Genomic DNA, 133,599 nt, shown 5'->3' with positions numbered 1-133,599 from the left:
GTTGTGTCTAGGCCCGAACATTTCTAAGTGATTAGGGGTGCCAGATACATTATAGATTACCCTCCCTGGACACAGAGAAGTAGCTTGCTCCATAATAGGGGTGCAGAGAATCCATTGGTATACACAGAGCTGGTTCCTCTGTCCCCTCTCCTGCACTACAAACCCAGGCCCTGTTGTCTGAAGCCAACGCAGACAGGAAGCAGAGCGCCTTCAGTTTCAAAGGAGAAGCACCTCTTAGTCTGTAAGCTTATTTATGTTCTAGTTTCCAAATTTATTAAAATACTTGATATACCACCTAGGTGCAGTTCAAGGCGGTGTACAATTAATATAAAAACATAAAAAGTAACAAATACATAGATAATTCGTGAACATAAGCACAAATAGATATATCACTCACAGAGAAAGTAAATAGGGAAGGCAGGGATAAAGTTACAATGATATAATAAAGAAAATGGGGAAGGGAAAAGACAAAAAAAACAGGAACATCCTCATAAGGATGATCATAGTCCATATGCCTCTTTGAAAAAGTCAATAATAAGAAAGTAACTTTACGAGCTGCGGCACACTAAACTGACAGCCGCAGCTTAAGGGCACCCGGAAATGTGTGGACATCACCGTGATGATGTCATGCGCATGTGTGATGTCTTCGGGTCAACGTCTGTGCATGTACGGAGGCCCTCTGGACAGGACCCTGAGCCGCCAGTAAGGGGTCCTGAAAAAGAAGAGGTGCAGAGAGGCATATCCTGCAGGCAGTCAGCTGGCGCTAGTGCCTCTCCTCTCCCCGGCGTCTCGCACCATACCTGAAGTCTCGTGGGGCATACTAGTGTACCATGGCACACAGTTTGCATTACACTGTTCTAGGTTTAGTTATACTTTGGTGGTTTCCAGCTACTTCTCCAGGTTGGCCTAGACAAGTGCAGTTTACCTTCAATGGAAAAAGATTGAGTGAAATGTAAAAATAAGCTAGAAGAAAGATTTTTGTCTCTGGTCTTACCAAAGCATGTGCTTGCTGAAGTAGAAGGCCCCACAGGACCTGCTTACATTAAGGATGATGGACGTCTCTCACAGGCATTTTCATTTCTCTGTGTCTAATGTCTGTGGCTGCACCAGAATCCTGTGTTGGAGCATTAGCACAACAGAGGAGGAAGTTATCGATCTGGGCTACCATTTAGATGGCTTATTTTGCTACATGTTAGGCTGTTTTAGCATGGGGTCCCATCTTATGTACTGAGACCTTGTACTAAAATAGTGCAATTTGTGGTACTAGTAGCCCACATTGATAACTCCACCCCCTCCTCAAGTGAAAATGGAGCAAACAGCCTTCGCTGCATTAAAACTACACCCCTCAGGCTGGGTCTCTATTTTCTCCCCAGCAGTTTGTTCCATCTGCTTCTCCATGTCTCTGACCTTCTCCATGCAGACATTACAGATTACATACCTTAGTGGTTCAAGGGTGGTCCACTCAAATAAAAACTAGACTGAAAATGGCACCGATATACACATATATGTCCTGGTCTTTCTGACTATTTGCTATTGACAAATACAGGCTAATTATGTCTTCTTTCTTTCTTTTTTTTTACTAAAAGAAAAAGACATTCCTGGTTTCTGTTGGAGGTGAGGTGTGGCCTAATGGTAGAGCTGCTGCCTCAGCACCCTGCGATTGTGGGATTCAATCCCAGTGCTTCTCCTTGTAACCCTGGGCAAGTTACTTAATCCACCATTGCCCCTGGTACAAAATAAGTACCTGTACATATGTAAATCACTTTGAATGTGTAACCAGAAAAAAGCAATATACAAGTCCCTGTATTGCCTGATCCTTCTAATCAAATCCATGCTGCTATAGGATCCTAGTTTTCACCTAGAGTATCCTCTCTGTGCTAACTGATTCCTTCTAGTGACCCCCAGATGCTTCCATAAGTGCCAGGGAGGGAGCACTGTGCACGCCCACCTTCCTATCTCAGACCATAAAAATAAACGAAAAAATAGAGACGAAAAAAAGGAAAGATGCCAGACCTCCGGGAGAGTGAAGGGAAACGGAAGGGGAGGACAGAGATGGAAGATGAATGGTTAGTACCAAGAAAGAAGAAAACAACAAATGGGCAGGAGACCCTGGCAAGCGAATTATCAGAAGGGAACCAGATCCTGGGACCAAAATGATTTGAATAATGACCAGACAACAAAAGGTAGAAAAAATAATTTTATTTTCTATTTTGTGATTACAATATGTCAGATTTGAAATGTGTATCCTGGAACTTGAGCTAGGATTTAGCAGAGAGAGGAAAAGTCTCGTTTGTTTATGTTGTTTACACCACAGCACCAGTGTGGGTAGGAGAGGGCAAAGGGGGTGAAGAGGCTATAAAATAAACCTGCAAAATATAAACAGGAGACCCAAATCCACAAACTCAAAGACGTAAAACTAGGAGTGGAAATATCCTAAAAAGATGGACACAATTTGATTCTAAAACATACTTTTTATTTATCCAAAAATAGCTAAAAAAAACCTCAATGACTCATATTTTTTCTCTAGCAGCAAGACAGACAGACAGAACTCAGACAGGAACATGTACATACACACATATATAGAAAAATATAGGTAGACGCATACATATACCACTAGCTCCACTATACACAGGAAAAAGAGGCAGGAATGTTCCAAAGGCACTAGGAAAACCAGATAGATATTTAATTAGTTGGTTAATTCGTTTTCCATCCAATTCTCTCCAAAGAGCTCGGAATGGGTTACATATAAGCTCAAAGATGCTTAGGAATACATAGGCAGAGCCTGCGGGAGTTACAACGATATACAGGGACATACTCTATTCAGAATACAAGTAGAGAGACATGCAGGGTTGTACTCACACACAGGGAACCTATTTTTCACTTTATCACAGTAAACACAGTAGACAAATTGTAAAAATATATATATATATAAATCTTAGCGACAATAGAAAGCTATTGCAAAGTGCAATGAATAGGTACAAATGTTGAAATCTGTAAGCCGACATACTGTATCAAAACAAAAAAATAAAATCACAATAGATGAAATTAGCATTGAAACTCCCAAAATCATGAGATCCAATATTTAGGGCTCCTTTTGCAAAGCTGCAGTAGTGATTTCCCCATGGCAAATGCACCGAAACCCATAGGAATTAAATGTGCTTCGATGTATTTGCCAGTTTCAAATCAGAACAGAAGTATTTCCTCAATACTGAGCTCCAAACAAAACCACAGCTTTTCTAGTCCAAATGCTTAACTAAGATGCTGGTGGTCAGAGCTGAATTCAAAACCTGAGCACAGCATGTAGAATATACTATACCAAATTAGTACCGGCTACTAATTGGCCACTGCCTCTGAATATAGACCGGCTGTGGCAACATCACTGCCCTAATTTACCTGGATAGTAATATGGGTACTGGATAACGTCCAGCTCTACCCCCCAGACTACCCAGCTACTGCTAAGGCAGTCAGTTGACTTTGTGTGGCATTATCTGAAAATCATTGGCGAGGTATGAGTGCAAGGTATCTGGGTAGCCATACCTGCCACCTGGATAACTAACTGAATATCAGGTCCTATGTCTTTAAAAGCGTACAGCCAGTCTCAGTTCATTTTGGAGTTGATTCAGGAACTGTTGGCAAAGAAGTGCTCAGTTTTGAGCCCTGGAGGTCTGGAACTGTTTCGCTGAAGGAACGTCATCCTAATGATCTTGAAGGAGCATAAAATTGGAGCTGATGCCTCAAATACATTGGGCCCAGATTCAAACAAGGCAGCCTAATTTAGATGTGACTCTACTAGCAATAGGCAACCAGTGTAATTCCTCAAGATAGGGAAAAATATTTTCCTTTACTGCAGTTCACTAATATATGAACAGCAGTGTTTTGTGTTTTTTTTACTAACTGACCCCCATATTCAAAGCATTGTAGAAGTCCAGCCACAGAGTCACTGGGGCTTAACTTGGCTGTATCAAAGAATAGCTTACATTTCCAAATCAATTGGAGCTGATAAGGAAGTATTCCATGGAGAATGCATGTTCAGGTTTAGTTCCAAATACGTCCCAAGACTTTTTTATACTTCGCCGACACTGAAACAGTGAGGTCCACATGTTGTCAGATACAGACTTAGCAACCAGCTCTGCACATCTCTAAACACCATGAGATCTTCGGGCACGAGAACAACTTTCTTTTCCATCGAGAGGAATCAAGTCCATTAGTAAAATTTCACACTTTTCCATTCTTACTAACTGCGATATGGAATGGATTAGCTCCTCAAATTAGATCGTGTTTATCTCTTCGGATCTTTCGCAAAACCTTGAAAACCATTATGTTTCATCACTTTTTAGCAAAAGCAGAAGAAGGGGCTAGCCTCGGAATAAAGACAAGCCAACAAAGAAGAGGCAAGCACCAACCACATTTATTAGAACAACTATAAATGTCCAACAAGTTATTGATCAGAAAGATCAAATGAAGTCCCAACTAGGATCCAAGTTTCGGTGACTGGGTCGCCTTCTTCAGGGGACAACAGATAAACTTAGTAGGTTGGACAATAGCCCTGAGGGTGCACTTTGAACCTCAGAGACACCAATGCGTATCATTTTAGGACAGTATTGTTTCATGGCTATTGTCCAACCTACTAAGTTTATCTGTTGTCCCCTGATGAAGGCAACACAGTCGCTGAAACTTGGATCCTAGTTGGGACTTCATTTGATCTTTCTGATCAAGAACTTGGACATTTATTGTTGTTCTAATAAATGTAACTTGTGGTTGGTATAGACATCTCTCTTGCCTCTTCTTTGCTGGCTCATCGCTTTTTAGGCAATAGCTCCAATGAATGTTAATGGATCTTTCTAATTATGTAAACCGAATCGAGCTCCTATTTTTAGGAGATGATTTGGTATATAAAATTAAGAGTTAGATTACACATTCTGAGACACAAGGACACACAGGAAGAGATGCAGATAAGAGTGTACTGCCTTATGTTTTTTTTAAATAGAAACACTTTTTCACATATGTACAGTTACCCACTGACACAAGCACATTCCGACTGCCCTTCTCACCGACGGGCAACTAGGAATTTGTACTCACATGCCACTATAGTCACAAAGCCACACCCATTCTCACACAATAAAACTACCACGTCCACTCACACAATGACACATACTTCACAGACACCTTTTCTACAGTGGGAACAGATCAACGCAAGGACATGACAGTAGGGTTACCAGAAATAGGGTCAGCTTTTAGTATTGCACCATGATAGTAAGACTACAAGTTCGCCATGGTGCAAATTTTGGACTCTTTCAGCCTGTCTTTAATAAACTACCTGCAAATATTTCTGTGAGTAAGAAGGCAGAAATGAGATGGCCCCCCAGGGCTTTCTGTTGCTTATATAAGACCCACAAGGCAAAGCATAAGAACTCCTGGCCTAGGATGGTTGGATAACAACATCTTAAATAATAAGGTTAGGAGAGTATCTATGATACAGCATTGTCGCTCTCACCAAACCATTGCACAAAGTTGTTTCTAAGTGTGCTCCCCACAATTTTCTCACATAGTACTATCATAAGGAATAGAAAACACTGTAGTAGGATACAGATAGCAAAGCTGCATTCATACTTTCCTTCACATAATGCAGAACTTGATTGCACTGTTTCAAATGGGGCCTTTCCTTGAAGACATTAGCAGTGTGGTTGCGTGGAAGGCATCTTGTATCACATGTGCTAAAGCAGGGCAAGTAGCCAACAGGGGCTTTCTTTCATCTCTAATCAAAACCAAAAAAAGGGGAAACCCCCCCTCTCCCACTGCGTACAGAGGCAATGGTTTTCATAACTGTGTATGAAAAAAAGTCCGCCTCCGTAGGCCTCAGGGAAATGTAACTGATGCTATTGTAAAACCTTTTACTGCAATGTGTTCTGGGTCTTGTAGTTCTGTTTACTTAAAATTAGTAGTAGCAATGTCAACCGCAATGGGAATTGACAACGTAAGCACACTGCCAGTGATCACACATTATAAATCCCTAGGACATATGTTACCGTCTAGTGTGTATCCAAACCTGTCCTGGGGACTCCAAGGCATGCATGTTTTCAGGAAAGCCATAGATGCATATGGATGAGATCAATTTGCATACTGAGTCCTTAGGTTTGGAAAGCCCTTTCTACCAGTCTTGATTTTGCTCCTGTTGCCTTTCCAGTCTTGGTATTCTTATGGAAGTTACGACAGCAAGCCTCTACATTCAATAAGATGAAATCAGGGCTTATTCAAATAAGTAATGAAGCCCTCTAATAGGGTTTTCAATATCTCTGCATCACCATGACAGTTGAATCTGCCCTGGGTTCTTTAACTTTGATCTTCTTACACATCTAAATTTGGGGGGCTTGCAGTCTTGTAGGGTTACCAAATAACTCTACACCATTATAATAAAAAAAAAAGAGGCCGAGGCTGCCGTGTGCTTGGGCAGCTTTCAGCCCAAAGGTTCATGTCATCATGAGTATCTCAAGCAATCTGTCAGTCGTACCCATGTAATGATGGAGCTGTATGACTGACCTTACTTTATGTAATCAGCCTTTATTTGATCAGCTTTATCCCATGTACTTGCGCTGCCATCTTGCCAACCTCTCACTCCATGTCATCAAGCAACCCACCAACATGAAGCTGTGTGGTTATTTTGCTGAGTCACCCACCTCACTTCATGTCATCTTGATTGTTTGATCTTGTCCTAGTTTCCTGAGAACCATACCAGGAGCCAGAGTGCATTTGGATGGGAGTCAGAAAACCAGGACTGTAATGTAACGTCATGATGACAAGTACATCATTTACCTGCACCTAGAAACGTAGCCTCACACCCAAGAAGGCATTGTAGGTTTTATTTCCCAACTGCAGTCCTTTGGATTATTGGGTTCATTATTTCCTGACAGTTTCTATAGATTTATCGTATATATATATATATATATATATATATATATATATATATATATTTTTTTTTTTTTTTTTTATAAGATTGAAACCAGTTAAAATCTTGTCTAATCTTTTTTTTTTTTTTCTGTTGGTAATTTGTTAATAATAAGAAAAAAAATAAGCTACTACTGTTGTAATTACAACCTAAGTTATTGATTTAAATATTTATTATAATTGTTACAATTACTGTTATGATGACTATCATGCAGCTTTTATTTTTAACTTTGTTTCATTGTTTCTGTGGGAATACTAGCTGTATTGTAGTACCCATTCTTTCTTTCCTGTCCCTGAATATCCTTTATCTCTCCAGTCTGACTTTTACTCCAGTTGTTAACAGACTTTGGTCAGTTTTAATGGCTGAACAAATCCTGGTTTTCTCAATCCTCTCTGGCAGTGTCCTGTGACTTTCCTGTTAAAAACAACAAATGTGCTGTGGCATGGAGAAAATTGGGACTGGGTTTTCTTGGGATTGGATATGGATTGCTGTCCGACCTGGTGTGGTAGGGTTTGCTGCATAGAAATATGTACAGTCTCACAGTGATGTGTGGATGTACACTTTTCAGCTAGAAACGAGGAAAATAACTTCCTCTTTTATCAGCGTACAGCAGTGGCACTGAGCTGATATCATATGCCGAGCTACGCTGTACCAGTATCCCTTCATCTACTCCAGTTACAGCAGCGACATCTATCCTGTGACTGTTGCTACAGCGGGTAGAGGCCCTTCCTTTTCAGTGTTCATTTTAATTCTAAAAAGGGAATGCTATATGAGCAACAGTTTAAATGAAATAAGAAGTGTTTAACATAAGAACATAACAGTAGACTTACTGGGTCAGACCAATGGTCCCTCAATCCCTGTAGCTCGTTCTCACGGTGGCCAATCCAGGTCACTAGTACATGGCCAAAACCCAAGGAGTAGCAATATTCCATCCTACCAATCAAGGGCAAGCAGTTGCTTCCCCCCTGTCTTTGTCAATAACAGACTTTTCCTCCAGAAACTTGTCCAAACTTTTCTTAAAACCAGCTACACTAGCCGCTCTTACCGCAACCTCTGGCAACGCGTTCCAGAGTTTAACTATTGTCTGAGTGAAAAGATATTTCCTCCTACTGGTTTTAAAAGTATTTCTCTGTAATTTTATCGAGTGTCCCCTAATCTTTGTAATTTTTGTCGGAGTGAAAAATCGATCCACTTGAACCCTTTCTACTCCACTCAGGATTTGGTAGACTTCAATCCTATCTCCCCTCAGCTGTCTCTTTTCCAAGCTGAAGAGCCCTAACCGTTTTAGTTTAGCTTGAAGGAAGATCAGAAGTCTATCAAGTGTAAACTTCTTGAGGGGCAAAAATTTTCACTGTAGGCACAGGGGCTGTAAAATCTCAGGTTCCTTATAACTGAATAGCAGTTCAGATCCATGGGAATAGCAAAGCAGAGTAAAGCAGAACTCTTCTATCCCAAACCATTGCAACGAGTAAAACCCCAAAATTATATTACGGAGATTATGAAGCATACAGATTTATTTTATGCAAATAACATCTGACATATCGATAACAAATATTATTGGCTTTTATTTTAGAGTCATTCAACTCAAGGTAGCAGAATTATAAAATATAAAATGGAAATGTAGCCAGTCTAGGCTCTAGATTGTTGAAATAATCTCCCAGGTTTTGCAATACTGATCATGCTAGAGGTATGACATGATGGTTGTAATGCAGAGGCATTAATATGTATCTTTTAGTCCTTTATTTGGAGTGAGACATTTAGGGCTCCTTTTACAAAGCCGCGTTAGCGGTTTAACGCATGCTAATGTGCCGGCTGCGCTAACCGTTATCAGCAGGCGGTAGTTTTTCAGCTAGCGCGGGAGTTAGCTAACGCAGCTTCGCAAAAGGAGCCCTACTAGTCAGGCAGTGATTTGGAAGGAAAGCCAAACCTTAGAAGGAATGTGATGGACCACTGGTCTGACCCAGCAGCGGCAGCTCTTATGTTCTTATGTAAGGTTCTGGAATACTACGAGCTGGAGACCTCCGCTGTGAAGAAAGGTTTGCAGTAACTAGCCAGGAGACTGTGAGCTCATGTGGGAGACGACAGGTCCTCCTTTGTCTCCAACCTTGGAGTTCAGTGGGTTGTAGCTGTCCATGCATCTGCCAGAGAACAGTCAACCAGAAGAATTGACCCAATGTATCCACAGAAAAACGACAAACCAAAACAAAAGAAACTGTGGAGGCGGATGTTCCTGATGCGGGCTTTATTTTAGTCTATGTATCATGTAATAATATAATCCACATATATGAATGATGAGATAGGTGTGTCATCAGAACACCTTTCTGAGGAATATTCTGCGCGCAGGGGCTTAAGCCACAATATCCACAGGTGTTTTTGATACAATTATAGAGGGACCCCTGAGGAAGACGTACTGGTCAAAACACGGACGTGTTGGGTCCTCCTCATCATTTATATATGTGGATTATTTTACCACATGCTCCATAGACTAAAATGAAGCCCTCTGTCAGAGAGTAGCCACACTCCATCCAACGCGAGGATGATTTCGCCTTAGCAACTGTGCCAGCAGTATTTTCTTCTGGGAATTTCTTTGTCATATAGTCTCCAAGAACATTATTAGCCTAAAGTATTCTTAAACTATAAAGGGGAACAATCTGCAAGAAGAGTATCCGACAGAACCACACTGATGTCTCTACAAAAGTGAAGCCATGTCAACCAAATTTCTGGCTAGGGGTGGATAGTCAAACAACCAAGATGCCCTGGAATTTGCAATTTAATTGACATAAGCTCTTCCATGCCTGGTTAGCACGAAAACCCATTTTATGATTAGTCTTTAAGATTGCAGTCTTCGAACCAAATCCTTAAAACTACCAGGTTCCTTCAACTGGTCCCTCTCCCATTTCAGTTATTGTGGTTTCTTCCCCTTTGCCAGTCCCTGGTTTTCTATATTTTCCTTCTGAATTAATCTCAGGCTGTTACCCGTTGCAATGAGATGTTATCTGAGTTTCCAAAAGATCAGAACCTGCCCTCAGAGTTGGCTGTTTCTATAATTATGTCTAACATCAGTAATTTGTTTTCCCTTTTTTCTCTATTGTGTTTCCTTCTTTACACTCTTTTGTATTTGAGAACAATGTGTTATAATAAAAAATAAAATCTAAATACAGTTGAACTTTTGGAATTTGTGTGTTTTGTTTGATGCTGAAACTAAAAGGTGAGCTGGATTGTTCTTTGGGGGTGATGATGGAATACAGGGCCTTCGCTGGACTGGCAAAGGTATAGGTATGAAAAATATTTCCAGATCTCTGATGGCATATGAAAGCATAGGGAATTTGTATTGTAAACCAGCTATTTTGCTACTTATGCACAGTGGATGGGCAGACTGGATGGGCCATTTGGCCTTTATCTACCATCTTGTTTCTGCCTGGGATGGAGGCACCAAGCATCTCCTCCCCAGAGGTGGAGGGGGATGGTGGTCTCTTAAATATATTCCCCCCACACTTCTTCTAGTTGTCACTAGCAGTGACTATCTGGTACTTTATGTAACCACAAATGGAAAGGTTTTCCTACTGCATCTTGGGTCTGTTATAGTTGCAGTAGATTTGGAGACAGGAAACCTGGGAGCTCTTATATACAAATTTATAGTATTCTAGCATTAGTTTGCTCACATAGAGACAAATTTTACAAAGCTCTGATGCTTCTACCATGTAACTGGATTGTTAAATTTTAATATTTTAATCCTAAAAGCCATTTCTAGTACATGTGTCATCATATGCAATCTTTTATTCTAATTCTGGGGGTTTTTTCTGACTATCCTTAACATTCAAGGTCTGAGTTCTTGGAGTTTGTTTACTGAACAAAACTATGACCTTGTATTGCCAGACTGGGTGGGAAAGGGAACATATGGCTGCCCTGGTTAATAAACCTAGATCAAATATGAGTACATCGCTCTCTTTCCTGTGTTAGTTCCAAAATCCCACATGAGAGGCTCCTCAGGTACCTAGTAACATTCTTTTTATTTATTCAATTTTCTATACCATTCTTCCAGGGGAGCTCAGAATGGTTTACATGAATTTATTCAAGTACTCATGCATTTTTTCTTGACTGTCCTGGGGGGCTCACAATCTATCTAATGTACCTGGGGCAAAGGTGGGGATTAAGTGACTTGCCCCAGGTCACAAGGAGCAGCGTGGGTTTGAACTCATAACCTCAGGGTACTGAGGCTGTAGGTTTAACCACTACGCCCCACTCTCTTTGAAGGATTGCAACTGCCCCATCCCACCCTCCCCCCATGTACACTATTCGTGTACCTCTGATGACAGCTATTCTCAATAACATGAAGATGATTAATTAACCAAATTAATACAAATCTGAAGAAGGGATCTATGATCCTCACCCGAAAGGACACAATCAGCCATTCCCAACCCAGTCCTCAGGGGACGCCTAGTCCCCTTGGGATTTCAGCATATCCACAATGAATATACATGATATGGATTTCCATAGATGGCCTCAATTGTATGCAGATCTAAGTCATGAATATTCATTGTGGATATCCTGAAAACACTATGGGACTAGGTGTGCCCCGAGGTTTGGGTTAGGAATAACACTGCTAACTTCTCAACCCAGTCCATGGGGGCACACCCAGCCGGTCAGTTGTTTTTTGTTTTGTTTTTACATATTTCACATTGAATGTGCATGAGACAGATGTCTCTACAATGGATGCAGTGCATGCAAATTTATCTCATGCATATTCATTGTGAGCATAGGAGCCAACTTTTCAAAATGATTGAGGGTACTAAAGTCAATGGAAATTACTCCTCTGTGCCTACAGTTAAGGAGCTTGCTCAATATTGGGGGTGCTGAACGAAAGAAACATCAAACATGATAGCAGATAAAGGCCAAATGGCCCACCCAGTCTGCCGATCCACAGTAACCATTATCTCTTCCTCTCTCTAAGAGATTCCACATACCTATCCTAGGCTATCTTGAATAGACACACTCTCTATTCCCACCACCTCTACTGGGAGATTGTTCCACACATCTACCATCCTTTCTGTAAAAAAGTATTTCCTTAGATTACTCCTGAGCCTAACACTTCTTAATTTTATCCTATGCCCTCTCATTCCAGAGCTTCCTTTAAGTCTGTCCCCATACGCCTTATGACGAAGACTAAGCACCATTTTAGTAGCCTTCCTCTGGACCAACTCCATCCTTTTTATATCTTTTTGAAGGTGCGGCTTCCAGAATTGTACACAATATTCTAAATGAGGTTTCACCAGAGTCTTATACAGGGGCATCAATACCTCCTTTTTCCTACTGGTCATACCTCTCCCTATGCACCCTAGCATCCTTCTAGTTTTCGCCGGTAATATTCACTGCTAGTTAAGACAATGCAAACAGAAATGGATTTTTACTCTGCAAACTGTGGAACCAGAAAATGTAAATAGCACCATTGAATGGAAGGTCTTTTTGTAAGCCTCAGTCTCTGGGTTATCCATTCATAGATTTTGAAATGGACCTATAGATGCTTTTTGATTGGTTCTTAATTTGTCAAATGTCATTGATGACGTCTGCAGTTTCAGTTTTAATTGGCGGCAGTTTCTTAGAATAGACGGCCTCAATGCAACGCCGTTGAGTAGTGAGCCAATGCCGATATGTCCCTTTGATGTTTTTTGATTTTGTATTTTTTCTCTCTCAATTCCCTGAAGCAGCAGTAGTATAGTATGAAACAGGTATCCTGTTGAAGGAGGAGAAGAAGTTGCGATGCAACGAAGATTTGGACACACAATGGCAAACCCGATGTGAAGATTTCCCAGCTAAGTACTATTGCTGTTTTTGGCTTAGTTTGCATATGTTGGGACCTTGTGCATTTGAACATTTAGACTGAAACTATGGGTCTTATAATTGAAACTTAAATACATCTATAAATCATCCCAAGACGGCACTTGGACGATCTAAAAGACAGGTCATCCAAGTGCCGATAATCGAAACGGCTTTTTGGACGTATCCAGAGACATTTTAGGCCTCTGAATGCCGCTGTACGCCCAGAGCTGAAAGGGGCGTTTTTGGAGGAGTGATTGTGTGCGGGATGTGGGTCAACCTAGACTTAGTCATCCTGCAGGGATAATCGAATGTTTGACAAGATTGCCTAGGTGAAACTTATATGTTGTGAGTTAGATGATGTAAAGACAGGTATAAGTGCTCAAAAGGTATCGAAAGTAACCAGATAACCACTGCAGAGACAAAGTGAAGACCCACACACATTCCCCCATTGTTCACTGGCCCCCTCACACCCCTACAAAGATCGGGAAAAAAAACATACATACCTGTCTCCAGAACATCAGCACCTAGTATAGGAAAGCCTAGTAGAGCTGTACCACAGGTCTCTTAAATAGCCTGGGGGTGGGCTAGTGAACCATAGAGAGGAGGACCCAGGCCCATGAGCCACTCTAACCACTTAATTTATGGTGGAACATGTGCACCCACCAAAACCACCCAAAACCCTACTATACTGCCATACAGTTGCCACCTGCAGCCATAAGGGTTATTGGGGTTGTAGACAAGTGTGTATAGTGAGTTTTTTTGGGGCTCACCATAACCTTTAAGGGAGTTCTAGCAAGATCTTTATGTGGCACCCTGTTTGTGAAGTTCACATCAGTACCCTGTAAGGTGCCCCACTGCACTGTTGCCATTTCTGGGTGGCCAGTCCATCACAATTCTGGCCCCTCCCAAGTCCAAAAAGCCTGGTTCTGGACGTTTGGGACTTGGATGGATTTTTGGTTGAGAATGTGGTATAAAGATAGACATAGTGGCAGTCTAGACGATGAAACTCCTGGACGTACTGAGAGACGATGTTTGAAAAATGGAATAGTTTAGACATACTTTTTGAGAATGGACATTTTACCGGTGCAGACTTTGAGCGACTAGCGTCCTACGTCCAAATCGGTCATAGACGTTTCTTTTGATTATGGCCCTCCACATGTGCACAGATTTTTTTTTTTTTTTTGATCAACAGAGGAGATTTTTTAATGACCAATGAAAGAAAATAGGGATGCTCTAGCTTGGTTCAGAGCACTTGCTGTTGTTTAATATGCTTTGCCTTATTTTAAGGTTCATTCTCTGCACATTTTGTTTCAGACCAAGGAGAATGCGGGTGCTTAAGCACCCACAGAGCTGGCTCCTATGAGTGGGTATCCGGAAAATCTGACTGACTGGATGTGGCTGGAAACTGGGTTGATACATTTTTTAATGCAGTGGTGCTGTCGACAGTCTGGCATCATTCTCTTTTCTCTCTGTAGGACACTTGGCTCAGCAGTGACCTCACTGTACTAAATTCAGATACAGCTGAAAGCGGAATCAGAAACTGCCCCCTCCTAGCAAGGCGGCAGGACTCAACCCCTCCCACACTGCAGCTGCTCTCCATCCAGCATCCCAGAGGGAATCTGAGAGAACTCAGAATGACCATGAAAAGTCTGCTGTATTATGTGACATTCACCACACCAACTCGCCCAACATAAAAAAAACATTATCTACATCCTTTGGGGTCTCCTCAGTTTTGATTGAGAAAGTGGAAATAATAGCAAACAAAAAATTTTGGCGGTGAAACTTTCTTTATGGACTGTTTAGTACAACAGAAAATAATTCTCCTATTATGTCTGTGCACGGCTGTGGTTGTTATAGCTTCACACGACCCACGTGACTGATTTGGCTGCAGTTGACTGACGCACTCACCATCCATTTCTGCTTCTGCTTCAGCTGCATCTGGTCCTTTGTGCTCAGACTTTTGGTGTCGATTTGCACCCTTGAGTGCTAGGATGGTACCAAGATCCCTCGGCCTAATGATGCTTTGTGCCGGATGCTAAAACTTGCATTCAGGGAGAAAAAGGAGCATCTGCTATCACGCTTGTCATTTTTTTTTGTGGGAGGAGGACAGGTGGGCCAGCTGGCTGGACAAGAGCCTGGGTATGGGCATCTGGCCTGCTTTTAGTGAGCTCTACATTTGATCCCTTGGGGGCTGTGTAGATGTCCCTAATGGATCTTGTAATCCCAGAGTCTTCATCCTGCTCTGAGTCACAGCACAAGTATCAGGTCACCAGAGTTCCTCATTTATAGACAAACTATTCTTAACCTGAACCAGCTCGAAGTATGAAACATGCTTTATTTTAGGGAACCACAGCTTTGTTCATGCCTTTTTCCAGTTCCTTTTAATTTAATGCCCTTTACCCAACTGAGGTGGTAGAAGTTATTCAGACTTGTTTATGAGAACACACATTTCCTTAACCCTAACACTGCTTCCTCTCTTCTAATGGATCCCATGATGACATATAGTTTAACCAAAGTCTCCTCTTTCCCCTCTCCATCTTCTCCTTGTAAAGCTTTGGGGGTAATTGTGGATTGCAAACTATGCAGATACTTTTATTGTATACTCTGGTAAGATTTCAAAGAGTACAAAGGTGGTTTTCCTTTAAAAACGAGAATGATAAAAAGAGTTCCAGATGCTACGGTGCACCTTAGGGGGGGGGGGGGGGGTCGCACCCAAAAGAAGATCTGGGTGCCTTCATAGATAATATGCTGAAACCTTCCACCCGGTGCATGTCACTAGGAACTGGCTGAACCACTTCTGATTTTACCTCCCTTGCTTCTATGGAACTACAAATCCCTAGAAAGCATGGACTGGATCAGCTTGTTCCTCATGATACAGAGCTATCGAATCATCTTATATTTAGAAAAAAGCATACTGGACCCAATCCAATACGTAAAATCTCACCCTTGTCCTGCCTTTCCACAAGATTGTTCTGTTCTATGTGTGTTCACCAAATCTTAGCATTAATGAACCTTCCACCCCCAACGTTCACACTAAAAGAGCTAACGATGGATTAATTTGAGGCTGGGAGAGGATGCTGTGCTTAGCTCAGCTCCTGCGTCTTTGCTGATATGCTGAGTCTCTGTGTCTGGCAAAAGTACAGCTATTGATCACTTTCCATTTATACTTCCTCCAGGACTGCAGATTCAAGAACCCCCCCCCCCCTCTCTTCAAGGATGTCCTTAGCTCTGGCACATCCTTCTCCCTTCAGTACATGTGGCCCCTCCTCTCTGTCTTATTTATTTATTTATTTATTTACGTGTGTGAAATATTTATAGGCTGCAGTGTCCATTCAAAGCATAAGACATGATATTATTGTTTCATTCTTATGGAAAACATATGAATGAAACAGTACAGTAGTCAAATTATATTCTTCGACATTAAGATACAACTCTCAATCACTAAATGCCTGAATGAAAAATACCCTCTTCAGCTGTTTCCTAAGGGCACAATCATCTTTCAACATTCTGAGTCATCTGGCAATTTGCTCCATCCAAAAGGGCATAAGACTTATTACGTGTCTCTGCCAATCGATAGGTCTTGATTCCAGAAGTGTATTGAACCACCGTTGGCAAACATCATTCAGCCTCCTTTGAAGTGATTTTATTGAGAAAATCAGTGAAATTCTAGAATGACTAGACAAGAAAGCATATAGGACTGGCATCTAAAGTGAAATGGCAGCCCAGATGAAAAGTGAAATATATATACTTTGTTACTATTTATATCAGGAAGACAGAAGCATGGTATGTATGGGAATGAGGTATATACAGTACCATACCAACATGAGACACTCACTGTGCAAGAGATCTGCCATGTGTGAACTAAAATAGTGGCTTGTGTGGCACACCCCTAGTGACATCACCCTACCCTTTGAATAGAAGACAAAAAAAGAGAAAAAATGACTTGCCCTGGCCCCACCCTCCACCTTTTACCCATTTCCTTAGTCCCCCTTCCCATCCTCTGCTGCCGACCTTCCCCAGAATCTGCCTCTCTGCAAGACCCACCTACTCAGGAACAGGTAGTCACTGCAGAGAAGTGGCTTCTAGGGCAGGCCAGTGGCAGCAGGCTTCCCTCATTGCCACTGCCAGCCTGCCCGAAGATTCAATGCAGCGGCTGGGGATGAGGTAGGTGGGGGAGTTGGGAGAGCCAGAAAAATCCGGACAGACTCCCCTAGGGGATCTGGCCAATCTGAATTTTAGGCCACTTCCAGTGCATCCCAGAATGCACTGGGAGATGGGCCTAAGATTTTGGTTGGCCCAGGGGCTTTAAGTGCATGGGCCAATGAGGCCCTTAGGCCCCTCCCCGGTGCATCCCAAGATGCACTGGGAAAGGGCAGGCCCAACATTGCAGTGAAGGCGGGCCTGCCAGCCAGACGCAGATAGGAACCGGCCAGCCAATGAAACCAGGTTAGGAGGGATCCGGGAGTCATGGTGGAGGTCTGGGTGGAGGTAGGGTGAACTTTCAGGGGGGGGGGGGTGTTGGCAGGAGGGACTGGGCATCCCTCCTGCCGCAATCATTTGGGGGTGCCAGGCAGGAGAGATTGGGCATCTCTCCTGCCATGATCGTTAGGGAGAGTTCACAGAGGGTGTCAGCAAGAGGGACTGGCAACCCTTCTGCTGCGATTGATTGGGGGGGGGGAGGGGGCGTCACAGCAGGTGTCGGCAGGAGAGATTGGGTATCTCTCCTGCCCAATAATGCAATCAAATTAATATATAAAGCTAGAAAATATGATCGTGTCACATCTCTACTAATAAAATCACACTGGTTGCCAATTCAACACAGAATTATTTATAAAATCCTATTGCTCAAATTCAAAACAAAAATCTTACACCCACCGGGATTCATTGACAGACTGTTCATGCCCTATTTGCTCATCAAGAACACTTAGCTCTAGTCATTAATTTCTTCTCCATGTCCCCTCATTAAGACATATTTTCTATGATACCACTCGGAAGCAAATATTTTCAGTTATTGCCCCTATGCTTTGGAACACACTTCCACTATACTTACGGGAAGTGACACTTCTTGACAAATTTAAGGGAAACTTAAAAACCTTCCTCTTTAAGGATTTTTACGACCCCTAACATCCTTATTCTCACCGATTCCAAAGGAAGAGCATACCTATCCCCCCTAATGTTCTATCCATTATTCTTCTATCCTATTCTCAATTGTAGTTCAGCCCTCCCTTCCATTTGTTCCTGTACGTCGTGCTATGTCTTGTGTCTTCATTTTATTCCCCAAAATTTTATTTTTAAAACCTTTTATATTGTAACCTTGTATACCGCTTAGACAGCTATTATAAGTGGTATATCAAATTTTAACAAACTTGGATCCCTCCTGCCACGATCGTTCGGGGAGGGGGGATTCTGGCAGGAAGGACTGGGCATCTCTCCTGTGGGTGATGTATGGGGAGGACGGGCAGCTGCTAAACTTATCGCGGCAGGGAGATCCCATGCCGCGATAAGCTCAGTGGCTGCATCTTGCTTATAATGTAGGCCAGAATTTTGCTGGCCTATATTGCAGATGTTTACCACGGGCTTAGGGAGGTGCGTAGGGCCTACTTCCGGGCCTAGCCTTAGGCGAGCTTAGATGGGTTTACTCGCCTCCCTAGGCTCCCAGAGGCACCTCCAATGTAGGTGGCCTGCCTTGGGAGGTTTTTTTTTAAAAGAAAACAAGAGTCCCTATTGGCTGGTTAGGCAGCAGCTAGCCACCTACAATCGGGACGCCATTTATAGAATTTGGGCCTTAAAGTCAGCTTGAGTCAATACTAATCCAAGGGAATTACAAGAAACATTAAACAAAGTAGATGATAAGGGGGGATCTTTGTGGCCCTCCACATTCTGATTTCCATACTTCTGATTGTGATCCCTAAAACTAAACACTATGGGCCCCTTTTACAAAGCCACAGTAGAAATTTCCCCATGGAAAATGCACTGAAGCCCATTCAGTTCCTATGGACTTCGGTGCATTTGCTATGGGAGAATCGCTACCACAGCTTTGTAAAAGGGGATCTATTTGATTTTAAAAAATCCTTAACCACTTCACTATGTTCCCCATAATTTCTAATCTGTCCAAAATTTGTGAGAAATATGTGTGACCGACGTCGAAAGCAAAGGACAGATCAAACTGCAGTAAAACTGCCCTGCACCCTCTACTAAGCAATATCATCCCATCTTCAGTTATTAATGCTGCCATTATTGTCTCTGTGCAATGAAGCTTTTGAAAATCATGTTAGAAATTGCTTCAATTGCTCATTTACTAAACCCTCATGATTTTGATAAAGAGTAGGATTGAAGCAATCGATCAGTAATTTGAAACATCCTGTAAGTTACCTTTAGGATCCTTGGGGATAGGCGTCAATAGAATATCACCTTTATCCAAGGGAAGATCACCTTGAGAAAAAGAAACATGAAGCCAGTCTCTCAATAATGTTTTTTTAAAAAAAGCTTCCTGGATAAGAGTCTCACTAGGGAGCTGTACTGTAACAGTTTGGACTTGATGTGAGACAGTGTCATTTGGAAGGATCTTAAACTTTCCATTTCTGGTTTGTATGTTTTTTGGGGGGAGATTTAAAAATAAATCTTTATTCATTTTGAGGCCAAAAACAAGTGCAACATACTATACAGTCATTTTATACTTTAACATCATAAACATTCAATCAAAATTATATTCTATGACAAATTCATATATCACCCCCCCCCACTACATATCCAACAATTTGCAGTCAAATTAAAAATATATCTTCCCATCCCTCTCCCTACAAAACGGTATAATCAAAAGGGAAGTTCTTCTTCACCCAGAGAGTGGTGGAGAACTGGAACGCTCTTCCGGAGGCTGTTATAGAGGAAAACACCCTCCAGGGATTCAAGACAAAGTTGAACAAGTTCCTGCTGAACCAGAACATACACAGGTAGGACTGGTCTCAGATAGGGCACTGGTCTTTGGCCTAGGGGCCGCCGCAGAAGCGGACTGCTGGGCACGATGGACCACTGGTCTGACCCAGCAGCGGCCATTCTTATGTTCTTATGGGTCTTAGTGCGGATCCTGCTGATTATACCATTTTGGCTTCCTGAAGAAACAATGAAACGTGGCACGCCAAGGCCAAAAAACTTTACACAATAAGATAAGTGCTATTTAGTAGTTCTTGATGCCATGCACAGTGTTATATTCTTGTTAAATGGAAGTTCTGCAATGATGGGGTGGTTAGGTCTTTTGGGGACTGTGGTCTCCTTTTTCCTCCATGTCTCTGAGCACAACCTATCCACATATGAAAGTATGATAAAAACTCAGTTATAAGAAAAACTTTTGAATCCATCATAGTGATTTATGTAAGCGTGTTATCTATTTATTTCCTTTAGCTTAAAACTTAGGCACCTCTAACGAAGGCCACAGTTTTAAAGGCCTACATTATAGGCACCTATGTCTTTTAGAGAATCGCGCCTAGCGGCGTCTAAATCTGGACACACTGAAAACAACCATGGCGATTATGTTGGAGAACCTTTCCGGACTAGCACAAAACGATTTCTTTTTAGATCCACAATTCATCAAGTCGCTAGAACTCAAGTACAAATCGATGGCACCTAACAACAACAAACACACCTACTTAGGAGTTAGGCACCGCCAGGCACCATGTGATAGGGGCTTATAGGGGCCTCTGTTTTGTAGAATCACGCCTAAGAAGACAGGCGCCTATTTCCCAATGAAATTTTATTTTTTTTCAATTATGAGCTTGTTAAAGCTCATTATTGAAACCAATTTACTAATTAACTCTCCCTGTTACAAAACCGCAACAGCAATTTTTAGCGCAGGCTGGCGCGTTGAATGTTCTGTGCTGCTCCCGACGCTCATAGGAACTCTATGAGTGTCGAGAGCAGCGCAGAGCATTCAGTGAACCGGCCTGCGCTGAAACCCGTTATTGTGGTTTTGTAAAAGGGGGGGTAAATTTGGCACCTCTTATAGAATTTCCCCCTGAATGTTCTGGTGCTCATTGGAATTATATGAGCGTTGGAGCAGCGTCAGAGCATTTAGCACGCTGGGCCACAATAGAAACCTCTACTGCGGCTTAGTAAAAGGGGGGTGGGGTATTTATTTTGTTTAGTGCATCACAATTTGAAATTTTATGTAAGGGTTGTTAAATTTCATCAGGTGGATGCTCTATTTTGATACTTTTTAGTTTTAGAATAAAGGATCACATGAGAATTTTGAAATAACAAGAATGCATATTTTTATTTCGGTTGATAATATTCTTATAGAAAAAAACAGTGCTCATGATTTTAGGGGAAAAAACTAAATGTTGAACATAGATTTTTGGGTAGTATTACATATATCTGGTTGATAATCACATGTGTGATTATCACAAGGCAATGTAACCCAAAGTTTGTTGCTCATGTCAAGTAGGTCCTCTGCTCATGCAGAAAAACTTTTGCTCACATCTCGTCAGTCCCTAGAGGGAACATAGACAACCCCTGCTTCTTAGAATTTACATTCTGGTCTAGATAAGGGACACAAAATCAAAGAGGGGAGGGTTTAAATTAAAACAATGAAGCTATGAAACTAAATGCAAGCCACTTACTTGTCTTTATAAATTAGTGCCTTCGCGGGAGTCCTGCTTTTAAATGACCCTCTTTATAGTTTAGCTGCTGTTCATTCAGTTGAACACTAGATGGTGGTCTGGCATTCAATTTCATTTGTCATATGGTGACTTGTACCTTTTTAGACACTATCCATAGTGCCTCGTGTACTAGTACAATATTGCGAGGGGGGTTATTTATTTAATTTCTTGTATACAGAAACTACTGTACTGGAAATCTTAAACAAGCAACAGCAGTACCACATTAAACCCCTCTCCCCTTTTACAAAACCGCAAAAGCAGTTTTTAGCACAAGCCGGCATGCTGAATGCTCTGCCATGTGTCCTCTTTTTTTTTTTTTCCAAGATGAAATCTGGTAACGCTACCAACATCGTTATTCCTGAATATTCAAAGGTGGCACCTGTGCATGCTTCAGCTTTGAATATCTGGTTATTTTGTAGCCAGTTAATATATAGCTGCTTAAGTGGCCATGGGTTACCTTTTATGCGGTCCCATTTATGTACTATACCTGACCACTTAAGCAGCCACGTGCTGACTCCGCCTCCTGCATGCCCTCAACATAGCCGGCTTTGATTTCAGTACTAACTGTGATATTCAGCAGTACTCTGCTGGTTAAGGGCTGCTGAGTATTAGCAGTTAGCCCCGACTGAGCAATTTAAGCAGCCAGCGGCCAGCTAAATTGCTTTGAATATCAGGCCCGATAAATATTAGAATACATAACCCAACCAAGATGAAAATGAAACTATAAATAGGCAGAGTCTTGCGATTAATTTGTTAAGTATGAAAGAGCAACATCAGAATTGAGAACTATTTTCAGTCACATGCAAATAAAAGCAGTCAAGTTTCAAGTTTAATTAATTTTAATATACCGACCATCAACGTGCACCTGGCTGGTTTACAATGCTAAAAATGAAAGGTTAAAATAAATTTTTGTAGGGGGTGGATGTGAACATTAAATAGACAAATTACAAATATGAACATGAGCTTGAGAGTAAAGGGAGAGGGGAAAGTAATAATTACATTATTAAAAACAAATTAATTAAAGGGAAGAGGGGGGGGGAGGATAAAACACCAGGAATGGGGATCGCTTCTTAAAAACGGTTTGTGTTTATTTTGCGGGCTGTTGGAAAGGAAATATTTAGACGCTATGATATACGTCTTGGAATAAGAACGTTTTTAGTTTAGTCTTAAATTTATTGAGTGAATATTCGAGGCAGAGTTGAGGTGGCATGGCGTTCCATACAGTTGGAGCTACAATGGGAAAGTTAATTTTTCTAGTGTAGCAGAATTCTTTGATGGAAGGTATAGGCCTTACTCCTTACCCAATGCTAGGGAGGTAAGTACAGTTTACAGGGGAAAGAGTATAAGAAATAAATGTACTGCTTAATGGAACAGCTGGTTGAAGAACCAATAAGCAGGGGATATATATTCGTGGAATGCAGATCTTGGTGCATGGGGTAATTTTCTTGGGTGTACTTGACAATTGTGATTGTAACATAATCAAAGTTGAAATAATTGATAGAAGTGAAGACACATGGGTAATTTACTGTTCTAGCATTTAATATTCAAAAGAATAGCTATGATAAAATGGTTTAAAAAATACAAGCTAAAAGGAGCAAAGATGAAGGGGGTCTGTTTGGGGCAAGTTAGAGGGGAAGAATGGGTATGGGGAAGAGTAGGGACCATACTTAGGGTCAATGGGAGCTGCCATTGGCCCCCAAACTTGCAATGAACAACTTCAGTAGAATTCTTATGTTCTTATACTCTTTCCCCTGTAAACTGTACTCAAAAGCTTCTTCCTTTTCTGTTACCGGAGGACCGAAGAAAGACGGATGTGGTCCCTCTCCACAAAAGTTGAAGTAATGTAATGTAATTTATTTCTTATATACCGCTACATCCGTTAGGTTCTAAGCGGTTTGAAGAAAATATACATTAAGATTATAAATGAGAAGTAAGAAGGTACTTACAAAATTCCCTTACTGTCCCGAAGGCTCACAATCTAACTAAAGTACCTGGAAATTAATAAAGAAGAGAAAATAAAGATGGTTGAAAAAAGAAAAATTCTATGTGAACTTATAGGATGGAAATTAAACTGACAGTGAAGAACTGTATGAAAAATACATATGGAATGCAGTTAGAGAGGGTAGGTTACAATCTATTTATGGTATTTGTTTAATTGGAAGGTGTTAAGGTGGGTAATTTGGGGGAAGGTTATCTGAAGGTAGGTGAATCTTATGGAGGTAAAAGAGGAGGGGTTAAGATATTTGGATGAATTTTTTGAAAAGCAGGGTTTTGATTTATTTTCTGAATGTTTTGAAGTTGTCTGATATTGTCATAAGATTGGGGATGGAATGGTTGATTTTTGCTGCTTGTGTTGCCAGAAGGTTGTCAAACATTTTCTTGCGTTGTGTGCCTTTGAGTGGGGGGAAGGCGAAAGGGTTCGAGGTTCTTCTGTGTCTTGAGGTCGAGATTTGGTTTAAGTAAGGAAGAATGTTAGATTCTTTATGAAGTCCAAATAGATTTTATAAACAAACTTACAAATTATCTTCTAATCTAAGCTCTAGGTCAGTGGTTCCCAACCCTATCCTGGAGGACCACCAGGCCAATTGGGTTTTCAGGCTAGCCCTAATGAATGCATATAATATAAGTGGCATGCATGCAAATCTGCTTCATGCATATTCATTAGGGCTATCCTGAAAACCCGATTGGCCTGGTGGTCCTCCAGGATAGGGTTGGGAACCACTGCTCTAGGTCACCAAATCACAGGGCAAATTAGTGTTCACTTATCCAGAGAGACTTCCTTTTTTCTAAGGATTGGGAAGGGATACAGGTTACGTTTTCATGGGTCTGGAAAATCTTTTGTTGGGGTTTCTAAGCCTCACTTCCTATTACTAGGGCCAGTTTTTCCCCCCCTTAGGCTAACTTCTAATTGAAATAGTGACCACCATAGTAAGTGCATTGGTACTGAAGCGCTAATGAGAGAAAGGGCTCAAACAGCGTTGAGACTAAGAGCCTTCGCTTAATATGACGATGCTCCTAATGAATGAAACCATGAAACCACCCCCCCCAAAAAAGAAAAAAAAAACACAACCAGGGAAACCTAGGCTTTCTGCCAAAAGTTGTGTCTGTATCATTTTAAATATTTCAGGTAGGTTATTTTAAGTTACCAGGCTAAACACTCAATCTCTTTCTCTTTTACAAAAGGGTCAATGTTCTGAATAATTTAGTCCAGTGGTTCCCAACCCTGTCCTGGAGGACCACCAGCCAGTCAGGTTTTCAGGATAGCTTTAATGAATATGCATGGAGCAGATTTGCATGTCTGTCACCTCCATTATATGCAAATCTCTCTCCATGCATATTCATTAGGGCTATCCCAAAAACCCGACTGGCTGATGGTCCTCCAGGACAGGGTTGGGAACCACTGATTTCGTCCTACCTGCCTTATAAAGACAAAACCAAAACAAAACACAAAGGTCCTAGACCAGGGGTAGGCCATTCCGGTCCTCGAGAGCCGGAGCCAGGTCAGGTTTTCAGGATCTCCACAATAAATAAGCATGAGATTGATTTGCATCTCAAGGAGGCAGTGCATGCAAATCCATCTCATTGTGGAGATCCTGAAAACCTGATCTGGCTCCGGCTCTCGAGGACTGAAATTGCCTACCTCTGTCCTAGACCAGGGCCGTAATCCAGTCCGGTGTTCAGGTTTTCCCCACTGAATATGCATGAGATCTATTAGCATCCAGTGCATGCAAATCGATCTCCTGCATATTCATTGGGGGGAAATCCTGAAAACCCGACTGGATTGCAGCCCTCTGACACCCCCGCTTTCCAAGCGCCATCCATTCCCAGACACCTCTTCCGCCAAGGCCTGCGCGCATGCGTGACGTAAGGGGCGTGGGCGTGGGCACGGCCGTGCGTGCCTCGCCCGGGACGCGGAAGTGAGTGGGGCTCTGGTCGGCGAGGAGTGCGCGCGAGAGGCAGGGAAGGGGCGGGCGCCGCGCGTGTTTACTTCCGGCCGCTCCGTCGGTCGGTTGGTTGGTCGGTCGGAGCTCGCAGCGCCAGGGGCCGCGAGGGGGACGGGGAGGGCGAGTCCCGGCCCGTTGAGGAGGCGGCGGCGGCACCGGGATGATCTAAAGAGTCCGCGCTGCACGAGACCTAGCGCGCGCGAGAGAGAGACAGGAGGCTCCGAGCCGTCCCGAGCACCGAAGCGCCATGGACTGGCTCATGGGGTGAGTGGCGGCCACGCGCGCACCTGCCCCTGGATTAGACTGGGGGGAGGGGGTGCAAGCAAGCATGCAGGATAGGATGCACGTGGAGCCACTTTGGGAAGCGCGTTTAAATTGAAAGTCTGCAAAGTTCCCAAAGTGAATGACAGAATTGCAATGCCGGATGTTGGCGCAGCAGACATCGCCTCATTAGGGTAGAGATAATAATGGAGCTTCTGCAGGGACTCTGCTTTGAGATCTGATGGACCCAGAAGATCTGGCTTTGCCCCTTTTGGAGAAGTTTGCAGGGTGCAAGAAGCTCCAAAGATGGGAGAATCCATCTTTTATATATCTGAGTACCGTTGGATCAGATGCATTCCACTTAAAGGAGCTGCTGCAAGAATTGTGTAACAGCTGAAAGTTGCAGCTAATGGAGAATGCATCTGATCCAGCTGTGCTAAGATTTGTACGCAGATCCGGTTTATACTTCCTGTAAATCTACCTCACATGTGAGGAATGTGCACAAGCTCATTAAATTGAGATGCTTGATGTTCATATCCTGTAGGAACAGTTGGCACTTGCACTGATGGCTCTTGATGGTGCTAGGTAGATTCTAAAGTGATTAAACAGTTAATGCAGTTTTGTTTTTGTTGTCCTCTTCTACCACCAAACAATTTACAATATAACCTTACTCTTTAAGTGAGATGTTTTGTTTTGTTTTGAGTCACAATGCAAGAAGAGGGTGGGGAAATAAATAATCGTTGATCAAAGTTATGTGGACTTTGAAAGAAATGTTCAAGATGACCATCTAATAGCACCATGTTGTAAGATGTTTCGTTTGGGATTTGCAGAGATGCTAAAATACCGAAAATGAGTATAGTTTTATCATTTAGAAGGGTGCTTCTTTCGCAAATGTTGTTTCTTTAATGCCTTTAAAACAATTACTCTGATCAGGGGTGGAGTCTCTACATCTAGCATGTATTACTTTATATGCATTTTTGAATGTATTATTTATTTATATTCAGTATGTATTTGCTTATGTTTATTTTGCCATTATAAACTGAATCCGGTAGTTCTCCGCACAATTGTCTTAGTGGCATTGTCGGTGGGTCTTTGTCTCGTGCGTGATTGACTCATCACCATTTTGCCAGCCTTGTGAGCAGGTGCATTGTCTTGCAAAGAGAGAACTCCTTTCCGCAAGTTCCCTCTCCTTTTTTCTTTCAATTCCTTCTTTAATCTGCACAGCAAGTTACAGTAGTATTCTGCATTAACTGTTTAGCCCCTTGGAAGATAGTCATTATAACACCTTCCTGATCCCAAAACACTGTGGCCTTGACCTTCTCTGCTTAATCTTTTGGGTCTTCAGTTTCCTTGGCCTTGGAGAACCTAGGTGCCGCCATTGCATGGACTGGTATTTTTAATCTCAGGATCCTAGTGGTATAACCATGTCTCATCAACAGTAACTAGTCGTTCCCAAAAATTGGTACCAGCTTGCTGAAAATGTTTCAAAATTAGCTTGGAAGTGTCCACTTGATGTTGTTTCTTGTCAGCTTTAAAACATTTGGGCACCCACTTGGCTCACAGCTTCTGCTTGGATTATACACGTTCCCTGGGTATCTATAGTGTCTTGACAGTTATTTTAGCTTATATTTGCCAATCTGCCAAAATCAGGTCATGAACATAGTCAACAATTTCAGGAGTTGACACCGTTTGAGGCCTCCCAGACCTTGCTGTGTCTTTGGTCATGAAATCTTCACCCTGAAAGTTTGCACATCACTTCTTCACTGTTGAGTATAATGGGCATTTGTCACTCAGTGTTTATATCATACGTTCATGGATTTCCGTTGAAGTTTTCTTCTGCAGGAATAGGAACTTCACGATGGCTCAGAGCTCCACACTTGAAAATTCCACACTTTTTGTTGGCATGGTTCAGTCAATGATATGAAACAATGTCAAAACATAGCATTACAATTCTGCAACTTGGCACTGTGCAAAATAACAATCTTCATCTAAACATCTTCTTTATACACCATCCCTGAAAATTATCGGCACACGTCGGGCCACTTCGTTGGCAATTACGACCCCCACAGTATGGAATTCCCTACCACTTCATATCAGGGCAGAAAAAAACCATGATAAATTAAAGGGAAATTTTAAAGTGCTATCTCTTCCGAGATGCATATAACTGTTGAAGTTTTAAGTTTTATTTTGATTTGATAAATCGCTTATTCCAATTTACTAAGCGAGTTACAATAAAATATGTTTAAACATGTTAGTTAAAATTTTAAAACAAAATAATGGGTTAGACTGACAAACTTACAGACCAATTGATACACAAGGAACGGAGGAATAAAGTTACAAATCAGTGCTTTAAAATAGAAAGAGCCACAGATGGGAAACACTTAGGGAGGGAATAGTATAAGCCTGGAGGATAACTATTTTACACTTAAAGATTAAAAGCATCTTTAAAGAGAACACTTTTTAAATTATTTTTAAAACGGCTATGATCATTTTCCTGTCTTAAATATTGAGGCTGAGTGTTCCATAGTTGCGGGCCCATCACTGAAAACATATCGTGACGTCTGGTACTGATAACTTTCAAGGAAGGGACTATTATGAGCTTTTGGTTTGTGGATTGGAGGGAGCGTAGTGTATTATAAGGAATAAGAAATCTGTTAATAAATTGTGCTTCATTAGTGGACAGAGTTTTAAATGCTAAGAGTAATATTTTAAAGGTAATTTAAAGGTATTTAATATTCTGTATCCCCTAGCTTCCCTATTTGTTGTTTACCCTTCTTGTTCTCTTTGCTTTTAAATTGTAGTTCTCCCCACTTTCCTATTGTTTCACATTTGTGATGTATTACTTACTTGTTCATTGTTTTCCCCGTTTTAATACAAATTGTAAAACGCTTAGAAATCTTGATTTGGGTTTATATAAACATTTTGAATAAACTTGAATCTTTTCAGCTACAGTGGCCAAATAACCCTAAGAGTTTAGAAAGTTGATTGGGCTGAGAACTTTTTAGCAGCCCCTCTTATGAAGAAGTTTGCCTTCTTGCTTGCTACAGCAAAATGTCTTGGCCTTGATAGGACTCTGGTTTCTCAGAGATGACCCACGCTAAACTTGGTGCAAGCATAAAAGGCATATTTAAAAGATGACAATGAATGTAATTGTGTGTTTAGCATCAGTTTTATTTGTAGTGCTTTAACTATGGACCTTATTTACAAAGCCACGCTAGCCCATAGAGATTTAAAGGGCTTTAGGGCTGTTGCCCCGCTGCTTTGTAAAACAGGCCCCTACGTTTGATGTCTCATGAAATACTGTATCTCTCCTAAATTAGGAAACTTTCAGGAAATCTGAGAATTCAAGTTTGTAGCTGTGGAAGAATTCGTGAGAATTTCATGGTAGTTTCTTATTCAGTGCACAAGGGTAATCTGCTCTCATTGATAACAAAAAAGGCATTTCAGATTTTATGCAGCCTACTTCACCTTTTAGATGTTTCCTTTTATGGAAAAGTTAGTGCTTACGTTTCAGCTAGCTTCTCTTTATGTTGTATGTAATGCATAGATGAAAACAATCTATTTTTAAATGTCTCACTCAACCCCCTCCCCCCCAAGAGAAAAAAATGTACATCATCTGCATAAAGTTCATATTCAACATTCAATTTTGTAAATATTTCACCTGTAGAAGCCATGTATTCAAGAAAAAGAAGGGCTGACAATGCAGATCCTTGAGGAACTCCTCATTTAACATATACGCTTTCTGATACTTCCCCATTACCTACCACTTTTAAGGATCTACCCCTTAGGTAAGATCAAACTATTCCATAATCTTTCCATTTACTCCTAACCTTTGCAAATCAGAGTCTAAAGCTCCTGGAACATCCAAAGACACCAAACAAAACACTTGTTTCTTATTCATTCCTTTCCATATCTGATCAGTTGTTGATATCAATGAAGTTTCAACTCCATACGCTGCTCTAAAACCATATTGAAAGGGATCCACAATGGTGGAATAACGGTGGTTAAGCGTTCACCTCATTGGCAGAAAACCTCCTTGATATCAAACAAGCACCGTACTGTTATGCTGTACTTGTAGAAGATATTAAACTTATCTTCTGTTGATCGGTACACCAACGGTGGCCAGCGTTTCACAAATCTGCTGCCTCAGGGTGTAACGTATCGGATCAAACTTTAAATGGGACGCTAAACGCATCTCCTACATCCATAGCGTCCCTTTTAAAGTTTGATCGGATGCGTTACATCCTGAGGCAGCAGATTTGTGAAACGCTGGTGTACCGATCAACAGAAGATAAGTTGATAAATATTTTCATCTATCTTTTAATATCTTCTACAACTAAAGCATAACACAGTAAGGTATAGGTGGAATAGAAGTCCCTAATGTAATGTAATGTTATTCCATTATTGTGGTGGTGGAAGGCCCTTGTCTGAGGCTTTTTCCTCCATTTTATCTAGCCTGAACTGTGTTATTAATACATCATTTGACATAATGTGCCTTGTTAATATTGTTGACTTTTCACAATATCTGAGTCTTTTGGCTATTTATTTATTTAAAAACAGAGAAGGCTGTATTATATCATAAAATAATCTTAAATGATAGCCATGTTGTAACTGTCCGCCTTAATGTGGCTGACCACGTAAACTTTTCTAAAAAAAATAAATAAATAAAAAAATTTGTGGCAGAGAAATGTATACAGTAACTTTGGCCACTTTAATTACTAAATAGGTATTCATTTAAAGCTGTGTGTGAATTCTGAGCAGTTGCACTTACATAGATAGATAAGGAGGCAATTCTATACAGGGCACTTATAAGTTAGGTGCTATGTTCTTGTTGCATATGTATTTTCCTTTGATTTTTAATGTAATTTTCTTTAAGTAGTGTTCATTATGGATTGCCTCATTTTCTTAGCAAGTATATTACTAGTAACTGGTCTAAAATTCTGTTTAAAAAAAAGTACAAATGCAGCAGAAATAGAGAGGCTTGACCCAGGGCACAAGGCAGGGAGAGAGAGAGAGAGATGGTAGACAGTGGGAAAGAATTGTTGGATATGGCAGTAGAAGGAAAGGTCCAAAGATGGATGGTGAGCATAGAGAAAGAAGAAAATGTCAAATGGGCAGAAGACCCCTGGCGAGAGAGTTAACAGAAGACAAACAGAAACCAGAGTGACCAACATGATTTGAATAATAAAGTGACCAGACAACAAAAGGTAGAAAAAAATTAATTTTATTTTCTATTTTGTGATTACAGTGTCTGATTTGAAATGTGGGTCATTCCATGTCAAATGGACCAATACTGAAAACCGTCCATGCTCGACTCCAAGATGAAACAGGATAGCTACTGTAGCAAAAAAAATGCTCTTTCAAATGATATTTAAAAAAAAAACCACAAAAAATCCTACACATTAGAGATATTTGAATCTGAAAAACAGTGAAAATTTGCATAAATGCTTAAAGCCATATTTTTGGATGGTCATATCTTCAGCTTCACTTGATTGTAAAAGCTCATATTGCAAATCTTGGAAGTATCTCATGGTACATGTTTGCTGATAAAGTTGTCCCCTCAGCTGACTTACCTACCAGCAGCAGTATGGAGCCAAACTGTGCCAAATATTTTTTCATTTGTGAATTTTTTGCCTACTTTGCTGACCTGTAGAAATGGAAGCACGTTCGCAAAATATTTCAAACTTGGCACAGAAACATGCCCCAAGGTGTTGTACCAAACTGTAAAATTTCAGCCTCCTAGGTAGTTTCCTTCTGCCGCAGTACTTAAGCAAAGTTAGGTCACACGAAGCATGGGAGTGGATCGATTGCTTTTGTTCAACCACCCCTAGCTCCTGACCAAATTGAGATAGATCCCAAAAATTTTGCAGAGTTTCATTTGAGATCCTAGACAACACCCCTGTAAAATTTGGTTGGATTTACATTATATTACATTGATGTCTTCTATCCTGCCAATACCTTTTAGTTCTAGGTGGTTTACACTTTACAACAAGAAATTAGCCTGGTCATTCCCAGGGAGATTACAAGGTTGATAGCTATAGCATGCATCGGGATCTGGGAAGGGTCGATACAGTTTGGTTAGATCATTTGACAAATTTCTTGACTAGTATGGTTTTCAGTTCTTTCCTGAATGTTTTGTAGTTGGGCGTCGTGGTAAGCAGATTTGGAACACACTTCCACTATACTTACGGGAAGTGACAAATCTTGAAAAATTTAAGGGAAATTTAAAAACCTTCCTTTTTAAGGATTGTTACGCCCTCGACATCCCTATTCCCACTGATTCCAAAGGAAGAACATACCTATTCCCCCTAATGTTCTATCCATTATTCTTCTATCCTATTCTCAATTGTAGTTCAGCCCTCCCTTCCATTTGTTCCTGTATGTTGTGCTATGGTCTTGTGTCTTCATTTTATTCCTCAAAATTTTATTTTTTTAAAACCTTTTATATTGTAACTTTGTATACCGCTTAGACAGCTATTATATATCCAATTTTAACAAACTTGGAACTTGGATCTCTCCTGCCATGATCGTTGGGGGGAGTTTGCGGTGGGTGTTGGCAGGAGGGACTGGGCATCGTTCGGGGAGGGGGGATTCTGGCAGGAAGGATTGGGCATCTCTCCTGCGGGTGAAGTATGGGGGGGATGGGCGGCTGCTAAACTTATCGTGGCAGTGAGATCCCATGCCGCGATAAGCTCAGTGGCTGCGTCTTGCTTACAATGTAGGCCAGAATTTTGCTGGCCTACATTGCAGACGTCTACCGCGGGCTTAGGGAGGTGCGTAGGGCCGCCTAGGCCCACCTAAGGCTACTTCTGGGCCTTAGGCTGGTGCCTCCTGAGAAGAAGCATGTCCCAGAATATTTGGGGTGGAAAAGGGGAGTATAAGTGCATCATCTCCTATCCACCGCCCTCCCCAAGAGTGGCAGATGAATGAACTGGCGTAATAATAGTAATATCGAACCCATTAAACCAAGATGCATATCATTGATGCCTGACAATGATACTGCTTAGGTTCTATTTGCTGGAGCTCTAGGTTTCTGGCCAAGAAATATCTACAGAAAAGGACCATTTAAATTAAATGATTAATTTATAGAGCGTGAATGGTTGGGCAGACTGGATGGGCCATTTGGGTCTCTATCTGCCATCATTTACCATGTTACCTTGTTTTGAGTGACTGTTGAAAAGGCGTGAGCTAAATATTACACAAACATACACACTGCTGCCATACAATATCCCAAAAAGCAGGAATTGACAGGCTCTTCGCTGACTAAAGCAGACTTTTGCACTGGCCATGTTCAATCTGGAAAAAAAAGGAGGAACTATGAGTTAAAAGAAGCAGAATTAAGTTCTGTACATCAGGCTCTGTTCAAGGCAGGGGATTCATTGCCACATCGAATACAAGCAAGGATGCCCAAGCTTTTGCGCCCAAGTAGCATATTTTCTTGCATGGAATGCATACGTTTTTACGTACCGCGTCTATCCCCTGCACACTATATGAGTGGGTGTCCTTTCACATATGTATGAACCAAAGAACAAATTGATATCAAGTCAGATTAATTAAGCAGCCCTCAATTACCCAAGGCACTACTGAAATGATTTTTCATGCCCTTACTGGGGTGGTAAATTCATCATTGGTCTTGGTAAAGTGACATGTGCTCAAATATTTTTTATAATCTTAATTTGATACCATTTAATAAATATAAAGTGCATTTAGTGCTTAAAGTGCTAAAGAAAGGAAGGGACTTATCTTTTGTGCCCGACGGCTGCTCAACTGTTTCACACTCGGTTTCGTCAGGGGCTATGCCTCCTTTTTGTATATGCACTAAAAACTGAAAGAAACAAAACTTGATCATTATTTCTAAAATGTGAAAATCCTAGCAAAATCGGTTAATATTTTATTAGATGTGTTACACAAATTACTTAATTGGCAATGATTAAAAAATTCCTAAATTCCAACACTCTATTGCATATGTTGTATTATTGATATGTAAATTACTAATTCATGATAATTGAAAAATCTAACACTCTGTTGATTAATTGAACATATAACTTGCAAAAAATTAAAGATCTTATTGATTAATGAATTGATTAATTGATTGGAAAGCTCAGAATATTGATATTTCAAAATAGTATTTATGTTTAAAAGAGAATCACACCGATGTCGATATTCAACAGTATCTACTAATGCTCATTTCATAGGTTGATTCCCCCAAAAAAGTTTTATATACATTTAAATTATCTTTTGATATAAATTGATTTATTGCATATAAATATTAATTGATGATAACTATTCTACCAATGTAATGTCTAATTAAACATATAAATAGAAACCTAATTTAAGAATTATGTTTACCAGTTGAATATGTAACTTATGAAAAATTAATTGAACAGCTCAGTTTATTAATGACACAAATTGATATACTCAAGAAGAGATTGCAACAATATTATAAATCAACTGTAATGTTCTTTAAAGTGTGTATGTTAAAAATATATTTAAACAGTAAATTGCTAAAACAGTTTTTCTGCCCACATACATGAAAAATGCTTACGATTGGAAAGTTTCTGACTCAAAAAACTTTAATTGATACATCATAAAACTACAAAACTTTAACACTTTGAAAGAGATAATAATTTCATAAGCTACGATATATGGAAATTGATGGAGAATATAATTCATCATAAAACTACAAAACTTTAACACTTTGAAAGAGATAATAATTTCAAAAGCTACGATGTAAGGAAATTGATGGAGAATATAATTCATCATAAAACTACAAAACTTTAACACTTTGAAAGAGAGAATAATTTCAAAAGCTACGATGTAAGGAAATTGATGGAGAATATAATTCATCATAAAACTACAAAACTTTAACACTTTGAAAGAGATAATAATTTCAAAAGCTACGATGTAAGGAAATTGATGGAGAATATAATTCTCCATCAATTTCCATATATCGTAGCTTATGAAATTATTATCTCTTTCAAAGTGTTAAAGTTTTGTAGTTTTATGATGAATTATATTCTCCATCAATTTCCATATATCGTAGCTTATGAAATTATTATCTCTTTCAAAGTGTTAAAGTTTTGTAGTTTTATGATGAATTATATTCTCCATCAATTTCCATATATCGTAGCTTATGAAATTATTATCTCTTTCAAAGTGTTAAAGTTTTGTAGTTTTATGATGAATTATATTCTCCATCAATTTCCATATATCGTAGCTTATGAAATTATTATCTCTTTCAAAGTGTTAAAGTTTTGTAGTTTTATGATGTATCAATTAAAGTTTTTTGAGTCAGAAACTTTCCAATCGTAAGCATTTTTCATGTATGTGGGCAGAAAAACTGTTTTAGCAATTTACTGTTTAAATATATTTTTAACATACACACTTTAAAGAACATTACAGTTGATTTATAATATTGTTGCAATCTCTTCTTGAGTATATCAATTTGTGTCATTAATAAACTGAGCTGTTCAATTAATTTTTCATAAGTTACATATTCAACTGGTAAACATAATTCTTAAATTAGGTTTCTATTTATATGTTTAATTAGACATTACATTGGTAGAATAGTTATCATCAATTAATATTTATATGCAATAAATCAATTTATATCAAAAGATAATTTAAATGTATATAAAACTTTTTGGGGGGAATCAACCTATGAAATGAGCATTAGTAGATACTGTTGAATATCGACATCGGTGTGATTCTCTTTTAAACATAAATACTATTTTGAAATATCAATATTCTGAGCTTTCCAATCAATTAATCAATTCATTAATCAATAAGATCTTTAATTTTTTGCAAGTTATATGTTCAATTAATCAACAGAGTGTTAGATTTTTCAATTATCATGAATTAGTAATTTACATATCAATAATACAACATATGCAATAGAGTGTTGGAATTTAGGAATTTTTTAATCATTGCCAATTAAGTAATTTGTGTAACACATCTAATAAAATATTAACCGATTTTGCTAGGATTTTCACATTTTAGAAATAATGATCAAGTTTTGTTTCTTTCAGTTTTTAGTGCATATACAAAAAGGAGGCATAGCCCCTGACGAAACCGAGTGTGAAACAGTTGAGCAGCCGTCGGGCACAAAAGATAAGTCCCTTCCTTTCTTTAGCACTTTAAGCACTAAATGCACTTTATATTTATTAAATGGTATCAAATTAAGATTATAAAAAATATTTGAGCACATGTCACTTTACCAAGACCAATGATGAATTTACCACCCCAGTAAGGGCAAGAAAAATCATTTCAGTAGTGCCTTGGGTAATTGAGGGCTGCTTAATTAATCTGACTTGATATCAATTTGTTCTTTGGTTCATACAATTGTTATTTGAACAAATTGTTGTTTTCTTCTATTTAAGTTGGTGTATTTTCACATAGCCAATTTGCCCATGATTACATGTGTACAAATATGGGATACCCCTCGGGATGTTGGACAGCATACGAAGCCAGCTTCAAGCATGAAAGATAGAGTCTGAATTTTCTAAGTCACAGTACCTGGCAATGCGGTCAAAGGGTTCAGAGGTTTGAGGACAATGGACATTTCTTTCTCCAGAAAGCCTTTCACTTGCGACTCTTTGGCTGCTTTGCTCAGCTCCTCTTGCTCCATCTTCAGCTCGCTCCTCTGCTTTTCATATGCCTGCACAGCCAGAAATGGCAAGGAGAAGGAAAAAAAGTAACCCAGGACACCTTCCCCCTCAAGCACCCAAACTCATCCGTCTCCTCACAGAGATGCCAGTGCTGTTATAAAGTCCTCAGACCTATAATAAACCTTGGCAGGGACTTGTTTCACGTGAAGACTCTCGCCTCACAATTTGCTTGCATGGAGAGAATGTTTCAGATCACAAATACCCCGATGTACTTTATTCTTCATATAAATGTTTTTCAAATATTAAAGGACATCGGGGTATTTGTGACCTGAAACACTCTCTCCGTGACCAATGACAATGCAAGCAAATTGTGAGGCGAGAGTCTTCACGTGAAACGCACCACTATCGAGGTCTTGAGGCTTATTATGAACACTACTATTTACTATTTATCATTTCTATAGCACTGAAAGGCGTATGCAGCACTGTACATTTAACATTCAATAGACAGCCCCTGCTCAGAAGAGCTTACAATCTAATTTGGACAGACAGACAGGACATCACAAGTAAGGGGACTTTACAATAGCGCTGGGATTTCTGAAATTGTGACTCTGAGCCCCTGCTTATGATCCTTTCAGAGATGCGGCAGGTTTCAAGCAGGTATGAGAATACCCCCACTGAATGCTCATTCATGTGTTCATTTCTGCCTTATGTGGGTAAAAGCTAAACCCTCCCCTACCCCAGCCAACTGCATCAGTGCTTTTCAATAGCAATCCCTCACACAGCCAAACTTTCTCTTGCTAGTCCTCAGGATTCATATTGTGAAGGGTCCTTACAGCTTGTCTAATAACAGCTTAGCAATGGTGTTTCTCCACTAACTTTGCCCGCTAGGAAAATCAGCCATGACCAACGTACCTTCAGCTGCAGGGTAATCTCCTTCTTCTGGTGCAAAATGTATTCTAGGATTGCTTCCTTCTCATAGATGTAACCGTCAGGGCTAAGGAAAGGAAGATAAGAGAATGTTCCAACAGGCATCACACAAGCCTAACAAAACAGGAGATAAGTCCACTTGATTGTCCATTTGAAGCACCTGCCAGAGGCCTCACATGCATTCACTTCTATGATCCACTTGAACTTGAATAATTGTCTCTAGCATGCAGTACTCACAGTCACCACTGGATCATCCCTCTGGTACTGCTATGCCAACATTAGATTGTAGTCTGATGTTTTTTGTGTCAACTACTAGGAGTTGAACCCAGAAATAGATAAATATAAGTTCCGAAAAGCTGCTGATGTGAAAACCTGGTTGGCTCAAGGGTTGTGTGCTGGGTTAGTAACAAGAAGTTGAGGGTTCAAGCCTCAGCTAAGGAGCAGAGCTGATATGCTCCAAGAGAAGAGGCTGAGAGTTCAAGTCTATTTTGCATCAACTACTAGGATTTGAACAAAGAAATGGATAAATATAAGTTCCGAAAAGCTCTTAGTGTGAAAGCCCAGCTGGCTCAAGGGTTGAGTGCTGGGTTAGTAACAGATGGTTGAGGGTTCAATTCTCAGCTAAGGAGTAGGGCTGATATGGTTCCAAAAGAAGAGGCTGAGGGTTCAAGCCTCAGAGAAGGAATAAGGATGAGAAGAGAAGATGGTAGTAACAGGAGGGCTGAGAGCTCAAATCTTTTTTTTTTTTTTTTTTTGTGTGTGTGTGTCAGCTATTAGGATTTGAACCCAGAAATGGATAAATATAAGTTCTGAAAATGGATAACTATAAGTTCTGAAAAGCTCTTGATGTTTAAAGAGTTGTGTGCTGGGTTAGTAACAGGAGACTGAGGGTTCAAGTCTCAGCTAAGAAGTAGGGGTTGATACTGCTCGAAGAGAAGAGGGTAGTTTTACTCAAATGTAGTCCATTCATAGTAAAAAGTAGCAAAGGTTATTAATTTTCACAAAGTATACTTGAAACACAGAGATACCCGGGCCCCTCCTACCCCTGGTCTGCCTAGTCCCCACCACCTCTTCAGGATCTATCTAACCTCCTTCTCTGTTTCCACCTAGTTTCTGACAAACCCCCCCTTCAACCCATCTACTTACCAGCTCTGGTCCCACCTAGCCTCTGGCTAAGCTGGACTCGAACCCACAATCTCCTGTATCAAGTGGAAGTGCTTTATCCATTGAGCCACCAGTGAGGCAGGTACTAGAGTCTCTCGGTTTCTTCCCTTTATACCTTTCATGCTTTGATTTGGATTTAAAATTGAAACATCCTGGCACGGGAGTCAAACCCAAGACTCTTTGGTGCAAGGTAACAAAGAACTCCTCTAGTCCACCACTGGAGTGATGAAGTTTGGCTTACTTTTTCTCCCCCTTATACTTCGCCTTCCTTGATTTGGATTTAAAATCAAAACATTCAGGTATGGGAGTCAAACCCAGGACTCTTTGGTGCAAGGTAACAAAGAATTCCTTTAGTCTACCACCGGACTGATGAAGTTTGATTCAATTTTTCTCCCCCTTATACTTCTCCTTCCTTGATTTGGATTTAAAATCAAAACATCCTAGTACGGTAGGGAAACCCAAGATTCTTTGGTGCAAGGCAACAAAGAATTCCTCTAGTTCACCAATGGACTGATGAAGTTTGGCTTACTTTTTCTCCCCCTTATAGTTCTCCTTCTTTGATTTAGATTTAAAATTGAAACATCCTCGCACGGGAGTCGAACCCAGGACTTTTTGGTGCAAGGCAACAAAGAATTCCTCTAGTCCACCAATGGACTGATAAAAACTAGTCAAGTTTTGCTCTTCCTTATATGTTTCCTTCCTTGATTTGGATTTAAAATTCAAACATCCTGGCACTGGAGTCGAATCTAGGACTCTGCGGTGCAAGGTAACAAAGAATTCCTCTAGTCCACAGAAAGACTGATGAAAACTTGTTTGCTTTTGCTCTTCCTTATATTTCTCCTTCCTTGATTTGGATTTGAAATCCAAATATCCAGTCAGGGAAGTTGAACCCAATACCCTTGGTACAAGGTAACAAAGCTTTCTTCTAGTCCACCAGTGGACTGATGGGAGGCTGCATCACTCTTTCTCTCCATTATACTTCTCCTTCTAGTCTAAATTAGATTGTCAACTCTTCTGAAGAGGGACCGCCTGTGTATTTAAATCCCCTCCGCCAGAAAAAAAGAACTGGCCCCGGAACAGAACCTCGAGGCACAGCACTGGTAACATCCCGTTCCCCAGAGCGATCTCCATTGATCACTACCCTCTGTCGCCTTCCACTCAACCAGTTCCTGACCCAGCCCGTCACTTTGGGACTCATCCCAAGGGCACTCAGTTTATTTATTAGACGTCTGTTTGGAACACAGTCAAAGGCTTTGCTAAAATCTAGAATTATTTTAGTATCGGAGAAAGATGTAGATCGTAGAGATCTCTGGGATTCACTTACTGCACTCCCTTGCCTCCGTGCAGGATCCCTATATGTAAAATCGCCCAGATAGATGTTTCTCCAAGCTGCTCTTAAAAACACACACACACAACAACCTCCCGTCATAGTTGTTGGTGGTTGCATTTCGCTGAACTGGGCTTCCCCAGGCTCTCCTTGATTTCTGTATTTCTTGTCTTGGCACTGCATACGCCGGGTAACTCTTTAAAAATTATCAAACTTCAGAAAAGCAGTAAACACTTTTATTGTCACATAAACTGGACTGCAATTATAGACTCTGACTTCTAAATTGTTACCTGAATGTGTCTGAAATACTGTTCCCAGGAAAATTAACATCATTCTTTGTAAGAGTATCAGTCTGTGCTATGTATGCTGATCTGTAACCCATTCTGGGCTCTTTTGGGAGGATGGGCTAAGCAACCAAATAAATATATAAATAAAAACAAAATGCATAGAAAGAAATTTTGTGCTGAATTTCAAATCTTAGATTTATAGGTGCTATTCTGGATAGCGCGGGCGCCAATTACCTTAGAAAAAAACTATATTTAATAGCTCAGTGCTGTCCTCCTGTGGTCATTCCTCAGAATACAGGTATAATCGCTTAATCATTGGTATAAATTTTTTTAGGAAGGACAGAGATGGTCAAAAAGGTGGAGGAGTAGCTCTCTATGTAAAGATCAATATCCAAGCAACCGAAATGCAAGGGACCTGGGGAGAGGAAGAAGCGATATGGATGGCTCTGAAAAGAGAAGATGGAACTTCTATCTACGTGGGTGTAGTCTACAGACCTCCGACTCAATTGCAGCAAATTGATAAGGATCCGATTGTGGATATCCAAAAGTTTGGAAGGAAAGAGGAGGTGCTGCTGTTGGGAGATTTCAACCTGCCGGATGCAGACTGGAATGTTCCGTCTGCGGAATCGGAAAGAAGTAGGGAGATTGTGGATGCCTTTCAAGAGGCTCTGCTCAGACAAATGGTGACGGAACCCACGAGGGAAAAAGCGATATTGGATCTGGTCCTGACAAATGGAGAGAGTATCTCAAATGTTCGAGTGGGTGCTCACCTGGGAAGTAGCGACCATCAAACGGTTTGGTTTGATATAACCGCTAAAGTGGAGAGCGGCCGCACAATATTTAAAGTCCTAGATTTCAAACGTACGGACTTTAATGAAATGGGAGAGTACCTGAAGAAAGAGCTGTTAGGATGGGAGGACATAAGAGAAATGGAAAGACAGCGGTCTAAGCTGAAAGGAGCGATAAAAATGGCTACGGACCTTTATGTGAAGAAAATAAATAAAAACAAGAGAAAAAGGAAGCCGATATGGTTCTCCAAACTAGTGGCGGAAAAAATAAAGGCGAAAGAGTTGGCGTTCGTGAAATATAGAGGAGTGCAGAAAGGACTACAGGGTGAAACTGAAAGAAGCCAAGAGAGAGATACGTCTGGCGAAAGCACAGGCGGAAGAACAAATGGCTAAAAATGTAAAAAAGGGAGACAAATTTTTTTTCAGATATATTAGTGAAAAGAGGAAGATGGAAAATGGAATTGCTAAACTAAAAGACGCTGGGAATCGAAATGTGAAGAGTGATGAGGAAAATGCAAATATGCTAAACAAATACTTTTGTTCTGTGTTCACAGAAGAAAATCCTGGAGAAGGACCGAGATTGTCTGGCAAAGTTACAGTAGAAAATGGAGTAGATTCTGCGCCGTTCACGGAGGAGAGTGTTTATGAGCAACTTGAAAAACTGAACACATGGACAGCGAAGAACTCCAGAGAGATTTAAACCAGCTAGAGAAGTGTGCGGAAAAGTGGCAGATGAAATTTAATATAGAAAAATGCAAAGTGATGCACCTGGGCAGGAAAAATAAGGAACATGAATATAAAATGTTAGGTGTGACATTGGGCAAGAGCGAACAAGAAAGGGACCTTGGGAGTACTGATAGACAGGACCCTGAAGCCGTCGGCTCAATGCGCAGCGGCGGCAAAGAAAGCAAACAGGATGTTGGGCATGATAAAGAAGGGAATCACAAGTAGATCGGCGGACGTCATAATGCCGCTTAACAGAGCAATGGTCAGACCACACTTGGAGTACTGTATCCAACATTGGTCTCCCTACCTAAAGAAGGATATAACCCTGCTGAAGAGGGTGCAGAGGCGAGCCACGAAGCTGGAAAAGGTTATGGAGAATATGAGCTACAAAAAACGCCTCAGAAAACTGGGCTTGTTCTCCCCGGGGAAGAGGAGACTGCGAGGGGATATGATAGAGACTTTTAAAATAATAATAGGATTCGACAAAATAGAGCAAGAAACACCGTTATTCACGTTGTCAAAAGTGACTCGGACAAGAGGTCATGGAATGAAATTGAGGGGCAACAGGCCCAGGACAAATGTCAGGAAGTTCTGTTTCACACAACGAGTGGTGGACGCTTGGAATGCTCTCCCGGAGGAGGTTGTGACGGAGACCACCATTCTGGGATTCAAGGGCAAGTTGGATGCACACTTTCTTGCAAATCACATTGAGCGGTACGGGAAAACAGGGTCTTCATCAGGGAACACTTAGCTTAGCCTCCGCGTGTGCGGGTCGCCGGACTAGATGGACCTAAGGTCTGATTCGGTGAAGGCACTTCTTATGTTCTTATGTTATGTTTTTATGAAGGTGGACAAAGCGATGGGACCATATGGGATCCATCCCAGGATACTGAGGGAGCTCAGAGAGGTTCTGGCGGGTCCTATTAAAAGACTTGTTCAACAAATCTCTGGAGACGGGAGTAGTTCCCGGGGATTGGAGGCGAGCGGATGCGGTCCCTATTCACAAAAGTGGTCACAGGGATGAAGCTGGAAACTACAGGTTGTTGGAAAAATAATGGAAGCGTTGCTGAAAGAAAGGATAGTGTACTTCCTTGAATCTAATGGGTTACAGGATCTGAGGCAACATGGCTTTACAAAAAGGTAAATCGTGCCAAACGAACCCGATTGAATTTTTGGATTGGGTGACCGGAGAGCTGGAAGAAGGACATGCGCTAGATGCAATTTACTTAGATTTCAGCAAAGCCTTTTGATACCGTTCCTCATAGGAGGCTCTTGAATAAACTTGAAGGGTTGAAGTTAGGACCCAAAGTGGTGAACTGGGTCAGAAACTGGCTGTCGGACAGACGCCAGAGGGTGGTGGTTAATGGAAGTCGCTCGGAGGAAGGAAAGGTGAGTAGTGGAGTCCCTCGGGGTTCGGTGCTGGGGCCGATCCTGTTCAATATGTTTTGCGAGTGACCCTGCTGAAGGGTTAGAAGGAAAAGTGTGCCTTTTTGCAGACGATACCAAGATTTGTAACAGAGTAGACACCGAAGAGGGAGTGGAAAATATGAAAAAGGACCTGCAAAAGTTAGAGGAATGGTCTAATGCCTGGCAACTAAAATTCAATGCAGAGTAATGCATTTGGGGATTAATAATCGGAAGGAACCGTATATGCTGGTAGGTGAGAAGCTGATATGCACGGACGGGGAGAGGGACCTTGGGGTGATAGTGTCCGAAGATCTAAAGGCGAAGAAACAGTGTGACAAGGCGGTGGCTGCTGCCAGAAGGAAGAAGGTGTTGATGCCCCTGTACAGGTCGATGGTGAGGCCCCACTTGGAGTATTGTGTTCAGTTTTGGAGACCGTATCCGGCGAAGAACGTAAGAAGACTTGAAGCGGTCCAGAGGAGGGCGACGAAAATGATAGGAGGCTTGCGCCAGAAGACGTATGAGGAGAGACTGGAAGCCCTGAATATGTATACCCTAGAAGAAAGGAGGGACATGGGAGATACGATTCAGAGAAAGGAAAATGGTAAAACCAGGGGACATAATTTGAGGTTGAGGGGTGGTAGATTCAAGAGCAATGTTAAGAAATTCTACTTTACGGAGAGGGTGGTGGATGCCTGGAATGCGCTCCCGAGACAGGTGGTGGAGAGGAAAATGGTGACCGAGTTCAAAGAAGCGTGGGATGAACACAGAGGATCTAGAATCGGAAAATAATATTAAATATTGAACTAAGGCCAGTACTGGGCAGCCTTGCACGGTCTGTGTCTGTATATGGCCGTTTGGTGGAGGATGGGCTGGAGAGGGCTTCAATGGCTGGGAGGGTGTAGATGGGCTGGAGTAGGTTTTGACGGAGATTTCGGCAGTTGGAATCCAAGCACAGTACCGGGTAGAGCTTTGGATTTTTGCCCAGAAATAGCTAAGAAGAAAAAAAAAAAAAAAATTAAATTGAATCATGCTGGGCCGACTGAATGGACCATTCGGGTCTTTATCTGCCGTCATCTACTATGTTACTATGTAAACTGATTCAGTATTGAATTTTATCCCACTGCGTACAGAGACTTGTTCTAACTGTCCACTGCTTTGTCTTGAGGTAATCGGCCTGGCATTCAGTGGGGATAAAAGGTGGAGTGGCTATGACACAAAAGGATAACTTTGACATCATCGGCATCACGGAAACAGTGGACCGAAGAAAACATCTGGGACACTGTGCTACCGGGATACAAACTATACCGCAGAGACAGAGTGGGTCACAAAGGTGGGGACGTTGCCCTAAATGTCAAAGAAGGAATCGAATCTACTGGAGAGAACACGCCTGAAAGAATGAATAAGTTAGAGTCTCTATGCGTCAAAATTCCGGGTGCCAATGGATTGGAAATGAAGATCAGCATCTACCATCGACCCCCAGGGCAGCTCGAAGTAATGGATGGAGAAATGATAGATGAGATCAAGCTCAACTGCAAGGGAGGCAACGCAGCCCAAATGCATGACCTTGCATTTCTTAGCATTAAATTTTAGCTGCCAAATTTCAGACCATTCTTCAAGCTTCGACGGGTCCTTCACACCATCCGGCGTGTCTACTCTGTTGCAGAAGAAGGTGTTGATGCCCTTGGAAGGGTCGTTGGTGAGGCCACACTTGGAATATTGTGTTCAGTTGTGGAGACCGTATCTGGCAAAGGACATAAGAAGACTTGAAGCGGTCCAGAGAAAGGCGACGAAAATGGTAGGAGGTTGGCGGCAAAAGACGTATGAGGAGAGACTAGAAGTCCTGAATATGTATACCCTACAGGAAAGGAGGGACAGGGGAGATATGATTCAGACGTTCAAATACTTGAAAGGTATTAACGTAGAACAAAATCTTTTCCAGAGAAAAGAGTTTGAGGGGTGGTAGACTCAAGAATAATGTTAGGAAATTCATCTTTAATTGATGCATGGAATGCGCTCCCGAGGGAGGTGGTAGAGAGGAAAACGGTGACAGAGTTCAAAGAAGCATGGGTTGAACACAGAGGACCTCTAATCAGAAAATAATGGTAGATATTGAAGAACTAAGGCCAGTACTGGGCAGACTTGCACGGTTAAGCACATTACCAGGCAGAGCTCTGGGTTTCTGGCCAAGAAATATCTAAGGAAAAGGATCATTTAAATTAAATGATTAATTTATAGAGCGTGAATGGTTGGGTAGACTGGATGGACCATTTGGGTCTCTATCTGCCGTCATTTACTATGTTACCCTGTTTTTAACTGTAAATCGCTTTGAATTAATGATATTGCGATACATTAAAATTTTAATGAAACTTGAAACTTACCTTGTTTTCAGCGACTATTAAAAAGGTGTGAGCTAAATATTACACAAACACACACACACTGCTGCCATACAATATAACTCTCCCAAAAAGCAAGAACTGATAGGCTCTTCGCTGACTAAAGCAGACTTTTGCACTAGCCATTTTCAATCTGGAAAATAAAGAGGAACTACGAGTTAAAATAAGCAAAGAAGCGGAGTTAAGTTCTGTACATCAGGCTCTGTTCAGGCAGCAAATTCATTGCCACATCGAATATGAGCGAGGATGCCCAAGCTTTTGCGCTCAAGTAGCATATTTTCTTGCATGGAATGCGTACGTCTTTACCTACCACGTACACCCCCTGCACAACTATATGAGTGGGTGTATTTTCACATAGCCAATTTGCCCATGTTACATATGTACAAATATGGGATAACCCTCGGGATGTTGGACAGCATACGAAGCCAGCTTCAAGCATGAAAGATAGAGTCTGAATTTTCTAAGTCACAGTACCTGACACTGCAGTAAAAGGGTTCAGAGGTTTGAGGACAATGGACATTTCTTTCTCCAGAAAGCCTGTCATTTGCGACTCTTTGGCTGCTTTGCTCAGCTCCTCTTGCTCCGTCTTCAGCACGCTCCTCTGCTTTTCATATGCCCGCACAGCCAGAAATGGCAAGGAGAAGGAAAAAAAGTAACCCAGGACATCTTCCCCCTCAAGCACCCAAGCTCATCCGTCTCCTCACAGAGATGCCAGTGCTGTTATAAAGTCCTCAGACCTTTGGCAGGGACTTGTTTCACGTGAAGACTCTCGCCTCACAATTTGCTTGCATGGAGAGAGTGTTTCAGGTCACAAATACCCCGATGTACTTTATTCCTCATATAAATGTTTTTCAAATATTAAAGTTACATCGGGGTATTTGTGACCTGAAACACTCTCTCCATGACCAATGACAATACAAGCAAATTGTGAAGCGAAAGTCTTCACGTGAAACGCGCCACTACCGAGGTCTTGAGGCTTATCATGAACACTACTATTTACTATTTATCATTTCTATAGCACTGAAAGGCGTATGCAGCGCTGTACATTTAACAGACAGCCCCTGCTCAGAAGATCTTACAGTCTAATTGGGACAGACAGAGGACTTTACAATAGCGCTGGGATTTCTGAAATTGTGACTGAGCCCCCGCTTATGATCCTCCCAGAGATGCGGCAGGTTTCAAGCAGGTATGAGAATATGTGCTCATTCCTGCCTTATGTGGGTAAAAGCTAAATCCTCCCCTACCCCAGCCAACTGCATCGGTGCTTTTCAATAGCAATCCCTCACACAGCCAAACTTTCTCTTTGTAGTTCTCAAGATTCACATCGGCAAGGGCCCTCACAGCTTGTCTAATAACAGCTTAGCGATGGTGGTTCTCCACTAACTTTGCCCGCTAGGAAAATCAACCATGGCCAACGTACCTTCAGCTGCAGGGCAATCTCCTTCTTCTGGTGCAAAATGTATTCCAGGATTACTTCCTTCTCATCAGGGCTAAGGAAAGGAAGATAAGAGAATGTTCCAACAGGCATCACACAAGCCTAACAAAACAGGAGATAAGTCCACTTGATTGTCCATTTGAAGCACCTGCCAGAGGCCTCACATGCATTCACTTCTATCATCCACTTGAACCTGAATTATTGTCTCTAGCATGCAGTACTCACAGTCACCACTGGATCATCTCTCTGGTACTGCTATGCCAACATTAGACTCTATTACTACTAGGATTTGAACCCAGAAAAAGATAAATATAAGTTCCGAAAAATTCTTGCTGTGAAAACCTGGTTGGCTCAAGGGTTGTGTGCTGGGTTAGCAACTGGAGGCTGAGGGTTCGAGCCTCAGGTAAGGAGTAAGACTGCTACTACTCCAAAAGAAAAGGTTGAAGGTTCAACTCTATTTTGTGTCAACTACTAGGATTTGAACAAAGAAATGGATAAATATAAGTTCCGAAAAGCTCTTAGTGTGAAAGCCTGGCTAGCTCAAGGGTTGAGTGCTGGGTTAGTAACCGGAGGTTGAGGGTTCAAACCTCAGCTAAGGAGTTGGGCTGACACTGCTCCAAGAGGAGAGGCTGAGGGTTCAAGAGAAGAGGGTAAGAGGAAGTTAAGGGTTGAAATCTTTTTTTTTTTTTTTTTGTCTGTGTCAACTGCTAGGATTTGAACCCAGAAATGCATAACTATAAGTTCTGAAAAGCTCTTGATGTTTAAAGAGTTGTGTGCTGGGTTAGTAACAGGAGACTGAGGGTTCAAGTCTCAGCTAAGAAGTAGGGGTTGATACTGCTCGAAGAGAAGAGGGTAGTTTTACTCAAATGTAGTCCATTCATAGTAAAAAGTAGCAAAGGTTATTAATTTTCACAAAGTATACTTGAAACACAGAGATACCCGGCCCCTCCTACCCCTGGTCTGCCTAGTCCCCACCACCTCTTCAGGATCTATCTAACCTCCTTCTCTGTTTCCACCTAGTTTCTGACAAACCCCCCCTTCAACCCATCTACTTACCAGCTCTGGTCCCACCTAGCCTCTGGCTAAGCTGGACTCGAACCCACAATCTCCTGTATCAAGTGGAAGTGCTTTATCCATTGAGCCACCAGTGAGGCAGGTACTAGATGCTTTCGGTTTCTTAACTTTAAACCTTTCATGCTTTGATTTTGATTTTAAAATACAAACATCCTAGCACGGGAGTCAAACCCAGGACTCTTTGATGCAAGGTAGCAAAGATTTCCTCTAGTCCACCACTGGACTGATGAAGGTTGAGACACTTTTTCTCCCCCTTATACTTCTCCTTCCTTTATTTGGATTTTAAAATACAAACATCCTAGCACGGGAGTCGAACCCAGGACTCTTTGGTGCAAGGTAGCAAAGCTTTCCTCTAGTCCACCACTGGACTGATGAAGGTTGAGACACTTTTTCTCCCCCTTATACTTCTCCTTCCTTGATTTGGATTTAAAATACAAAATCCTAGCACCGGAGTCGAACCCAGGACTCTTTGGTGCAAGGTAGCAAAGATTTCCTCTAGTCCACCACTGGACTGATGAAGGTTGAGACACTTTTTCTCCCACTTATACTTCTCCTTCCTTGATTTGGATTTAAAATACAAAATCCGAGCACGGGAGTCGAACCCAGGACTCTTTGGTGCAAGGCAACAAAGAATTCCTCTAGTCCACCAATGGACTGATAAAAACTAGTCAAGTTTTGCTCTTCCTTATATGTTTCCTTCCTTGATTTGGATTTAAAATTCAAACATCCTGGCACTGGAGTCGAATCTAGGACTCTGCGGTGCAAGGTAACAAAGAATTCCTCTAGTCCACAGAAAGACTGATGAAAACTTGTTTGCTTTTGCTCTTCCTTATATTTCTCCTTCCTTGATTTGGATTTGAAATCCAAATATCCAGTCAGGGAAGTTGAACCCAATACCCTTGGTACAAGGTAACAAAGCTTTCTTCTAGTCCACCAGTGGACTGATGGGAGGCTGCATCACTCTTTCTCTCCATTATACTTCTCCTTCTAGTCTAAATTAGATTGTCAACTCTTCTGAAGAGGGACCGCCTGTGTATTTAAATCCCCTCCGCCAGAAAAAAAGAACTGGCCCCGGAACAGAACCTCGAGGCACAGCACTGGTAACATCCCGTTCCCCAGAGCGATCTCCATTGATCACTACCCTCTGTCGCCTTCCACTCAACCAGTTCCTGACCCAGCCCGTGACTTTGGGACTCATCCCAAGGGCACTCAGTTTATTTATTAGACGTCTGTTTGGAACACAGTCAAAGGCTTTGCTAAAATCTAGAATTATTTTAGTATCGGAGAAAGATGTAGATCGTAGAGATCTCTGGGATTCACTTACTGCACTCCCTTGCCTCCGTGCAGGATCCCTATATGTAAAATCGCCCAGATAGATGTTTCTCCAAGCTGCTCTTAAAAACACACACACACAACAACCTCCCGTCATAGTTGTTGGTGGTTGCATTTCGCTGAACTGGGCTTCCCCAGGCTCTCCTTGATTTCTGTATTTCTTGTCTTGGCACTGCATACGCCGGGTAACTCTTTAAAAATTATCAAACTTCAGAAAAGCAGTAAACACTTTTATTGTCACATAAACTGGACTGCAATTATAGACTCTGACTTCTAAATTGTTACCTGAATGTGTCTGAAATACTGTTCCCAGGAAAATTAACATCATTCTTTGTAAGAGTATCAGTCTGTGCTATGTATGCTGATCTGTAACCCATTCTGGGCTCTTTTGGGAGGATGGGCTAAGCAACCAAATAAATATATAAATAAAAACAAAATGCATAGAAAGAAATTTTGTGCTGAATTTCAAATCTTAGATTTATAGGTGCTATTCTGGATAGCGCGGGCGCCAATTACCTTAGAAAAAAACTATATTTAATAGCTCAGTGCTGTCCTCCTGTGGTCATTCCTCAGAATACAGGTATAATCGCTTAATCATTGGTATAAATTTTTTTAGGAAGGACAGAGATGGTCAAAAAGGTGGAGGAGTAGCTCTCTATGTAAAGATCAATATCCAAGCAACCGAAATGCAAGGGACCTGGGGAGAGGAAGAAGCGATATGGATGGCTCTGAAAAGAGAAGATGGAACTTCTATCTACGTGGGTGTAGTCTACAGACCTCCGACTCAATTGCAGCAAATTGATAAGGATCCGATTGTGGATATCCAAAAGTTTGGAAGGAAAGAGGAGGTGCTGCTGTTGGGAGATTTCAACCTGCCGGATGCAGACTGGAATGTTCCGTCTGCGGAATCGGAAAGAAGTAGGGAGATTGTGGATGCCTTTCAAGAGGCTCTGCTCAGACAAATGGTGACGGAACCCACGAGGGAAAAAGCGATATTGGATCTGGTCCTGACAAATGGAGAGAGTATCTCAAATGTTCGAGTGGGTGCTCACCTGGGAAGTAGCGACCATCAAACGGTTTGGTTTGATATAACCGCTAAAGTGGAGAGCGGCCGCACAATATTTAAAGTCCTAGATTTCAAACGTACGGACTTTAATGAAATGGGAGAGTACCTGAAGAAAGAGCTGTTAGGATGGGAGGACATAAGAGAAATGGAAAGACAGCGGTCTAAGCTGAAAGGAGCGATAAAAATGGCTACGGACCTTTATGTGAAGAAAATAAATAAAAACAAGAGAAAAAGGAAGCCGATATGGTTCTCCAAACTAGTGGCGGAAAAAATAAAGGCGAAAGAGTTGGCGTTCGTGAAATATAGAGGAGTGCAGAAAGGACTACAGGGTGAAACTGAAAGAAGCCAAGAGAGAGATACGTCTGGCGAAAGCACAGGCGGAAGAACAAATGGCTAAAAATGTAAAAAAGGGAGACAAATTTTTTTTCAGATATATTAGTGAAAAGAGGAAGATGGAAAATGGAATTGCTAAACTAAAAGACGCTGGGAATCGAAATGTGAAGAGTGATGAGGAAAATGCAAATATGCTAAACAAATACTTTTGTTCTGTGTTCACAGAAGAAAATCCTGGAGAAGGACCGAGATTGTCTGGCAAAGTTACAGTAGAAAATGGAGTAGATTCTGCGCCGTTCACGGAGGAGAGTGTTTATGAGCAACTTGAAAAACTGAACACATGGACAGCGAAGAACTCCAGAGAGATTTAAACCAGCTAGAGAAGTGTGCGGAAAAGTGGCAGATGAAATTTAATATAGAAAAATGCAAAGTGATGCACCTGGGCAGGAAAAATAAGGAACATGAATATAAAATGTTAGGTGTGACATTGGGCAAGAGCGAACAAGAAAGGGACCTTGGGAGTACTGATAGACAGGACCCTGAAGCCGTCGGCTCAATGCGCAGCGGCGGCAAAGAAAGCAAACAGGATGTTGGGCATGATAAAGAAGGGAATCACAAGTAGATCGGCGGACGTCATAATGCCGCTTAACAGAGCAATGGTCAGACCACACTTGGAGTACTGTATCCAACATTGGTCTCCCTACCTAAAGAAGGATATAACCCTGCTGAAGAGGGTGCAGAGGCGAGCCACGAAGCTGGTAAAGGGTATGGAGAATTTGAGCTACAAAAAACGCCTCAGAAAACTGGGCTTGTTCTCCCCGGGGAAGAGGAGACTGCGAGGGGATATGATAGAGACTTTTAAAATAATAATAGGATTCGACAAAATAGAGCAAGAAACACCGTTATTCACGTTGTCAAAAGTGACTCGGACAAGAGGTCATGGAATGAAATTGAGGGGCAACAGGCCCAGGACAAATGTCAGGAAGTTCTGTTTCACACAACGAGTGGTGGACGCTTGGAATGCTCTCCCGGAGGAGGTTGTGACGGAGACCACCATTCTGGGATTCAAGGGCAAGTTGGATGCACACTTTCTTGCAAATCACATTGAGCGGTACGGGAAAACAGGGTCTTCATCAGGGAACACTTAGCTTAGCCTCCGCGTGTGCGGGTCGCCGGACTAGATGGACCTAAGGTCTGATTCGGTGAAGGCACTTCTTATGTTCTTATGTTATGTTTTTATGAAGGTGGACAAAGCGATGGGACCATATGGGATCCATCCCAGGATACTGAGGGAGCTCAGAGAGGTTCTGGCGGGTCCTATTAAAAGACTTGTTCAACAAATCTCTGGAGACGGGAGTAGTTCCCGGGGATTGGAGGCGAGCGGATGCGGTCCCTATTCACAAAAGTGGTCACAGGGATGAAGCTGGAAACTACAGGTTGTTGGAAAAATAATGGAAGCGTTGCTGAAAGAAAGGATAGTGTACTTCCTTGAATCTAATGGGTTACAGGATCTGAGGCAACATGGCTTTACAAAAAGGTAAATCGTGCCAAACGAACCCGATTGAATTTTTGGATTGGGTGACCGGAGAGCTGGAAGAAGGACATGCGCTAGATGCAATTTACTTAGATTTCAGCAAAGCCTTTTGATACCGTTCCTCATAGGAGGCTCTTGAATAAACTTGAAGGGTTGAAGTTAGGACCCAAAGTGGTGAACTGGGTCAGAAACTGGCTGTCGGACAGACGCCAGAGGGTGGTGGTTAATGGAAGTCGCTCGGAGGAAGGAAAGGTGAGTAGTGGAGTCCCTCGGGGTTCGGTGCTGGGGCCGATCCTGTTCAATATGTTTTGCGAGTGACCCTGCTGAAGGGTTAGAAGGAAAAGTGTGCCTTTTTGCAGACGATACCAAGATTTGTAACAGAGTAGACACCGAAGAGGGAGTGGAAAATATGAAAAAGGACCTGCAAAAGTTAGAGGAATGGTCTAATGCCTGGCAACTAAAATTCAATGCAGAGTAATGCATTTGGGGATTAATAATCGGAAGGAACCGTATATGCTGGTAGGTGAGAAGCTGATATGCACGGACGGGGAGAGGGACCTTGGGGTGATAGTGTCCGAAGATCTAAAGGCGAAGAAACAGTGTGACAAGGCGGTGGCTGCTGCCAGAAGGAAGAAGGTGTTGATGCCCCTGTACAGGTCGATGGTGAGGCCCCACTTGGAGTATTGTGTTCAGTTTTGGAGACCGTATCCGGCGAAGAACGTAAGAAGACTTGAAGCGGTCCAGAGGAGGGCGACGAAAATGATAGGAGGCTTGCGCCAGAAGACGTATGAGGAGAGACTGGAAGCCCTGAATATGTATACCCTAGAAGAAAGGAGGGACATGGGAGATACGATTCAGAGAAAGGAAAATGGTAAAACCAGGGGACATAATTTGAGGTTGAGGGGTGGTAGATTCAAGAGCAATGTTAAGAAATTCTACTTTACGGAGAGGGTGGTGGATGCCTGGAATGCGCTCCCGAGACAGGTGGTGGAGAGGAAAATGGTGACCGAGTTCAAAGAAGCGTGGGATGAACACAGAGGATCTAGAATCGGAAAATAATATTAAATATTGAACTAAGGCCAGTACTGGGCAGCCTTGCACGGTCTGTGTCTGTATATGGCCGTTTGGTGGAGGATGGGCTGGAGAGGGCTTCAATGGCTGGGAGGGTGTAGATGGGCTGGAGTAGGTTTTGACGGAGATTTCGGCAGTTGGAATCCAAGCACAGTACCGGGTAGAGCTTTGGATTTTTGCCCAGAAATAGCTAAGAAGAAAAAAAAAAAAAAAATTAAATTGAATCATGCTGGGCCGACTGAATGGACCATTCGGGTCTTTATCTGCCGTCATCTACTATGTTACTATGTAAACTGATTCAGTATTGAATTTTATCCCACTGCGTACAGAGACTTGTTCTAACTGTCCACTGCTTTGTCTTGAGGTAATCGGCCTGGCATTCAGTGGGGATAAAAGGTGGAGTGGCTATGACACAAAAGGATAACTTTGACATCATCGGCATCACGGAAACAGTGGACCGAAGAAAACATCTGGGACACTGTGCTACCGGGATACAAACTATACCGCAGAGACAGAGTGGGTCACAAAGGTGGGGACGTTGCCCTAAATGTCAAAGAAGGAATCGAATCTACTGGAGAGAACACGCCTGAAAGAATGAATAAGTTAGAGTCTCTATGCGTCAAAATTCCGGGTGCCAATGGATTGGAAATGAAGATCAGCATCTACCATCGACCCCCAGGGCAGCTCGAAGTAATGGATGGAGAAATGATAGATGAGATCAAGCTCAACTGCAAGGGAGGCAACGCAGCCCAAATGCATGACCTTGCATTTCTTAGCATTAAATTTTAGCTGCCAAATTTCAGACCATTCTTCAAGCTTCGACGGGTCCTTCACACCATCCGGCGTGTCTACTCTGTTGCAGAAGAAGGTGTTGATGCCCTTGGAAGGGTCGTTGGTGAGGCCACACTTGGAATATTGTGTTCAGTTGTGGAGACCGTATCTGGCAAAGGACATAAGAAGACTTGAAGCGGTCCAGAGAAAGGCGACGAAAATGGTAGGAGGTTGGCGGCAAAAGACGTATGAGGAGAGACTAGAAGTCCTGAATATGTATACCCTACAGGAAAGGAGGGACAGGGGAGATATGATTCAGACGTTCAAATACTTGAAAGGTATTAACGTAGAACAAAATCTTTTCCAGAGAAAAGAGTTTGAGGGGTGGTAGACTCAAGAATAATGTTAGGAAATTCATCTTTAATTGATGCATGGAATGCGCTCCCGAGGGAGGTGGTAGAGAGGAAAACGGTGACAGAGTTCAAAGAAGCATGGGTTGAACACAGAGGACCTCTAATCAGAAAATAATGGTAGATATTGAAGAACTAAGGCCAGTACTGGGCAGACTTGCACGGTTAAGCACATTACCAGGCAGAGCTCTGGGTTTCTGGCCAAGAAATATCTAAGGAAAAGGATCATTTAAATTAAATGATTAATTTATAGAGCGTGAATGGTTGGGTAGACTGGATGGACCATTTGGGTCTCTATCTGCCGTCATTTACTATGTTACCCTGTTTTTAACTGTAAATCGCTTTGAATTAATGATATTGCGATACATTAAAATTTTAATGAAACTTGAAACTTACCTTGTTTTCAGCGACTATTAAAAAGGTGTGAGCTAAATATTACACAAACACACACACACTGCTGCCATACAATATAACTCTCCCAAAAAGCAAGAACTGATAGGCTCTTCGCTGACTAAAGCAGACTTTTGCACTAGCCATTTTCAATCTGGAAAATAAAGAGGAACTACGAGTTAAAATAAGCAAAGAAGCGGAGTTAAGTTCTGTACATCAGGCTCTGTTCAGGCAGCAAATTCATTGCCACATCGAATATGAGCGAGGATGCCCAAGCTTTTGCGCTCAAGTAGCATATTTTCTTGCATGGAATGCGTACGTCTTTACCTACCACGTACACCCCCTGCACAACTATATGAGTGGGTGTATTTTCACATAGCCAATTTGCCCATGTTACATATGTACAAATATGGGATAACCCTCGGGATGTTGGACAGCATACGAAGCCAGCTTCAAGCATGAAAGATAGAGTCTGAATTTTCTAAGTCACAGTACCTGACACTGCAGTAAAAGGGTTCAGAGGTTTGAGGACAATGGACATTTCTTTCTCCAGAAAGCCTGTCATTTGCGACTCTTTGGCTGCTTTGCTCAGCTCCTCTTGCTCCGTCTTCAGCACGCTCCTCTGCTTTTCATATGCCCGCACAGCCAGAAATGGCAAGGAGAAGGAAAAAAAGTAACCCAGGACATCTTCCCCCTCAAGCACCCAAGCTCATCCGTCTCCTCACAGAGATGCCAGTGCTGTTATAAAGTCCTCAGACCTTTGGCAGGGACTTGTTTCACGTGAAGACTCTCGCCTCACAATTTGCTTGCATGGAGAGAGTGTTTCAGGTCACAAATACCCCGATGTACTTTATTCCTCATATAAATGTTTTTCAAATATTAAAGTTACATCGGGGTATTTGTGACCTGAAACACTCTCTCCATGACCAATGACAATACAAGCAAATTGTGAAGCGAAAGTCTTCACGTGAAACGCGCCACTACCGAGGTCTTGAGGCTTATCATGAACACTACTATTTACTATTTATCATTTCTATAGCACTGAAAGGCGTATGCAGCGCTGTACATTTAACAGACAGCCCCTGCTCAGAAGATCTTACAGTCTAATTGGGACAGACAGAGGACTTTACAATAGCGCTGGGATTTCTGAAATTGTGACTGAGCCCCCGCTTATGATCCTCCCAGAGATGCGGCAGGTTTCAAGCAGGTATGAGAATATGTGCTCATTCCTGCCTTATGTGGGTAAAAGCTAAATCCTCCCCTACCCCAGCCAACTGCATCGGTGCTTTTCAATAGCAATCCCTCACACAGCCAAACTTTCTCTTTGTAGTTCTCAAGATTCACATCGGCAAGGGCCCTCACAGCTTGTCTAATAACAGCTTAGCGATGGTGGTTCTCCACTAACTTTGCCCGCTAGGAAAATCAACCATGGCCAACGTACCTTCAGCTGCAGGGCAATCTCCTTCTTCTGGTGCAAAATGTATTCCAGGATTACTTCCTTCTCATCAGGGCTAAGGAAAGGAAGATAAGAGAATGTTCCAACAGGCATCACACAAGCCTAACAAAACAGGAGATAAGTCCACTTGATTGTCCATTTGAAGCACCTGCCAGAGGCCTCACATGCATTCACTTCTATCATCCACTTGAACCTGAATTATTGTCTCTAGCATGCAGTACTCACAGTCACCACTGGATCATCTCTCTGGTACTGCTATGCCAACATTAGACTCTATTACTACTAGGATTTGAACCCAGAAAAAGATAAATATAAGTTCCGAAAAATTCTTGCTGTGAAAACCTGGTTGGCTCAAGGGTTGTGTGCTGGGTTAGCAACTGGAGGCTGAGGGTTCGAGCCTCAGGTAAGGAGTAAGACTGCTACTACTCCAAAAGAAAAGGTTGAAGGTTCAACTCTATTTTGTGTCAACTACTAGGATTTGAACAAAGAAATGGATAAATATAAGTTCCGAAAAGCTCTTAGTGTGAAAGCCTGGCTAGCTCAAGGGTTGAGTGCTGGGTTAGTAACCGGAGGTTGAGGGTTCAAACCTCAGCTAAGGAGTTGGGCTGACACTGCTCCAAGAGGAGAGGCTGAGGGTTCAAGAGAAGAGGGTAAGAGGAAGTTAAGGGTTGAAATCTTTTTTTTTTTTTTTTTGTCTGTGTCAACTGCTAGGATTTGAACCCAGAAATGCATAACTATAAGTTCTGAAAAGCTCTTGATGTTTAAAGAGTTGTGTGCTGGGTTAGTAACAGGAGACTGAGGGTTCAAGTCTCAGCTAAGAAGTAGGGGTTGATACTGCTCGAAGAGAAGAGGGTAGTTTTACTCAAATGTAGTCCATTCATAGTAAAAAGTAGCAAAGGTTATTAATTTTCACAAAGTATACTTGAAACACAGAGATACCCGGCCCCTCCTACCCCTGGTCTGCCTAGTCCCCACCACCTCTTCAGGATCTATCTAACCTCCTTCTCTGTTTCCACCTAGTTTCTGACAAACCCCCCCTTCAACCCATCTACTTACCAGCTCTGGTCCCACCTAGCCTCTGGCTAAGCTGGACTCGAACCCACAATCTCCTGTATCAAGTGGAAGTGCTTTATCCATTGAGCCACCAGTGAGGCAGGTACTAGATGCTTTCGGTTTCTTAACTTTAAACCTTTCATGCTTTGATTTTGATTTTAAAATACAAACATCCTAGCACGGGAGTCAAACCCAGGACTCTTTGATGCAAGGTAGCAAAGATTTCCTCTAGTCCACCACTGGACTGATGAAGGTTGAGACACTTTTTCTCCCCCTTATACTTCTCCTTCCTTGATTTGGATTTTAAAATACAAAATCCTAGCACCGGAGTCGAACCCAGGACTCTTTGGTGCAAGGTAGCAAAGATTTCCTCTAGTCCACCACTGGACTGATGAAGGTTGAGACACTTTTTCTCCCCACTTATACTTCTCCTTCCTTGATTTGGATTTAAAATACAAAATCCGAGCACGGGAGTCGAACCCAGGACTCTTTGGTGCAAGGTAGCAAAGATTTCCTCTAGTCCACCACTGGACTGATGAAAGTTTGGACTACTCTTTTCTCTCACCTTATACTTCTCCTTCCTTGATTTGGATTTAGAAATGCAAAAATCCTGACACGGGAGTCGAACCCAGGACTCTTTGGTGCAAGGTAACAAAGAATTCCTCTAGTCCACCACTGGACTGATGGAGCTTGATTTACTTTTTCTCTCCCTTATTCTTCTCCTTCCTGGATTTGGATTTAAAATCAAAACATCCAGGTTTTGGAATCAAACACAGGACTCTTTGGTGCAAGGTAACAAAGAATTCATCTAGTCCACCACTGGACTGATGAAGTTTGACTTACTTTTTCTCTCCCTTATACTTCTCCTTCCTTGATTTGGATTTAAATTCAAAACATCCAGGTTTGGGAGTCAAACCCAGGACTCTTTGGTGCAAGGTAACAAAGAATTCCTCTAGTCCACCACTGGACTGATGAAGTTTGACCTACTTTTTCTCCCCCTTATACTTTTCCTTCCTTGATTTGGATTTAAATTCAAAACATCCAGGTTTTGGAATCAAACCCAGGACTCTTTGGTGCAAGGTAACAAAGAATTCCTCTAGTCCACCACTGGACTGATGAAGCTTGATTCCATTTTTCTCCCCCTTATACTTCTCCTTCCTTGATTTGGATTTAAATTCAAAACATCCAGGTTTGGGAGTCAAACACAGGACTTTTTGGTGCAAGGTAACAAAGAATTCCTCTAGTCCACCAATGGACTGATAAAAACTAGTCAAGTTTTGCTCTTCCTTATATTTCTCCTTCCTTGATTTGGATTTAAAATCAAAACATCCTGGTACGGGAGTCAAAACCAGGACTCTTTGGTGCAACGTAACAAAGAATTCCTCTAGTCCACCACTGGACTGATAAAAACTAGTCAAGTTTTGCTCTTCCTTATATTTCTCCTTCCTTGATTTGGATTTAAAATTCAAACATCTCAGCACAGGAGTTCAACCCAGGACTCATCGGTGAAAGGTAACAACGAATTTCTCTAGTCCACCGATAGACTGATGAAGCTTGATTCAATTTTTCTCCCCCTTATACTTCTCCTTCCTTGATTTGGATTTAAATTCAAAACATCCAGGTTTGGGAGTCAAATTCCACCCCCCCTTTACTAATTTCAGTAGAGATTTTTTTACCGTGGCCCGGGCACTAAATGCTCCGATGCTGCTCTGATACTCATAGAATGCCTATGAGCATCAGAGCAGCTTGGGAGTATTTCGTTTCCTGGGCTGATAGAAACCTCTTCCACAGCTTAGTAAATAAACAAGGGCCTTTAAGAAAATTAGACCTTTGAGTAACTCCAGGATGGGCTTTAAAAAAATTTTTTTTAATTATTTTCTGATCAAGCACAATCAAATTCATGGAAAAAACTTCAGTTCACACAGTTTTTCCAACTTTGGGGTTTTCTGGACAACTTTAACCTCTTCCAATCAGAAGATAATGTGTAGTGTAGCTTGCAAACGTAAGACTTTAACTTGATAATTTTTTAATGCCCTTTATGTTTTGATTTATTGAAAGAAACTGCACACTAGCCACTGCTTAGCATAAGCAAAATTCTAGCAGTACTTTGTCACAAGCAGGACAATTCTTTTGACAAATCAGTTTCTTTCTGCTTCTTTTGGCTTCTAGCTCAATTGGAAAATAACCTAGCTAGGTCTTTGACTTTGAGCCTGCCTTCATCTGAAATTATCTAGGGTTTTCCCTCCATTAGTATAATTTCCAAAACTCAATCATTGCCATCCATGTCTGACTGGATCTCTGCACTTATGGACTTTGCATTACACCCATAGGCGTAGCTGTTTTCCTTCCTGTGCGGACTGTGGATGCTTTTTCAAGCATCTCTGCTCCTTCTGTTAGATGAGCAGAAGCTGGAAGCTAAAAAGTATTTTAGTCAGTTCATGCACCTTTTTAGTTGTCAATACAAGTTGCTCAGCTTTCAGATTTTTTTCCCCAATAAAAAGTATGTATAGTAGTATATATAAAGTATTCTTTTATGTAAAAATGTATTTAATTACCATACTTAAAAGTACTGTTGAGAAATAATAGGGGCTGTTATATGTTCAGGGCTGCCTGGGGCAGAGGGAGGAGATGGGGATGGAAAGAAGCCTAGCAGCCTAATCGGAGCCAGTTCACTCTCATGATTTATGCAGGGCAGTTTGCCCAGGTCTCAACTGCTAAAAACAATTTTTCTGTACACTGTTAGCTATTATGCCAGTGAGCTATAACCTTTCAAGATTCTCTTCTAAGGAAATCCATGTTCCTTTTCCTCTATTTCTAGTCTTCATATTTCTTGTTCAGTAATATGTCTCTCTGGCATCAGTTAGTTACTTTGAGCGTCAGAAGAGACATATTTGCTGTACCCATTCTCCTGCCACCCCACTGCAGATTTGCATAACACTTGGTACTGTGCTTTTGCTTACCAGTACTTTAGATATATGAGCATAGAGAGATTATAACATTGCCTTAAAGTTGAGGAGGGTTACTCAGCTCCATCCTTGCCAGCTACAGTTTGCCTTTGAAGAACCAAATGACATTATTTCCTTTGTTTGATACCAAAGGCCACGGTTACCTGGGTAGAAGATTATTTTATACTTCCTGGCTAATTGTTTCTATGGGAAGCTCCCATTTTGGAAACTGAACTGGAGTAGGTGGTTCCCCATATTCTATAATTTAAAATCAAAACAGCTCTTTCTAGTTAGTGAGACATATCAACAGATTCATTCTGGATGTCTTAAGATTCCTGTCCAGAAGAATGAGGCTTAAGAGGAATGGGTCATATACACTGAGTAGGTAAGAGAAAATATTAACTGCATTGTCTGTATTAGAGAATGGTGTGGTACTGAGGATAAGACAGAAAGAAATATCGGATGGAACTGAAAGAAGTCAAGAGAGAGAGATATGTCTGGTGAAAGTGCAGATGGCTATAAATATAAGAAAGAGACAATTTTTTTTTAGGTATATTAGTGAAAGGAGGAAGACAAAATATGGAATTACAAGACCGAAAGAAAGTACAAACTGCTATGTGGAGAGTGATGAGGAAAAAGCAAATGTGCTAAACAAATACTTCTGTTTGGTGTTCACAGAGGAAAAACATGGAGAAGGACCTCAATTGGTCAGCAAAGTTACACCTGAGAATGGAATGGATACTGCACCGTTCACGGAAGAAAGTGTTTATGAACAAATTGAAAAATTGAAGGTGGACAAAGCTATGGGGCCGGATGGGATCCATCCCAGGATATTGAGGGAGCTCTGGGAGGTTCTGGCGGGTCCTCTTAAAGATTTGTTCAATAAATCTTTAGAGATGGGAGAGTTTCTGTGGGACTGGATAAGAGTAGCTTTTATAAGGTATGGGTTTAATTTGTGCAAACCCAAATATGATTAAGTTGACTTATGCACCCTGTATAAAATTGCCATCGCTGTGATGAAACTGGCTATACTTTCACTTACTATAAAAAAAAGCCTTGTGAATGGGTTAGTGTTTGCTACACCCCATTTCCTTCAAGCCAGTTTGCCTTCATGGTACACACCCACACCACTTTCTAAATTTAGCTCTATAGCGTTTTGTTTTCCATCCAATTTTCCATTTGAGGTTAGATATCTGAGATTTACACTGGCAGTGGCAGACAGTCAAAGTACCAAAGCAGAAAATTTCTGCAGGAACCATGGCCCATTTGAATGAGGTAGTGACTCGATTTCTCCATCTGAAGCCACTCCCCTCTCTCCTAAATCTAGTGGGGATAAAATCGCCTGCTTTTATTCCATAGTCACATTGCAGATAATTTACAGTATATAATTGCATATAATTTGGAAAATGAGCTTTTCTACAGGTAGGTTGCTGGCAATTTTACAGATAACTAATCTAATCTTCAGTTTATATACTGGGTCATCTCTCTTTGGAGCTCGACTTGGTTTATAAGTGGTCTTCAGACCAGAATACACTTCAAAGTAAAGAGAAAAGAAAAAGGAATAATTAAGTCAGTCATAGTAGTAGATATTCCAAATGCCAGTCAGTAACTAGGCCATGTGTGGTATGTGTGAGATCAGTGACACCCCAAAAGATTTACTACTTGTTCATATTGATTTCTTGATTGTATGATCTGCAATATGCTAGGAAAGTGAGTTATCACAAGGTGTTTTGGGGTTGGGTTTTTTTGGTGGGGGGGATTAGTCTCATATAACCTTTTTTTAAACAAAATATTCCTAGATATAGTGTGTGGAAGGGACAAACAAAAATATGGCATGGTAGTGTTGAAGAAAAAATATTGGCATTTGTAGAGCCAGTTTAACCATTAGGCAGATTAGGTGATGGCATGGGGCAGCAGATTTTTTAGGGATGGCAGAGCAGCGCAGCCAAAGTATTTTAAAATTTTAAAAAATAGGATTGGTCTTGGCATTGCAATGATTCTAGACATAGCCATCAGAGCATACTTGCAGGGAAAATGGACATTTTTCAAATAGCTTATTTGTCTGGGTAAGTGGTTTTTGGAAATTTCTCTCATAGGTACGACGAACGAGGTGATTAAATTTGCGGACGATTCGAAGTTATTCAGAGTAGTGAAGACGCAGGGGGATTGCGAAGATCTGCAACGTGACATAATCAGGCTTGAGGAATGGGCATCGACATGGCAGATGAGGTTCAAAGTGGACAACTGTAAAGTGATGCATGTAGGTAACAAAAATCTCATGCACGAAAACAAGATGTCCGGGGCGGTACTTGGAGAAACCTCCCAGGAAAGAGACTTGGGAGTTCTGATCGACAAGTCGATGAAGCCGTCCGCGCAATGTGTGGCGGCGGCGATAAGGCAAACACAATGCTAGGAATGATAAAGGATAGAAAATTGAATAAATAAAAATCACAAACAGATTGGAGAAGGTTATCATACTGCTGTACCGGGCCATGGTGCGCCCTTACCTGGAGTACTGCGTACAGCACTGGTCACCGTACATGAAGAAGGACACGGTACTACTCGAAAGGGTCCAGAGAAGAGCGACAAAGATGGTTAAGGGGTTGGAGGAGCTGCTGTACAGCGAAAGATTAGAGAAACTGGGCCTCTTCTCCCTCGAATAGTACAAGGGTATGCATTGTTGCTTCAGAAATAGTGTCTAATAGATGAGCTTCGATTTCAAGAGCCAGTTCGGTTGCCCTCTAGGAATTTGAACTTAATCTTCCTGTAATTAGGCTTCAGTCGTTAGTGCTTTTAAGAAAGGTAGCTGTACGCATGAGACTTTGCTGCTGTTTAACAGATTGAATGGACCTCATTTGAAGAATCTATTATGCCGTATATTATATTCTTTATTTAACATTTAGCAAAGAGTATTACTTTGCAAACCATAATGATGTACTGAGCTAATAGGGACAAAGTTGAGATTTCCTTCATACGGAAAGTTTTTATTCATAAATGTACAGAATCCTGGATAAATGTTCCCACTGTTAACAAACAATAACCATTGTCTCCTACATTGAGCTAGGAAGTTCCATGAACAGTAGTTGTTTACGTCTCTAGCATTTCTGTACAGACTCTCTCACACCCTTTAGGAAGAAGTACCGGTATATGAAGTATTCATCAGAGTAGTTATTTTACTGAATGCTTCTATATATTTTGTCTCCAGACTTTGGCTTCGGGATTAATGACTTGTATTGTATTTTTTCTACTTTGAGTTGCACTGAATATTCAATGGTCTCTGCTTTCTTTTGTACAATTGAATCCATCTGTACTTGGCAGAGCCAAAGAATGGTTGACATTGCTTATTATATTGTAATCCTGGACCATATCTGTTATTGATTATATTTGATTCACTTTTGGACAAATTTGCCATAGGAGAAGGAAATAGGACCAGTGAAGAAAAGCATTGCACTTAATTTCTACAGCTGTGAACCATATTGGGTTCCTATTTTTAAGTGTTTATAATAGCATTTTTCAACCAGTGTGCCACCACAGCTCTCCAGGTGTGCTGCGGAAGTTGGACCAGCTTAGTTTGTGCCGGAATGAAGTAAGTTTTCTTAAATAAGTAAATAAAGAGAGATGGGATATAAATTTTTAAAATAAATTCCACCCAAGTTCTAGGCAGATTAGCGGTCAACAGTGGTGATTCATACATCATGCTCATGCCAACCCCAAAACCTTCTCTCTAATTCAACTTCTTGCTTCCAAATCAGTGGGAAGTTTCAGAAAGAAAGCTGTGGGGTTGGCATGAGCAAGATGTATAAATTGCAGCTCATTGCCACAAATTGCTAGAGACAAGAAAACTTTTAAAAAACACACGTGGAGAGTCAAGAAGAGATGCCTGTTTGCTGGCTGAAGATGCTGGACTATTTTGTGAAGATGGGGGAAGAGAAGGAAAATGCAACATATTCTATCTATCAATCTTGTAATATCCCTGGGAATGCCCAGGCCAATTCTTTTTGTAAACTGCCTAGAACTGAAAGATATTGGTGGGATAGAAGACACCAAAGTAATGTATTTTGTGAGGGTGGGAGGAGGAAGAGAAGGTAAATTTTTTATGACACTTTTGACAGATTTAGGCCTTGCTCAATTTGTCAGGTCCTACATATACTAGTAGACAAACTCTAGATTTAATACTTTATGACTCATTGAAATTATTCCATCTGAATCGATTAAGGACCAAATTTCTGCCTTAGACAGATCATACTTTTTAATCACTTTTTTACTTTGAATTTTTCTGTAGCTAATCATAACAATAAATTATCACAGAATAGGGACATTTGGACTAGGAAACTTCATAAGGTTGACCATAGCCAAATGTCCCCTTTTGATATACTACTTTAAAACAAATTTTGGATGAAATTGTTACATTACAAAAAATAAAGAAACATGATAGATGAAAACAGAATGGTTGGTGTTGAGGGTTTATGATTATTGAGAAGCCAATAGTGACAACTAGAATGTCAATTTTATATAAATCCACTCTACAACTTTATTGAGGGTGATATACTCATGTGGATTGGAAACAGAGAGTGGGGGGTAAATGGACAATACTCGGACTGGAAAAGCATCACGAGTGGAGTGCCGCAGGGTTTGGTGCTTGGGCAGGTGCTCTTCAACATATTTATAAACGACCTGGAAATTGGTACGATGAGCAAGGTGATTAAATTTTGCAGACGATACAAAGTTATTCAGAGTAGTGAAGACACAGAAGGATTGCGAAGACCTGCAACGTGACATAAACACGTTCGAAGAATGGGTCACAACATGGCAAATGAGGTTTAATGTGGATAAGTGTAAGGTGATGCATGTCGGTAACAAAAATCTTATACACAAATACAGGATGTCCGGTGCAGTACTCGGAGAGACCCCCCCCAGGAAAGAAACTTGGAAGCACTGGTAAACAAGTCAATGAAGCTGTCCGCACAATGCACGGCGGTGGTGAAAAGGGCGAACAGAATTCTAGGAATGATTAAGAAGAGGATCACAAACAGGTCGGAGAAGGTTATCATGCCGCAATACTTGGAGAAATCCCCCAGGAAAGAGACTTGGGAGTACTTGTAGACAAGTCAATGAAGCCGTCCACGCAATGCGCAGCGGCAACGAAAAGGGTGAACAGAATACTAGAAATGATTAAGAAGGGGATCACAAACAGATCGGAGAAGGTTATCATGCCGCTGTAGAGAGCCATTATATGCCTCCACCTGGAATACTGTGTCCAGCACTGGTCGCCGTACAGGGTCCAGAGAAGAGCGACTAAATGGTTAAGGGGCTGGAGGAGTTGCTGTACAGTGAGAGATTAGAGAAACTGGGCCTCTTCTCCCTTGAAAAGAGGAGACTGAGAGGGGCCATGATCAAAACATTCAAGATAATGAAGGGAATAGACTTAGTAGATAAAGACAGGTTGTTCACCCTCTCCAAGGTAGAGAGAACGAGAGGGCACTCTAAAGTTAAAAGGGGATAGATTCCGTAGAAACGTAAGGAAGTTCTTCTTCACCTAGAGAGAGAAATCTGGAACGCTGTTATTGGGGAAAACACCCTCCAGGGATTCAAGGCAAAGTTAGACAAGTTCCTGCTGAACTAGAACATACGCAGGTAAGGCTAGACTCAAATAGGGCACTGGTCTTTGCGGGAATGAACTGCTAGGCACGATGGACCACTGGTCTGACCCAGCAGTGGCAATTCTTATGTTCTTATGTTTATCATTTAGAAATCAAGCGTGCAAAAAAGAATATTTATTCTGAGTTTGTATACCAGAGCAATAATAATACTAAGCAATTATTACAGAACGGTGCCCAGCAAGCCATGACAGTCTTTTTTTTTGTTTTGTTTTTAGATGATGAAAGGGACAATTGTTCCTTTATTATGTTGCTTAGCAGGAAAGGAAAACAAAGATAAACAACTGGAAACACTTTTCTGCCCTTTGGTACTGCTTGACCTGTTTGAGTTTTGCATTTTCAAAGTAATACTCTTATGGGCTTCTTGGATACATGTTTTTACAACCAAAGCAAGTTAGAAATAGTAGGTCCCAACAATGATGCCAGTTTCTTCTACAGTACCTACAATGATGTCACATGGAAAGAAGTTAAACTTCCGTAAACATGTAAGGTGCCCTGAAGTGATTCCAGACGTTTCATGAGAGATTCCAGAATTTTACTTTATTTTAAAAAAAAATTCCCTTCACTTGAATACGTAACATGTACGTTGGCGTATGCAAGAGTCTGTCAATGTTATGTGTGTGTGTGTGTAAGGACACAACCACCCAGACAAACATCATTCTTTGATATGATTGGTCCTTGAAAATTAATGACAAGTAATTTTATTTTTATTTTTTATGCAGTTATTATCCTAACTTGAGCAACAAAGCAATCAAGGCTTTGTTACCGTTTGGATCTTCTTATCTTTGCGAACTTGGATTTTCAGCTCTGACAGAAATTAAATTGGAAAAAAGAATGATGGTGAAATGAGGGTGGATGATGAAATGCGTGTTTGCTTGTCGACCATCGAGAATTAATTTGCACTCAAAATCAAGCTCATCCATTACATTGCATTGATTAGCAATTCTATTGTATCTACCCAAACATAGTTTAAAGAACTTTGAATAACTCTCAAATGTAATTTTTTGTTGGTTTTGCGATTTTATAATTTCAATTATAATGTGCCATGAAAAACATTTGCTCCGTTTAGTGTGTCAGAGCTAAAAAAATTTGAGACACACTGCTGTAGCTCAACTCCATCAGTCCATAGATACAAAATTTCTTTCTCTAGTTTTAGATATTTGACAGCTGACTGTTAGAGTGCAACTATTGAACATTTATCCAAAACCCAGAGTGGTAATTGAGGAATTTTCTTCTTTATATTGAATTCAAGACTCTGTAAGCTAAGAGATGGGAGGCTATGAATAATCCCGTGAGATAGCAACACACACAGTGGAGATGACGAAGCAAAAACAGGGCACTGAAGATAGAAACATGACGGCAGTAACCATCATTTCTTTCTCTTTCCAAGAGATCCCACGTGCCTATCCCAGGCCCTCTTGAATTCAGACACAGTCTACGTTTCCGCCACCACTTCCGAGAGACCATTCCATGCATCTACCACCCTTTCTGTAAAAGAGTATTTCCTCAGATTACTCCGGAGCCTATCACCTCTTAACTTCATCCTATGCCCTCTCATTGCAGAGTTTCCTTTCAAATGCACATTTATATTAGGTAGGTATTTAAACATCTCTATCATTTCTCCCCTCTCCCGCCTTCTATCCAAAGTATACAGAGTGAGAGCTTTAAGTCTGTCCCTATATGCCTTATCACGAAGACCACACATCATTTTAATAGCCTTCCTGTGGACCGACTCCTTCCTTTTTATATCTTTTTGAAGATGCGGCCTTCTGAATTGTATACAATATTCTAAATGAGGTCTCAATACCTCCTTTTTCCTACTGGCCATCCCTCTCCCTATGCAACCTAGCATCCTTCTAGCTTTCGCCGTCACCTTTTCAACCTGTTTGACCACCTTAAGATCATCACATACAATCACACCCAAGTCCCACTCTTCTGTCGTGCACATAAGTTCTTCACCCCCTAAACTGTACTGTTCCCTCTGGTTTTTGCAGCCCAATGCATGACCTTGCATTTCTGAGGGCGAAGATAATGAATTTCCATCAGACTCGACATGTCTGTGTTTCAGCCTTCAGACCTACATCAGGAGTCATATAAGAACATAAGAAATGCCTCTGCTGGGTCAGACCCGAGGTCCATCGTGCCCAGCAGTCCGCTCACGCGGCGGCCCAACAGGTCCAGGACCTGTGCAGTAATCTATCTATACCCCTCTATCCCCATTTCCAGTAGGAATTTGTCCAATCCTTTCTTGAACCCCAGTACCGTACTCTGCCTGTCTGAACATATAAAAAATAATCACATGAATAATAAATAATAATAATATATTTCCAAAGTTGTAAGTGTAATAAAAATTAAAATTTAAAACACCAAGAATGCAAGACGTAACCCAAATAAAATATAACTAAACAATGTTACATAATGTATAATGCTTGAGTACCGGAATAAATTCATGTAAACCGTTCTGAGCTCTCCTGGGAGAACAGTATAAATAAATAATATAAATTAAACAGATATAAAATATAAGACATGTTACAGTCATTCATCAGTTAAAGCACACAAAGACCCCTATTATTAAAAAAAATGTCAGTAGCATAGTAAACAAAGATTCAAATAAAATTTGCAGGATCCCTACAGATATAACATTATCTAAAGGAGAGGAAAAGAATAACTATCAAATAATTTAAAAACAAACCTGTAAAAACATGTATCTTACATGAAATTACAAGAAAAATATATATGTTAAAAAAATAATGAAAGAAAAAAAAAAGGAAGGAAGAAAGGGAGACAAGAGGGGGATGTATTATCAAGTTAGGGACGAGAGGTTGCAGGTGATACAAGGAAGCCTTTTCTAAGTTGTGAATGACCAAGTACATGGTGTTATTTGTCGATTATTGTGACACATACAGCATTACCAGGTGTCCATAGCACTTTATAATCACAAGGCTTCATTTGTGGATGTGCAAGAAACTTCAGAGAAGGTTGTGAAACCACCAGGAAGCTGCTGAGAAGCCAGTGAGATTCATCCAAAAGAGGAACAGCAGCCGGTTGAAGTCAGTGAAGCTATGCAAAAGATGTAGGAGGATATGGGCAACTTGTTGAAGAAGTAATGTACTGGGGAAGGAGGTTGTGAGCCTGCCAATCCCTATATTATATCAACTGAAGCAGAGGCAACTGTGACCAAGATATGTTCCTAAAATAAGGAGCCTCTTGTTTGCTTTAGTTTATTTCTTTCTTAAATTATGCTATTACCTCATTTCCTTCTTGGCTGTGTGAGATTACTGACTGGGCAAACAATGTTTGCTATTCATGGAAAGCCTGGATTTTTTCTTTTTTGCAACTTGAAGCATTTTTATATATTTCTTTCCCTTTTCTTCCCCATCAATAAAATAGAGTAGTAATTCTATTGCTGTTGCTGTTTAAGCTTCCTGAAGAACTAATTTATTGTACGAGGATAAATCAAAAAGTAAAGGCAAAATACATTTAACAACTTTAATAGAAGTAACCGTGAGCAACTAAACATACCACTTTTCCACACGTGAAATGACAAATTTGTTGTATCATTCAACTAGCTTCTGCATTGCTGCAGAGAAGAAGTTTTTCGGCTGCTCCTGAAGCCAGGTGAGCTCCACTTCCTTTACTTCTTCATGCTTTGTCTTTTACTCTCCGGGTCGCAGTGATGGATCTGTGTCTTCTCACTGGTGACAATTCTCTCCGGAATACTTGGATCTTCTTCATACCATCACAGGAGCTGGGTCGTAGCCTCCACACGCTATTGCTTGTGCAGGTCAGTAAGTTGTCTGGAACCCATCATGCACAGATTTTGCTGTGTCCCAAGTCATCAAGAATTATGGCAAATGTAGTTCCATAGCTGATTTCCACCATAGCTAATTAAGACACCATTATCCATCAGTCTTCTCTAATTAAGGCATCCGCCCTGTCAGTGTGCTATTGTGTGCGCAATATTGATGGGCGACCAGAACAACCTTCATCGGTTACACCTGTTCTTCCTGCTTTAAACCTTTAAGCCACTCATTCATGGTGTTAGAACCATACTGAGTCAATATCTGACAGTGAATTTCCACAGGTTTCACATCCTCTGCCCAAAGAAAGTGCAATACTGCACATTGTTCTTCAATGGTGCAATCTTGCAGTGGAGCGTCCATGTTTCTGACCTCATGGCTGGCACATGATTAACGGCCGAGCGCTGCACTGTGTGTGGACGAACTATTCAACAAGCAATGTACGAGTATATATGTTGCATTTCACTAGCTTTGTTCTGGTAACTGTGTAATTTAACAATTGCTTTTCATTCTTGATTCGCCCTCTTATGTTCTTCTGTGATAAATCTATATGAAGGATTCTCATGTGTTGCAAGGGATACTGGAGTCTATTATTATATTTGAAAGCCAGGATATTTCGTACATGAGAAACTTTTTTTTAATAGAATTATATATATATATATATATATTTTTATATTTATACAATTTTCAATTTTACAAGCATATACAGTACATCACTTGTTACAGATCAAGAAAAATAAATTTATAGAAACAGGGCATATAGAAAATATAAGAGATCAAGAAAAGAAATTAAACGCCAAGGAAATTATTAATACTGGAGAAACGGTATTAGATACACTTTCCTACAGCCGCTGGCAAGCCATATATCATCGGATACGGTTACCAACCTTCCTCTCAACTCAATAAATTCTAGAAGTTGTTTAGGATCAAAAAACAGAAAATTCTTATTCTGATAGGTAACAAAATATTTTGCAGGGTACTTAACAAGAAATGTAGCCCCCAGGGCAAGAGCTCTAGGCCTCAAGGCCAAGAGTTCTTTCCTACTTCTCTGGGTTTTTTGAGATAAATCTGGAAAAATTTTAACATTTGAGCCTAAAAACTGGTCATTCATATGACGGAAATATAGACGAAGAACAAATTCCTTGTCACTTTCCAGAGCAAGAGTCACAAGCATGGTAGTTCTATCAGTAACTACTTCTAAAGAAGTTCACAAAAATGAAGATAAATTCATATCCGCCTGTCTATCTACATGCAGTTCAGCTGGAGTAGATTCCCGTTGAGGATTTCTAATGTTGAGGTAATAAGCTCTCACAATTGGAGGCAAATTTTCCAACGATATGGCCAAAGTCTCTCGAAAATATTTCCTAACCATCTCCACTGGTGAGGTGATAGGACATTTATGAAAATTTAGAAATCTTAAATTATTCTTTCTCAGTTGATTTTCAAAGTTTTCTATTTTACGCGAAATAAATGATCTTTCTTTAACCATTTCTACTTCAACCGCTTTCATTTCATTAATCTTAACTTCTTGCATCTCCACTTTTTCCTTTAATGTAGATAGTAATACCCTCTGTTGCTCCACCTTGAAATAGACAGTCCCATGATTAGTTTTAATGGCAGAAAGAGTCAATTTTAGGTTGGAGTCCATAACAGATATGGCTTGCCAGAGCGCTTCTAAGTCAGTCTTCTCTCAAGAGCAAATTTGAGCTAATGATGACCAACTTTGCAAACAACACTTTTGACCATTTTCCTAATATGCAGGACCATCTGGGACAATATCCAAATTTTGTTTTTCAGAACGAGAAGTATGTGACAGAAATCTGTTCTGTTATCCAGGAATTTGAAAATAGATTCTGTGACTTCCCAAAAATTGGAACAGTTGTGGAATACTTGTCATACCCATTCAAAGTAGATATGAACATTAAAAGAATTGCAGCTGCTATCAGTAAAAATTACTCACTGAACAAGCCATCTCTAGAAAATGAAATATTAATCCTTAAAATTGACATTTTTCTCAAGACCCGTGCCGAGCAAGATCGTTTTGGAAGCTATTGCCTAGAGACAAATTTCCCAATTTGAGAAGATGCAGTTAAGCTGTACACTCCTGTTTCGGTTCAACTTATTTGTGTTTTCCCATCTGAAAATGACAAAGAGTATACAACGTTCCAACATGACAGATGAACGTCTCCAGGATTCCCTGAGACTGGCCCTTACTCAATATTAATCCAACTTCAAAAAGCTGGTGGATGAAATGCAGGCTCAGACGTCTCACTAATGAAAGTGTACCTGAGAAACTGAACTCATGATAAAAAGTGACATACTGCACACACTGTGCCCCAATAAACTAAATTGTAAGTCAAACCAACAATCTTCACTAAATTAAATATAACCAATTTCAAAAACATTTTTTAGAAATTTTTATCAAAAAGACCTCAGTAGCCTTCTGTCACCATATTACTCGTAAATGAGACTTTACAACATTTTCTTTTGTGAGTCCAAAAACCTCCATTAGTCTTGTAACTGACATGGCATCTGCTTTTGCACTTATGTTGATTTGCGCATGTATTTCTATAAAGATAGCATTTTGGAGGGTTGCTTTGAGAGTCAGCAAGAGGGTGGACTGCGGCATGATTGCCAGTAAGAAACGACTAATGGAGTTTTTTTGACTCACAAAAGAAAATGTTGTAAAGTCTCATTTACGAGTAATATGATGACAGAAGGCTACTGAGGTCTTTTTTCTCCTTTTGATACCGTATATAGTACTGATTAAAATTTCAAAAAATAATTTTTGAAATTGATTGTATTAAATTTTGTGAAGATTTGTGTTGACTTAAATCATCTGCTGTTTTTGTATCCTGTTATACTTCTAGTCTCCAGACAGATAACTTCCGTTTCAACACCCCTTTCCCTCTCCTCCAGCAAAGCTCACATTGATGCGACAGATATGAACTGATGAGCAAAATATATATGATTTGTTGCTGGATTATACATCCGACAACTAACCATACAGTATACTTCATTTAGAGTGCCTTGTGAATGATGATGTAGGTGTGTGGTAGGAAGAAGCTGAGCTGCAGCAGACTTGTTGGCAGCCTTGCTTAATCCTATAATTGTTCTAATTATAAGATTTGCTGATACTGGCACTGGGATGCTTCAAAGGGCCAGAAATTGCCATCAAGAATTACTTGTTACTATGCATATTGTTAGTGAGCGAGGAGGGTAGGAGGTGGTTGGATTCATCTCCAATCTTTCACATTAAACAATACAGCGATTCTGAAAAAAAGGAAGGATCTTTTACAGTGTTTTTAGTTGATCTGTAGCAATGTATTGCAAACTGTGTGCTGCGAGATGCCAGAGAGAAGAAGTGCCAGCGCTGGCTGACGGCCTACAGGACATGCCTCTCACAGCTTCTTCCAGCATGCGCACTGTCATTACGGCGACGTCCGCATATTTCTAGATGCCCTCCAACTGAGTAAAAAAGTTTACGGGATACTGATCTATAGTGATGTGAAAAAGTTTCCACCCATCCATCTTGATTTCCCCTATTATTGCATCTATGTAAGGCTATATGGTTTCTGATCTTCAAACAAAAGGTAGTATTACACAAAGGAGACCTGAGTGTAAACATAATTATTATTTCATTTACTGAAGGGCAAAGTTACCCAACACCCTTATCACCCGTGTGAAAAAGTAACTGCCCTAAACTTAGTAACTGGTTGCACCACCTTCAGCAGCAACACTGTTGAGAAATCTTTGCCCACTCATCTTTGTAGAGCTGCTATAATTTAGTCACATCCTTAGTTCTTAGTGCATGAATTGCTTGTTTCAGATCCTGCCACAGTATCTCTCTATTGGGTTTAAAGGCTAGATTCACTTACCTTCCTGATCGTGTCCGATCCGTGTCCGTGAAAGATTGGAGAGACTGGGGCTCTTCTCCCTGGAAAAGCGGAGACTCGGAAGGGACATGATAGAAACCTACAAGATCATGAAGGGCATAGAGAGAGTAGAGAGGGACAGATTCTTCAAACTTTCAGAACATAAAAGAACAAGAGGACATTCGGAAAAGTTGAAAGGGGACAGATTCAAAACGAATGCTAGGAAGTTTTTCTTTACCCAGCATGTGGTGGACATCTGGAATGCGCTTCCAGAGGGCGTAATAGGGCAGAGCACAGTACTGGGGTTCAAGAAAGGATTGGACAATTTCCTGCTGGAAAAAGGGATAGAGGGGTATAGATAGAGGGCTACTGCACAGGTCCTGGACCTGTTGGGCCACCGCGTGGGCGGACTGCTGGGCACGATGGACCTCTGGTCTGACCCGGTAGAGGCATTGCTTATGTTCTTATGTTCAATCCATGGCAGGCCAACAAATTCTCAACGCGTCCTCATGCAAATGGGGCCAACCCTGGGCATGCCCCCAGCTGACCGCATGGTTCGCTCTCCAACGATCCTGACGCATGCGCAGACCATCTCCTTTGCCTGTAGATGGTCTGCGCATTCTCATTTTAAAGATAGAGCTTGAAACTTTTTTTTTGTTTTTATCACAGACCTGGAAACTTTCACGAGCCCGTGGTTTTAACCTATGGGTTTAAAGCATTGCTGCACCGTGGGTTAAAACCACTGAGTCAGGGCAGAGAGCAGGAGAATTGGGGCAGAGAACAGGAGAAGCAGAATCTGAGCAGAGAGCAGGAGAATCGGGGCAGAGAGCAGGGTTTTTAAACATAAGAATCGCCGCCGCTGGGTTAGACCAGTGGTCCATCCTGCCCAGCAGTCCGCTCACGCGGTGGCCCCCAGGTCAAAGAACAGTGCTCTAAATGAGTCCAATCTCACCTGCAGGAACTTGTCCAACTTAGTCTTGAAACCCTGGAGGGTGTTTTCCCCTATAACAGACTCCGGAAGAGCGTTCCAGCTCTCCACCACTTTCTGGTCCTTAGCAGTCGCTTGTTTATTGATCGGGCAGCCCAGTCAGTGTTGCTGAAATTGTTTTGTGAATCGCATCCTTCCTACTTTGCATGCCGTTTCCCCTCATTTGCATGATCGGATCGGAGGATGATCGGCACAGAGGTTAGTGAATCGGGTCGGTACACGATTGCAAACACGATCGATTGGCTTAGTGAATCTAGTCCTAAGTCAGGACTTTAAGCCAGTCCAAAACTCTTAATTTTTTTCTCCTCATCCATTCAGATGTAAACTTGGGTGTTTTGGTCCATTATCTTGCTTCAGCAGATAGACAGATGACCAGACATTTTCCTTAAGAATCTTTAGTACAGTGCAGAGTTCATGGTTCCTTAAATAATAGTAAAATTTCCAGGTTTTGAGGCAGCAAAGCATCTCCATACCATCACACTACCACAACCATGCATGTATGATGTTCTTACTACGGGTTGCTGTATTTGGCATATGCCAGACTTGTCTTGTCCAAAGAATTCCACTTTTGACTCTTCTGTCCATAGAACATTATCCTAAAAGTCTCTGGTGATCATTCAGATGTGTGTTTGCAAATGTGTGATGAGCATTGATGATACTCTAGCAAGGCTGAAACCACTTCTATCTCTCCCATAAATCCTATTTTTACTCAGTCTTTTTCCTATTGAAGGCTAATCTTAGCCAGGGCTAAAGAGGCCTGCAGTTCTTTGGAGGTTGTTCTGGGATGTTTTGTATCATTAAATTACAATTACTAGGGAAGTATCCACAAACTATTGTACAACCAAATTTACTTCCCAATAACTTTGTAGAAAGCACAAAATGCTAATTCAACAAATTAGCTATTTCTAATGCCGTGCCTCAGAGACCGAGTCATCAAGCAAGATATTTATGCTCTTCTTCAGTCGAGATCTCAATCACTGGCATCTGGCATGTGCTAGCAGCACTAAATCATTTTTTATCACTTTTATTTTTTATCTCTTTTTCTTTTTGTGAATCGTTTTTGTTTTGTTTCTAGTATATTTTTATAATTAAAATCTTAGAAATATTCTGAAAAAATTGACCATGGGATGTTGTTTGCTTCCATCATCAGTCCAAAGCCAAAGCCTTCCACAGCTAAGAGTTATAGGCCTACTCCATCCTTCCAGAGGCATTTTCCTCAGAAGGCAGCCCGTTATTCAAGGCCGCCTCCTAAGAAGCAGCAGCAACAACGGCAGCAAAAACCTTAGACTCCTGCTGCACCTAAAGCCTCTTAGTCATTTTGACCATCTACCTCTGTCCTCTCCTCTTCTCATCGGAGCATTTACTTTGTTGATCCGCGGTAAAAATCTCTACTGACGCTTTATAAAAGGAGCCCTTAGGTTTTAAAGTATGGGTGCCTTACAAAAAGTAATGTCCTGAAAATTACACATTACATGCCTCTGTTAAAGAAGTTTTAATTCATATTGTTATGCTTTAGTGTCACAGGAAAAAGTGATCAGTCAGTTTAATAATATCGCTATGTAAATCCCTGTGCAGTTTTCTGTGTGCACAAATAGGGATGTGGATTTTTGCTTAGAATGCAGTACACTTCTAGCTCAGCTAAACAAATCTGTTTGTTTAAAGTTGCTAGGGCTGCAGACCAGAATAAAACAGTTTTATTGCAGTTTGGGAGATCCAATTATTGTCTTGTTTATAATGGAACTATATTGCATGAAACCATCTGCTCATGGCAGCAGCTGCAAAACCTGCATTTGAGACTATGCAAGCTAGTAAGAGAATGTCTTCTCTTTTGCCTCAATGGTGCCTTCTGTCAGGAAGCTGTAAGAAGGGACGCCATGAACTGCTTATCCAACTAGTTTCTGCCAATGTTAGCAGCTGTCTTAAGGCCCTTCCCCCTTTTTCCTATTCATATTTAGCCCTGATTGCTTTTCACAGGTTGGCATGAAATCCTTGACCACTTTGCTCTGTTTGTTGTGCACTATTGACTTTGTGGCCGGGCCAGGCCCTCTGCTAGCAAAAGACCTGGCTCGGACCGCAGGCAAGGTTTTGGGCGCCTTTAATTTGGTTAGTGAAAAGAAAAATACGGAGTTTCCTGGATTCAGTTCAAAATAATGTTTACACTTTATTTGTCCACAAGAAAAATCCCCAAAATATCAGACGTAAATCCAGTGATAATTTCAATGCAGGTCAGCCTTCACTGCCACCTGGGTAAAGCATTCATTCCCATTATTGTATTTCATTTCAAAGTTCATTGCCATCAGGCTTCATTTGCCCCTATGCCAAATGCCAAAATAATATTATAGTCTCTCTTGGGACCCCTCTTCAGGAGCGCTCTGCCAGCCTACTCCCCTCTCTAAGGCAATGCCTGGTATAGTATAGCCCAGAGGTGCCCACACTTTTTGGGCTTGCGAGCTACTTTTAAAATGACCAAGTCCAAATGATCTACCAACAATAAAATTTAAAAAAACACAAAGCACACTGTACGCAGAAAAAATGTTAATTATCATTTGTATTCGGGGTTTTTATCAGAGGTCAAGGCAGATGACTTTATGCAATGTAACCTCAGTAACGACTAGACAAAAATAGACAAATATACCCCCTCCCTTTTTACTAAACCGCGATAGCGGTTTTTAGCACAGGGAGCAGCGCTGAATGCTCTGCGCTGCTCTCGATGCTCGTAGGCTCCCTGCGCTAAAAACCGCTATTGCAGTTTAGTAAAAGGGGGCCATAGTGCAAAATATAGACAGCAGATATAAATTCTCAAAATGAACACATTTTGATCACTAAATTGAAAATAAAATAATTTTTCCTACCTTTGTTGTCTGGTGATTACATGAGTCTCTGGTTCCACTTCCTTCTTCTGTAAAGCCAATATTTCTTTCTTTCTGCCTTTCTTTCTCTCTCCCCCTGGCCCCCTCCCTCTTTATTTCTGCCTTTCTTTCTCTCTCCCCCTGCCCGCCCCAAGCCATCGTGCCAATTTCTCCACTTCCCCGATTCTTTCCCTACCCCCACCCCCAAGCCACCAAAGCTTCACCGGCACAGGATTTGTGCAGTAGTAAAAGGACTCTGCCTTTCAGATTCAGGAGGATCATGAGTACAGCTGTTTTGTTTGGTGTCATGGCGGCGGAAGCGGTTAAGCGCTGTTCATGGTGTGGTAAGCGCTGCACGCCGTCGGGATGCTCAGGGGATGCGGCGACGGCGGCTTTGTTAGCTCCGGAGAGCTCGCTGGCTCCCTGCGTGAAAGACATGCTTGGGGATAAGAAGGCGGCACTCTCATAGGTGGTAGAGGTGTGTCCGTCTAGTTCAGCAGGGGCTGTTGGTGAGTTAAAGATGCAGGGAGATGCAGATGTGGAGAATATGCTGGCAGGCACGCTGCCTTTCTCTTCGGAGTTTGTCCTTTTGCTGCTGCTTCCCCAAACCAGGCCTGGCGCGTACAAGCGCCGGGCCCACAAGACTTCACTTCCGACGTCAATTCTAACTTTGGGAAAGAAGATCCAGGCCAGCCAGGCAGCGATTGGCTGGCCCAGAACTTCCTTTCCAACGTCAGAATTGACGTCGGAGATGAAGTTTTGTAAGTCCAGCGCTTGTATGCGCCAAGCCTGGCTTGGAGAAGCAGCAGGGAGAAAAAGATCACAAAGGCAATGCGATCGACTCGCGTTACCTTGGCGATCGACTTATTGGACACCCCTGGTATAGCTAGTTCAAACAATAAATCACAACAGTTTTCATTGACTTTTAACTTCTCAGCTTTCACTGCTTTTCTCTCTTGGGATATCTCTCGTTTTGCCAAGCAATGGGGGTGGAAACAAAACAACCCTTCCTGTGCATACAGCTGTTCTATGTCCCACCTGAGTTTCCAAACACTCCTTTCTACTTCACGGCAGTTTAGAAGTTTGTTCAGGGAATAGCTAATTCCCCTAGCACTTGTGCTGGGTTCCTGTTTCTTGTCAGCACTCTGTAGCCCTCCCTCAGCACATACACATTCCTAGCTCATTTAATATTCTGGCTGAAGAAATGTTTGCAAAGAGCAGTGCTGGTAAGCAGTTACCGTATTTTTCGCTCCATAAGACGCACCCTAGATTTAGAGGAGGAAAACAAGAAAAAAAACATTCTGATCCAAATTGAGTACTAATATATTCCAGGCTCTGCAACCAGCCCCCCTCACTACACTGAAGCGAGTGTGAAAGATCATGGGTCAGTAAGAACTATGGTTATGGTTTATTAAACTTGATATACCACCGTTCATGAAAAAACATAACAAAGCAGTCTACCTTACAAAATGAAAGTAATGAGAGACTGAAAGGAGCACCAATTTTGTCAGAACAGGGGAACATAATTTTAAGAAATCATGCATCCCAAAAGAAGCAATCTTGCAGTCAATGCACCCTAGCAAACAAACTTAGCACCTCTATCCACCCAAATCTACAACCAAAAGTTTCTGGAAACAAATGAGTCTTTAATGCAGACTTAAACTTTGGTAATGGATCTTCAAGCTTGAAGAGCTTTAGGCAAAGCATTCCAAAAGGTTATTAAATCCCACTAAATAAATAAATAAAGGAGTGTGTGAAAGTAGAAAGTACTATTCTGTGTGGATTCTAGCTTTGTCATGGATACAGAACGTATGTATAGATGGTGGTCTTTAAGGGAATGCAGAATCCTAGAAGGGGGCATATCTTTAATTCTATATAGGTTACCCATAGTCTTATTACATGGATCGTATTTTAAAGTGGTTACAACAGAATAAATTGGCAATCGACACTGGGAAAATGGAAGTGATGTGGTAATTCATGGCACTCCCATTGTTGAAAACTCCAGATAAGATCAGATTAGGAGATCAAGAAATGGAGATTGTAAAAAAAAAAAAATTCAAAGCTTAGGTGTCATCACTGCACTGGTTGGCCATGAAGAGGCATGTACTGTATTTTTCAGATTCACGTGTATGGATTCGTTAATCAATTTGATAATAGTAATGGCAACTTAGAATGTATAACACCTGATGCAGGCATTAGTAGCTAAAACACTGTCCTGTGTTGGGTCTTATTGTTGCCTCGTAGAGACATCACTAAACTTGGAAACTAACCCTTTCCTTGTCATCATCACCAGATGACTCCAGAAACCAGGTAGGTTATGACCATCCACCAGCAGGCATAGATGGAGAACACAAAGGCTGAGCTCTGCCATATATAAGATGGTAAGATCACTGGTAAGCCTGTATTTTCTGCCTCCAACATGCAGATGGATGGTCATTGGTGGATTGGCTCTTGTTTTAAATTATTTAATTCAGTGAATCAAGGTTTTGGGGTACATCTGGTGATGCTAGGTCAATAGTCCTGAGAAAGCTCGCTGATGGGTATCACATCATACATTTTCTTTTGATGAGGGTACCAATAGTGATGCTTCTTGAGAGAACCTCAGAGGTTTCACAGATGGTTTGTTTATTCTTGAGGTATTCTGGCCCATTTTGTCTGAGGATCTTGAAAATCAAGCATAGAGTTTTAAATTTAGCCTTGTAAGATATTGGTAGCCAGTGTAGATTTTGCAGGAAGCGTGTAGTTGGTACGCCGTTTACAGCCTTCTGTCAGTCACGCTGCAGCATTCTGAATTAGCTGCAACTGATGCAAACTCTTTTTAGTTAGCCAGTGTACAGGGCATTACAGTAGTCTAGTCATGATGTTTATTGTGGCATTAGCCACTGTGGTTAGACTTGTCTCTTCAGTATATTGAGAGAGATTTCATAGCAGCCGTACAATTTTTAAAGGGTGTTTGAATTTGCGTAATCAGAGTGAGTAATGAATCTAGCAGTATCCCAAGATTTCCTGACCTATGATTTTAGGGGGAGTTCATACTTCCCAGAAGCTGTTTTGAAGTCAAGTATTTGTCCCCTTGTGTTAGGAACCCAAAGAAGCTCTGTTTTGCTTGGGTTCAGGCAGGGTTCATTGTTGTTTGCCCATTCCTGAGTTGCTGTTAGACAGGCAGTCAGTTTACCCAAAGCTGTGGGTAGATCTGGTTCAATGAGTATGAGTAGTTGCACATTTAGTTCAAGTAGTGCTGTTTGTGTCTTTTATGCCAGTGTCTTTGCAGTGTTTCTCATGCATGAAATTTATTTCCTCAGGCAGTTGTTATATGCTTTGTCTGGAATATGAATAAAGAATTGAAGAAGAAAAAGAACCTTTCTTTCATCTTGATATTTTGAACTATGGTTAAACTGTGGTTTATGAGGAAGAGATGATGACAGTAAAGTGCTGGTCGCCAATGTATTTTGTTTGTATTTTTTGCTTTGTTTGTAGGTGTATTTATTGTCCATCTTTGCACGTTAGTTTGTAACCCGCCCTGGGTAAGGGTAAATAAATAAACCAAACTACTCAGTTTCATATTGTAGTTCTTATGCCTAATTTTGCACAAGGTCATTTCTCTGTAACTTTTATCCTGGAGGTTTTCTTATTTGTAATAATTCTATACTTTTTTCTGCTTTCTGCGATATAGCCTATGCATAGTAACTCTAATGAAGAGATCAGCCTTTCCAAGCTTCTAAGAAATATTAAATTACCTCAGCTTGGAACATTCCAGTTCCCAGTTTCTTCTGTAATCGTGAAATGTGAATTTAAATGAATTTTATAAATTATAAGAGAAAGAAAAATGCTTTCTTAAAATTGTGGTCAGTATGGACGTTGTAAACTTTTCTGGATAGACAGTTTTGGAATGTGCTGGGGTCTTTGATAATTTTGCAACAGGAATATAGTAACATAGTAAATGACAGCAAATAAAGACCCACATGATCCGTCCAGTCGGCCCAACAAATCATTCATAGCTATACACTGATTTGCCATCATGCCAGACATGTATGAGGGTGAATCTATAATAATAAAACCCTAGAGCGCGCATGCGCTGTTCAAATTTCATGATTCCTGGTGCCGTGAGGTGTGCTTCTGTGCCAGTCCTCACGGTGCCTGCGCTAGCTGGAGGCGCGTGTGCCAGCGACTCCTCCCTCCTGGCTCAATCGTCCTCCCAAGGCGAGAAGGACAAAAAAGTTTCGTCTCCACAGGGGGATTTGGCGCTCGCGACGGGCTGCGTCTTCCCGCCTCAGCCTCTCAGCTGGCGCAAGCGCTGTGGTGCGGCCAAGTCCGCCGCTTAGTAAACATAAATAAAAGGGCTTCGCCGCCATAACCAGGCTCCGCGCGTACAAATGAAGAGTTAATGCTCAAGCGCCGCCCCCTGTCCCCGCCTAAAATGGTGGAGGGCTCAAGTCTCGCGGAGGTCGATCGCCAAGCCGTCGATTTCTTGCCAGAGGGCGGGGTGATGCCGGAGTCAATGTCTGCTTGGGAGGAGGCAGGAAGGCGTCCAAGGGCAGCGAGTGGCAGCGGACCGGGGGGGAGGAAGTATCGCCAGCAGATAGGCCAGGCTTGGGCGCAGGAGGGACGCAGGCAGGCTGGCTTCAGGGGAGGGGTGCGACAAAGGCTGAAAGACAGTAAGGGGGACATAGGGAAGGAAGGAGAGAGAGGCAGAGAAGGGGTGGGGGTTGTAAGCAGAAGAAACACAGAAAGGTCTGGACCAAAGGGGAAAGACAGGAGGCAGATGCTGGACTATGAGAGGTGCAGACAGGGGGGGAGACCCGGAGCAAGAACAGAGAGATGGAAGATAATAACAGAGGAAGAAGAGAGAGACAAACAAAAAAACCCAGACAGACAGACATCTCTAGCACTCGTTAATGTAACAGGCTTAAAGACTAGTCAAAAAATAAAGGCAATTGTTAAATTACATGATAACTGGAACAGAGTTAACAAAATGCAACATATGCACTCTTACACTGCCTTTTGGATAGTTCGTTCACGCACAGTACAGCACTCAGCCTTTAGTCATGTGGAAGTCACAAGATCAGAAACATGGACGCTTCATTACAAGATTGCACCATTGAAGAACAATGTGCAGTATGTGCTTTCTTTGGGCAGAGGGAGTGAAACCTGTTGAAATTCACCGTCGGATATTGACTCACTATGGTCATAACAGCATGAATCAAGCAAAGGTTTCTGAGTGGATAAAAAGGTTTAAAGCGGGACGAACAAGTGTAAGTGCCGAAGGTGGTTCTGGTCACTCATCAACATCGCATGCACAAGAGCACATTGACAGGGTGGATGTCTTGATTAGAGAAGACTGATGGATATCAGTGTCTCAGTTGACTGCAAATTTAGATATCAGCTATGGATCTGCATTTGCCATAATGCATGATGATTTGGGATACAGGAAAGTCTGCGCATGATGATTTCCCAAACAGCTTAGTGATCTGCACAGGGAACAGTGTTTGGAGGTTTCAACCCAATTACTGAGTCGGTATAAAGAAGATCCTAGTATTCTGGAGAGAACTGTCACTGGCGATGAGACATGGGTGCCTCACTAAGACCTAGAAAGCAAAACACAAAGCACGATGAAGGAAAGGAAGCAGCGCTCACTTGGCTTCTGGAACAGCCGAAAAACTTCTTCTTTTGCAAGAATGCAGAAGCTAGTTGAACGATAGAAGAAATGCGTCATCTTGCTTGGGGACTATGTAGAAAAGTGATATGTTCAATTGTTCACAGTTACTTCTATTAAAGTCGTTAAATGTATTTTGTCTTTACTTTTTGATTTATCCTTGTATATGATGCACACTTGGGACTATATTTTATAACCAAGAAGCAGGGAACAAGGGCTGCGATCTAGTTGGGTTTTCAGAATTTCCCCACTGAATATGCATGAGATCTATTTGCATGCACTGCCTCTATTTCTGCAATTAATGAATAATTATATTTTTATAATCTATATCTATAATCTATATTTCTATAGCAAATAGATTTCATGCATATGCATTGAAGAAATCCTGAAAATCTGACTAGATTGTGGCCTTCATTCCTCACCCCTGACAAGAGTATTGCTAACAGCATGCAACTTGCTAATCTGAACATTAAGATGTTTTCGCCTTTCCCTAGATATGGCATCAGCTTTATTTCTGTGCCTCTACCAGAAATTGTCTCTCCCTCCCCCCTCCCCCAGCCCCCCCGCATTGGTCTGGCACCTGCCTTCTTTCCTCCACTCCTCCCATGGTCTGACATCTTTGTCTTCTTCCCTGTGAGCGCATAGAAAAAAATGGACAACTGAAAGCAAGCCAGCATGGCTTCTGCAAGGGAAGATCGTGCCAAACAAACTTACTGCACTTCTTTGAAGGGATAAACAGCCAGATGGATAAAGGGGAACCCATAGACTCATTTATCTCGACTTCCAAAAAGCCTTTGACAAGGTACCTCATGAGTGGCTACTTAGGAAGCTGTGGAACTACTGGGTGGAAGGGGACGTACACAGATGGGTTAAACACTGGTTGGCAGGCAGAAGGCAGAGGGTTGAAGTGAAGGGTCACTACTCGGGCTGGAGGAGGGTCACGAGTGGTGTTCCACAGGGGTCGGTGCTCGGACCGATGCTGTTCAATGTTTTTATAAATGACCTAGAAACAGGGACGAAGTTATAAAGTTTGCGGATGACACTAAACTCTGTAGCAGGGTTAGAACTGCGGAGGAATGTGAAGACCTACAAAGGGACCTGAACAAACTGGAGGAGTGGACAAATAAATGGCAGATGAACTTCAATGTAGAGAAATGCAAGGTCATGCATTTAGGGAAAAAGAACCCGATGTTCAGCTACAAAATGGGGGGATTAGTACTAGGGGAAAGTAACCTTGAAAAAGACTTGGGTGTGCTGGTGGATACAATAATGAAGTCAATGGCACAATGTGCAGCAGCCTCAAAGAAAGCAAACCGAATGTTGGGTATTATTAAGAAGGGTATTACAACCAGGACGAAGGAAGTCATCATGCAGCTGTATCGTGCGATGGTGCGCCCGCACCTGCAATACTGTGTCCAATATTGGTCACCGTACTTAAAGAAGGACATGGCGATACTTGAGAGGGTTCAGAGAAGGGCGACAAAAATGATAAAAGGTATGGAAAACCTTTCATACGCAGACAGGTTAGAAAGGCTGGGGCTCTTCTCCCTGGAAAAGCGGAGACTTATAGGAGACATGATAGAGACTTTCAAGATCATGAAAGGCATAGAGAAGGTAGAAAGGGACAGATTCTTCAGCCTATTGGGAACCACAAGAACTAGGGGGCACTTAGAGAAATTGAAAGGGGACAGGTTTAGAACCAATGCTAGGAAATGATTTTTCACTCAGAGGGTGGTGGACACCTGGAATACGCTTCCGGAGGTTGTGATAGGACAGAGTACACTACCGGGTTTCAAAGAAGGATTGGATAAATTCCTGAAGGATACGGGGATTGAGGGATATATATAGAGGTAGAGATAGGTTATGGAAGAGTATAGATAGAAGGACAAGGGGGATTAAAGGGTTTAGACAAGGATCACCTTACAGGCCATGGACCTGATGGGCCGCCGCGGGAGCGGACTGCTGGGCGCGATGGACCTCTAGTCTGACCCAGCAGAGGCAACTTCTTATGTTGTATCCTCTCCCATCTAGTGTCTGCTCCCTCTCTCTCTCCCCTTCCACCCAGGGTCAGCTCCCCTTTATCTCCTCCCCACATCCTTCTAGTATCTGCTCCCTCTCTCTCCACTTTCAGCATCTGTTCCCCTCTCTCCACTCCCACCAGCATCTGTTCCCCTTTCTCTCCTCCCCACTTCTTTCTAGCATCTGCTCCCTCTCTCTCCACTTTCAGCGTCTGTTCCCCTCTCTCTCTCCCCTTCCAACCAGCATCTTCTCCCCTCCCCACTGCCATCCAACGTCTACTCCTCCCTTTCTATCTACCTCTCTTCAGCGTCTGATCTCCTCTCTCTTCCATTCAGCATCTGTTACCCTTCCCCCTCTCCCTCCACTTCCCTTCTGTGCCACTGAAACTCTTCCCCTCGTTGGGCCACCTTTCTCCCTTCCCCTCACCTTCGTGGGTGCTCTTCAGAGTTTTCTGTTTTTAAGTGTCCGGACACGGCAACATTCTCACAAGTCCTGTGCCACTGCCCCAAAGCTTCTCCTCTGATGCAAGCTGCCCAGGCGGAAACAGGAAGTGCGTCAGAGGAGCTGCCCAGGCGGAAACAGGAAGTGCGTCAGAGGAGAAGCTTTGGGGCAGTCGTGCGGGACTTGTGAGAATGTTGCGGGCGTCCAGACATACAGAAAACTCTGAAGAGCACCCGCGAAGGAGGGAGATGGCAAGACGGGGGTAAGAGATGCCCGTTGCCGGCCGTTCTCTTGTGGCCCAGCTGTCAGACGGCCACGGACTGCTAGTGGGCCACGGACCGGGGATTGGGGACCCCTGTTGCAAAATAATATGAATCCACCAGGGTTTATCCCACAAATCATGTGTCCCAAACAGATTCACCTAGGTTTTTACTCCTCACATCATATATATCCACAATATTGCTGCAATTAACTTAGAACATTTTAAACATGGAGATTTAAATATAAACCTCACTAAAATGCCCTACTTCCAATAATGACATATCAAGGAAAGTTGTGCTGGCAGATTGGCAACATCCTTTAAGTTGCTATTCACTTAAGAGTGCCATTTCTTTTGCCATTCTAACTCAATTTTGCAAAAAGCTAGCTAAGCTAAAAGTCTGCCCTGTTTACCCTAGGATTCTTGTCCCTTATGGCCCTGATTTTGAAATGGCTGATTCAGTCTATGTTTGCACAGACTTGGCCCCAGCTCAGGGCTACCTAAAAGAACCAGCTGTTTGTCTTTTTCAGCCTTTTTTTTTTTCTCTCTTTCTTTTTCTCCCCTTGTTGCTCCCTGATTGGCTGTCGAAAGAGGGCAGCATGAAGTGCGTCTGGCATGCACACGCACACAGACGAAGCTGAAATGTACACAGAATGTGGTCAGACGAGTTCAGTGTGGCAGAGCTGAAAGACTGGAAGAGAGAGAGAAAGATCCAGGGCTGGAAACACTTTCCTTTTCAAGCCGTTCCCTTACGTTTCCCCTTCCCTTCTCCACTTCATAACATGGTTGGGGACCACTGCAACATTTCTGGAGACAGACCGGTGCTCGTCCAGACTCCCAAAACTGGATTAAGTTGCAAAATGGTTTTACAGGCTGTGGGCAAAGTATTAAGGTAACGACAGACGGCTTCTGCTAGAGAAACGTTGTTTTATATTTATCCTTTCTTAAGTGGTAGTTGAGACGGTGACGGGTGTTAGTTAAAACTGTTCAAGACTGAGCCTAGAAAGAGACTTCATTTTGTGCTTCAATCTTCATCAGAAAGTCTTGTCTGTGGAATGTGTTTGCACAGATTTTCTTTTTTCGCAGGAAAAATTTATTGGCAGCTTATATGGGAATCATCTTATTTATCTCTGGTTATTGAAACACTTGTGTTAGAAAACTGTTTTTCAGTTCTTAGATGTATAGAGTTGAACTTTTCTAGCTTAAGGGCATCACTGTTCTGTTTCTCAGGTTAAGAAGCATTTGGATCACTGGAGTCTTCTGAGTTATTTTAGCAAAGATGGGTTTATCTGTGGCCGACCATGTATTTTGTATTGCACTAAAATAGCTACTTTTCATAAAAATAGGTTTGAAAGTAGATCTAAATGAGAAAATAAAATCGCTTTTCCTGATGGCACCTTCTGATACTGGATGACTGAAGGACTAGGGAGAAGTTAATATATTAGAAAAGTAAAATTGTTGATTAAATGAAGGTCATGACTGACCGCTGTCAATTTAAGACAAACCTGTCTAAAAATGCAATCAGCTAGGAAGAGTGAGGTTTTACTTCTAAGATCTGTTGCGTTCTTTATTCCTGTTTGAATTCAGTGTTAGGCTCTTTCAGACCCTACTTTTACTAGGAAGTTTAAGCTTAAAAGAAAACAAATATAGTGTTTCTAGAATTGGCACCTGAAATAATGAGGATTGTCTGTTATGAGCTTAAACTTCAAAAACATTTCTTTTCTGTTCTGTACGCTGGCATTTTTCATAGGTAGGATATTCAGTAAAAGTCCGCCGATCATTTGTAGCAGTAAGTGGCAGTTTCACCTAGCGGACTTTTATGTTGAAATGTAGAGAGACATGGAAAAATGCAACCTTGAAAGTATAAGCTAAAAATGTTCTTTCCCTTACAATTCCAATTAATATTTATGTGTATGCACAAAGGTGACAGGGTCAAGATTCATGTAGTTAATACACTGCGTTTCTGTGGTATAACTAAAGCGGTCTACATTGAAGTTATACAGGCACAATTGTGACCTCTATACATAGGAGAAAGTTCTGCATGTTAGCTCGTGGGATGATGTTTTTGCTAAATTGAAAGATGTAAAATGATGATGAGATTGGTCTTTTTTCACAAAATGGCTTATGACTACTGCTAGCTCCATTAGACTCGTACTGCAAACGTCTGCAAAAATCTCACAAGGGAGGTGGTAGATTATGAAAATAAGAAAGCATAAAACAGATAGTACTTGAAATCTTTTCCTCGACTAGAGCCTGTAAAGGGGGACACATGAATTTTCCGAGAGATTGGAGAAACTGGGACTCTTTTTCCCTGGAGAAGAGGAGACTTAGAGGGGATATGATAGAGACTTACAAGATCATGAAGGGCATAGAGAGAGTAGAGAGGGACAGATTCTTCAAACTTTCAAAAAATAAAAGGACAAGAGGGCATTCAGAAAAGTTGAAAGGGGACAGATTCAAAACGAATGCTAGGAAGTTCTTCTTTACCCAACGTGTGGTGGACACCTGGAATGCGCTTCCAGAGGACGTAATAGGGCAGAGTACGGTACAGGGGTTCAAGAAAGGATTGGACAATTTCCTGCTGGAAACGGGGATAGAGGATTACTGCACAGGTCCTGGACCTGTTGGGCCGCCGCATGAGTGGACTGCTGGGCATGATGGACCTCAGGTCTGACCCAGCGGAGGTATTGCTTATGTTCTTAACAATGTTCACAAGCTGCTACAATGTTCTAGAGCTATTGGCAGGGCCAGTTTTAGTCATAAAGGGGCCCAGGGCAGAAATTAAGGAGGGGGCCTCTCTTTTACCTATCCATCTCCCAATTTCCCCACCCATCTTTAAATGACTTCTTTACACATAAAACACAGACAGACCTTCACCAAATATAGAACAATGGATCACAAATTAGAAACAGAAATATGAATACCAAAACTGAACTAGAAACTCAAAAAATTAACTCTGCAAGTACTTCATTTTGTACTGAACACAATCAGCCGCATAACCATGAGAAGGGGCTGGGCCTCCCACTTTGAGCTTAGGCCTCTTCAAAATGAACATCTCCCTTGATGTAGCTGGTGGAAACCCCCAAGCCTCATCAGTTGATGACCACGTCTTTCCCCTCTTCAGGTCCAGTGACCAGAACTTTCGAAGTTCTGTAGCTGGCAGCAGTATTACAGAGCCACTGCCTTCCCTTCCCCCCCTTTCCGCTTGGCTCTCATGTATGCATGAAGAAATTGGCAGCTTGAGGATACTGCCACTAGCTGCAAAGTTTGGAGACTTCTAGTTGCCAGGGCTTGGGAATCTCCATCAACTCATTTATATTTTGCATTCAAGCGGGGAGAAAATTTGGTGCTCATCCACCCATTTTGGGCTCCAGCCCCTCCCCACAAATCAGCTGCATGGCTATGCCACTGACTACAATGAAAAATATTTGTGATGCACATATCCCAAAGATAACATATGCCAGTTAATACATTCAAAATAAAACACTTTTTTCTACCTTTGGTGTCTGGACATTTTGCTTTTCCATCATCTTGGTCCCAGTTTCTCTGTCTGCTTTTTGTCTATCTTTTACTAATTCTCTTTCCAGTGTCTGTTGTTCATTTGTTTCTCCTCTCTTGCTCCATTTCCCTCATTATGCCTTGCTTCCCTTTCCCATAGGTTCAACTCTCTTCCTCTTTCCCCATGGTCCAACATTTTGCTCCCTCCCTTTTCTATTGTTGTGTTCTTCCTTTCCCCCTTAATGCTGAACAATGGGTTAGAGCAGTGGTCTCAAACTCAAACCCTTTGCAGGGCCACATTTTGGATTTGTAGGTACATGGAGGGCCGCAGAAAGAATAGTTAATTTCTTCTTATTAAAGAAATGACAATTTTGCATGAGGTAAAACTCTTTATAGTTTATAAATCTTTTCTTTTGGCTAAGTCTTAATAATAATATTGTAATTTATAGGTAAAGAGACATATGATCAAAATGGTTTTATTTTACTTTTGTGATTTTGATAAATATACCGAGGGCCTCAAAATAGGACCTGGCGGGCCGCATGTGGCCCCCGGGCCGTGAGTTTGAGACCACTGGGTTAGAGGGAAAGAGAGATGTTGCCATCTCTCTCTCCCTTCCATCCCCAGACCTAACATTTCTCCCTCTCTCCCTTCTTTCCATCCCCAGGTCTACCATCTCTCTCTTTCTCTTCCTAACTAGCCTCCCCCTATCTTTCCCTCCCTCCCCAGGTTCACTATCGCTCCTTTTCTCTTCCCAACAGTCCTCTCTTCAAATATCTTTCCCCTTCCTTCACTCCACCCCACCCCACATCCATCTTCTCTGTTTCTCTTCTCTCCTTTCAGATCACTGCCCACCATTTCTCTCTCTCTCCCCCCTCCCTTCCTTCCTCCCTCCTCCTCCTCTGTTTCCAGTCCCATAAACTCTTCCCCTTTACCCATACTCAATCTGGCACTTCTTTTAACTCCCTCCCCCAGTCCCCCTTTCTACTTAAAAAAAATTACAGCTAGTAACGGGGATTTCCTCACCTGTATTTCTTCCTCCTTCTATCCATGGTGGTCTGATGTTGCTCTTACATAGGAGAAAGTTCTGCATGTTAGTTCATGGGATGATGTTTCTGCTAAATTGAAAGATGTAAAATGATGATGAGATTGGTCTTTTCCTTCTGCCGCGGTCCGCAAATGACGCAACTTCCTGCGGTCTGCAAATGACGCAACTTCCAGTTTCCATCTGAGAGGACCAGGGCAGAGGAAAGCAGGGAAGGGAGCCATAGGCAGCTGTTCAGATTTGCTGCTGCGGCTAGAGACCTCCTGCAGCAAAAATGGATTTGTCAGCAAAGGAAGGTAAGGACAGCATCATACCGGTGCGGATAGAAGGGGGAAGGCATGCCGGTTTAGAGTGGACCCTCCCGAGTCACGGGGCCCAGGCCAGCTGCCCTGTTTGCACCCCCCTAATGCCGATCCTGGCTATTGGTCTATGGACTTCTTATCTTCCATTCTCCTATTTCTTTGGAAAGTTGCTGTGTTGGCCGAGGATAACAGAAAAGTTATTCTTTGTGTCTAAAACCATCAGTATTACTCTTATAATGACTACCTTTGTATTGGCTGCTCTTCATTCTTAAAATTTCTTCCTTTCCCCAGAACTGAGCAATTATAACTATATAGATTGTAATTTTCCTCTTTTGTGGAGGTTTACCTTGGTTGAAATCTGCACTGAACCCTATGGGATATCAGCAGAATATAAGATCTTTAATAGAATAGAATTGTGCAGATCCTCAAATAGCCATAAACTTTCTCCGAAAAAATTTTATGCAGCAGGAAATTAATTGGTCATTGAATAATTCTTAACCCTGAAATGTTATTTCCGTATAACTTGGTAGTTCCATTACTAATATGCTCTAATTGTAGCATAATTTTTTGACATTCATGAAAAGTGAACATAATAGGTAATAAATAAATAACTTTTGATAACATTTGAAAAACTTGATTTAAAGGATGCATGTGATAACATTACAAGTCATCTAAGGAACCTCTGCTGAAACAAAAAGACAAGAATTTGTTGCCAGAGAATGTGGTAAAAGCAGTTAGCTTAGCAGGGTTTAAAAAAAAAAAAAAAAAAAGTTGGATAATTTACCAAAAGAAAAAAGTCCATAAGCTGCTATTAAGACAAATTTGGGGAAATCCACTGTTTATTCCTGTGACAAGCAGCATAAAATCTGTTTTACTGTTTGAGATCTTTCCAGATACTTGTGACCTGGCTTGGCCACTGTTGGAAACAGGATATTGGTTTTGATGCCCCAATATGGCAACTCTTATGTTCTTATGACTTATTTGTTTCAACAGTAAGAACATAAGAATAGCCTTACTGGGTCAAACCAATGGTCCATCAAACCCAGTAGCCTGTTTGCACAGTGGCCAATCCAGGTCACTTAGTACCTGGCCAAAACCCAAGGAGTAGCAATGTTCCATTCTACCGATCCAGGGCAAACAGTGGCTTTCCCATGTCTTTCTCAATAACAGACTATGGACTTTTCCTCCAGGAAATTGTCCAAACCTTTCTTAAAACCAGCTACGTTATCTGCTCTTACCATAACCTCTGGCAACGCGTTCCAGAGCTTAATTATTCTCTGAAAAAAAATTTCCTCCTTCCTTTTGAAGACTGTATGAAATGTAAGGGATGGAAAGAAGAGGCTGTTTTTAATTCCTATTCAGTAGTTAATTTAAAAGTTAGTGTGAAACATTAGATCTGACCAGATTATCTCTTTCTCTACTACTTAGGTTTGTCATACCATGCATTAACCGAGTTATTTATATTTTAAACTTTGTTGATCTCTTTATTGATCTGTGCTCTGCCACTTCATATGTTTTAGTCTTTTTTTTTAGCAGACGCTGCTTTAAATTATCCATCTTCCAGTTCTTTTAATTATAGATGCCCTGGATTTTGCTCAGGGTGGTGTCATTTTCTGTGGTTCTGGCCACAATTATGCTTGTTTAGAGATTTCATGTCTTGATTTGCTGCAGTTTTTGCTAGTCTGTTTAGTGTCTGCTGCTGATCCAAGTAAATGTTATTTGCATTTTTACGTTTATTTTGCGGAAGAGCTCTTTGTACATTTCCACTATGAATTATCCCAATCACCATATCCATATACAGTATGCATTCCAAGTAAACATGAAAAATATAGATTATCTCCAAACACGTGCTTCTATTATGTAAGAATGGTCAGTTAGAAGAATACAAGTTCAGTTGCAGATTAGTAATAACAGACCTTTTTTTTATTTATTGTAATATGTGTGAGATTGATTTGCATGTACTCCTTCCATTGTATATAAGTGGATCTAATGCTTGCGGGTTTTGGTCCTCGAGCACTGCGGTGCCCACTCCTGGTCTAAGTAAATCAAGATTTGGCTGAATAGACCCTGTCAGTACCTCCAAACCTTCAATGAGGGCTACTTGCAAATAGAGTTGCAGCATGACATTAAGATGGGGAGCTATGTGTGCAGGAGTCTGCTTGGGCAGTCGGTAAGTGGCCTAAGGCAGGAATTTGAGCCTTTTGTTCGCCATGCAATATGTACATTACTTTATGACTTATAGTAAACAATACAGACTAGGCAGCACAAACATTATCTCTCTTGCATTTTCCTCTGTAGCATTATTGGAGTTTTGTGCTGCTATTTGATATTTTTATAGAGCTTCAAGATGTCCCCAAATTTGTCACCATCCCCGCAGGAACTCAATTTCCCTGTCCCGTCCTTGTGACTTTTGTCGCTGTCCCTGCCCCATTCCTGTAAGCTCTGCCTTAACTGCACAGGCCTTGTGCAGATGGAGCTTGCAGGAATGGGGCAGGGACAGGAAAAGAACTCGCAGAGACGGGACGGGAAAATTTGTCCCCATGTCATTTTCTATTACAGACCCAGGAAAAAGCCACTCCTGCTTGGTTGAGTGTACAATCTAGTCAGGACAGGGCATTGAAGGAAGCAGCCATTTTAATGACGAGAGATTCTATGCTCTAACACAGCATTTCTCAGACTGTTGGGTTAGGTTTGTGCCTCGTTTGGAGTTGTGACCTGGGTTGGCAGTACATAGGGCTAGATTCACAAACCTGCCCGATCGGGATGGATCCGTGTCCGATGGATTCTTCAAAGTCCAATATGCATATGGGGGCGATCGTAGGAACGCCCCCATCTGCCGGCACGGATCGCTGGTGTGCGATCCCGATGTATGCACATGTGTCTAGACCCATCTGAGCTGCGACTTTTTTTTACTTTTTAGCCCAGCAAGCCTGCGGTTTTAACCCATTTAAGCTCGCGGGTTAAAACCACGGGCTCGCAGTGCGGGGAAGGGCAGCAGAGATTCGGGCGGCATGCAGGAGGAAACTGGGGATGAGTAGGCCGGCGATTCGGGGCAGAGCAGGCAGGAGAGATCCGGGGAAGAGCATCAGGGCGGCAGACAGGAGAGATTCGGGGCAGCAGAGAGCAGGGCTTCTATGGAGCTGGAGAGTCGGAAAGATGTTTTCGACTAGTCCCCAGCAGTCGCTTCTTGGGTTGATCAGCCAGCCCAGTCGGATTCAAAAATTTTGTTGGTGAATCGCATCCCCGTCTACTTTGCATGCGTTTCTTCTCATTTGCATGCATGGATTCGAAGCGGATCGCAGTGAATGGGGTCCGAGGGAAATCTGGTCGTAAACCGATCGGTTTGCTTTGTGAAGCTAGCCCATAGCCATGTTGTCATGATGTGCGTTGGTGGGGTCGTGAGCATCACTGGCTATGATCATGGAATCACAGCTGGGAAAAATTTGAGAGCACTGCTCTAAAATCTATGGAGATGTTACAGCTCAGGGGCAGGAATGCAATTAGGACTGTTTGCTTTTAAAGACAGTTTCACCAATGTGTTAATTGAGGTGAGTGGAAAAATTTTTTGATTCAGTTTGAATCAATTCTCCCTCCTATCTCCCAGTGTGGCAGCTTTCCATCCCTCTGTCAAGCACTTCCCAACCTCCCCGCCTCCGGGTGAGGCCTGACATACCTCCAGGTCCTTCTAAAGCAGCGGTGATGGTGGACGACTAATAGATGCAGGCTATAAATAGGCTTGTTTGCGGCCTACCCCGTCACTGATGACACGGCAGATGAAAGCCCTGGTGGGGCAGGCTGTGAAAAAGTCTGTTCGGGGCCTACGTCTTCTAGCCATCCTCCACCGCTGCTGCTGCTTTAGGAGGCCCTGAAAGTATGTCTGGTCTCATGAAGGGGGGGGGGGGGGGGTAGAGCTGTTAACTGCATTGGCAAGTCCGATTTTGGGGGGGAAACAAATCAATTCAAATTGTCGAATTGAGCAGTACCGTAATAGTGGGGATTTGAGAGCATGAAGAAGACTCCTTGGGTATGTGCAAAGATTTAAGAGAGATGAAGATTGCTGCAAATGTGGAAAGTGTTTGGAGATAAACTGGTAGAGGCATTGAGAGAGAGGCGACATAGGGAGGAGGGGGCTGAGAGAGACAAGTTGAGGGGAATATAAGAGAGGAATGGGCCATAATAATAGTAACAGCTGGATCTGGAAAGGCCCAACGGTCTCCTCCCCCCCCCAAACCAGCTACTCTATCTGCTCTTTACCACAATCTCTGGCAACGCGTTCCAGAGCCTATTTATTCTCCGAGTGAAAAAAATTTCCCCGTATTAGTTTTAAAACTATTTCCCTGTAACTTTGAGTGTCCCACTTGCATCTTTGGCAAGTCAACCTTTCACCTGGGATATTATTCGACGGACCCTTGATGGCTTTTCCTTTGCCAAAAGGGGCTCATGGTTTCTTAAAACATACATCATTGATGGCAAAGAATGTATTCTTGTTTGGAGGTTTTTGGAACCAATTATTACAGTGGCGCTCAGTGATTTCATTATTCACAAAAGAATAGCCATACTGGATCATCAATGGTCCATCTAGTTTCCAACGGTGGCCAATCCAGGTCACAAGTACCTAGCAGAAACTAGATGTTGGAGAAATGAGCTCTCTAAAAGGCAAAGCCTTTAAGTCGATTTGGGAGCCTTTTTGGAACTTCTTAATACCGCATGCGCAAAGCAGAGTGCTTAATTTGTAATCTGGTTCTCTTTGGTTTGAAGATTGTTGATATCAGGGGTGGGAGAGTCATAGATAGATAATCTGCTTATTTACTGTAGGGCATTGCTTTGTAAACATCCTGGTATTTTCCTTCCTTTTGTTAATGCCTTTTGGATTGTGTATGTTTAAATCAACAAAAAAGATTGAAACATATAAAAATAAGCTTGTTCTAAACCCAGAGGATTATAGAGGGCATTTATCCTTCTGGATTGACTTTCTGAACAGAATGGAAGGAGGTGAGATTTTCCTCACAGAGGCTGTCCTGTATGTTTTTAGCGACGGAGATATCTGGGTGTGTTTTAGTCTATAGAGGACTGTTGAGTTTGGCAGGATGGCGCTTACTGGAATCTTGCAAGCCACCGAGGCTCTCTCCCTCCTTACATTCCTTTCTTTGTTTGTAATAACTTAACATTGCCTGGACAGGCATCTTGGCTTGGAATAATCTTGAATCATAGAAATTCATTTTGAATCATTTCGCCAGGGAGACTAGATGAAATCAGGCTCCCTTCTTTCCCATTAGTCACAAACATGATCAGACAAAACTGATCTTTTAGAAAGATGGAAGTGAAAAAGCTCCAGTCAGAAATTGTTGAAACCAGACTGAAAGGCAGAGAGGTGGGATGTGGAGGCTTGGGGGATTATTGTTTAGCAGTGATCAGGCCTTCTTTTTGTTCAGAAAGTAGGATAGTTATTTTTTTCTCCAGTCTGCCTTATCTTTGCATGAATAAAACTGGGACAATCACAAAATCACTAAAGAAAAAAAGTGTAATAAAACAGGACTGACTTGGTGACTCTCGTAACTTGGCAGGCTGAGAATCAGAAAAACTTAAGTTTTATATCCCACTGATGATCTTTGGGTGAGTCAGTTAACTTCCTATTGCTTCAGATATAAGCTTGGATTGGAGACAGCTATCATACCAGAATGTAAATGCACCCTCAGCTACTACTGTGTTACCCCGAAAATAATAAGTGTCCAAGAAACACATTAGGGCTTACTTTGGAGGGATGTCTTTTTTTTTTTTTTCATGTACAATAATCATATCTCCCTTCCTCTCCTCCACCCCATGTGCAGCATCTTTCCTCCCCTCTCACCCATCCCCTTGTGCAGGATTTTTCTATCCCTCCCTCCCATCCCCCTGTGCAGCAGAACCCCAATACCCTCTCACCATGAGACTGACATACCTCCGCTCCGAGGCCTCCCAAAACAGCATGGGCGGCAGCACTCGGAACAGGCTGCTTTGAGGCCTTCCCTGCCAGGGCTTTCCCTCTGCCACATCACTGATGATGTTATCTGTGATGCGGCAGAGGGAAGGCCCAAGTGGGGAAAGCCACGAAGCAGCCCGTTCAGAGCACTGCCACTACTACTGCTTTAGGAAGCCTCGGAGTGGAGGTATATCGGGGGTGACTGAATTGATGAGTCCAATTTTTTTGATAAATCGGGCAGCACTAGTGTCAGGGATTGAGTCGGGGAGTGTTGGGGACATTCAGGGGGAGGGGCTTCAGGGGTCAATCTTAATTAGGGCTTATTTTGGGGGTAGGTCTTATATTAGGAGCATCTTTAAAAATCATGCTAGGGCTTATTTTCAGGGAAACAGGGTGCTAAGAAGACATGAGATAAATGAATAATACATTTTCCCACTTCAGCTTACTTTTGATCAGCTTCCACCATAACATTTAATAAACCATAATCAATATTATCCCAGGACAAGCAGGCAGCCTACTCTCAACATATGGGTGACATCATCCACAGAGCCCAGATGCGGACAGCTTCGCAAGCAGACTTGCATGAAGAACTTTTAGAAAGTTTGCGACTGCTGCACCGCGCATGCGTGAGTGCCTTCCCGCCCGACACAGGGCGCGCATCACCTCAGTTCTCAGTTTTCCGCGGAGCCGAGAAGTCCTATTTCGATGCTCTGCACTAGACTCAGTTCTACTTTGTGCCTTCTCTCACCGCGGCTCGTGTTTTATTTCTTTACAGGGTCGCTGAGTTTTTCTTGCGTGTTTTATTAAAAAATAAAAAGAAAAGACTTAATTTAATTTTTATTTTCTGTCATGGCGGGGCCTGCCTCGCAGCCTAAGCCTGCGGGCTTTGATCTCGCTGAGGCTATTTTTCCATTTAAATCCCGGCTGGTCACAGGCTTCAAGAAGTGTAGCCGTTGCCAGCGCGCAATCTCCCTCACTGACCCACATAGGTGGTGTGTTCAGTGTTTGGGACCTGACCATCGTCCGGAGTCGTGTGCCCGCTGTGCTACCCTTCAACCTCGAGCCCTCAAACGTTGTCGAGTTCAGGTGGAAAAACTCTTTGGTGGTATGGATTAGAGAGTTGTGCGGGAACAGAAATCCCACCTGTCACCGCCAAAATCCCTCTGTCCCCAACCGTCCCCGCGAGGAATCCCTCCGTCCCCACGAGAAATCCCTCCGTCCCCGCAAGGAATCCCTTTCATCCCCACCCATCCCCGCGATGAATCCCTCTGTCCCCACCCGTCCCCACGAGGAATCCCTCCGTCCCCGCGAGGAATCCCTTTCATCCCCACCCATCCCCGCAAGGAATCCCCTCTGTCCCCGCCCGTCCCTATAAACTTCAGAAATAGTTATTTCATTTAATTATGCTACTGAATTAAAGGCTCTGGTAGAGACCCATTTACAAATAAGCAAAGACACTTTATTAATTTGGAAATATTAATTGGGAAGAATACATAATTGTAAACGGGTTTCTACCAGAGCCCCTAATGTAAATATAAAATAATAAAATAAATTAAAAAAAAAAAAAAAATATATATATATATATATATAAATACTCAGCTGATGAGAACCCCCAAGCTGTCAGCTGAGGACTTCCTTTGAAGTTGGCTGGGGGTCCCTTTTGCCAAGTTTGGCAGGCAGCAGTAGCGTCCTTGAGTCACAGATGCTGGCACTTCAGTGGCTGCGCGCTTGATGGAGGGGAGTTCTGGCCGTCTCTAGAGGAGGTCCTCTGTTGGCGGTGCTTGGGGATCTCCACCAGCCACGGCAAGGGTCAGCAAGTACTTCAACACTGTAGAAATAAAACCAGAAATGCATTTCCTTTTCTTTTGAACACAATACAAAGACATCTGCTATATACAGTTCCGTTTTTTTACCTTTGTTGTTTGGAGACTTATTTTTCCATAAAGTTGGTCCCAGTTTCTTTTTTCCGCTTTCCCATCTTCTGTAAATTCTTCTGTTGCTGTCCATTGGTTCCTCCTACCATGGCTGCTGGGAGTTCCCGTAGTCTCTCGAGACTACGTCGGGAACTCCCTACAGTCATTTCCTGATGGCGATCTGCACGGGGCAGGAGCGTAGGAAGATCGCTTCTGCCCCGAAAGTCCTCTAGACCACCAGGTAAGGCCGGGAAGGCGGCAGGGAGGTGGGGGTGGGTCAGAGCCGAATAATCGCGGTTTTTCGGCATTCGCGATCCGGCTCTGCCCCTATCCCCCGCGAATGACAAGGGAGAAGTGACAAGGGATAAAGCACAGTTACTTACCGTCGCAGGTGTTATCCAGGGACAGCAGGCAGCTATTCTCACAACCCACCCACCTTCCCGGGTTGGCTTCTCTGCTAGCTATCTGAACAGAGGAGACGCGCACCCTACATCGGGTGGGAAGGCACTCGCTCATGCGCGGTGCGGCAGTGGCAAACTTTCTAAAAGTTCTTCAAGCAAGTCTGCTTGCGAAGCTGTCCGCCTCGGGGCTCCGTGGATGACGTCACCCACATGTTGAGAATAGCTGCTCTTCTGTCACACCACTTGAATTATGGTAGTACAACTTTCTATAGGTATATATCTGATTTTATTCTCCTTTCCATTTAGCTGTCGCTAACTCCTTTTCACTTTGTTAGACATGAGAAAAAAATGTGTCTGTAAGTATGCAACTGAACCACAATACGGGGTCTTTTTACTAAGGTGAACTGGACGATTTGGCGTGCGCTCAATGCTAACGCGTCCATTATAGTCTGCGGATGTGTTAACGCACCTTAGTAAAAGGACCCCTAAATGCGGTAATGTTAGGATTCATAGAGAGAATTTTTAGCAGAGGCCCAGACCTTGAGCTGCTGTTCAATTTATGTGCATATACCAGTGCTTTTAGCATTCTAGAAAACATCTTATTGCATGGAGAGGATAGCAGAACCACTGTGACATCTGTTTGGCCCCTGCAGAGGATCACTGGCCGCTCATGCTTGTTTTCAACAGGTTCAGTCTAGCTTTTAGAACCTCACAAATGTTTGCTATGATAATTCTTGTTCTCCTCCTCTTCCTCTGAAGGTTAGAGTTATCTGATCTCATCAAGAAAGGTGATAAAAGCAAATAATATAAATAAATGTTCAAGGGGAATATGCTAAGCTATCATTATCGTAATTATCACTGTAATTTCTGATAAACAATACACTATTGCATATACAGTATATATAACGTGACTATTTTTCCATCGTCTGCTAATTTTTAGGTAATAGTATGTGTATTCAGGAAAACACATATCTCTTTTTTTTTTTTTTAATTTATCAACTTTTTCAAACACAACGGACAAATTAATACATCGTTAGCTAAGCTTGCTGCATGCATACACAAAAATCCTTAAAATGTAAGCACTTTTTGCTTTTGAGGTGAAACACTCTCCCAGCACCAAAAAATGGTAACAGCCTATGGCTAAATTCAACTGAGGAGCGAGCTAGAAGGCTTCTGACCGACTTGCACGTGTGTGAGCCGTATTGCGCATGCCGTCATTGCCACGCTACCATCGGATTTTTTTCTATTTGAAATTGTTACATTGGGTTGCTCTCTTTCTAAAAACAGGATAGTCCTGTTCAAAACGGGAGATATGGTCATATCAAGTATATAGTCTTCACTGGTAGACATTATTTAGCACAACACCGTGAATTCGGTGGGACTGAGCTTTTGTTGCTCAGCAACCTTAGCTATGACCCAGATCCCATATGTTCTTATCCTTTTACCCTAAAACACTATTTCCATTTTATCCTCTGTTTTAATAATCCTGATGGTTCATGCTCCACCACTACATTAATCTGCCCATAAGACATCTGTTTAAATCAGGGCTGTGGAGTCGGAGTCGAGGAGTCGAAGTCGGAGGAAATTTCGGGTACCTGGAGTCGGAGTCAGAAGTACAAAAAACTGAGGAGTCGGAGTCGGAACATTTATCTACCGACTCCATTTTTGAACTTGGCATACCAATCACGAGCGATTCTTTCAGCTATAGCACCCACTATATACACAGCACAAATGTTGCAAGCAGCTTCTGCGGCCTTAGAACCTTGATTAAAAGCAAAAAGAAGGTGGTGTCGAAAATGCTCATTTCTCTCAACTTGACATTCCATTTTAACGATCTGAAAATTAACCAGTGCTGTGGAGTCGGAGTCGGAGGAAATTTCGGGTACCTGGAGTCGGAGTCTGAAGTACAAAAAACTGAGGAGTCGGCGTCGGAACATTTATCTACCGACTCCACAGCCCTGGTTTAAATACCCAGAGTTTCTGTTACTTGTTAAAGTTGTGGGATTTGCCAGAGTTTGCTGCTTTTGCTTTGCATCCTCCCCAAAGCCTTCATTTGTCTGGTTGGCATTTATTCACACGCTTCGGTAGAGGAGTGACTTCAAAGAGCCTTACGCCATAACGTAGACAGTCAGGAAAGAGAAGGTGGGCAAGTGTCAGCTTGCTTGGAATGCTATCGAGATTGTTGGGGCTGATTTTCAAGTTAAAGCAGGGGTTCTCAACCCAGACCTCAGGGCACACACAATCCGTCTGGTTTTCACGATAGCCACAATAAATGTGCATAACAGAGATTTGTGAGCAATGGAGGTCATTTTATCTCCTGTATTTTTTCCCTTCTCTTTTAAGAACAAAACAGCCAGATCTGCAGATCTTTCGTCTCTTTTCCATACTTCTTCACTTCTATACGCTGTTGTGGTGGTGATACATGCTTGGTTGCATGAATTTTGGCATCTGATGCTAGGATGTTTAGATATCCTGTTTACTTAAATGGGCCTAGTTAACCCACTTTGAGTCATCATTGTACGTCTGAGTCTCTGAAAAACAACTATAGCTATACTCCATTAAATTGGAACTCCCAATGAATAGAATTACTCTACTCTGTATTCAAATATAATATAATAGTCACTAATTATGACCAAGCACTGGGTTTTACTAAATGTCGGTAGAGGTTTCTGCCGCAGGCCGGTGAGTTAAATGCTCCGACACTCATAGAATCCCACGGTAGAAACCTCTACCGCCATTTAATAGGTGTTTTAATACCCATTATTGGGAAAACTTTGTAGGCTATTTAACAGTTACAACCTTCTCCTACTGCCACCAAACTGCAACAAGCACCTTGGTTAATATAAGTAAGAACAGTGATTTGTTTTCAGTTATGCAATAAAATTATTTATTTTATCTTGATTTACAAAAGTGGTATATAAAAGAAAAAAAGAAAAGAACTCCCTATAAATCAGAGAAAAGAAACATAATTGCACAAGAGGAAGAGAAAAATCCCAACACCATGCCTGAGTGACTCACACGCAGGGTGACCTGTGTCCAGTATTTGTCTGGGGAGCTCTAGCAGAAACTTGAGATGAAAAGCCAGACTTGTCTTTTAAAATCACTTTGCAATCACAGATCTGCCTACAGAGAGGACGGGCTAGATATGTTTCTTTATCCCAGGACAAGCAAGCAGCATATTCTCACACATGGGTGACGTCACCGACAGAGCCCTGGCACGGACACTTGAAAGGTGAATTGCAACTTTAAGTTTTAGAAAGTTCGCAATCAGCCTGCATTGGCGAGTGCCTTCCCGCCCGACGTAGGTGCGCAGTCCCTCAGTTTCTTAGTTTCTGCGGAGCTAAGAAGACGCTTTTCAATGGCTGTTGAAAATCTTTTGTTGTCTTCCCGCTTTTGCGTCAGTGACTTTTCAGTCATTTTCGTGTTCTTTTTATTTTATTTTATTTAAGTTTACCTTCATTTAAAAAAAAAAAAAAAAAATAATCTTTTTACCCTCTCTCGCGGGTTTGGCCCGGTGGGGCCTGTTGTACCATCTTGGCCTCTGACTTTGATTTGGCTGAGGTAGTCTTTCTGTCGATGTCACGCCCGCAGACAGGATTTAAGAAGTGCGGTCTCTGTGTTGAGCCCATATCTGTGACTGACCCACATCGCTGGTGTCTCCAGTGTTTGGGACCAGAGCTCCACCCAGAAACCTATACCCGGTATTCTTTTCTTCAGAAGAGGACTTTGAAAAACCGCCTTCTTCAACAGAAGTTATTGTTCGGTGTCGCTATGGAAGGGGGAATCGACATCAATACCGACATCAGTGGCACCAACTAAGATGACACCGTGTATATCGACATCGGTAGAAACTAAGAAGCCTTCCCCTACCTCATCAGGGACTCAGATCAAAGTGGCATTGAGTGCCGACCTTGAAAAAGGCCCCTAAGTGCCCGGTCCCGATTTCGGTGAGTGTCTCAACATCAGCTTCCTCATCACTGGACCAGAGTAATGCACTAGGGATACCGGCGAAAAAGCTAGTGGAACCGGTTCTCTCTCTTAAGCAGAAAATTGATGATTTGCTTAGGGAGGAATTGGGTGAGCATTTTCAAATGCTGGTACCAACCCAGTTTATGGCCACGTCCACACCGACTGTCCAAGCTAGGTCGAAACCAGCTCTCCAGATGACGGTTCAGTCTGAGCAAATAGCAACAACTACCACACCTCAAGTTGATGCTCCACTGGTGTGGGGACCTTTGACATGGGAGTTGATTGATCTCACTCCACGGCACCAGTTGTCCTCGACACAAACATCTAGAGAGGCAATGCCGGTGCAATCCCGGAAAGCCTTTCATAAGATGAAACATATTGAGTCTTTGGCACCGAGTCTTCGACACCGTCCTTATTTCATTCAGGACTCAGACTTATTGGGAGACTTGGAGCAGGAACCACTCTCGTCTAATGATGAGGACTCTGATAGTTCAGATTCAACTCAGCATCCTTCTCAACCTGCTGCTTTTTCTGAGAAGTCTTCTTTTGCAAGGTTTCTCCAGCAAATGTCTGAGGATCTTTCCATTCCACTGGAGGCGGACTTCAAGTATAGTAAACAGTTCTTGTAGTCTCTAGATTACAACCAACCACCAAAAGAACTGCTGAAGCTTCCTCTTCATGACATTTTGTGTGAGACTTTATACAAAAATCTGGAAACTCCACTTTCTATTCCTGTGGCTCCTAGAAAGCTTGACTCGTTATATAGCATGGTTCCTATTCCTGGCTTTGATAAACCTTAGCTTCTTCATGAGTCTCTTGTGGTGGAATCGACCTTGAAGAAGTCTGCAGGGGCTAATGTCTACACTTCTGTACCTCCTGACAGAGAGGGTAAAGCAATGGATAAATTCGGTAAACGCCTTTACCAAAATGCTATGTTAGTGAACCGAGCTGGAAACTATAATTTCCATTTTTCATTCTACCTGAAACACTTAGTTAAGCAGTTTTCCAACTTTTCAAAAACATATTCCCTCACGCAAAAACTCCAGTGTCTGTCAGCAGTAGTTCTGCCCGATTCAGGAAAAAAAAATTTGATTCGATTCAATTTTCCTGCCCAATTGGGTATTTTTTCCCCAAACATCCTGGTGGGTTTATTTTATAGCCTTTTCACCCCCTTTGCCCTCTCCTACCCACACTGGCACTGTGGCGTAAACAAAATAAAGAAACAAAAAGGACTTTTCCTCTCTCTGTTAAATCCTAGCTCATGTTCGCGGTCTAATACCAGCTTTGGCAGTATACACTTTTCAAATCTGACATATTGTAATCACAAAACAGAAAATAAAATTATTTTTTCTACCTTTTGTGGTCTGGTCATTATTGAAATCATGTTGGTCCCAGGCTCTGGTTGTCTTAATAATAATAATAATTTATTTTCTTGTATAGCGCCCCACCAGTAGTTCTGGGTGGTTCACAACTCACTTGCCAGGTAGACAGGTGAGGCAAAGATACCAAACAGGAAAGAAGAGGAAGGGGTTTCACATGTGAACTATTGAGCGTCTGCTTCTTCCAGTTTGACTGCCACACCGCATGGTCCAATGATCAGATCTAGACCTTTACAAATATCATCGCCTTCCATTTTTTGATTTGTTTGATCCCCCCTCCCTTCTCTTTTAACACTGTGTTTTGCTTTTGCTTGGGAAGTTCACGGGTATTCCTCTGGTTAGTGCAGAAATTGCTGGAAAGTGGCTCTTGTTTTGCTGCCTTCTGTGGGAGTTCTTTAACAAGGGCTTCATTGGGGTAGCGGACCTTGGTTTACATCCGGTTGTAGTTTTATTGTTCTTTTAGTTTTACATTACAAGCTGCTCCTACCACAGAACAGAATAGCGAGCAGGTAAGTGCTGTGGTGGGGGCTGAGGCCTTTAGGATTCCAGCACTCCAGGACCCAAAACACATAATCTGCAGCATTTTGCCGCTGCCCTTTTAGCTTTCCTCGGCTTTCAATACGCACGTGCAATGCAAAAGCTTTGGTTCCTGAACACACCTGAAACTTTTTTTGGTTGATCACAAGGCAGACTCTTTTCGCTTTGTGTGTTATATGTACAGAGCATCATTTGTGTTATAAGGATAAATGTTTTTGATAAACTTTTTTGATGGGGGCGGAGTCAGCAGCCGAAAAATCACGGAATAAGCGAATCTGCAGATGTATATACTGAAGAATTATGAGCAAAGAAAATATCTTCTCTGATGCATTATTCAAAGTTATGACAAAGTTCAGTCAGTAGGAATCCTCCTTAAGCTTTTCTTTCTAGAAGCGATCCTTATTTTATGCATCATCCTTGTCCCAGAACTCAAGTAAGGCCTGAGCCTGATTGCAATATAAAAGCGTTTTCTTTCTTCAAATACTGACTTTAAACAGAAAAGACTATGTTGTGTTTTCCATATCCGGCAAATTAAAGTAGTATGCCGAGTCCTGTCAGTTCTAGCATGCTTGCCACGCTTTGGCATGGGCTGTCTCTCAGTCTGAGCAAAGATTGCCTTTTAAGGCAAAGTGCGAGCTGTGAGAATATGAAAGGAAAAAGTTTCCCTGGCATGCAGGGAGCATTTCTTTCCCATAATAGTCCTCTTAAGTAAACTATTAGCAGCTTTCAAAACCAGAAAAGAAAACCAAAATAAAAAAATAAATAAGATCATAACCAGGGCTGCTGCCAAACGCTGGGCTTATTTATGTGGCATGGCACTCTTTCTCTCCAAAGTCACTTGGGAGCTGGCCCATGGAAGCAAAAGAATATTGGGGGGGGGGGGGGGGGTATCTGCCAGAGGCTGGGAAAGGAAAATTGTAGCAGATTGTACAACACTGGAATTACATTGTGAAAAGGTTGGAGTCCTTTCCCTTCGTTGATCTTTAAGGTGCAAGCATCATTCAATGGATTTTTTTTTTTTTAAAGACTTGTTTTAAATACTCAGTCTGGCTTTTCCCACTGCCCAATATAAAACAGCATTAGCGGTGCAGATTATGGGAAGGGGGAGTGGGGAAAGTTGTGAAATGTTTCTGTGCTGTTGTCCTGGCTGCAGTAATATTTGTGTCAATGGAACAAACTGAGATGTATAAATAGCTGGCATCCTAATCCAAAAAAGATCACTTCCAAGCAAATCACTGGCAGGATATCATTTCATGCTATGCAAAATAGGCTGTTTAAAGGAGTTACCCTGATAATCCATACATTTTAAGTTCACAGCTGTTAGAGAGTTCCTCCGTCTGCTGTAGAATTTAGATAATGTCTGATTCCAAAGCAAGTTCCTCTAAACCAGAGTTTCCCAAACCGGTCCCGAGGACGCCAGATCATGGGGTTTTCTTCTAGTATGGCTTAATATTGCGATTATGAACTGCTAAATAGTGCTGGAGAAGTATGGCTGTAATACTGTGAGACACTGTGCTTTGACATCTAACGGTTTGATATATGTAATGTAATGTAATTTATTTCTTATATACCGCTACATCCGTTAGGTTCTAAGCGGTTTACAGAAAATATACATTAAGATTAGAAATAAGAAAGGTACTTGAAAAATTCCCTTACTGTCCCGAAGGCTCACAATCTAACTAAAGTACCTGGAGGGTAATAGAGAAGTGAAAAGTAGAGTTAGAGGAAAAATAAAAATAAAATAAACATTTTAACAAGACAGCATTGATCTAAATACTTTGGAAGGTAGAAGAGAGGAGAGAAAGGAATAGAAGCAGAAGGGGGAGCCGTTGAACAGTAGAATTCTGGAGAAATTTAAATGATAGAAATAGAACAAAACAAAGACAAAAGGCAAAACAATAGATAAGATTAAAGATAAATCATAAGCTGGAAAGAAAAATAAAATAAAACTTTGTCTTCAATCCACGGTTTCAGCGTCAGTGATGAAGTGGAGCAAGTAAGTTTAGGAGGAGCGATTGACGTTTCCAGAAAGGGCTTCTTCAGGGAAGAGACTTGGCAGACAGTCCCAGGATGCCTATGTCTCCTCCCCTGCGATGTTCTCCCATCCATGCATTCCCTCCCAGACACACTGCCCGTGCCCCAGCCGCTCCAAGGAGGCTGCCCCAGATGAGGCCCACGGTGAATGCAGGATTCTCTCCTCTGCGGGAAAGCCGCCCGGAGCCGACAGTTGATCTTCTTAGCGGATTGCATGGGGGGAAGAGTTCACACTCTTGGTAGGATCGGGTCTGTGTGCTCTCGGTGGTTGTGGCTGGTCTCGTTGCTGCTTAGGTGTAAAAGCAGTTGATCTCCACTGCTGCTGATATTTAAAAGCAGGCAGATTGATCTCTCCAATGGACTGCAGGGGGAGGAGTTCACACTCCTTGCAGGATCGGGTCTGTGGGCTCTTGGTGGTTGCGGTAGGTCTCGCTGCTGCTTGTATGTAAAAGCAGTTGTTTTTCTACTGCTGCTGCTATTTAAAGCAGGTAGATTGATCTCTTAAACGGGATATAGGGGGAGGAGCTCACATGCCTGGTTGGATCGGGGCAAGGGCTCCTATTATAGGCTGCTTAGGTGTAAAAGCAGTTGATCTCCTACTTCTGATAATATTTAAAATATATGGTCACAGTCATTTCTTTATTTAGTCAGTTTTCTATACTGTTCTCCCAGAACAGTTTACCTGAATTAATTCAGGTATTCAAGCATTTTTCCTTGTCTGTCCCGGTGGGCTCAGAATCTGTCTAATATACTTACAAAGTAAGTTTCCGCTCTTAAGTTTATTATATAGAACCAGATTGCTTTAGGGCAAATGTTATCCCCACGGCAAGATTAACTTTGATCTGACAGCGGAGAGTTCTGTTGGCAGTTTTGGGCAGAAGAAGTTCATTAGATAAGTTTAACGAGTCAGTTAATGCTACAGATTGATATAAAAGAAATTTTACCTGTATTTAATAATATGTTTAAGTACAAGATCAATGATGAATATCTCACCCTAGCTAAGGGTTTTATTATGATAGAGATAGCTCTTTTTTTTTTGGCTGAAAGTTGACATAGTAAGTTTTGGAAATAAACCCATTTATTTATGCTCCTTGTTGACTATATTAGTACCAATTTAACTAAATCCGCATGTTTTGTTGAATGTTTGATATCCTCGTCCATATAACTTGATGGGATTGAACCCTTGAATGTACCTTTTTTTTTTGCAGTAGCCTGTGATAATATACTTTGAGGTCTTTTATTACCAAGTGACAGTTATGAATAATGCTTAAAATGGTCATCGGAATCTGAGTTGAGAAAATAGGGCTGTTTTAACTCTATGATATTGAGTTGTGCCAGAAAATTGCTATTGTGCCATGAACTTTCTTTGGAGTCGAAGTAGAGAGGGAGACTGTGTGCCTCTGCTTTTCCTATAAATTTGTCACCACTGCAAGATGGTTTCATTGTTGTTGGCGTCTCTGGGGACTTTCCACCTATTAAAATCTAAATCAGACAGTTGAACGGTTTCCGTTCTGTTGCTAAGGCTCTGGCACTTACACACATGAACTGCCGTGATACAAAGACATACTTGGATTGCGAGGTGCTTTCAGAAGGAAAAACTCTGCTATATTTGTATGCCTCCCCCTTCCATCTCTCCCTTCACCCTATTGGTCTGCATCCATCTTCTTCCCTTCCCTCCTCCAATGGTCTGGCATCTCTCTCCTCTCCTCTTCTTCCCTTCCCTTTCCTACACCCCCATGGTCTGGCATTTCACTCTCTCCTCTCCCTTCCCCCCAATTTCATCAGCATCTGCCCCCTTGCTTTCCCTCAACCCAATTCCTTCCAGTATCCTTTCCCTGCACACCAATTCCATGAGCATCTTTCCCCTTTCTTTTCCTCGAACCCAATTCCATCTAGTATCCTTCCCCCTTACGTCTCTCTCTCCTTTCCCTGCACACCAATTCCATCAGCATCTGCCCCCTTTCTCTCCCTCCACCACCCTTCCATACTACCCTGACCTCCTTTCTCTCTCTCCACCACCCTTTCATACCACCCTGATCCCCTTTCTCTTCTTCCACCACCCTTCTATGCTCTTCTCTCCCTCCAAAGCAGCAAGGTCCCACGATGACTGCTGCAGGAATGGGGCAGGGAAAGGAAAAAAACTCACGGGGACAGGACGGGAATGAGTTCCCGAAGGGGCGGGGAAAAATTTGTCCTTGTGTCATTCTCTAGTAAGTATCTCTGCTTTCTCTAAGCACAAGTAGTCATAATATTCTCAACATGCTTTGATTTATGTGAGGCCTTGCCGTACTGTACTGGAGTAGCCTCATGAGAGGTCTGGGTAGAGGAAGACTGGCACTGGGAAGGTGAAATGCTCAACTCCTGTGTCGAGGATATCCACACTGGTTGAGCAGTAGTCACAGGTGTGGTTGGTGTTTTGAGTCAGTACCAACAATTGGAAATGTTCTCCCAACTCCTCCCTAAGCAAGTTGTCAATTTTTTGCTTCAGGGAGAACTATGGTACCATTTGCTTTTTAGTCAGTACCACTGGTGCCACGACACGGGTCGGAGATGAAGAAGCCGATGAGGTGCTCACCTGGATTGGCACCGTGCATGACTTGACTCAATGCAGCTTTGACCTGCATCCCGGGGGGGAAGTGGAAGGCTTCTTAGCCGGCTTACCCAATGTGGAGGATTGTGACACCGGAGAGAGCGTCGGCAGATCCGCCAGAGTTGATCTCGGTGTCATCTTGGCTGGTGTGGTCGGTGATGAAGTAGGCTCCTCTTCCATAGTGGCACCGAAAAGCTGATTCTGCTGCAAAAGATTATTTTTCAAAGTTTTCTTGTGCAATGAAGAACAGCGGGCACAAGTTTCGGGACGGTGCTCGGGACCCAGGCACTGGAAACACCAGTGGTGAAGGTCGGTAACAGAGATAGATCGAGCACAGCGACTGCACTTTTTAAAACCCATGGGCGGGCGTAACATTGATGGGAAGACCGCCTCTGCAAAATTGAACACGATGATTGAGGCGAGGAAAAGGCCCCTCCGATCCGCGAGCCTGCAAACAGAAGAAAAATAATAAAGATTCTTTTTTAAAAAAAAAATTTCGGACTAAAAGTCACAAATTGCGAGAGCGGGAAGACAGTGAAAAGAGAAAAAATTTTAAACGGCAGTTGAAACGTGACTTCTTAGCTCCGTGGAAACTAAGAAACTGAAGGACCGTACGCCTGTGTTGGGCAGGGATGCACTTGTGTATGCGCGGTGAGGGCCGATCGCAAACTTTCTAAACTTAAAGTTGCGATTCCCTTTCCAAGTGTCCATACCGTGTCTCCGTTGGTGATGTCACCCATGTGTGAGAATATGCTGCCTGCTTGTCCCTTTTAGTGGAGGAAGAGATGGGTCAGAGCTGATGATGTGTAGTAAAGTGGCTGAGGGATGGTGCCTTGGATCACTGAGGACAAGAATTAATGTTGCCATTTCTCTTTCTAGGTTTCAGAACTTTTCCTTATGGTCGCTCAGCTTTAGTGCATTGATGTATGCATCAGAGAAGAGTGATTTTGGCACCCAAACTGAAAGAGCTTAGCTCAAAAGAAAGAATATTTATTACATTCAGTTGTGATCTAAACATACATGTTTTTGTTAGTGTTTAGCCTGTCAGTATATGGGAACATTTTCACCGTTTTTTAAAATAAAAGCTCCAAATTGTGCCTTTGTAAGATCTGGCAATGAATTCTGATTAATGTTCGAAAAGAGAATCCTTTTTTCCCCGAGACTGCTAAGTGCAAGAGTGGTAGTGGTTACTCAGTAACCTGTCTGGAGCAGTGGCACATGCTGCTTGTTGAACCACGGAGCTTTGCCTGGAATGTAATACATTTGAATGCCCTGGAGGCTGGAGCCCAGTGTTATGCTTCGGCTGGCTTTGTACTGCTTTGTATAGGGCTGAGCAAAAGCATTCCTGTGGCGTTAAAGAGGTCAGGCTGCTTCCTGAGATTGTGTACAGTCAAGAAAAGATACAGTAGAAGGCATGGGCCAGATGTTAAGAGTTTGTAACGTACATAAAAGGGATATGTGGAGGAGGACAGAGGGAGATGGTTTTTAATCTCTCATTGAAACATGTTGGGACTGAGGAAGTGTTACATAAGAGGAATTCTCCCTTAACCTAGTCATTTATGTTGCTGTATTAGAGAGAAATGGCTGCTCTGCTTTAAGAATAGTTTGAGAAGGTTACCGAAGGACATTTTCTCCAAAGGGTCAGGTCAATCCATTGGGGTCTATCGAGTTCACTTTTCAGCATATGAGAAAATCATGGATGGAAAATAAAAGCTCCTTGTAATTTCAAAAATGCAGCCAAGCTCTGTTTCTCGAGGCGAGTGCAGATGCAGAATTGAGCTTAAAAACTGGAAAAAATAGTTTTCTAAACACTTGAAATGGTTTTGCAACTTGGAATCCACTCAGAGATTAGTGTTTGAGATCATTCGTACTTAGAACCATTTTTATTATTTCCCGTATAATTTTTCTATGTCATAATGTGATTTTTCAATTCAAATGTTATTTCTTGATACACTTGATGTAAGTTGTAAAATGAATAAAAATTATTTAAACAAAAAAGCGGTATATCAAATCAATAAATGATATGAATTGTCGTTGATATTCCTGAGTAATGTTCAATCCAGGATGATCAATTATTTTTCTATTTATCTCCCTTCTGCAGGAAGTCCAAGGCAAAGCCAAATGGTAAGAAACCAGTGCCAGAAGAGAAGAAACTTTATTTAGAGCCAGAGTACACAAAATCTAAAGTCACAGACTTTGAATTCAAGGAGCTGGTGATGCTACCGCGAGAAATCGACCTCAATGAGTGGCTAGCAAGCAACAGTAAGTAGCAGCGAAAATGGAGCATTTGGATGACTGTTTCCATCTAGCCAACTTGCCATTGACTTTTATGAAGTCCTGAATGTCAAGGGCAATTTACACAGAAAACACCATTAACCAGAGTTTCTGTGGTTTTAAATAGTAGTTTGCAAATATTTGCAGTTTGTTTCTATCATTTTTAGCTCATTTTTGACATGTGCTGCGCTGTGGTTTTCCTGTTCTGACCACTAGGGATAGTACTGACATTTCGTGCATCCCTTTGTGTATAAAGGTTGCCCTTCACTGGTCTAGGACTTGTAATTAATTCCTCATCTGACCTTCAGAGTTAAGAAAATGACTATTTATCAGAGTTGTGAAGATTCAGGGGCTATGAAAAATGTTTGGACTTTGCTATTCTATGATGTTATTTTCATATTTCTGAAGGACATACAGCGCTGTATAAAATATACCTAGATAAGTTCCTACAGCCATCTGAAAATGTCTAATACAAGTCCTACTGTTTTTTCTGTCTGTTAAGGTGTTTCATGTTATACAAACAGGGTCAATTACAGCTAGATTCTTTTGTCTATATGAGATGCGTCAGAAACATTTATCTGCCCGTTGTGGATGAGGCCTTATGAAGCATGCTCACATTTCAGTCATTTAGGGCCGGATTCCCTAAGCTCTGACACCACAGTAAAACAAACAAAAATACCGTGGTGGGAGCAATTTTTGTTTTGTGGGCGATTCTCAGCACAATAGCATCGAAATTATATGCATGCTATCTGTGCAGGAAAGGAGGGGGGGAAGGAGGAATTGGGCCTGGCGTTTCCTCAGAAGAGCAATTGCTATCACAGTTCCTCCTCCTGCCTATCAGGAAAAAAGCAGTCCCTGCTCTCCCTGCATGAATCGGCAAGCAGGGAGAACCGGGATTGCTTTTTATTAATGGGCACAGCTGTTGTGCGAGCACAACACAAACAAGAGCTGTGCCTATATATAAAAAAGCACCCCCCCACAGCATCAGGGTACTTTTTTGTGATCAGCAGGAGGGATGGCCACTCCCTCCTGTCACAGGATCAGGGGGAAGGAACCCCTGACAGCAAGCTCCCCCTCCCTGACAGCTCCCCACCACAGAAGCCTGATGGTCTAGTGGGCTGTCCCTCCTACCACCACCACTGTACCTTTTCTTCGAAGACCGGCAGGTTGACATCCCCACAACCTCACCACACAAGCCTGGTGGTCTAGTGGACTGTCCTCCTCATCCGACCCCCATACCTTTTAGGGCCCCTCCCGGTGTATCCCAGGGTACGCTGGGAAGAGACCTAAGGGGCCCTGATTGGCCTAGGCACCAAAGCCCCTCCCATCAGAGGGGGTCTTAGACACCTGGGCCAATCAGAGCCTTTGGCCCCAGAATGCACCGGGAAGGGGAAGGCCTGCCATTTTGAAGAGGTGGGCCTGCCAGTAAGAGGGAGTAAGCATCCCTCCTGCCAGTTTTTGAAAAAAAGGTATGAGGTGAGGTCTAGAAGAGATTGCCTACTTGACCACCCTGCGACAAGAGGGTGTGGACATCCAACCTGCCCTGACAAACTTATCATGAAGTTGGGGGGGGGGGGGTATCGGCTAGGTGGCAATGGCAGGCGGCATTGGTGGGAGGGCAGCAATGGTGTGGGGGGGCACTAGATCACCAGACTTGTTTTTGGGCACTATAGGGAGGGAATTGAGGCCATTTGTGATGGTAGGTCTGAGCTTTTTTTTCCTAATAGTGCCTGAGCCAATCAGCACTCAGGCACTGACAGAAAAGTAAGGCTAAGGCAGCTCAGACCGTGCCTCTAAATATCGTCCCCAATTCCACATAAATGGAGGAGCGTTCCTTTTGGGGAAGCATCCGGGGAACTAATTTTAATAATCTTGACCTCATTGTACTACATTTGCAAGTATATTAGGAGGCTGCCGGAAAGCACGGAAAAGACCATGGTGAGCCGTTTTGATAACAGGGCAGTAAGATACATGCATTTAATGTTGGTTTAGTGCCATCGTTAAATGTACGGTAAGTTTTGAGAATCTTTATAGTCTCATCCCTGAGGGAATTATATAACTGTAAATTTCTCTCTCTATTACTTCAGCTTGATCAAAAAGTGTGCAATTTTACAGTAAGAATTTTGAGCATTTTTAATTTGTATCATTTTTTTTTCAGCAACAACTTTTTTCAATCACATCAATTTACAGTATAGCACAATTTCTGAATTCTGCACAGGAGAGACCTGCCAGACCATGGCTGTATGCAACACGTAAGTCACCATTATGTGCTCATTGGGCAGTGGGTTGGGGGGTGCTGGCAGAAATGCACAGAGATTTGCCATGAACAAACTAACTTTAACTGTTCCATTCTCTGGAAGAGCTCTGTGTGCACATGGAGGACAGAAGAATTGATAGAATATATTGTAAGTCATCACTATATGGAACAATATGCTTGTATACCGCAGCAGCTACCGTTCAGTTCTGCACAAAGCGATAAGACCCTGATTCTGTAGCGCCTAATTCAATTGAGCTTAGGCTTAGGCTTAAGGCCCTCAACACCACACAATGAGCTTTAATTGAAACTCATAAAGCTCAATTCTATGAAAAGTAGATGCTTAGCCCAAAGCGCCTATGCTTAAAAGTGGGTGTGGTTAGGGGGGGCGGATCAAGGGTATGTTTTCAAGTTAGCGCCTCTTTGTGAATCAGGTGCTGTTAGGCAGCTCCTCACTTTAGGCATAGAAAACCCTGGCATAAATTGGGGCAGCTTAAATGTAAGGATCACTTGGGTGATGCTAAGCGGGATTCTACTCCTAGGTTTTATAGACTTTAGGCAGCGTTTATAGAATCAGGGCCTAAGTGGATTTAGAGGAGCCATTTCATACTAGAGAATGACACGGGGACAAATTTGTCTCTGCAGGAACTCAATTTCGCCATCCTGTCCCCATGAGTTTTGTTGCTGTCCCTTCCTCATTCCTTAACCACACAAATCTCAAACACTTATGATTTTAAAGGGTTTGAGGCTTGTGCAGATGAGGACAGAGCTTGCAGGAATGGGGCGGGGATAGGAAAAGAACTCGTGGGGATGGGATGGGAGAATGAGTTCCCGCAGGGACGGGGAAGAATTTGTCCCCATGTCATTCTCTATTTCATACCTTGGCAGTTGACAGGCATCTTCTGCATGGAGGTGAGGTTTATGTCAGAAAACATTTGGATGGTTCATTGGTTTTTCTGGTATATGATCTCCCATTCCAAGGGGCATCTCAGCCATGAGAGCCCAAATTGGCTCCATATTACTCGAGGTGACTAAATAAGCAAAGTGACCGTGGCTCATGTTCTAAATTACAGAAGTGAACAATTAGGAATGTATTTGGATACTTGGAATACAGGCATTTTGTAGGAGGATTGTGTAGTAAGAGATTTCGGTTCTTTCAGCTGTCTACTTAACTCAAGAGATTCTCCTCACTGATTTACCTGCCTAGGGCTGTTGCAAAGCTGCCTAGATGTTGATAGGTGCAGTTTTATATGTTTAAAAATAAATCAGAGCATTATCATTTCGTTTCCCACTAGTAGTGTCAAAGCCAGCCTTGTGACATGATAAAGTACAGGCCAGGAGCTTTCCAGTGGCAGTAGGCTTGTCGTTCAGTGCCAGCTGCTTGTCAAGATAACATTGTATAATGGAAACACTAACATATCTAGTAAAAGTTATTACTGACCAAAGAGTTAAAGTAGTACTACAATTTCCTTCAAAAGATCAGCCTGCTTTGCCGGCCTAGTGGTTAGCAGATTCAAGGAAGATCCAGGCTCAGGCTCCTTGAACTGACAGGATCATTCAGGTAGGAAGGCTGGACCAAGTGTTTGACAAAGAATGAAAGCTACCAAAGAGCAGCAGTAGAAGGTGATGCTCAAGGAAGCTACAAGCTGCATTCTTTACCTAATAAGCAATCAAAAGTTAGAGGAAAATCACAAAATATGTTGAAGGTATGTGGGCTTTCCTATCCCTTCCTTGAGGATTAAGTTACTTGCCTGGGGTCACAAGGAGCAGCGCTGGAATCGATCCCGCGGCCTCAGGGTGTTGAGGCAGCGACTCTAGCACTAGGCCACTCCTAGCCTCCAGCATCAACATTAGAGTTAGTTTTATTCAACATGCAATTGGGAACTTTCAAAGGTACAGCCTATGAGTGTCTCCGGTATCAGAGATATGACCAAGTAGAACCAACACTAGACTTTCCATCTACTCCTAAGCTTTGGATGTTACTCCCAGTTCGCTTTAGGATCCAGTTTAAAGGCGCATGCATAATCTTCAAGCTTCTCTATGGATTATTTGATCCTTTTGTCCCCTTAGACTTTGCCATTTGAGAAACACACAAAGATATAAGTTAGCCTTCCCTTCCTTTAAGGGAATTAAATCTGCTGGGAAGCTCAGGCGATCTTTTGTTTTCAAGTTTGTAGAGATCTGGAATGAACTTCCTGACTCCATTAGGTTTTTATTTTATTTATCATTTTCATATTAACATTATCAAGTATAAACTTGTACAGAAAGTAATATAAGCACAAATCAATACATAAATAACAAAGGAAATTTTTACTTAATCCAGCTCTAGTCCCCAATAATGAGATCCAAGAAGTAACTAGTGGAGTAAAGAAAATTACTGAAGAATACAAGGCTGATCAGGTTGAAATCAATCACCTCTTATATAAACTCTACTATAGGGCTATTTTAGCTTGTATCGTTTTCTTTCTCCAGTCGCGACAGTGACAGGAAAGTAGTTAATTGGAAAGGTTCAAAAAAGACATATTTTTGAGAAGAATAATGAACAACACATTTACATGGAAAACGTAAGAAAAATGTTGCCCCTAATGCAAGAACCCCGGACTTTAATCAAAGAAATTCCTTCCGTCGTTTTTGGGTATCCCTGGACACATCTGGATACATTTGTACTTTTAAACCTAGAAATTCTTTCTGCATATGTTTGAAGAAATTTTTCATAAGCCAATTTTTATCATAGGCCGTAGACACTGTCAGTAATAATGTCACAGATTTAACTGATTCCATATCAGAAAGTTCAAGTAATTCAGTTACATTCATATCAGGAGCAATTACTTGCTGCTGAGTTAATAACTTTCCTGGTTAGTAATAAACCTGAGATAGAGGAGGTAATAATTCCTCTGAAATTTCCAAAACTTCCAGAAAATATCTTTTCACCAATTCCCTTGGAGTATACAAAGCACTCCTAGGGAAATTAATCAGTCTAATATTAGAACGTGAGAAATTTTCTAGGGATTCTAATTTTCTCCGAAGGTTAGTATTGTCTCTTATCAAAGTCTCTTGAATCTTTTTAGAGGTAGTCATTTCCTGACTGATATTAATTAAGGAGGTTTTGGAGTCTAACATTTCAGTTTGTAGATTTTTAATATCTGTCATTTGAACCTTCATATTCTCTTCCAAACGTTGAAAACGAGGATTCATTAAAGTAGGCAGAGTTGCCACAAGGTCCCAAATAAATTCTAAAGTTACCTCTTGGGGTTTCTGAACTTGAGGCAGGCAAAATGTTGAAAAAGAAACCTCTCAAATTTCTTCCCTTCCTCGCTGGATCGTTTCCACGCTGGATCGTTTCCCTGGATCCTCACGCCCCCATGCAGAATCCCTGCTTCAGAGCCCAAATCCGGACTACCCTCCGAAGATATGGTGTCCAGCTCAGCTGTGCCTTCTCCAATCACACCGGCCTCCTGGACTCGCAGTGGCTGAGTTCCATCACACTGCTCAGTCTGCGGCAAGCTGGTGCTCCGAGGGTGTGGGGGCAGCGCCCTAAAATCGGGGCTTAGAGTGGTGTCCAATCCCAAGGAGGATGCCTCCGTTCTGCTAGCACAGGGAGTCTCCAGCAGGAGCGTCTCTGATGGTACTAAAGAGGTGGCTTTCATCCGTTTCTATATTGCCGAAACGGGTCGCAGAAGAGCTACATGAGGCCCCAACCGAGCTCTTTCCTCTCCGTTTTGGCATCGTTCTTCAGAAGATTAGTTCTAGCAGATAAGATTTCAAGAGAGAACTCTCAAGCATGCTATTCAACCCGATCAGTCCGCGGCCATCTTGGATCAGTCTCTGGCCTTCATTAGGCTTTTAGGCCAGCTGCAATTATTTCGTAAATTCCTGAAAACTTTGTTGTTTTTGCAATTTTTAAATGGTTTAACTACAGCCCCAACGAAATGATAATATTATAGCTATTTTTTGTATGTTTTTCTTTTGTAATTTAGTTTTTAATTAGTTCTTCCTTCTCTTATGTTTTCTGCTATGCACTCCAGTCTTAATTATATGTGAACCGAGTCAAGCTCCACTGGGAGATGACCCAGTATATAAACCAAAGATTAAATTAGATCTCTTCCTCTCTGCCAGGAAGCTGAGAAGGTTTGGAATTGGGCAATTCTTCACAACACCTTTCTGAAAGTGGTTTACATTCAAGGAGAGCAAAACTGTCTGGCGGACAAATTGAGTCGTCTTCTGCAACCTCACAAATGGACACTCAATTCCTCGCCTCTCCATCACATTTTTTCTCAGTGGGGGACTCCTCAGATAGATCTCTTTGCATCTCCCCACAACAACAAACTGCCTCAGTTCTGCTCTAGGATATACTTTCCTCATTGCCTCGAGGCAGATGCTTTTCTTCTGGAATGGACGAATCAGTTTCTGTATGCTTTTTCTCCATTCCCTCTCATTCTCAAGACACTCGTCAAACTCAAACACGAACATGCCACCTTGATTCCTGAAGCTCCTCGGTGGCCCAGACAACCGTGGTTCTCCCTTCTACTTCAACTCAGCAGCAGGGAGCCATTACTTCTTCCAGTTCTACACCTGACAACTTGGTACCTCTCAACCTAACTGCCACTCTACAGTTCTCTCAATCTGTCAACTTGCCCTAGGATTGGTAGCATGGAATCTTGATGCTCTGGGGTTCTGGAATGTTGATACTACATATTTGATCCTTTTTTGACAAATTGGGTGGTATATAAAGATTTTAATAAACATTCTGCCAGGTACTTCTGACCTGTATTGGCCACTGTGGAAACAGGATACTGGACTAGATGGACCATTGGTCTGACCCAGTATAGCTATTCTTATGTTCTTCATATGTAGTTCTGGAAATAGGAAAATTGGCCTATTTTCAGCCTTGGCGCACAGGAAAGTGCTAAGACCACGTTTGCTGTGGCCCTTATATATACAAACACATCCCGTTGGCAGTCATTTAGCCTTTCAAGCTACTATTATAAAACAATGGAGTACAAAGGACTTTGAAATCTGCAAACTAATCATGCACTGAAACATTTTTCTAATGTTTTTTTTGTGGGAGCATGTCAAGGGCAAAAAGTGGGCTAACTAATTAGCATACCTACATTACCACTTGAAAGTTGTTTAATGCACAGATAATGCAGAAGCCTTTACCATCTTCATGATGTGTGGCGGTAAATTTGAAAAATGGCTACAGCATGTGGGCCATTAATGAAAAAAATAAAAAAGCATTTGTAGGGCTGTGGTAAAAAAAATCACCCCTTAGATAAATAATAAATAAGAGTGATTGACTTGAGGAAGAATTGCACTTGCAGTCAGAAAAAAATCATGCAGCTAAAGTATTGGAGGTAATAATAAAAGTCATTGTGAGATGGTGGGGATGGGCAGATCGTATGGCCATATGAAAAGGATGGGAGAGGCACAATAGTTTGTGTTCCGTATCTTTATTAATATTTAACTCTCATATCTACTCAAAGACGTCCTTCCACCTGCATCCAATGAGAGGAGTTCATGTTTGGGAGTTAGTATAGTACAAGTCTAAAAATCCAGACTGCTTGTGGATTGGGTCAGTCTAGATTTTTACTTTTTCCGGATTCACCCCATCTGTCTCTCTTCTCCTCCATCCAGTATGCATCTCTCTCTGGCTCCCTTCCCCCTCCCACTTCCCTTGTTCTTGCTGCTTTCCTTTGCTTTTTAAGCACAGCTATGAAGACACTGGCATGGGACCTTAATTCTGCTCACAGGTCGCTGATAGGTTTGCCAGGCTCACCCTTTATGATGTCAAAGAGAATGGGACTGGCAGACTTAGGAGCAGGAACATGGTCAAGCATCAACATCTGTCCAGCCATATTTAGGAACAAGAGAGTTAAGTGGAAGGCAGGGACACAGTCACTGGATGGGGGAAAGAAGCCAGAGAAAGAGAGTTATGTACCTGTATTTACAGAAAAAAAGATCTGGGTTGGCATGTCCAAATTCTCAGATGGACCATATATCACAATTTTAAAGGATCTGGATTCTCTGGTGATCCGTATTTCCAGCATCTGGATTTTTGCACTTGCGCTGTACTGCTAAAGAAGTTCTATCTGTGTTTAGCATTGCACAGCTGAAATCTCGCCAATTAGTGCTTGAATCAGTTGGGGTTTGTTTTTTTTAATTATTATTTCCCAAATTAAATTTTGTTTTCCTATAATTGTTCAAAGCAAATATTAGGAACATGGCTGTACTTAACATGTTTAAGGGGAGAGTGGACATACTCTTGCCTATTCTGCCTTTAGAAAAGCTTGTTCTGAACCGTTGTATGTACAAAGCATGGATTGGTATTCAATGTGCTGTTAAAAGAGCAGTGTCATCCTTTGTTGTCAGATAGCGGCGCCTTCAGGTGACGTGAAAGAATACAAGTTGTAATACCATCTACCTGCATAATTACACCATAGTTTTGCCTAAGTGCTATTGAGATCCAGAACTAAAAGTAATTGGGTGGAATGCTTTACAAAGATAGAAAGCAATTTTCAAAGATTTTATAAGCAGTTTACCCATGTAAAGGTCTTGTTGAAAATTGCTCTCCTCCTCTGTAGAGAAAAGTTCTTGCACTGTGAATCCATGCAGTGAAAAAGGAGAGGTTGAATCAGCTCACCGTATGTTGGGATTTCATTTTGCTATGGATCATCCCTTACTAATATCATATAATTTCTCTGCCTACAGACAGTACTACTGGTATGACGAGCGGGGAAAAAAGATAAAGTGCACTGCCCCACAATATGTGGACTTTGTCATGAGTTCTGTCCAGAAGTTAGTGACAGATGAAGACGTCTTTCCAACAAAATATGGTGAGCACCTTTCTTGTGAAATACATAAATTAAGGAGACCTACAAGAACCCTATAGCTGCCAGTGTTACTTAGCATTCTGATGAATCATCTACAAACTTCCTGGGGGTGATGCTTCCTGACCTTTCCATTCTCTTTAATATATGCAGGCATGACAGCCCTCACCTCCATCATGCCGTTCTGCTTATTCACATAACGATGATAGACAATTTGGATGATATACTGCAGCTTTTATTGCAGTGGTTTATAACACTATTTAGTTATTTAAGACTTTAAAAGAAAAGACTAAATGTACACAAACCAAGTTGCCATCCTACTAGGGGACCAGCTGAAGCTTCTTTGCAGCCTTGTCAGAAGGTCATCCTGCTAGCTAATGATGGTGTGATTTTCTCTATCATGACACTGTCCCTATCACATTAGTGATTTCTATTCCGCCATTACCTTGCAGTTCAAGGCGGATTACAAATGAATTGTCAGGACAATTAGAAGTGTGTTGGGAGTAGTTATTACATTTCTTTAAGTTGCTAAGGATTATATCTGAGTTGTCATGATATTAGAAGTACATAAGGAGTAGTTGCAGGTGATGCCTGGGGTAGTTCTGACTGTGTTAGTTTGGTTTTACGTGTTTTTTGAATAGAAGGGTTTTTATTTCTTTTTTGAAGGTTTTGCAGTCTGTGGTCAAGGTCAATAGATTGTAGAGTTGGATGTCAAGTGTTGCAGCTCGAGTGGCTAGGAGGTTGTCGTACAGTTTTTTTCGTTTGAAGATTTTGGTTGGAGGGTGTTTGAATGGTGCATGGGTTCTCCTATGTCTTGCTGAGGTGGTAAAATTTGAAGTGTACTCTCGCTTGTATTGGGAGCCAGTGTGAGTCGTGGTATGCCTCTGTAATGAGGTCGAATTTCTTCAGCGAGTAGACCCTTCTGATCCTCCTAATACTTTACTTTTAAGCAATCCCAGAAACAATGGAAAAGGTTCCTTCAGGGTCACTGCACTTCTTAGGGACACTTGGAAACAAACAGAAGTTTCTTCACACCAGTGAACAGCAAACAAAACAACAACAGTGACCAATTGGTGCTCAGTCTCTTTTATTATGATAGATCCGACATGATCATGTTTTGACCCACAAGGGCCTGCCTCAGGAGTCTTACACACCCCAGATTTCACCACCCCTGCCCTCCAAGCCCATTCTGCACACATGTGCAGCATAAGCAGACTTTAATGTAAAATGTACTTCCCTCAACTGCATTCACTCTAATGATCCTTTGGCCTGGCTTGGCATGGACCATCCCTGTTTAGAATTCCTCCTCTGATACATTAATGGCCAAGTCTCTTGACCATTTGCTATTAATCCCTTTTCCAGCTCCTCCTCAAGCCATACCTTATCAAATTCTGAGGCCCAGATCTTCCCTTTTGTCCTCGAATAAGGACTCCAAATAACGTCGTGTTTGCAAACAGAGGAACCTATCTCTCTCCTACAATTCATACTCCCTTCCTTAACCTATCAAATGTCTTTATTGGTACCGCACCTTCTTTTAAAAGGTGTTTGACAAATTACAGTATATTCCTTTTCTAGTCCATTTTGTAAATTGCAAACCCTCCATTCCTAGAGAAAATGTATTCATTTGCATTGGTAAATTCTTTCCATCCGATATTCAGACCACAGGAGATAGCTGGCTGTCTCTTGTGGTCTACACTGAAACTGGAAATTCAGTGTTGGCGGAAGATATTTGTTTGGGCGTCAGGCCTGTTTAATTTGCCATTCAATGTTCATTTCACGTTAACAATGCTCACTTAAGTTTTTGTCATATTTGCTAGTTTATGCTCAGTTCTAGTCCCTCTAGAAAGACAGCTTTTGTTCAAAATTTCCCCTGAAGAAGACTCGGTTCAGGGTTGAAACTAGAGAGTTGCGCGGGGACAGAAATCCCACCCGTCCCCGCCAAAGTCCCACCCGTCCCCGTGAGGAATTCCACCCGTCCCCACCCGTCCCCGTGAGGAATCCCTCCGTCCCCACCCGTCCCCGCGAAGAATCCCCTCCGTCCCCACGAGGAATCCCCTCCATCCCCGCCCGTCCATATAAACTTCAGAAATAGTTATTTCATTTAATTATGCTACTGAATTAAAGGCTCTGGTAGAAACCCATTTACAAATAAGCAAAAAGACTTTATTAATTTGAAAATATTAATTGGGAAGAATACATACTTTGCAAATGGGTTTCTACCAGAGCCTCTAATGTTTATAAATTTTTATCAACACAACTAATATACATACTACTTTATCCTGAAGCAAAATAAAAAAAAAGAAATTTAATTATTTTCCTACCTTTGTTGCCTGGTTTCTGCTTTCCTCATGTTCTCATTCAATTCCTTCCATCCACTGTCTCTCTTCTTTCTGCATCTTCCATTTGCTCTGTTACTGTGCCTCTCCCTTTCTTCCCCCTTCCAAATTGGTCTGGCACCCATCTTCTTCTCTCCGCTCCCCCCATAGTCTGGCATCTGTCTTCTTCCCTGCCAGCGTCTTCTCCCTACTCTCTCTTCCCCATGTCCTGTCAGCGTCCTTCTCCCCCCTCTGTCTTCCACATGTGCTTTCAGTGTCCTTCTCCCCCCTCTGCTTCCCCATGTCCTTTCAGCGTCCTTCTCCCTCTCTGTCTTCCCCATGGCCTTTCAGCGTCCTTCTCCCCCCCCCCCCCCGTCTTCCCCATGTCCTTTCAGCGTCCTTCTCCACCCCTTTGTCTTCCCCATGTGCTTTCAGCATCCTTCTCCCCCCTCTGTCTTCCACAAGTGCTTTCAGAGTCCTTCCCCCCCGCCCTTCCCATGGCCTTTCAGCGTCCTTCTCCACCCCTTTGTATTCCCCATGTGCTTTCAGCGTCCTTCTCCCTCCTCTGTCTTCAAGTGCTTTCAGAGTCCTTCCCCCCCTCCTCCCGTCTTCCCCATGGCCTTTCAGCGTCCTTCTCCCCACTCCTTCTCTACCGCCCCGGGTGCAGCACAGCCGGCCAGGTCCCCTTACTTTTGTGGCACTTCCCCGACCGACTGACAACAGCCCCGGTCCGACAAACCTCCCTGCCCTTAACTGCGAATCTAAATTACCTTATTACAGCTGCTGTAAGAAGATAATTTAGATTCGCGGCTACAGGGCAGGGAGGATTTTCGGACCGGGGCTGTTGTCGGTCGGTCGGGGAAGTGCCACAAAAGTAAGGGGACCTGGCCGGCTGTGCTGCAACCGGGGCGGGGTGTGGCGGGGCGGACCGCCCCCTCCCTTGGTAGCCACTCGAACCGCGAGGCTACGCTCCTCCTTACCTGCACTGCCTGCAGCACAGAGCCAAACGGAAGTCTTCCCGATGTCAGCGCTGACGTCGGAGGGAGGGAGGGCTTTGTTTAAGCCCTCCCTCCCCTCCGATGTCAGCGCTGACGTCGGGAAGACTTCCGTTCGGCTCTGTGCTGCAAGCAGAGAAGGTAGGGAGAAGAGCCGCGCGACTGAGTACATCCAGCCCCGCAGGAACCCCGCGACCCTCGGAGGCGTCCCCGCGACCCTAGGGGGCGTCCCCACGGGATCCCCGCGACCCTAGGGGCGTCCCCACGGGATCCCCGTGACCCAAAGGGGGAACCCGTGGGTCCCGCGGGATTCCCGTCGTCCCCGTTCCCGTGCAGCTCTCTAGTTGAAACACCCACAAAAAGAAAAGGCGTCAGGAGTTCTTTATTATATCAACGTTGATGGTGGCAGGTTCCACCTTACAACAAGCTAAGTGTTGCCTTTTTTCTTTCAAATATTAGTTTTTGTTGCACATAATTTATTTATATTTATTTATTTTATATTAAGACACTTTTTAGGCACATGTACGTCTTTGGCACTTGCATCTATTACACATATTTATACCTACATTTACATTACATTAGGGACTTCTATTCCGCCTATACCTTGCAGTTCAAGGCGGATTACAAAAGAGCTAACTGGACATTTCCAGTGAAGTTACAACAGTTTTGGGTTGTTGTTGTTTTTGGTTACAAGGGAGGAGAGGTACCTGGATTAATTCCGGAAGAACTTGCAAATTGGATATTAAATTGACTGTACGTAACTGTGTGTCCTCATATTCCATAGTTAATCAATTGGGTCTTTCATACCTTAAGGTTTCCTAGACACATGCACTTTACACACCTCAGTAAGCTTTCAAATGTTATAAATTTATTGAATTTTAATATAATATGAATACAGCACTAAGATGAATTAAACAGTTCAAATTTTCTTAATAAACCATTTATTCATTTATTATTTTTTTTTTAAAAGTACACATTACAACAATAAAGTCACTCATAATAATAATAATAGTTAATCAAAATTAATGATAACAATTATCTCAGGGATTAAAATTAAATAGATTAATATCTTTTTGGTAGGGGTGGTAGACATAGATGATTGCAACAATATACAAGACAGGAACTTGCAATGGTATATATCATAAGAGATTCCAAAGACTGAAGTCTGTATAATTTATGTTTTCTTTAAACACTCAATAGGGATTGTGACTTAATATTAATATTTTTATGAATATATTTTTAGAACTTATTGATCTAAATTCAATTTGCTAAGATGCTATCATGGCCTTGATACAGTTATTAATATTGTGAGAGTCAATTGTTTAATCACTCCATTCTTTTATTGAATTATCTTCAATTTTATTTCTCTTTGTTAACAATTATTGTATCCAGCGGCCAGCACTTAATTTCAGGTTTATATTTGGCCAGCCAAGACATAGCTGGCTAAGCCAATATTCAGCAACTAACTGGATAGGTCTTAGTGGCCAAAGATAGGCCTGTATTTTAGGCAAGTCTGTCTGGCCACTGAGATTAGCCAGTGAGCTGCTGATATTGAAAGTGACTGGCTATTATGCATGACATAGCCGGTTACCGAACTATCCACTGAATGGGATATTCAGTGGGAGATAACCAGTGATCTTCCACTGAATATCAGACCTTTTGAATATATCGGAATTAAGTTAGATTTTATGCATGATCTCTCAGGCCAGGGGTTGGCAACCTGCAGCTCGCAAGCCACATACAGTTCTTCTGTCATGTAGCTGTGGCTCTCCAGACCCCGAGCCTTTAATCTTCTTCCCAACCCCAAGATTCTCCCCCCCCTCCCCAGGCCTACCGAGGTACCTGGTAGTCCAGCAAAGGTCTTCGTGGCAGGAGTGCAGTCCTGTTACCTTCTAAAATGGCTGCTGCGAACTCTCAAAGGAAATGCTACTAAAGGAAATGCCATAAGCAGCCGCAAAAGGTGACAGCAGCCATTTTAGAAGACAGCCTTGTGGAGGCAGGAGTTAGAGGGCTGTGCTCCAGCCACGAAGACCGCTGCTGGACCACCAGGTACCTCAGTAGGCCTGGGGGGGGGGGGAATCATGGGGTTTGGAGGGAGATTAAAAGGTTGGGGCCTGGAGAGAGGAGAAAACTTTGGGAGGGGCAGGGAAGGAATGGAGAGCAGAGACCTGTGAGGGATTGGAGGGAAGAGAGAGAGAGACCTGGAATATCTCAAACTCTCTTCTCTACCTATTGTGACGTTAGAGGGAACGCTTCCAGATCAGCCGCAGGAGGCTGCAGCAAGATGGAGGAGGGAGCAGGCAAGACGGTAAACACCTGCGGCACAGAAAGGAGGGAGGGAGAAGGGCGTGTTGAGGGAGCGCCTTGAGAGGGAGGCGCTGCCCATTGCTTTCAGCAAAAAAAAAATGGCTAGCAGTGAGGAAGGAGCCGGCCTGAAGGTAAACACTCAGGGCACAGAAGGGAGGGAGCACAAACTTAGGAAAAATGATGGTAGGAGGGAGGGGCATTAACTTAGGACACAAAATGAAGGGAAAGATAGAGGGGAGCATGAGTCATAAGATGGAAGAATGGAGGGAGTGAAGGAAAGAGATTCAGAAATGCGGGAGATAATAGAAAGGGAGAATTGGGTGTCTGACAGAGGGAAAGAGATGGTGCAATTGGGGAGATAAAGAGGAAAACTGTTGGGCAGAGAGAGGAGGGACGGAGACAGAGAGAGAATTATTGGACATGGTGGCGGGAGAGGAGTAAGGTAGAGATGCATAGGCACAGAGAGAAGGGGGAGAACATGCTGGGCCGAGGAAGCCTCCCTGACTTTATTTTTTTTTGGGGGGGAGGGTATTAAAAGAAGTGCCAGATTGGGTATGGGGGGAGAGCTTAGGGGGCCAGAAACAGAGGACAGAGAGAGAAAGAGATGGTGGGCAATAGTGTGAAGGGAGAGAAGTTGGACCTGGGGTGGTATGGACGAAGAGGGAAAGAGATACTTGAAGGGAGAACTGTTGGGAAGAGAAAGGGAAAAATGTTAGGCCTGTGGATGGAAGACAGAGAGATGCAGCATCTTTTTTTTTTCTCCATTTCATTGTTCAGCATCAATGGGGGAGGAATGAAGTAAAACAGAAAAGAGAGGGAGCAAAATGTTGGACCATGGAGATAGAGGAGGAGAGATGGAACCATGGAAGGGCAAGAAGGAAGAGGTCTGTGATAAGATGATGCTAGGGGATGGAAAGAAAGGGACCGGGAGTTATAGCTTGACCAGTGGAGAGAGGGAGGGGGATTCTGAAAGTGGTGAGCTATGTGGATGAAGTCAAAAGGGAGATGACAAGATGAGTGAGAGAGCAGTGAGTACAGTGGTAGAAATGTGGTAATGGGGAGTAGATAGAAGGGAATAGGAGGCTGGGAAAGGAGTGAGATGGGAAATGGGAGAGCTAGGGACTGAGAGAAGATGGAGAATTGAGAGGTAGCTGAACATTTAAAAAGAAGGAGGGTGAGAAAGGAAGGCAAGATATGAGTGGGAAAGGAGTGAGATGGGAAATGGGAGAGCTAGGGACAGAGAAGATGGAGAATTGAGAGGTAGCTGAACATTTAAAAAGAAGAAGGGTGAGAAAGGAAGGCAAGATTTGAGTGGGAAAGGAGTGAGATGGAAAATGGGAGAGCTAGGGACTGAGAGAAGATGGAGAATTAAGAGGTAGTTGAACATTTAAAAAGAAGAAGGGTGAGAAAGGAAGGCAATACATGAGTGGGAAAGGAGTGAGATGGGAAATGGGAGAGCTAGGGACTGAGAGAAGATGGAGAATTGAGAGGTAGCTGAACATTTAAAAAGAAGAAGGGTGAGAATGGAAGGCAAGACATGAGTGGGAAAGGAGTGAGATGAGAAATGGGAGAGCTAGGGACAGAGAAGATGGAGAATTGAGAGGTAGCTGAACATTTAAAAAGAAGAAGGGTGAGAAAGGAAGGCAAGATTTGAGTGGGAAAGGAGTGAGATGGGAAATGGGAGAGCTAGGGACTGAGAGAAGATGGAGAATTGAGAGGTAGCTCAGGGATCTCAAAGTCCCTCTTTGAGGGCCGCAATCCAGTTGGGTTTTCAGGATTTCCCCAATGAATATGCATTGAAAGCAGTGCATGCACATAGATCTCATGCATATTCATTGGGGAAATCCTGAAAACCTGACTGGATTGCGGTCATCAAGGAGGGACTTTGAGATCCCTGACCTGGTAGCTGAACATTTAAAAAGAAGAAGGGTGAGAAAGAAGGCAAGATTTGAGTGGACAGAGGCAGAAAAGAAAAAGTTAAGAAAGCTGAAAGGGAAAAATCAATACGTTGGAGATAGGCATAAGAAGGAAATGGAATGACAGAAGAGGAGAAAAAAATGGGCAGCAGACACTAGAAAGAGAATTAGTTGACGATAGAGAAAAAACAGAAAGAGAAACTGGGAAAACAAAACATCCAGACAACAAGGTGGGAAAAATTTTTTATTTTGAATTTATTAACTGGAATATGTTAGCTTTGGGATATGTGCATCACAGTTATTTTTGTATTCAGTGGCATAGTGATATACAGCTGATTTGGGGGAGGGACTGGAGCCCAAAATTAGTGGATGGGCACCAAAGTTTCTCCCTGCCCGAGTGCAATTTATAAATACTTGAGCTAGTGGGGATTCCCAAGCCCTGCCATCTGAAGACATCTTCCTCCAGTCTGGCAACTCAAACTCTCCAAGCTTTGCAGCCAATGGCAATATCCTCAAGCTGCCCCTGCTTTCATGCATGCCTGAAAGCCAAGGGGGGGGGGGGGGGCAGAGAGGTGGGAATGCAGCAGCTGTGCAATATTGCTGCCAGGTGCAGAACTTGGGAAGTTGGAGGGGGAGGAGGTGGCTATCAGTTGGTGAGGCTTGGAGATCCCTACTAGCTACAGCAGGGGAGATATTCATTTTGAGGGAGCCTAAGCTCAAAGTGGGAGGCCCAAAAAAAGCAGGAATATTTACCCTGATTAAACGATCCTCCACGTGCGCTGCTAACAGCTGATTCTGCATCCCCGCTCTGATGAGGCTCACCTCTGAAGAGGCTCAGGGTAAGTATTACTGCTTTTTTGGGTTCCTCTCCACAGTGTCCCTTTAATGAAGGTTTATTATTAGATACTCAACCTTTTTTTGCTCATCAGCTAGTGTTAGTGCGGCCCCAGAAAAAAAATTTTCGGCCAATGCGGCCCAGGGAAGCCAAAAGGTTGGCCACCCCTGTGCTATAGTTTCTCCAATACCTGTAATCCTTCCTAGTGAACTTGCAGAGACAATTTAAAATAAGAGAGTGAATGTTCTGTGCTCTTCTGCACATCTAAAAGCTTCACAACAGAACCAGGATTGAACTAAAATTACAGCCTTATCTTGAGATCCATCCTAAATTAATGTAGCCTTGTGCTGTTTACATTGATATACCACAATTAGTCTTTTTCCTAACCTGGTACTTTACCTTTGTTTCTTTTCTTTCCTACCAGGAAAGGAATTTCCAAACTCTTTTGAGTCTCTGGTGAAGAAAATTTGCAAGTACTTGTTCCATGTCTTGGCCCACATCTACTCTGCACATTTTAAGGAGACTGTGGCACTGGAGTTGCACGGACACTTAAACACACTCTATATCCACTTCCTCCTATTTATCCGAGAGTTCAACCTGGTGGACCCCAAGGAAACCTCTATCATGGAAGACCTGACGGAAGTCCTCTGTAGCAACAGCAGTGGGGGCAGCAGCTGTGCAGCACAGAACCACCTGAAAGAGAGATGAGCCCACCTCTTGCCTTCTCATAGGAACAAAACTAACATTTAAGAAAGATTATTATCTATTCTATATGTGTGTATGTGTGTGTGTGTGTGTTTGTATGTATATGGGCACTTGTATACATACACACACTAAGATGAGAGAATCAGAAATTGTGCTGCCGAGGAACTCCAAGAAGCTTTTGGGTTTTTATGTACCGACTGGTTAAATGTTGCACCAGCTGTTCTGATCAGTTTTGGTTCTTCCACCTCCTGTCTGCCTTTTTCTCTTGGATGGATTGGGTATATCAGGCTGGGAATAAAAGTAAGAGAGAAATGATAATGTATACAGTTCCTCCCCACCCCGTTCTTTTATGTTGTATATAAGTATTCCTCCACTGTCAGCTCTTTCTAGGACAGTGGTACTGCCATCTTTTTAAGCATATTATGTTATAAAAGAGTGACTTATTTTGAAGTGGCTCACAATGCAGATTTTGTTTTGGGGTTTGTTTTTATATAGATTCTTCCCTCTTCATCCCAGGACCTAATTTAGAGTGGGGAGAGCAGAATCATGATATGGAATGAAGCAGCAGGTCTAAGGGTCTGCTCAGGTCCTCTGCAGCGGCACTGGGATTTGATAGCTAATAATGGTGGACTTTGACCCTACAGAAAAGAAATAATGGAAATATTGTTTGGGCTAAGTGGGGGAGGGAGCCAAGGGAGGCGGTGCCTCATCACTTGTGCTAGAGATTGATGCTGGCATAAAATTAGACTGTTGGCTTGTTTTAGTTCGTCTGTTAAATAATAAGAATAAAAAACAAAATTCTATCAGGCACGAAGGCCTTCTCCACCATTGCAGTAACTGAATGGATCAAGGGTTTATGTTCAAAATTTCAATACAGCAGGGTATGAATGAACTCACAGTAGGGCGGGAGTATGATGGACTGTCACCACTGTATCCTGTCTCACTCTTGACTGGAATAAAAACCAAAATACTATCCTATTTGTAATACCTCTTTTCTTAAACCCTAGCCACTGCCTGGTCTGTTACACCTATAATATGTTCTTGCTATGGGGAGTGTTTACAAAGCAGAAAGTTCTACATTGGCCTTGTTTGACTGAAATTAGCTAATGTGCTACTCTGAGTGGAGTAGGGAAAGGGAATGGGAACTTGTATACCACCTTTTGGTCACTTTTGTGACTTGCCCAGGGTCCCAAGGAGCAGGATTTGATCTTGCAACCTCTGGATGCCACAGTCTCACAAAGGTTTGGGTCCTTAATTTGGGCTTATGTGCTGTTATCTGTAAGGACCTGTTCTCTGAGATGATGAATGGAAATACAGTCAAACCTCGGCTTACGAGCGCACCGGTTTGCGAGTGTTTTGCAAGACAAGCAAAACATTTGCAAAATCAGCACCTCGGAAACCGAGCTTGACTTGATTTACGAGCGCCCCCCCCCCTCCCCCCCGGCGATCCAGCATCCCCCCACTCACATCGCCCCCCTTCCGCCGCGATTTGGCATCCCCCACGCACCCACCCACCCACATTGGCTTACCCCCATATGGCACCAGCACCAACGCACAGGACATGCCGGTACCCGAAGATCTGCCATCTTCCTTTTGCTGGGCCTTGAGCATCTGCGCATGCTCAAGGCCTTCTAGTCTCACTCTCTCCAAGATTCTCGGATAGAGTGAGACTAGAAGGCCTTGAGCATGCGCAGATGCTCAAGGCCCAGCAAAAGGAAGACTGCAGATCTTTGGGCACCGGCACCGGCATGTCCTGTGTGTTGGTGCTGGTGCCATATGGGGGTAAGCCAATGTGTTTAGATGGGTGGGTGGGTACATGGGGGATGCCAAATTGTGGCGGGGGGAATGTGGAGCAGCGCCGCTGGCCTCGGGGGGGGGGCGGTGGGGGGGGGTCGGAACGCATCAATCGAGTTTCCCTTACTTCCTATGGGGAAACTCGCTTTGATATACGAGTACTTTGGTTTACGAGCATGCTTCTGGAACGAATTATGCTCGTAAACCAAGGTTCCACTATATACTACTGGCCAGCTCAGTGGAGGTGGGAGTGCAGGCAATAATAGCTAGATCTAGAGCAGCGGTCTCCAACTCCAACCCTTTGCAGAGCCACATTTTGAATTTGTAGGTACTTGGAGGGCCTCAGAAAAAAATAGTTCATGTCTTATTAAAGAAATGACAATTTTGCATGAGGTAAATCTTTCCTTTTGGCTAAGTCTTAATAATAATATGGTAATTTCTAGCTAAAGAGACATATGATCAAGAAACTGTTTTATTTTACTTTTATGATTATGATAAACATACCGAGGGCCTCTAAATAGTATCTGGTGGGCCACGGGTTTGAGACCACTGATCTAGAATAAGTGCCGAAACAGTGTTACAATATATGCATCACACCAATGTAAACACATTGTCCATTTGCTCTTTCCAGATTAACCTTCCTCTTTAATCCTGCAAGTCTGGCACCACTCCTCCTCCTTTTCCCCCCTACCATGTCTTTCCTGGAGAGAGTATAGGCTGGTTTAATAATATCCCACAAACGTTTTGACCGGACTTTTTACACAATTGCTTTCCAATGTGTGTATTCTTAGATAGCGCAACTGAGCTCTCAGATACCTGCACTGATTGATCGGTCATAGATATTTAGATCAGTTTTAACTCAGTACATATTTTTTCTTATCTTTTCTTTATGCGTGCTAACAATAATTTAAAGTGCTTAGTGCAATAAACATATAAATAAGCCCAGCACTTATCTTAGTTACTGATGGTGCTTCTTATGTGTAGCTTTTTATTGGCCCAACGGGACCCGTTTCGCCAAGATAATGGCTTCTTCGGGGGTCTACGTCTTTACTACAAAATACAAAAATGTGAATAAATAATCAATGTACATAACAGCAATCGTAAAAATAATTTGTCAGAGAGTACTTACTGAACAGCTCTGCTTCTGTTCTAAAGCAAAAAAATGGCACTCTTTAAGCCCTCTGGCTATGACATTAAGATCACTACTGTGCATGCGTTCCTAAGCAACTTAAATCTTATACTTCTATATTATTTGATATAATTTAGATATAAAACGGTATAGAAATTTTTTAAAATCACTAATAATAAAACGCAAAGCATGCATGCACACTCCTACCTGCGTGATCCCTGCCTCCGTGATCAGTAACTCCGTGGCCAGCAGAGAAATGTTAGGGTGAGTTCAGCGCAGGTGTGTTCAGCGCATCGGGCGCGTGCGCATTCGGTGGTTTACAACGGTTTACTCAATCTAGCAGCGGTTACTGTGTGCCGGTTTTCTGTGATAAAAAAAAGGTAGATGGGAGAAGGGTCACTACAAACAAGACAGGCAGTGAGCAGGGACATTGACAGACAGACAGAAATAGACACACACGCACTGAAAGACAGGGAGGTGGGAGTGAAAGACAAACAGAAGGACAGGCGACCAGGGAGAGAGATAGAAAGAAAAAAAAACAACAACAGATAGCAGACAAGGAGAAAGAGACACACAGAAAAAAGACAGACAGCGGGCAAGGAGACAGACAGACATATAGTGGCCAAGGAGAGAGACCGAAATAAAGACAGACAGCGGCCAAGCAGAGAGAGACACACAGAAAAAAAGACAGACAGACATACAGTGGCCAAAGAGAGAGAGAGACATACAGCGACCAAGGAGACAGACAGCAAAAAAAGACAGACATATAGTGGCCAAGGAGAGACAGAAATAAAGACAAACAGACCGGCCAAGGAGAGAGAGAGAGACAGAAATAAAGACAGACAGACAGACAGACAGCGGCCAAGGAGAGAGAGAGACATACAGCGGCCAAGGAGACAGACAGACATACAGCGGGCTCACTCTCTTCATATGCCAGAAGAACCGGCCCTAATTCAAATCAACCTACAGC

The 133,599-nt window shown here is 42.2% G+C and overlaps 1 protein-coding gene across 2 annotated transcripts; it reads left to right on the top strand.

Annotated features, from left to right (window-relative positions):
- Window positions 1-25,364: 25,364 nt before the first annotated feature.
- MOB2 (MOB kinase activator 2) lies at window positions 25,365-130,679 on the top strand. 2 transcript variants are annotated; one of them, XM_033928043.1, is made up of 5 exons: window positions 25,365-25,619; window positions 111,380-111,540; window positions 113,711-113,804; window positions 120,515-120,639; window positions 129,426-130,679. In XM_033928043.1, exons 1-5 carry the CDS (start codon window positions 25,603-25,605, stop codon window positions 129,707-129,709), a joined length of 681 nt encoding a protein of 226 aa, XP_033783934.1. In that variant the 5' UTR covers window positions 25,365-25,602; the 3' UTR covers window positions 129,710-130,679. The 2 variants fall into 2 exon arrangements, with proteins under 2 accessions (XP_033783934.1, XP_033783933.1); XM_033928042.1 differs by lacking the exon at window positions 25,365-25,619 and adding an exon at window positions 86,291-86,545.
- The last annotated feature ends 2,920 nt before the right edge of the window (window positions 130,680-133,599 follow it).

The sequence above is a fragment of the Geotrypetes seraphini genome, chromosome 19 (genome assembly GCF_902459505.1).
Source record: "Geotrypetes seraphini chromosome 19, aGeoSer1.1, whole genome shotgun sequence".
NCBI lineage: Eukaryota > Metazoa > Chordata > Amphibia > Gymnophiona > Dermophiidae > Geotrypetes > Geotrypetes seraphini.
Note: the sequence above shows the minus strand (reverse complement) of the source record. Positions and strands in the feature narration are given on the sequence as shown.

Bases quoted from the DNA above. Each gene is read 5' to 3' on its own strand.
- MOB2 (XM_033928042.1), top strand. From the start codon at position 86,307: ATGTGGTCAGACGAGTTCAGTGTGGCAGAGCTGAAAGACTGGAAGAGA. The intron at 86,546-111,379 runs GTAACGACAGAC...TCCCTTCTGCAG, and splicing joins GCTGTGGGCAAAGTATTAAG to GAAGTCCAAGGCAAAGCCAA. The intron at 113,805-120,514 runs GTAAGTCACCAT...CTCTGCCTACAG, and splicing joins ACCATGGCTGTATGCAACAC to ACAGTACTACTGGTATGACG.